This window comes from Acipenser ruthenus, chromosome 4, assembly GCF_902713425.1.
Source record: "Acipenser ruthenus chromosome 4, fAciRut3.2 maternal haplotype, whole genome shotgun sequence".
Lineage (NCBI taxonomy): Eukaryota > Metazoa > Chordata > Actinopteri > Acipenseriformes > Acipenseridae > Acipenser > Acipenser ruthenus.
Window position 1 is genome coordinate 24587630 of NC_081192.1, and position 144179 is coordinate 24731808.

The following is a 144179-nucleotide window of genomic DNA, read 5'->3' on the forward strand; positions in this document are numbered from 1 at the left end:
TGTCAGTGATGACCAGAGGAAACAATGGGCTTCATAAAATACTGAAAAAGGAATGGAGATTACCTCATCTAGTTCTTGTTTGCTGCATTTGTCATTCTCTACAGCTCGCGGTGTCCCATGCATCTGAAGAAGCTCTTCCAAGAAACATCCAATTCCTTATAAGATAAGCATACAACTGGTTTTCTTTATCACTCAGCTGAAAAGAAGCATACCGCCAGGTATATGAAACTATCAACTGCGGAAGAGAACTGCTGAAGATTACCAAAATGTGTTTTCCACGTTGGCTCCCATTGAAGCAGCTGTGAGTAGGATTCTGAACCAATGGGAGGAACTGAAGCTACACTATCTCTTTATGAAGGACCGCTACTACATGGCATCGAGCTGCTTCTTCCATGTACAGTGATGATGCTCCCTGCTCCAGCGCCATAAACCCACCACGTGTGCTCTGGACCCCCTCCCCCCTCCCCACCAGAACTGCTCTTCTCTCCGTCAGTAACTCTCTATTCTCTGCCTGTGCTGCTTCCATCTCCTCTGTCCTAATTCTCCTTGACCTCTCTGCTGCCTTTGACACAGTCAACCACTCTATTCTCCTGTCCTCCTTTGCTGACCTGGGATTCTCCTGCACTGCTCTTGCCTGGTTCTCCTGCTACCTCTCTGATTGCACTTACCGGGTGTCCTGGCGTGGCTCAACCTCTGCCTCTTGCTCTCTTTCGACAGGTGTCCCCCAAGGCTCAGTCCTGGAATCCCTCCTGTTTTCCCTCTACACCCGCTCCCTGGGTTTCTCCCATGGCTTCTCCTATCACTTGAATGACATTTTTTATGGGACTTACATTGTTTTTTCAGTTTGTTCGGTCTACCTACTATGTTGCTAGGGTTACATTGTACCTTCTCAGTTTTTCTAAAATGTTCTGCTGTCAGTACTCCACTAAAAGTGATAAGATATACTGTATTCCTCTTAGACTCCTTGCCTTTTCTTTGTTCTCAGGGGGTGTTTATTGTGTTATCTGAGGCAGTCCAGTGGTTGGATTAGTTCAGCACAAAAATAGAAGATTGTCATTTGGGACAATTTGCTTTAACTTGCAGCCTGCAAATGCATCCTGCGAGAACTTACCTCTTGTTTCCTGTTTGCATGACCCACCCACCAGGAAAATCTGTGTGGGCTAGAAAAATGAACCAAGCCAGGAGAGTTGATCCAAGGACCAGGGGTCAGACAAGGACCAGAGGTCACAAATGGAGATTAGATAAAGGGACATTCAGAACAGAAAATAGGAGGCACTTTTTTACACAGAGAATTGTGAGGGTCTGGAACCAACTCCCCAGTAATGTTGTTGAAGCTGACACCCTGGGATCATTCAAGAAACTGCTTGATGAGATTCTGGGATCAATAAGCTACTAACAACCAAACCAGCAAGATGGGCCCAATGGCCTCCTCTCGTTTTGTAAACTTTATTATGTTCTTAAGTTAAAATAAAAAGATTGTGTATAATTGTTATCATGATCTGATGGGAGACTCTAAAGTAGTAAGGAACTGCAATTCTCTTTCCCTACCCCGTTACTGATTGGCTCTGACAAGGATCTTCCTGTTTATATCTGATGAACTAGTAACTATGCTGATTCACTAGACTTCCAATGAAATCAGATTGTTCATGCAGGAAAATAATGTTTCTCATTGAATTTTTTAGAATGATATCAGAAGAATGGCCTTATTTTGCTTCTGTATTTTAAGGATTTTATGTGCTTTTGTACAGTCCCATCTTCAAGAGTTAACCACAAAGCCTTAATGATTTGGGAAAATGGCTACTCCTTTATGGGACTGTGTGCAGAAATAAAGATTACAAAGATTCAAACTAGCTTAATGAGTTAAGCCATGGCTTCTCCTGGGCCCGCATAATGACATTATTAAATTGGCTTGCTCAGGAAAATTCCCAACAGGGCCTATATTGCTTTTGATTTCGCAACTTGGGGCTTAATTGCAACATTAGTGGGGGGTCAATGTTAATAATTTAAATCAAACAACTAGCAGTGAGTTACACTCTTTTGTCACAGACGGGGTGGTCCACTGAATAACCTAAAACTGTGTGTATGACAACCAAGAAGAAAACCAACTCATTCATTCCTAAGTATAGAATAGGTCTATACATCTGTGTATGAGGGAATATCAGCAGTGAACTGTCTGCTTACACACATCTCTATAAAACCCATAAATAGACGTTCACCATAGCAAATCTTTCAAATAGTTTCAAATAGTTCATCCTGTTTAGGTTTTTGTTGTTTAAGGTTTGGAGGGATTTCTGGTAAGCGACTAAAATACTTGAACCAGTGTACAGTTATGATTTCACCATCTTGAGTTGTCTTTGCTGTTTTTCAAGCAAGTGACATCAAACGTACCAATATTCAGAATACATTGTGTCAGAAATGCAATATGACAAGTTGATGTTATGAATGTGGTTTGTTTGTAATGTGTCATGGCATTCAGCATATAACAACTTGCACATTCTTTAACTGACACCTCCTCAGCAGTCTTCTTTACAGGATAATAGGTTGCTTCTTTGTTATAGTACCCACACTTAAAAACTTTCTCAGGATTTTTAGGAGAATAGGTTATTTATAATATGCTCTGGGAGGGTAACAATATAAATTATTGTAACAATAATAATTGATTACTGGAGAAATGATGGGGTAACTTATAAGCGAGCGAGGTAATACATCCCTAAACATGCTATATTGCATGCATCATTGCCTGCATGGCTTTATTTTACTCAAGACATAAGGCTACTTTGGCATGATTATTTCCCTCCATGTGTACTGAAAAAGTTAAACATTCATTATTAATTGCTTGTTATTTATTTATTAATATAATGCAAAGCAGTCAATATCAGTCAATATGCTGATAAGTCAATGCATTAGATAGCAATGTATTAATGGAAATAACACTGTAAAAGTGCCTAAATTTGCAATTTGTGGTGAAGCATTGTAAGAAAGCTACAGTACCTAGCTAGATTGAAGGTCACCTAAACCGTGGGCTGGAAAGAGGTCTTGGGGTGGCCGCTAATGTAAGCACTGTAATGAAAATGGTTATTACAAATATTGTGTAGTAGCTGTACTGGTAATACAATGTTGGCCACTTAACCTGGATACTTCCTGTCCTGCCTCAGGAATGACCCCCTGCATTCTGCAGTATGTAATGTGACAGGTAGTTGAATCTTTGTGATAATGGCCCATGGATCTTTGAAGATGTGATAGCCTTTATCATATTTCACCTTTAGTCTGAATGGCTTAATAAAGTGCATAGCAAGCCTGGGATCATCAAATTATATTGTACTGTATAAACTGGCCCAATAATAGTAAACGCTGCCTAGACCACTGACAATATTAATAACGTCTGTAATTAATTCACACTTTATACTGCAAATACAAGAAGTGAAACAATCGTTTTTTTTGAGATCACAGGCTCTCCATCAAGTATTGCAGATATTGTCCGCGTCCTATACCATTCCCTTGCACCCTACACCCTTTGACAAGTGTACACTTCATGTGACGTTTTACTGACGTCACAGAGTGTGCACTTGGGTGAGCGAGGGAGTAGAGTATAGGGTGGAGCTAAAAGCGTTAAATGGGACGCACTTCAGCATCATCATTCAGCGCCTTTACCTTTGACTGAGCAAGAAGCTACACAATCTTTTGTTGTCAGATTGTAGTTTGGAAGAATGGTTGTAGCATGTGCACTATTCCTGTTCCAAAGAACTGTGGCAAGGATTTCGGCAAGTAGGAGACGTCTTCGCCACGCTATTACACTACTGAGCAAACAAGACATAGTTAGAACATTTTACATGTATATGGTTATTTTTAAACTTTGAGATAATTTGAAAAACTTTGATATTGGTTAATAAAATGCAAAACTTTGCCACATCTCACGAACATGTATAATGTAAATATTTAACATTAATGGTGGTGTTGCGCTGTATTGGGTCACACGGTGGTGGGGTTGCACTGTTTTGGATCACGCGGTGGTGGGGTTGCACTGTATTGGGTCACACGGTGGTGGGGTTGCGCTGTACTCGGTCACGTGGTGATGGACGTGCGTGGTGGGTCCGCTGTAATAGACGCGCGGTCATGTCCTGTAACTGCAGATCGTAGGAGAATGTAAAAGAGAGCACAGGATGGGTTTTTTAAATAGCTGGGATTAAATTTCCCTTTAAAGGTTTAATTGTAAATATAGCTCCAGATGTGCCACAGATCCATTTCATTGTAAATATAGTGAAACCTAAATTAATCAAGGGAATAGGCATATGTATATTTTTGGGTGGATGTTTTTTTCAACTGGACTCATTTTCAAGTATTGAAAAAAAAGAATACAGCTATTTATATATATATATATATAGTCACCTCCAAAATTATTGGCACCCTTGATAAAGATGAGCAAAAAAGATTTATAAAATAAATAATACCAGTACTGAGCTATATTGTAATTTTCCAACATGTGGAATATATTTGACTTTATTAATGATTCAATGGAATCAACCAAAATTACACATTTCTCAAATTATAAATTTATTTCCAAAAAAAATGAAGTGTCACAATTATTGGCACCCTTGTTTTCAGTACTTTGTGCACCCTCCCCTTGCAGGGATAATGGCAGTCTTTTTCTATAATGTTTAATGAGATTGGAGAACACATTGGGAGGGATCTTAGACCATTCCTCCATACAGAATCTTTCCAGATCCTTGATATCCTTCGGTCTGCGCTTATGGACTGCCCTCTTCAATTGAAACCACAGGTTTTCAATGGGGTTCAAGTCTGGTGACTGAGATAGCCATTGCAAAATGTTGAATTTGATGTGTGCTTGGGGTCATTATCTTGCTGGAAGATCCACTTGCGGCCAAGTTTCAGCCTGCTGGCAGAGGCAACCAGGTTTTTGGCTAAAATGTCCTGGTACTGGGTAGAGTTCATGATGCCGTTGACCTTAACATAACATGACAAATGGATTTCATATGCGTGTTACCTCATTTTTATACCCCAGTGAAACAGGAAGCCATGGAATGCCACAATACAGTTCCTTAAGACTGAGATGAACTTAAAGAAGTAGAATGTCAATGCAGATTTCATTTTGTTTGATTTTATTTATAAGAATCTTTAGGGGTGCCAATAATCCTGACACCTATCTTTTTGAGAACATTTATTATTACTTGTTAATAAAAAACTTTCTCTGAACAATTGTATTAGAATAAAAGAATAGGTTTTTCCCATATATTTGAGCATAAAATATAGCTCATTACCTGTGTTGTTTATTTTATACAGCCTTTTTTGCTCATCTTTATCAAGGGTGCCAATAATTTTGGAGGTGACTGTATATATATATATATATATACAATTACTGTGGCTCAGGAGTTGTTTATAGACTGTAGTATTCATAGCCTTTTGTAAGTTTAGAGAGTTATTTGAAACAGATTAATGAAAAGTAAGTTCTAATTTAATTAATTGAAACATCAGATACAGTTTTGCTTTAATGTGTCCCATTGTCTGTTGAGTTTGGGACCATTTTAATCTTATGAGAATGTGAATGAGAGGTTTGCAATATATATTTTTTAGCTCTCTTTAATCTCTGTCAATCTCTCATAAATTGGACTGTCCACATTCCCTGAGGTTTTTGCCAAACACAGTATTAGGCTAGATTTGTACACATGTACCCACAGTAGCTCAGTGTAATCATGTGGGTGTATTTTTTAGAATCTGGTACATAAACCTGCAGGCCATCGTTACTAAGGAAGTTGATAATTAGTTTTCAATGTGACCTCTTATTTGTATTATTAAAAGAGCTGATAGCCATACTCTAGCTGAAAAATCTTGAAAATATCCTAATGGTGTCTACTTCGAAGAAAATCCTACATTTTAGCTGAAAATGATGACTTGGGATCTAGGGGTTGAACTGTTTCTAACCGCAGCCTAACAATGTCCAACAAATCCGCTGAACAACTGTTTCTTTGTCCAACTACAGCAATAAACCAAAAACATGTACTTTTTTTTGGAACTTTTTTTTTTAATAATGATATAATGATTCTTGACACTTAAAAATTTGAATTTTATTTTATATAATTTTAATTTATAATAAAGGAAATGAAAGACATTATTCACAAACCTGATGCCATAACTTGGGTCAAGATACAGATTATAGTTTGGGTTGCTAAGTTTGGGCTTTACTGTCCAGCAATGGCCAAAAGTTTTGCATCACCCTATAGAATTATCTCATTTTGCTTCTTAAAGTCAAATGAAACCTGCTGAATAATGTTACGTTGACATATTGAATTACATACCGCTTTGTAGTTTTCCATATACTTAATGAAAAACTGACGAGTGAAATCTAACATGAAATACTGTACTACTATTATGGCTTCTGTAGACTTTTGATATATCATTTTTAAGTTTATTTGACTATACGATTTTAAATAAAAGATATATATTATGTTCATGTAGGTTTTTTTTTGTTTTTTTTTTTTAATTATGCCTCAATCCTAAAATTCTAGGTGTTGCAAATCGTTTCCCATTTGGTGCTAAAAAAGGCTTGTATATTGGGAATAGTTTTGCTTCAAATGAACAACAATCCCTAAAACTGAACTGCTTCCATATGTACTGGACCTGTCCCATATTGTTTCCATTCTTGACCTTCGCTCATACTCAGGATGCCATTGACCCCACCCCCTTTCTACACCACACTTCAAATGGAGGTTTCAATGAGTAACAGATTGGCACATATGAATAGTGTTTCAGGCATGCCAAAAGCAGACTACACTAGAATATGTAATGGGAGATTTTATTGATATGTCAATTAAATTAAATTTGTATGCATTAAACAGTCTCTAGTGCACTGAAACCAATGAGGTACTTGACTGATTAAAAACAATTAGGCATGATGCTGCACTGACTGGCTGGAGCAAAACCATTCTGCATACCTTCCACTTTTTTATGTTACTGATTTACATTGTTTTAGGGAATTAGTCCTCAGAAATGGTGTTCTTACAGTGAAAGTGCTTGTCAGCCAGGGAAAGGCCAATTTGGGAACAAATATTTTGGGAGAAAAGTTACATGAGCAAAACTTGTTCATAAAAATATTAGCCACAAATTTTATTTGAATCTGACCAATTAGGGAGAAGATCAATCTGGACACTGCATGAACTGCAGACTGTCAGTAAAAATGTGATCAATCTGGACACTGCATGAACTGCAGACTGTCAGTAAAAATGTGATCAATCTGGACACTGCATGAACTGCAGACTGTCAGTAAAAATGTGCCACAGAAAATACTAATATAATTGTACTTGACAATAACAAAAGCCAAAACAAATTATATATTTCTTGTGTTTTATTTTTTGGTTTGTGCCTTACAGGATCTAAACTGGCTTTTATTTTATGTTGTGCAGTAATACAAATTAACATGAAAATGGTTTTATTTGCTTCTATGGCAACGAATGTGATACTGTTTAAAGTTATTATCTTGGATACTTCACACACATCTGTTTAGATTGTATGATATTTTTAGGTTAACCTTGCCAAAGGAATATGTGAATATTTTAGGTTTAATGGAAAATGAATAAATGTTGAATACTGACATGAGACATATATGATTTATATACACATTTATTTGTTATCCTGTGTATGCTAATAGACTTAATGGGGAACAATGCTGTTAATCTTTACAGACATTTTGACATAAAATAAACAAGTATTCTCATAATTTTACAGACTATTACATGCATACAAATATGCTGAATAGTACAGAAACAGTCTACAATTCAGCAACATCTACTTATACCAAATTACATGATAGAATTCTTATTAACAAATAATATGCAAAAGATATGGAGACATGAGAACAAACAGCAGTTACACGTTTGAGAATTTATCCTAATGGATGAATGACATGGTGAAAAAACCTTTCAATGCTAAATGAACAAAAGTTTTTCTTCAAAATATTTTAAGTTTACCTGTGAGATTTCTCATGATCCCTTAGAGAATATCCTTTTAGACGGTTTCTCTGCTATTAGACTGTAATCCAAACATTCCCATAGAAAGCTGAACTAGGAAATAACAGGCCAGACAAATATCTATTCAATGCTTCAGTTTTCTGCCTAAATTCTTCCAAAAAATGGTTTCAACGAAAACCACACACACACACACAAACCCTTTAATAATTAATAAATGGAAATGGGGGGCTCCAGAGTGGCGCATCCAGTAAAGGCGCTCCGAGAGGAGTGCAGGATGCGCCCTATAGCCTGGTGATCGCATCATTGCTGACCATGACCGGGGGTTCCCAAGGGGCGGCACACAATTGGCAGAGCGCCGCCCGGGTAGGGAGGATTTAGGTCAGCAGGGCAATCCACAGTTCACTGTGCACCAGCGACCCCTTTTGCTGATAGGGTGCCTGCGGGTCCGCAGTGGAGCCATTCAGATCTGTGTTGTCTTCCAGCACTATAGGCCTGATGGATTCGCTGTGGATCCGCAGTGCGAAAAAAGACGGCTTGGCAGGGATATGTTTCGGAGGACGCATGTTTCAGCGGGGCGGTTACAGTGGTGAACCAGGATTAATAATAACACAATTGGCGATTCCAAATTGGGGAGAAAACTGGGGTAAAAATCATTGGCAATGACTAAATTAAAAATAAATAAAATAAGTAAATACATAATAATAAATGGCAATGGTGTGATTTGGTGTGAAAAAGAGCATTTCAAGAGTGTGGGAAAAAAAAACCCCGATGTACTTGAATGCACTACTTTTTTTTAGACGTAGCAGCTGGCCTGTAAAAAGAAAAGCCTTTTTTCATTTAGAAAAGACATCCCCATTCAGTCTGGCAATCAGAATACTGTTCTCACTGACTATACTTTTATTAGGCTCATTTGAGCCAAATACTGTAAAACAACAAACTATGGAACAGCAAATTGTCCCCAAACAGTCCAAAAAGGAACAAGGTAAACTGAATTCAGTTTTTGTGGGCTATATACAGTACTTTATTATTTGATCCTTGATTGTCTTTATATTATACAATAAGTAGTTATTTTAACAACAACAACAAAAGAATACTAGTCGCAAATTTGCTGTAAATTAAAAACAAAACCAAATCATGCTATTGAACATGTGCATTTGAACTTCTGTGATATATACAAAACCCAAGAACTCATTCATATTTTCTATCTATTTCTTAAAGACATGATGTCAACCTATAAAAAAAATTAGAATTTTCTGTACAACGCTATATGAACAAAGCCAAAAAGGCTTTTAGCCTTCTCATAAATAACTATTTATGAAAAGGCACACATAATTTCAACCACCATTTGGCAGGAAATTGTGGCCATGTTTATATCTTTATTTATTTTTTAGAAAATTATATTCTTTTTTTACCCAAAATAATAATATGTGTATCATTTATTTATAACTTTGCGTGTGGCCATTGTACATGATGAATAGTGAAGTAGCCCCATGTGGCTAGAATGAGTTGTTGTTAGAATACTTTTATGCCTATACTTTGTGACTATTTGCAGCTAGGTCACTTTGATATTGAATAAACATTGTTTCAACTTCCCTGAAACACAGAAAAAAATATTTTCCTGTATATTTCTTTCTGATTTAAACCTTTTGAAAATTGAAATTAAAACTGCTTGTGCAGTTTTCCATAATACAAAAGCATAAATTTTTTCCCTGCATAGATTTCAATGGACTCATACTTTTAGCATGAATGGGAGGAAATACAACATATGATTTAGGGTTCTGAATATCAACTTAATATAAATTAATATTTAGATTAATGTGGCTCTAACAAATTGTATTACACATTTGTATCAACAGGCGGCCAATGCAAATATCTGTACATATGTATATTTTTTTCCAGCAAATTCTAAATTAAAGGCAAAAGCTGATATCATTCAGAGAATTAAACTACAGACTGACACTTTGTAAATACAAAGTTTGACTTAGTTCACAGAACAATGCTATAATCTACTTTCCCAGACCTTATGGAAAACAAGTAATTTATTAAAGGTTTGATTTAAAAACTCATCTAGTTTGGAAAAGAATGGATCATACAACATACACAGAACACAACTCATAAAAGGGTCTGGTAAAAAGATGCAAAGAGTTATGTCAGTGTAAAACATGAAAGGGTCTGTAAGGTAAATCGTTTCTACATTTCCAATTCGCTGAAACTGTAACAAAAAAGTATGTGAAATTGTGGAAAAAGCTGTTTTTTTCCCTGACAGGTTACACATCAGAATATATCATATAACCAACCTGGTAAGAGTTAATGACGAGACAAATGTAACTAATATAAAGAAATGTTGCCACAATTAGAACTTATTTTTCCACTATAAGCCTGTGTGTTGAACTTGCTACCAATATTCATGTAAGTGTGGGTAAAGTCTTCCATACACTGTTATGAGATTTCCATATACTATATTAAAAATTACATTTTCATATAATGTACTGAACAACAGAAAATGGAATGTGCATTGTGCCCCCACATGTAAAATTGTGAAGCATGTCCATTTAATTAGTTACAGTACTGGTTAGAGGTTACATTAGGCTGCTTTATTCCCCTACCAGCCCAATCCTTTATTATTATTATTTATTTCTTAGCAGACGCCCTTATCCAGGGCGTCTTACAATTGTTACAAGATATCACATTATTTTTACATACAATTACCCATTTATACAGTTGGGTTTTTACTGGAGCAATCTAGATAAAGAACCTTGCTCATGGGTACAGCAGCAGTGTCCCCCACCTGGGATTGAACCCACGACCCTCCGGTCAAGAGTCCAGAGCCCTAACCACTACTACACACTGCTGCCCGATCCTTTGTGTATGTTGCTCAAATGTTAGTGAATAGTGACTGGTGATACCTTCAATTTCCCTATCAAAATTAGTATTTGGCAACTATTAGTGCAGAATATTGTATACAGAACCGTAACACATAATATCTGGTCATATTATCTATTCCTGGTCATTAAATCTAGTTATGTTTAAACATCTATGCAGAAACTGCATTGCTGTAATTCAAACCAAACATAATGAGTTACATTCGCTTAAAGTTTTCCTGTGCATAGGTCACTCCTTGTTTCTCTAAAAAAGAAAAACATTTTAATTTAAGACTTTGATCCAACACAAACCAAAGTTGTTTCTTCCTTTTTTGGATGAAAGGGAAAACTTTGCACTTGAGTAAATGATTAGTGAATCTGGCCTGATTTCTTATAATACAGAAGTATATCTTAAATGAAAACTTTTATCTCAAATGATGGGACTCATAAGCTTTTCAAAAGAAAATAATGATATGTAAATTCCTCCATGCCATGTGCTATATGAAAGAAATACCTGCACCAAAAAATGCTGTTCCATTACCTCATTTTGCATTGCCATTGCAATCCCCCACCATTTACAAAGAACTGCATTCTGCAACGTCTAAGCACCTTTTGATTATATTTTTAAATGCATGCATTTTTAGAATTGTCGTTCATTTTGCATTTCCTTCAATTTTCTAACAAAAAAGAATAAAAGGATAACATTTACACCAGGATTAAGAATTCCTCCAAACTGCAATACATGTGCGCTAAATCGAGCCTTTTATTTATACCCTCTGTTCTCAAGCCAGTTGTCTGCAAAAACACAGCAGTCTCTTATATCTTGAGATATACAGTGACTTAATTAAAATGATTCTCCATGCCATGCAAAAATATCTTTCAGCACATTATTGTGCCCTTTGTTATTTTTAACTGGCTTGACCGTTTCTGCGACCCAACTGTTCATATCGTTCTTGTCCATAGTCACATGCTGGTTTCACATGTGGGCGAGAAACCTCCATCCCCAGGCCTAATATGAATTTCTGGTGTAAACATGTGGTTTTCGACTTTGAGTCCACTTTGGTTATTGTCATTTTTTCCTTCACCTACAGCATGAAGACCGTCTGGAGTGCAATTATGCCCAGTATTTTTTGGAGAAGGTGGCCCTACAATGGCCATGTCTTCAACATGATTACCTTCCTTGTGGTTTTCTTTGGAACAATTCTGTCCCACTTCTTGCTCACTGTTGTTGCGCCACTTGACCTCCTTGTCTTCATCCTCTTCCTCGCTGTTTGCATCGATGCAGCTCTTCCTCCCTTTGGAGTTGAAAGAAAAGCGACCTTGCTTTGCAAATTGGGACGATTCCTTGTAAGCAACTTGTTGAAGTGCTGATAAATCAGAGGTGAGTGAAGGTCTATCTCCCTGAGGTGAATTGTCTTCCTGAAGAACGGTGCTGATATGTTGAGGAGAAGATGTGGCTAGATCTGTCATTGTGACTGGCAATGGTCTGGCAGTGCTCGGTGGTGTCTGTGGAGCGCTACCTGGCTTTTCAATAAAATTCACTTTGAGATCTCTGTTTTTTATTGGGCTAATGCTTTTAAAAGAGCTTCTGATGGTGTCCACAACACTGTCAAAGTCACTGCAACCTTGCCCTGGCGAAAGTGTATTGCCGCTTTGATTGTACGGCACAATATCTGTCGTAGCAAATTTGTAGATGCCATCCTTCACATTAATACCTTGATTCTCTTTCACACCAACATGGAGGACAGGTTGAATCCCTTCCAGGGGAGAGGAGATGCCAGGGAACCTCATCTGTAACAAACCGGTTGTGTCTGGAGGAAGAGGAGACCTTTCAGTTTCAGTTAAATCAGTAGCACAACTAGCAAAGCTGTCAATGCTTGATATGCTCCTCATATCAGTCATTGCCACTGCTCTGTGTTCCATTAACAATGGATCAGTCGGGCTTGGGACTTCCTTCATTTCAAGTTCCTCTTCTTTTGCTGCTGGCTCGTTAGGCTGATCAATGCGAGGGATATTCTCATTAGGATTTGACTTTGTTTTAGTCATTTGGTTGTACATTTCCTCCAGTTTCTGTACGTTCAGATGTTGTGGGCTGGCTTTAGGGTTGTTAATGCGTTCTTGTGATCCAAGCTGAACAACCTCCTGGTATTTTGTTTCAAAGGACTTGTTGGAGCTGGTCTCAGACAATGTGCGCTTTCTCAAATTACATCTGCTTGGTGAGAGGTGATTGTCTTGAGACTTTTTATTATCTCCATTTTTTTCCACCACAATATCCATCAGTTCCATGCTACGAGCAAAAGCATCTTTCAGGTTCATGGAGACTATACTTCCATTCCTCTTTGCCCTTTCAAGGGCTTCTCTCCTCTTGACTGCCTTTTCTTGTCTCTTCTGTTCTTTGTAGAACTCTGAGAAGTTGTTCACAATGATTGGTATAGGCAAGGCTATCACTAAAACCCCTGCAATGCAACACAGTCCACCAACTATTTTTCCTAGAAGTGTTTTGGGATAAATATCGCCATAGCCAACAGTTGTCATGGTAATGGTAGCCCACCAGAATGATGCAGGTATGCTGGTAAACTTGGTAGCATCCTCATCCTTTTCAGCAAAGAATACCAAGCTTGAGAATATCATTATTCCCATTGCCAAGAACAAAATCAGCAGGCCTAGTTCATTGTAGCTCCGCCTGAGAGTGAATCCCAGAGACTGGAGTCCTGTGGAGTGCCTGGCTAGTTTGAGAATCCTCAATATCCTCATGATACGAAATATCTGGACAACGCGCCTGACGTTCTGGAACTGGAGCACGCTCTTGTTAGACTCAGTCAGGAAAATTGTGACATAATAGGGCAAAATAGCCAACAAGTCAATTACATTTAAGGGTCCCTTAAAGAACTTCCACTTGTTGGGCGATGACATGAAACGCAAGAGGTACTCCATTGTAAACCATGCAATGCACACAGCTTCCACGTGTGCTAGCTGTGGATTGTCATTGGATTGTCCAAACTCATCTATTACTTGAAGTTCAGGTAGTGTATTGAGGGACAGTGCAATAGTGGACAGGATGATGAACAGGATGGATATTATAGCCAAAATCTGCAAAGAGAGAGAGAAAAAGAGAGAAAGAGAGAGAAAACTCCCATCAGAAAAAAACATTATACAGCACTGGATAATGAACTATGACATGTATATGAATTGTAGTTATATTCCTTTTAACTGTGAACATCAGTTTTTACTATAGCGTCCATGTAACCCATCAGGTAGTGATAGCTCATCTCAAACAATAGACACATACTTAACGTTTAATAAATAGCAACTTAAATTGACTGTACACGAGAAGAAATAGCATAGCTATAAAACAAATAGGCTTTTAGTTTTAAGGTTATTATATTGTATTTAGTCATATGAACCATTTTTGGTGACATGAAATGTCTACTTTCATAATTTCACTTTATTTGACTTTCCCGCTGTTACATTCAAAAGAAAAAGAACACACAATAAAAATGAATTTGAAGCAAACAATCCAGACGCTGTTAAATGGAAGCAAATCTCTTTAAACCATATTTATTTATTAACAGCAAGGTTAAATAGCTGTACTTAAAACATTTCTGTGATGTCAACCTTTGACCTTTTGATTGATTAATTCCACAAATCTAACTAAAAGTGGCTGAGTGGCTTTGAAGAGAAGGGGAGTGCGAGGCAGATGTATTGTTCATTAATGAATCCACAGTTTGTGCTACAAATCCACAGAATACTGTTGATTCGTCAAAAAAAAAAAGTCAGAACAATTCAACAGAAAATACTTTTTATTATGCAACAATCATTTCAACAATGAGTTCACGGGCGGGAGCTAGGGCTGCGTGAAAATATAGGTTAGTATTTAGAGGCTTAGCCTTGAGGGAATGAAGACGACCTGCAGACCAGGAGTGCTTGTTTTGAATGGCCTGCAGGCCAGTGCAAAGGACGAGGTCTGGACTTTATACCGCAAGAACCTCATACTGTGGAGGTCGGCCCCATGGGCCCCCGGGACCCCCTGAAAAACACAGAAATCCTCTGACTCTGCGGAGAATCCTGGAGGCGCTGCCTCGTGGACCGGGCCATGCCCTCAGAGGACGGATAAGTTCATAACCTGGAAAGAAGGAAGAAAAGAGAATCCTTGTCTCCAGGAGCCACCCTCAAAGAGGTGAGGCAAGTCCTCCAAGGCCAGGCACTGGAGTGCGCCCGCAGGGGTATCTGAAAGACAGAGTTTGTTAGTATTTGGTTTTTAGTATTTAAAGATTGTAGATGACTACAGCTCTTACTGGTACAGTGAGAGAAACAATAGAGTCTCTGGGTGAGACAAGAAATAGCACATGAGCTGCGAAAGAACAGTGTGGCCGGTGGTCCCCTCTGACTCGCCGTGGTGAGGACCCCCCTTTGAACGAAGGCATGAGTAGCTGCGGCTGACTCGAGGCCAGGGAAGTGAGACTCACTAACCCCCCTGTAGAAGAGACCAGCGCAGAGGCAATGTGGCAATTGAAATATAGATAGGAGGAAAAAGGCAAAACGCAGGGGAAGGAAGATAGATTGTGATGTGGCTTAAATAGACAGATACAGGTGCAGTCATTATGCTTTCCCCCGACAACGTGATTCTGTGCATTTTACGGTATTTTACGGCATTTTACGGTATGTTGTCACTGCTCTGGGGCTTGTTAAGCGTCTTTCTGACCGCTAGAGGGCAATACCTTGCTTTGACTATAGATTAATAGCAGGGTCGAGGTCATGTGCTAAAACTAACGAATAATAAAAACGCAAAGCTAACTTCTAGTAAACTCTTTTGTGTAAAGAAACAGCCCAAAATAAATAAACTGTACTGTAGCATACATCAATAAGTTAAAGCATGCTTTTTCTTAATAAATGGATACATGCATTATGCACGTGAAGGTGGTTTTACGTTATTATAAAAAGTAATTTGTTGTTTTCTTTATTAAGAAAACAAAAATATACGGTAGGCTACTAAAACCATTCCACAAATATTTGCTTATATCAGTAATAGCTAATAAAACAAAACTCAGGGTAGCCTACAGTTTGACACGTAAAAACAGAATTTGATTTATATTTTCCCAGGACATTTGGCAGCTTAAACTTAAAATAAACATGACAAGAAAGGTTTGTACTTACTGTTTATAAGCCACTTCTCTCGAGCAATTTTTTTAAGAACATATTCTGTGGTAAAAAGGTAATCCTTATGCAGCAGTATTTTCTTTATGATGCCGTAGCAAGATTACGACCTTGGCCAAACTGAACGTCCAACGCAATTGTTTTGTTTTTAGACATTGCAGACAACAAATACAAAATAAAATAATAACCATTTGGATATAATTTTGGGATCTTGCACCATTTACAGTTTGCTTCTATCATGTGTACATTCAAAGTTATTAAACTTTAAAGTTGACAGTTGAGCTTTTATTTGAAATACAAAGCAGCGCTTGGCGAGTGCGTCATTTAGTACGTTAAATACAGTAGCCTAATGTTTTTGTTTTTAAACACATTATCTTACGTGTTTTTCACATTTCCACATTAAACGTTCCATTATGACTTATTAGTTGGATAATCTTCTCTCTAAAACTGTCATTCAGTGCATTTACATGAGCATGAGAATTCCGATATTTTTCAGAAAATTACATTTTCTGAAAACTAATTCCGATATCAAAAGTCATGTAAACGCGGTTTGTATTGGAATATTCCGAAAGTCAGTTTTCAGAAAACAGCACCTAGAAATTTCTGATTATATTCCGAAAACTAACAAAATGTATACAATGTAAACGCACTTTTCGGAAAACTTATTCCGATAGTGTACTGCACATGTGCAAACTTGACCTTGATTCCTGCACGTGGTTTTAGAAAACAGAGAAAATAATCTGTAGTCAGTCTGCACGCATCCATTTGTCTAGTTAGGGATAAAATAATACATTTGTTAAAGTCTGTATGTATTTGTTAATAGCCCATACTGAAGCATCAAATGTTTTCCAGCTTTAAATGACATGAGAATTTAAGAGGGGAATCTGAATAGCGGCATAGGATAGTAATCTTTGAATTTAAGACCTGACACTCCGATAAAGCACTTGAGTTATTGGATTGGCCTCCGTGAATTCTAATTAGATTTTCTATCATTAGTCATGTAAACACAGAAAAGTGACACTTTAAGAAAATCAGTTTTCTGATTCAGTTTTCTGAAAACGCTTTGTCATGTAAACGTACTGATTGAGACTGTAAAGAGATATTCAGTGTAAAAACAAGAACATGATTAAATATCAAAAGAAAATAACACGTTGATGAATTAATCTCTTAGCCTTTCTTCTCACACTGTGGTGATAACTTTGCCCTTGTGTTCTACATTGGATATAAACCAAACAAGACTGACATCACCTTGACTAAAGATATTTTTGGAACATTGAAGCAGGGCAGCAACGTGGTTCTCCGAAAGAAGGGAAAAGAGAAGGAAGTGAAAATTATGAAGCTTGGTGGTAAGTGTTTTTTTTTTTTTTTTGCTCGCAAATTATATTTTATTGTTGAATACTGGGAAGCTCTCATTTTTTGTTATGTACTGATGCAATTCATTAATCTATCTTGTACTTTTTATTTTACCAGATACCGATAAACTTGCTAAATCAAAAGCGGAGTTGGAGAGACGATCAAAAATGACGTTCAGAAAAAAAGAAAAATGAAGCTTTGTAACAATGAAAGCTACTATCCAGATAAAAAGAGGAAGCTTGTCAGTAAGCCAAATGTACGATGTTATAGGCTACAAATGTTGTATTTATTTATTTATTTATTTATTTATTTTACCAGGAAATGTACCTGTTGAGACCGAGGCCTCATATACAAGGGGGTCCTGGAACACAGACAAACAAACAACACATTAATACTTGTGTGGTACAACATTTTTAAAAGATACTAAAAACAATCAATTATGTAGGCTAAATGTAGTGCTCAGGTTGTATTGGGCTACTTCAACTCCAAAATAAGTAAACTCCATTTTAAACATTAAATTCCCTTTCAAGCTTGTGCTATTTGGAAAGTGTGTGCTACTGCTTATACTAAAATACATTTTATTTTTCTTACACAGGCAAATGTCATCGCACAGCGCCCTTCGCCGCAAGCGCCCAACGGCATTTCACCTGTGCAGTAGTGAACCCACATTGTACCTGCTCACCCGGCAAAGACAGCCTATAACCTACCAGAAGATTAGAAAAGAAAAATCTCATGGTGTCACAAGGGAATTCAGTGATAGTTTCTAAAGAAAACGGCAGGCACTGGATAGAATGATTGTCTCTTAAACAAGTACCTTGTAAACAATGTGTGGCTACTTTAGGATTTAACAATAAACAAATGCCTTTTAACCTGTATTTGGGTGATGTTCTTGGCGACCTTATTCCTGCTGTTTTCTGAATAAAAGAACCTATGACTACTGTAGTAATACAGTAATATAATAATATGAACATGATAAAATAGCATGTTACAACTCTTTAATTTACAGAGGTTTTAAAACGCATCAGTTACTTTGGCCATATAGATTAGCCTGCTTGTTGATGTCACACTAAAGAGGCGCATTTTATATTTATTTTGCACTCTTGCGCCATCTGGCGGTTGACTAGCGTAGTGAACTTTTTTATATTCATGTCACAAAAAAAAGTGGTTTTAAACCGCGGTACATTTGCAACGTCGTACCGCGTCTGTATCGTGATGTCGGGCGACCACAATCTGCTTCCACTTTGATAGGCAGGAGAAAATAGGAGAACAGCTCTATCTACCGCCCCCGAACCCCACTTTAAAGTTAACGTTTAATTGTAGTATTACACATTTCAAATGTAGCACTAAGAAAATGGCTTGCAATTTCAGTTAAGCATTTCATATTGTTTGCTAAAATTAATACAATTATACATTAACATAATGCAAAAAAAGGTTTCATAATTCCAAATTGATTTCCACATAAACACCCCCCTCTCATTTTTATTTCACATATCTTCTGGACAGGACCAGGAGCAACAGCAATTTCATCATCACTTAGTAAATCTACATCAACTACACAGACATTAGATTTTAAACTCAGCTTTTGCATTTAATTCCTGTCTTTAACCATTGTTCAAACAAGCTTATAGCCCACTTACATTTTGCCTGAGTACTTCTCGAAAACTGATCACTGGCAATGATATTTAGGTCTGCATCTGTTTAGGTTGGGCAAAACGATCAATACTCTCTGTTCCCGGTTCACATTTGTTTTTTGCATTTATATTTGTCTAATTATACCTTCATGTTCTACATCTAAAACATAGTACTTTCTACTGTCTTCCCTTACAACAATCTGTGCAAGAGGTATTTCAAACTTAAACTCCGAGGAACTTGTGATGACAACATTCCCACAATACATGGAGACAAACAATTTAACTGCTTGAACTAAGCGTAACAAAAGAGCAAAAAACAAACCCAATTACCAAATTAACAACCAATTGAATCTCTTTACTGAACAAGTATCATTTAGGTAGAAATGTTTTAAGTGGTTTAAACAGCTCAGTGTTGAATCGCTAAGAAAATAATCCAGTTTCTCGTGCATAACGGCACTCGTCAGATTGTCAGTTCATGTAACATAACATGTTACTATATAGCCTTGGTATAGTGTTATATCAGAATAATCTTGCATGCTTATTTTGTCAAAATATTGTAGTGGCCACTTTTGTATATTTCTATCCCAATGCACCTTGTAGTTATTTACCGTACATTACGTATTCAGGATTTGCACTGAGATGCAAGTACTTCGTTTGCAGGGCCATCCTGACATAGAATATATTACATGTTTTATTGTTTTGATTTTAATGGCGTTGAAAGAGAAGCATAATTTGTTGCCCTTAATTATGTTTTTAACACTTAACGGTATTATTTTTAAAATCTCACACACAGCTTCATTAAACCCATTATTACAAGTGGGTTAAACAAAAGTAGAATTTGTGTGGGTCTTTATCGACTGTATTCGACTGACATTTTGGGTTTAAAATACATTCTGATTTTGCCACCATGCATTTTCGTGAAGTCATCGAAAATAACTTCTAAATACTCAGAATGCCTGAGGCTACTAAAATCAGAAACTAGCAATCAGAGTCATGTAAATATGAACATATCTAAATCTAGGATACTGTAAAAAAATTTTGCAGCAGCTTAATTTCGCGAATGGTCTTCAAGGTCAATTTTTGCTGCACTAAATGTTTGCTCTTCTTTTTCTTTTAATGTACGGCACATGCATGAATAATATATTTCACGGCACATTAATTTTGTGGATTTTTAATGAATGTGAAATTAGCAAACATTTCTTGCTTGTGAAATTTTCTTGTTTTACAGTACTAACCTTAAGCATCACATTATTTTACGCATACAGCCTATAATCGTAAATTAATTCTATAGTACTTGTGCATCCCCTTTTGGTTAATATGTAAAGAAATAAATCAGTCTTTGTAATTAACTTTTGTTTATCTCATTACTAGTACAAATGTGTGCTGACTGTTTCCCCAGGAAATTAAGTTATTCTTCTCTTCCTGTTAAACTGGAGAAATGTTTCACTTATAATACAGGATTCCCAGTCGCATGGATATGGCACCTGTCCTGCTGTTTTAATTGCTTCTCTGTTACCATGTGTCATATTGCTATTGAAGAAGATATTTGGATCAGCCTGTGTTTATTTAAATTGAATAGACCATATTCAAATATATTTTTACTTTACAAAATATGTATGCTTTGTCCCTCCTGTTCTAAACCCCTTCAAGTATTAGATTAAACAGGATTATTTTCATTTTTTCCGTTTCTGCAGTATGAAGGTGATAACAATACAATCTGTACACTTGCATATGCCATTGAAACTTGGCTGACCCAACAGCCAACCTCCTTGTAATAGTATCATTAAAAAGATTTGAGTCTATTTTTACACCCGTGAACAAATCTCATTCTGACAGTACAAGCACACTCCAAATGAGATGTCAATTGATATTTATGAGATGTAAGAAGTGTTTCAATCACCTAGCACAGGTCCTTCACGTCTATTAGCCTTACACTGACCTTGAACAGTATGAAGGAGCATGTCTGAATAGTGTTTTTCAGGATATTCCACTAGAGTCCACAAATAAAACACATTTAAAACCATGCCAGGAATAGACCCTAGATCTGCAGTTCTTTATGGCTTTACCAAATGCTGTTTTTAGTAGCAGAGGGCTGTTGCAAATTTAATATTGTAATATTTTCAAGAGGTGCCTGCACCGGAATTTTAATTTACTTCCACTCTGTCACAATATGTAAGTACTTCACAATGGTGTCTGAAATGCTGCAGTTCAGTAACTGAGGAGTATATTTACATTATGTTTTTGTAAAACAGAAGCCGTATCTTAGAAATGTTTAGAAGTGCCAGGTTGCATTCTTGTGTTCAAGATAAAAATGTGACATACATATGTACAGAATGACAGACACCCCCTATATCTCCACAATCTAATAACTGATGATAAGTAATCCATCACAACTGCGTAATTCGTTTTCTAGATATATGGACAGCTCCCACTATATCTCGGTGTCATCCCTAATGGTGGCAAATAAGCACTCCCTACTGCAGGGACACCTAGTGCCTACTGCAGACCTATTTACTGCTGTGTTAATTTGCCAAGTGCAAAAACACTGGAGGTTCAGGGAGCAGCTGAGGCTTCAAGCTTAAGAAAACCTTGGAGCACCATGTCTCATTTCTGTAGTGAAAAAGGCAACAACGGTGACACAGGGACAGTTTACCTAAAACATTCTAACTCACCAAGAGGTCGCCTCTAAAGGAGCTGTCAGATTAAAAAGCATGGCATGGCTCTGCTGAATGGGGTTTTACTCTGTGAGATAACATACAGTAGTACAGGCACAAACATTGTTACAGCGCAGGTTAATTAAAAAAGCTTAACATAATCTGATTGAAGTTGATTATGTCTTGGTCATTTTTTAAAACTAATTTAGTTTCTTTTAGATATAAATGTAAATGTAATACTATAACATATAATACTGTGTTCTATGTATGAATAGAAATATGAGATGACAAATAAGGAACAACTATTAAATAAAAAGCAAACTGTTGCTAAGGTACCGTATGTTAGCTGTGCTATTTTGTTTGTTTTTGAATTTGAGGGGACGTGTGCGCTAGTGATCAGAACAAGAGTAAAAATCTAAGGAGACAGGGTCTGAATCTCAGCTCAGATACTGGGTTTTCGACTTGTACTACACTGTAAGCTGTCAGTTAGTGATTGCTATTATTGATTGTATACATGGTGCTTATGGACACCACTAGGAGTCAGCACTGCCAATATTATATCGACCACCACTTTGTACACTTATGGGTTAAATGCATCTTGAAGCAGTCAGTCCCCAACTAGGGCTTAACTTTGTATGCTGGTATCATAATGTTGAAGTGATATCAATTTACAGTAGCTGGTTAAGAAGAACACTTTTAGATTTGAAAATGTTTCTACTGTAAACGCACAACAACTTCTGAGATATTTCTATTTTCAGAGTTATTCAAAACTCAGATATAATATCTTTCACTATGAAATAACCCTGTACATACCTGTAGCATCACACAGGTCAAATGTGGGTACTACAAAGATATATATAATTAATATTTCATTCATATAAAACAGAAACAAAAAACAAAACACCTTTAAATCTACTGTACTGTTTATTGACAAATGCTATTATTCCAATTTTATTTACAGTATTATTCCCCAACTGCCATTCCAAGCTAAACCTTATTGGCTGTAAAAAAGTAAAGGTTGCACTATTTTTTAACTCTGCTATTGAAAAATAGAAAATGTAAAAGCTCTGTATTTTTATTTTTATTTTAAGCAACTACTGTAAGAGTAAGCCGGTTTCACAGATTCCAATCCAGTGGATGATTCTTAGAAGTATAAAATAAAGATTTGAGTTCCATGTATTTCTTCAGATTTATTGGTTAGATTCACAGATTTAACATGTCAGCTAAATGTTGACTCGCCAAGTGTAAAAAAAAAATGATTTAAAAGAATGAAGCATTTCTTTTCCCGATTTAACCTGCATATTGACTTTAAATGTTGAATTTGTGATAAGTGTTTTCAGTATTTATAAATTATATCTGAAAGAACACATTTCAAAACTTTAAAGTATGTTTTTGTTAACATTTATGTATTGAGCTAAACCAGATCCACAGCACCTACAATTTAAACAAATAATTTTAACATTTCAGCGCTTTTTCGAAAGACAGAGCTCGGCCGTTGCTTTTTTCAAAATTGCCTGGAATATTTATTTTACATATCAACCACACATGCGATTAACCAATAAAACCTTCTTAAATAATCATACTAGAAATATAAAAGTGTTGTCAAATCGAAAGCAAGCTCTTGTTGCTTGAAATAAAAGACAGCATAATTTGATGTGAGGCTTCAGCAACCGTAATCAGTGTGTAAGATGGTCTAGGATATTTTGATCCGTGCTTACAAGCAGATTCTTCAGTGGCGCATGTAGTATAGCTCTAGCTATAAATTAGAGAGGTGGAAAATAGTTTGAATCCCTACCGTTTCCATTTTTAAAGAAATGGTGTACTCCGTAGCCTTTATACACTTTATACACTTATAATAGATTTGAAGATTTGTTTTACCAATAATGTTCATAAAGAGCTTTGTTTATACATACTTAATGCTTTTTTTGTTTGTTATTAATTTGAAAACATACGTAAATGTTTATGAAATATAAAACAAAAAGCAGCGTCTTGATTTAAAAAGAAAAAATCATAAGGAGCTCTACTTGTACGTAGTTTACACAATGTTTTGTTTGCTGCTAATTTTAATTATAAAGATTTGATTAATAAAAATGTTACGTCTTGAAAAAAAATGTAGACCTCTGTTTGTCCGTAGATACTTTTTACTGAAAAAAATGGGACAAAAACTCTCCATTATGAAACAAAAGACAGAATACTCTTGATATACAGTGTTTATACACAACTGTAAGTCGCCCTGGGTAAGACTGTGATTTATGACAATGTCGACCCAGGGGACTTTTTTGACCTGAAAAAAGAAACAAGGACCAGGGGTCACAAATGGAGATTAGATAAAGGGGCATTTAGAACAGAAAATAGGAGGCATTTTTTTACACAGAGAATTGTGAGGATATGGAACCAACTCCCCAGTAATGTTGTTGAAGCTGACACCCTGGGATCCTTCAAGAAGCTGCTTGATGAGATTCTGGGATCAATAAGCTACTAACAACCAAACGAGCAAGATGGGCTGAATGGCCTCCTCTCGTTTGTAAACTTTCTTATGTTCTTATGTTCTTATGACATAATTAAATAATACTGCCGGAAATAAGCATTAATACACAGATTTGTTTATCATATGTTATTACAAAAAACTATGACACTTTTAATGCAGAAGGTCTATATTATTTAAAATAATTAAACAGAACAAACAATAAAAAATGAAGAAGAATTAAACATTTGGCAAGAACAAGATAATATATTGAGACAACAGAGGGGATCGAACCCGGGTTGCCTTTATTGCAACTTAGGTTCTTGACGCATTGCTGTAAGCCTGTAAGTGTCAAGTGCACACTGCAAAATCATGACATAAGATATCGTTGAGCTGTTCTTTGGTCATCTCTCAAACGAGCAGTGCATTGAGTAAAAATGATGCTGTAGGTTTCCCTCAATTTGTCTCAGTTTCTGTATATGTCGGTTCAGACTTAAAGATGTATGCATTTTTTTTCTTTACACAAGATGAACTATGTTTTATTTAATGTGATACACGCTGTTCATTTGGCCACATGGATTAAAAACTTAAAAACTGGATTTGTGTTTCTTTCCAAATGCAAACAAAATATCGACTTGTTATGGCCATTTTTAAACAAAAAATGGAATAGTGGAATAATTCTATTTAAAGTAAATGATTATAACCATGTTGTTTTTGTAGGATGTGTATGCGCTAACAATTTATTTGTCTCTGTATTTGTATCAGGAATATTGAACATAATGTGCTTCCTTCAGCGCTGTCTCTGAAGCTGTAATAAGCTAGACAGACAGCAACATACCATCACAAGAGTGAGTATGTTAATATGGGGAGGACAAAATTGCAAGCGTAATGTATATATTTAAAACATTGTGAAAAAATAAATAAACACTGTTCCTGTCAGCTTGACTGAAACATCACAGCGTGAGCACTGTTGAAAAGTAAGGATTGGGTTCCTTCCTAGATCAGCTACTGCTAAACACCGTTCACCGGTCACATGATCTAATGGTTCAATGAACCACATGAACCTTTGCTTCGTAACACAGTTTGCTTCAGTTGATTCATGTAGGGTCGAATCAGCTGAGGCTTCAGTCCCATCACTAGTCGTACCTTGCTCCAGAACGAAAGTTTATCTGAATTGCTTCATTTATATTAAATAGGTACATTTTCATATGTACAGAACGGTATCTAATTATTTTGTTGGCCAATTATTAAGTTTAACAAATTAAGTTATAGGTGTGCTTGATTTTTTTCTGACTTTCCCTTGCTTTAACAAAATTGTTTAGAAAATATTTTATGCAAAGTATGTTAAACATACACTGGCAGTGTGTAACAGTTAAGTTTATTAGAATAAATTACGATGCACTACTGTTTTCTTTTTTCTGCTGGCTGGTGGAGGAAATGCATTTAACAGCTTTGAATTGGGGCAAAACATTAAGAAGATATGAAGTGTTGTTAGTCAGAATAGAATAATAAGATTCTCATGCTGCTGGTGGTTTAAGGGGACCCCAAGACCTCTGCTTTTTTCTGCCTCACCACTTTTTTTGACCACCAGCCGCCACTGTTCCAATCAGCACTACAACTACATGAAAAAAACAACACCTTGTTAAAAACAAGTCTCGGATCTAGTACTTGATTAACAATGTTATTTTTTTTTTATTTATTTTTTTTTAAATTTAGTCGTCGCCAATTATTTTACCCCGGTTTTCACCCCAGTTTAGCATGCCCAATTAGTATCTGTATCCCCGGCTCACCGCTCGCAACCCCCCCGCCTACTCGGGAAACGGAGGCTGGAACACGCGTCCTCCGAAACGTGCTCCTTCCAAGCCGTCATTTTTCGCACTGCAGATCCACAGCAATGCCACCAGACCTATAGTGCCGGAGGACAACACAGATCTGGCGGCTCCGCTGCAGAGCCACAGGCGCCCTATCGGCCACAGGGGTCGCTGATGCGCGGTGAGCCGTGGATTCCCCTGCCGACCTAAGCCCTCCCTACCCGGGCAGCGCTCAGCCAATTGTGCGCCGCCCCCTAGGAACTCTCGGTCACGGTCAGCTGTGACATAGCCTGGACTCGAACCTGCGATCTCCAGGCTATAGGGCACATCCTGCGAGGAGCGCCTTTACTGGATGCGCCACTCGGGAGCCCGATTAACAATGTTATTAACATATCAAAGCACCATCCAGCTATTTTTTTAAAGCTTTTTACTCCAAAGAGCATTTTGTTCCCCTGTAATAGAAAAAGGCCCAACTAAAACTAAACAGCTCTGAAATGTAACCCTATATTGCACTGTGTAAGCACTTATGAGCCTGCCATAATGAATCTCTCGCGGTACCAAAATATGTTGTTATCCCAAATTCATTCATGCAATAGAAGCATTGTGCTTTTTTTTTTATAACACTGACAACATGAAAGTTAAGTTATTCAATAAAAATACCTTATCACCTTACTTAAATACCTATCAACTTACTCAAATGACAAAGGGCCAATTGCTCATGAAATGGTAACAGTGCAAAACTAAAAGTCATATGTAAGTTAAAGCATCCAGACAAGAATACAAAGTTTTATTTTACACATTATAAATCACATTGAAAAAAATCAACTATTATTATTATTATTATTATTATTATTATTATTTTTTATCCCAGTGCAACTTACTCTGTGTAGATATGTCACCTCAAACATACAGCAGAACACTACACTAGAAAAGAAAAGTAAAAAAAATAAAACCTTTATTATTATTATTATTATTATTATTATTATTATTATTATTATTATTATTATTATTATTATGAAATATAGAATGTTCAACTTAGTTTTGTTTTTTGTGCATTGAAGGTAATGTACTTAAACTAATGCGCCAAATGTAGTTACAACAATTAAACAACATTTGTCAACACTTCAATTTACTGTCTGTCTGTTAGATGAGTAAGCAAGCAATCCTATGTAAAGTAACAATACCTAATTGAATTGAATATTACCCAGTAATGATTCTGAATGCTTTTAATCAGTCATGTCTTTTTTGCTAATAAATTATAAATGGCAGCTATTCTGAATCCACTTTTAGATTGTGGTCACCTGACAGCTCTATTAACTATGCTTAATGTAAAACAATAAATTATAAAGATGGACACTGTGTAAATAGCCATCAGAATTGTAATCTGTACAATAATTCAATTAAATTAAATGTCTTGTATACTACACATCATTCACACATTTTATTCTGCACTTGTTTCAAATTAATACATCTGGCTGACTCTAATAAGAGCCTGTAGCTGCTGTTGACAACTTAAATGTATCTTCCTGTCTGCCTGTATTCATTTAAAAATAAGAGGTAGGAACATTTCTAATCATTAAAAAAAGAAAAAAGCTACCATATTATTACAAGTGAATTTAAACTAACAACCTGTATGTTGCAGTTTGGACCTAATACATGCTATTATCAAGTAAAGGGATTTGAATCCACTATGGAGCACACCTTTACAAAATCTATGCAAAAACTACATATGGATTTTGAGAAAAGTATTAGTAGATATAGTTATTTTGTTATGGTTGCGAGAGAACCGCTGAAGGAGAATAAAGTAACCGTGAGTGTTTAGTGTTTGTTTTGTCGTTTCTCATTGTACTCGTTTGTTTTTATTAGATGTCTAATACGTACCGGGAGCTGTCGCTTAAGGCCAGCACCAACCTGGACAGCACTTCACAACTGTACACGAATAAATTGTATTAGACAACTTGCACGTTACCACTCACTCTGGACTTGTGATTGTGTTTGTGTCTTTGTGTGTGTTTATACTGTGTTTATTATTTCAGGACTGTAACCCGTGGTTTAAAACAGTGCAATACACATTGCTGTGTATTGCCTGGGTTTATTATTTACCGTCGCAAATAACCTGGATTACAAATGGGAACTAATAAAGAATTGTTTGGACTGTGAACTTTGTTGTCTGTCATCTGTTACTTCTACACCTGCGCACTTCAAACCACTTTGCCACTAATTAGGACTGTGCTTCAACAACTTCCGTTCTCTGTTACTGGTGCATTTGTACAAATTTACCACTGTAGTGCACACTGTGCAATTTCATGCCTGTCAACTGCTCCTTCGTGAATTGCAGATAGTGGTGGTACCACTGCAATGTTAGAAAAAGTGATAGCGACAGAAGGCAGTGTTCTTTCTGCATGTCAGATTAAGAGAAATGCTGCTAGTTAAGAAACAGTAGACTGCACAAAACAAACCCAATTCACTCATGTCTGTGTGTGTGAGTGCTTCCCAAACAATATGTGCAAAAGTACAGCAGGATGTTATTTATAGAGTATACCAGTATTAGTATATGTGAGCGTCAAACCCTTTTAAATGTTGTTACAACTGCAGAACTGAAACACATTTGGCAGATTTATCCAAAGGTCGGACATTTCCTGGTCGATACTTTGTTTCAAAGCATTTTATAGCAAATGCTGCTCCATTTATACAAGTGCTGGAAAATGATTTTTTTTAGCTATAATCACTTTAACTTAAAGAGTATGTAGTGGGGTTCCGAAAAATATAACGTTACACGTCTCCACGTGTTGTTACAACTGTTTTTCTTTTCATTGTTAATGTCCTGACAACTTTTTAAACGTATATCTTTAAAGTCTGTTTCATAGCTCTTTTCAAAATGTCTTCTCAAGTGCACTGATAGTGTAAGGATTATGGCTCACACTGTCAAACAGGTAACACAGCAACAAGGATCCAGTGTGTGGCAGGACATAAGCCCTGCTTGTTTGAATAGTGTGTGGGAATGTAAGGTTGGCAGGGATGGGATTAATTCACAGGTGTGGCCATTCCCGAATTAGGTAATTGAGTGCTAACTGGGGAGTTACCACCTGTATAAAAATAAATGTGTGTGCGTGCATGTTTGTACACGTGTGTACATGTGTACAATTATGTTTTTGTACAATTCTGCTGGTTATATAATACACTGCCTCCTGTGTTTCATAAGAACTCTAAAGTTCTTGTGTGCTAAAGAAATGTCAAAATAGATTTCTCCACTATTTCCTGCAGCTCTTTCAAAGCAAGGCTCCTTGTACACAGAGGTCAAGACAACAAGCCCAATATGACCTCTGGTCTGAAAATAATCACTGTAAGCCAGACAAGTGATTATGAATATTTATGCACTGAGAAATGCTACAGAATGATTTAGACTTGTGTTGGCACAAAGAGTATTTGACTGGAGTCATTTTTGTTATTTCGGTAAGGGTGATGTTTCATAGTCTCAAAGGGAAAACTTGACTTTGTAAGGATGAAAAAAAAAAACCCTCTGCATTTCCTATTTTCTGTCAGCTGGGACTGTGCAGCTGAGATTACTTAAAACCAGGGATATCTATAGAAACAGTCTGTGACACAAATATCTGGTTCCGTAGTTCACTGAGCATTATCCATGTGTTTTTTCTATATTCTCTTTTGTGTGTCTGTGTGTAGCATCTGTGTGTAGCATCTGTGTAAAGCATTATGCAGAAGACATAAAAGCATTAAAATCGGCATTAGTGGCCATTGGAGCCCATTTACCGAAGCCTGCTAAACAAGGTCAAGAACAGTGTCTAACGTTGTATAACAGGAGGCTGTGTGGTCCAGTGGTTAAAGAACAGGGCTTGTATCCAGGAGGTCCTCGGTTCAAATCCCACCTCAGCCACTGACTCACTGTGTGACCCTGAGCAAATCACTTAACCTCCTTGTGCTCCGTCTTTCGGGTGAGACGTAATTGTAAGTGACTCAGCAGCTGATGCATAGTTCATACACCCTAGTCTCTGTAAGTCGCCTTGGATAAAGGCGTCTGCTAAATAAACAAATAATAATTATAACAACAAAGGGGATTGACTAAAATAGTCCCATCACAGAGCAGATCCTAATAGAGCTGGTTATTAAAAGGAGCTGGTCACTAGGAGGAAGTGTATCAGCAAGGCTCTTTTGAAAAGATGATGAAGTTGTTTGTCACAAATATATGAAATATAGACACCAGTATTTGCCATAGCCGTGAATCAAATTGTAGCATACCCCACAAATTGCTGAGAATATTTGTATGTATGTAATCTATTACTAAATGAAGCATGACAGTTGGATACAATTGCCTTAAAAACATGCATTTTGGCAAATATGAGAACAGACAGAAGTGTTGAATTCTGAAAATTGTACATTTCTTTTAGAACATATGCACTGACTTGCTTTTACATTATGACATTTCAGTTGAAGCCCAAAGAGTTAAATCTTTTAGTGTTCTAAACTAAAACTTACGATGGCCTTCTCTGAAGTCTTACATTTCTTCTGTGATAAAACATTGGAATACATTTTTGATCGCTTCACAATATTTCCGATAGACCTACTGATTACTAGACTTGTGCTGCGACGACATTTGTGATGTTACTAGGACAAAAAATGTTTATCATTGCTAAGGATTGTAGTTATCACTGCAATGGCTATAACTCTGACATCAAATCCTTATATGTTAATTATCCGGGAGTAATTAGTAAACCTGTTTTTGTCCATCTTTTCTATTAAGCTTCCTGGTTTCTCTGAACCCATGGTCATAACAATCTAAACAGATCTCCCACTTATCAGCTCAGAATTACTAATGAATATTGATAATGAATTGAGTACAACCCCACCTTGACCTTTTCCCTTGGAGCTATCATGCCCAAAACGGATAGGTGCCATCCACTCTCATGTTATACCAAAACAGGACAACTGTTCTTTATTCTTTGCATGGGGGTCTGCAAAAATATATCGAAGAGCTTCAGACAACCTTGAAAACAGACGCCTTTCAAGGTATTTTTACACTTAGTAAGAGAAAGCTTCCAAACGCCTAGGCAAGTCACAGAAAAAGGAACATAACTGTATGCAGTCTTCAATGTCATGTGTGAACCTTAGCCATTAACCTTGATGGAAATAAACCACCCCAAGTCCTTTTCCCAATCAAGAATATTGATGCATCTTATTTTTAGAAATAATAATAAAACATCCCCACAATACAAAGACCAATTTAGCAAGCTATTTATGGAACTGAAGAGAAACACAAGGTTTCTGTTATTGGATCTGAGTGCGGGGTAAATAAAACCACCCAAATGACAAATAGTAGGTATAAAATTAGAAAATGATCAGACCAGTTTGGATTAAACCAATCAATTAGCTTTCCCCTATTAAATATTAACAGATATTTGAGAGGGTTTTCTGCTCTGCTTGTTGCCTGTTTTAGGAGGCTCAGCATTTTCCCAGCCAAAACAACCTGTATTTGATTCCACTGTTTCAACACAGATTCGAGAAGGGCTGAAGAAGGACACAAAAGTTACCTGTTTGAATCTCAAGAGTCAATGTGCCTTTCAGCTATCAAAACTTCTGGAAATGTTTACAAGAAACAATTGAGTAGATCTCAGTTCAGCCCTAAAGTGTTTCATCATTGGTCCACAGGCAGCCTGACAGCTGTAATCAACTAGGCTTTAAAATCTTGAAATGACAAGATCAGAATAACAAGTACTGTATGTTAGTAAAATACCAAGGATGTTTATTGCACATAGCAGAGACATCAGTATTATTAAACAGAGATAATAAACTACATTAGGGGTGAGATGATTCATCGTGATACTTTACAACTCGATACGATACACCTTTGTGTACCGCGATACAAGCTTGAAATGATTAGCTAATATGCCACATTTATTAAACTGTAAATCATGAAAGAAAGGGTCTTGGTTGTTTGAACGTAAACTCCACTTGATCCAGACATATCCCAGAGACAGTCTGCCTTTTAGTCGAATGGGTCAAAGTTCAAGTATATTTTCCTCTAGAAGAATGATGAGATTTTGACGTCACTACTGTGCTACTATGCCTTTTTTTCGAATGGCTCAGGATGCAAATATAGCCTTCATCCATGTATAACTCCTCGAGACCATCACTTTCAATTCAATCACAAAACGCCTCATTTTCAATCACTCAACAACACCCACAGTATAGAAATGTTCATTAATGATCGACAAAATGAGAATGTTGTAAAACTGGTACATTTGTATCTCAGAGAAACTTGAGAGGAACAGGAAATTAAAACCATGTAAAGGCAATCATCCAAATAAAGCTGAAGCACTAATGGATAACGACATAGAACGTCTGTACAGCACTGAAACACTACGTTTAAAAAAACTCAGCTGCACTGCTGAACCTCGTCTTCTTTAATATTAGCATCACAAGGGTATCCATGTATTATAAAAAAGAATAGATGGACCTATTCAGTGAGCTACAGGAAAACAATTCCATCTCGGGTTTCTGTAACAGTTTATAAATTACTCAACCTTCGGTCTCGTAATTTATGACGTCACAGAAACCCTAGATGGAATTATTTTCCTGTCACTCACTGAAGCCCATCTATTATTCTATATATATCCCATGATGTGTGAGGACTGTTCTTCATCAGAATGACTTACTACATGACTGTTCTCAGGCAACCTTAAGACAGAACAATTATTACTGTGCTGCTTTCAGCATTGCTTTCACAGTATCTTGAGCAGCACTTCCATAACAACACAGACAACAACAAAGAAAGCCATTGAAATATGTGAATATTCTTACTAAATCCTGAAGCTGTTTGCACAACACTGTATATCTTTTTACATAATGAAAAGGAAATATCTTTAAAAAAATGCTTTGGCTTTGAAGCTCATTATCAGGAGAAAAACAAATTACTTTGGTATGGTTTATGTATTCTCATTAATATGTGTGGTATTCTCTTCATCTACTACACCAACATCCTGAAACAATGAGCTTCAGTAAAAACTAAGCAAGATTTTTTTGTACATATTTTTTAGAGTTTTTTAGAGTGCCATTTTGTTTTGAAAACATAGTCCTTGTTATTGTAAGATAAGACTGAACAACTACAGTTTGTTTGTTTTTAGTGCATCCAACTGGCACTGTGAATCCTTTTATTTTTTTATTATTATTATTTTTTTTTATAAAACATTCAAGCAAGCAGATGTTGGGTTGCTTCTTCCTTTATGCTAATCCTGCAGTTCAAACATGCTTTATGTACCCATCATGATTAATCTGGTGGTATGAAGCCCTCTTTTATCCTAAATCCGAATACACTGATTACTCGATATTGCATACTGAATCTTTTTCCAGTGCTAAAAAAAGTAGTGTGTGTACAGCTGTTTAACATCACCATTCTAAAAGTGATTTTGATGGCGAGGGAATTATGCTTTTAGGATTAAATTTTTTTTTTTTAAAAGGTACTTTTACTGTATGACTAGCTGCATTGGATCAAATACCTAGTTTCATCTACACACTGGATTTACATTGCTAGGTTATGCAAGCTAGATCCATGTTGTGGGTACCATAGCGATATTCTAATTGATTATCCTTTCTGGGTATGCAGAAGGCCTACTTTAAAAAACAATCAGAACAGAACAGAACAAAACAAAATATATTTTCTGACTGTCCTTTACTTCTTTGTTTGTTCTGGTTAGCTATAAAGGGAGAGAAACAAACGCTATGGACTTAAACCCTTCTTGCCGGCTGCAGACATCCACATTTGAATTTCCTTCAGCCTCCCGTATTGTACATGTTTACCTTTACCTGCCTTTTTGTTTCTAAAATTCCAAACCCCTAATTAGGAAAGTTTCTAAAATGTAAAAGAGGCATACAGTGCACATTTGAGACAGGACAAGTCTCTAAAACTGAAATAAAGGAATGCGTAAATTGAGCATGATTCATACATTTTATCCTGCAGACTGATAGCTCTGACGTAAGACTAGGGACGGATCTCTCCCAGGAGGTAGAGGGCGTGGGGCATTTGGTATTGTACATTAGCAGGAAGCTGCTTGTGTGAGAGACTCAGAGACCAGGTATGCTGTAATCGAAAAGGAATGCCTAGCCATCATTAAAGAAAAAAAGAACACACATTTGAAACCTACACAGTAAATAAAAATCCATGACAAGTAAGATTTATGAAATTATTTGGCTAGCTACAACTTCCTTTACATTAGTTAGTGGTCTTGCCCCCAAATCAAATAAATGAATAATGATAACTTGTTTAGCCAGGTTTATTAAGAATGTACCGTTTCAGGTGCATTTCTGCCACTTAACTTCTTTACTTTAGTTATTGAAATAACATTGACAACAGTGTAATGTGTATGCATGTGATGTTGGTTTTCAAAGTGATTTTCAAAGATAATACATGTAGTGTTTTTAGTTTTATTTAGCTTTTCTAAAGGTGTTGTGAAGGCTTCAACTTCTTTAGGCCTAAATCAACACACAGCAAAGACCTACTCTGTGACTGATGATCTTTGTTGGTGTCTAATTCTTTAGACAATTCTCATATTATACTAAATTATAAACCTGGTGGAATGATGGACACTGCCTGAGCCAATCAGGATGCAGGATTGCCGGTCTGTAATTCACTGGTAAAGACCATTAGTGTATATAAAAAACCTCACCACTTTTATTAAATCCTAATGAATTAGTCCGCCACTAGAGTAATATGAAACTCAAAACAAGGATGTTGAAATAAACAGTTAACAGAGATCGCTAACAAAATACCTCTCTAATGTAAATGGGTATCTGCGCTGCTTTTAAGAAATGAAAAAAAATGCCATCCTGCACTGATGGATTTTACAAACAGACCTTTAATTTTTTTTTAAGTAACTTGATAAGTTGGAGCTGAGAGAGAGAGAGAGAGAGAGAGAGAGAGAGAGAGAGAGAGAGAGAGAGAGAGAGAGAGAGAGAGAGAGAAAGAGAACAAACAACTAGCAACAGTAAATAGCATTCTATTAATATGTTTGTTAATAGAATGCTATATAGGTCAGGCCACTGGTTTCATAATGTACTATGTTATATATCACAAGAGTACAGTATTTATTGACTAAGCCCCTATGTTTTCAAGGGGGTGTTTATTACTAAAATGGTCTGTGAAGAAGTATTAGATTATTTGCTGATTCTTCCTGTTAGGAAAGTATGAGTAACTGCTTATAGCTTCTTTATATCCTTTCTATAGATAGAAACCAAATCCTATTATAATTATCTTAAAATGTCCTCAGACAGAACAACCTCTCTCTCTCTCTCTCTTTCTCTCTCTCTCTCTACATATTCTTAATATGTACATGCCAGTTTCTATGGCTATTATTGAAAGGGGCATGCGATACCTATTCAATCGTAGTCATTGATCTATTGTAAGTATACAGCCTCACACCCTTATTACCAACACTATCCACATCACAGCCTATAGTCTTCTGAGGACCATCAAATGCCATGTGAGCTACCAAGTAACCAACTGTGATCACAGCCAGCTCACTGAATCAACAATGTGGCTTTTATCTTAACAGCAGGCTTACCAGAAATTATTTATTTATTTATTTATTTTTAAATTTTGGCACGAATTATCCTCCATAGATTTTTACCCACCCACCAGATAATCGTAAATCAGCATTTTATATGTGAAATGTTCTAAATAAATGTACATTCTGGATGACAAAATGCACAGTTTTAAGTGAAGTTCACAAATTATACACAAAATAGATTTATCATTATTTATTTCCTTTTGGTTGCTGCTCGCTGGTGGGAGAGCCGTCTCCCTGTACGCTAGTAGTTCCATAATGGCAAATTATGCTTCCATTCATTTTTCTTGCCTGAACAACAAATAAAAATTTAGTACTTTCTTATTTTGCGATATACAGTACCGGTATATTGTTATTCATCTGCCTGACTTTTCTTCTTAACAATTTATTGTTCTTTGCAAAAAGTATGATAGATTTCACTGTAAAGCTGTAAATGCAATTCAAATCTGCTTTACAAAAAGAAAATACTGTGATAATTTAATCTCTAAACTATGAGCTGCTTTTTAATGATTACGTCTTGCTGTTGTATTTTTCTGTGAAATACATTCCATATACAGTACAAGCAATAAATGAATGTCCAAGTCTAATTTTAAATTGGTTTCCACGACCTAGGCTGAGACCAAATCAAAACTTTGACAACCCGCTAATCGCACTTAACAAAACTGTATTTAATAGACTTTTTCTTTTTATGATTAGAAGAAATAAGATACTTACAAAGAAAAAGAAAACACTATTAAATACAGTTTTGTTAAGTGTGATTAACGTGTTGTCAAAGTTTTGATTTTGTCCCAGCTCTAGTCTAATAATCCAGTTGCGATTTCCAAAACAATCTACTAGTAATTAACCAGTTAATGTACCAGCAGACCAGACAACTTAAACATTTTCCAAAAGCAGTGAAGATTGATGTTCAGCAGGTATTTTAGTCTAGGTGGCATAACAACTGATTTTTTTTTTACCTGAGGCCCACCTGTTCAGCTGCATTAGGCACTGCGGCCCACTAGCACTCCTTGGGGAAAATGTGAAATTAAAAACATTGTATAGGTTTAAACCTGTAACATTATATATAAACCTAATTTAAACTGTCATTTATTCATTGTATTAAATATTGTGAAAGATGGAAATCACATTGACTATACACTGAGTGAAAATATTTTTTTAAACACTTTAATTTTAGTAAATAAAATAGACTGCTAATAAATAAATAATAATAAAGAGGTGCATGTCTCTTATTATTCCCATTTATAAATACCTGAACAGGAATCACTTTTGATTAAAACCAGTACAACGTGCACAAAAACATAACTCTTAAATCCTAATTTCTGAACACTGTGTAACTAAAACGTCGAGCCGTTATCTCTCACGCTGAACTGTCATGCACAAAAAAGACGAATGCGCACAATACAGAGGGAAATGAGAGCCTTGAAAAAGTTACTTTTTTGCCACTACTCTGTACAACCAAATACAGCAAAAACATTCATCCCCCCCGAAAAAAAAAAATTGCAAGCACAGCTGCGCCACTTAACCAAAAGACAATTTATGAAAATAAATCCATCTGCAGCGAAATCTGAATCAGTCAAAAAATGTTATTATTATTATTATTATTATTATTATTATTATTATTATTATTATTATTATTATTATTATCCAACTAAACATATTCTAGCGTTATTTTAATACAACTGTGAACGAGCCAGTAATCATAAATTTCATCATTTTTTACGCAGTTATATAGGACTGACATACAACTGCATATATCCCCAGAATATAATATGTAGGCTGTGTGGTCCAGTGGTTAAAGAAAAGGACTTGTAACCAGGAAGTCCCCGGTTCAAATCCCACCTCAGCCACTGACTCATTGTGTGACCCTGAGCAAGTCACTTAACCTCCTTGTGCTCCGTCTTTCAGGTGAGACGTAATTCTAAGTGACTCTGCAGCTGATGCATAGTTCACACACCCTAGTCTCTGTAAGTCGCTTTGGATAAAGGCGCCTGCTAAATAAACAAATAATAATCAATAAAACAGCAGTATATCCAAACATTTTAATAAATCAGTTACCTTTATGTAACAAGATTTACCCGTTTGATTATTATTATTATTATTATTATTATTATTATTATTATTTATTTCTTAGCAGACGCCCTTATCCAGGGCGATTTACAATCGTAAGCAAATACATTTCAAGTATCACAGTACAAGTAATAATACAATTAAGAGCAAGATAAATACAATGACTTTGGTTCAAGCAAGTACAAGTGTGACAAAATACGATTCAATAATACAGCAGATAACAGTGTCAGTGATAGTTACATCAGGATATGATTAAATACAAAATACTACAGATTAAACACTTGGCAGATTACAGTACTCTGAAGTACAGGATTAAATGCAGTAAAATAGGGGGCAGATAAGAGCAAGTAAAGCGCATTTAAGGAAGGGTGATAAGTGTCCCAGGGGAAAAACAGAGGAGTTCCACAGGTGCTTTCGGAAGAGGTGAGTCTTGAGGAGGCGCTGGAAAGTGGTCAGGGACTGGGCAGTCCTGACATCTGTAGGAAGGTCATTCCACCACTGCAGGGCGAGGGTGGAGAAGGAGTGGGCTCTGGAGGCAGGGGAGTGTAGAGGAGGTAGAGCCAGTCTTCTAGTGCAGGCGGAGCGGAGAGGTTGAGTGGGGGTGTAGGGAGAGATGAGGGTCTGGAGGTAGCTGTGTGCAGTCTGGTCAAGGCATCTGTAGGCTAGTACAAGTCTTGAACTGGATGCGAGCGGTGATCGGGAGCTAGTGGAGTGAGCGGAGTAGTGGAGTTGCGTGGGAGAAGCGAGGCAGAGAGAACACCAGGCGGGCAGCGGAGTTCTGGATGAGCTGGAGCGGACGGGTGGTGGACGCAGGGAGGCCAGCCAGGAGGGAGTTGCAGTAGTCTAGGCGGGAGAGTACCAAGACCTGGACCAGGAGCTGGGTGGCGTAGTTGGTGAGGAAGGGTCGGATATATCAAAGTACTCAATATTTTAAATGTTAATAGCTAATTAGTCACAAAAATGTATTTCATGGGCATCAATTGAATTTTTAAATGAAAGTTATCAAGTACAAAAGTTAGTATGAAAACGTTTCTACAAAAGACAAAACCCATTCCAGCACCTCAAAACTGAGCCCACGGTACAAATGCATTCAAACTCCTGTAGCTGCCTTTTTTTGTTCTTTATACTTTGCAAAACACATTCTTTGGTAGCAGATTCGACATATTGTAATTTTATTAATACTGAACACACTTTTTACATCTGCCAGCATAGCGATCACATGACTAACACTGCCCTATTGTCAGAGCTCTCGCTTTACATCCCACCTACAGGTAGGCAATCTGTTGAGAGGGGTATTGCTGCAGAACGAAGGCTCCCACCGCGTAGCTCTCACAAGGTAGTTCACACAGGGTAGTGCTGCGTGCGCAACTCGTAATAGAACATGCTACAGCCTGATCACATGATAAGGGTGATACATTTAGGTACTAAAACGAAGTTTATTTCATAACAATAACCTAACCCTAAACCTAAGGTTCATGGGGTTCGCCAGTGTTACGCAGATTTCTGTATCCCCTCATGATTCCATGCCTGTGCAGATGCAGTTTTTCAAAGCTGGACGTGGACGCGTGATATTCCTGTGCCTGAGTCCCGCTGTGTTCTCAAGCACAGCCATTGAGTTTTAATGCAGTTTGCAACAAATACTGAAAACAAAATAAAACAGCACATTTAACACCACTGATATGCTACAGTACGATCAGCCTCCTGCATTGCTCAATACAGAAAACCCTTGATTAAAAGTAACCTTTTAAAACTGTATTTTTCTTTTAAAACACATTTTTTGCTATTTTATCCCTGGTAATTACCTTTTCCAGAAGTGAATGTATTTCCAACTTTTTTTCAATTGTAAGCACAACCTGCTTTCACTTTCCTGTAGTCATTTTGCATTAGCGCTGTACAGCGGGTGGTGTCTCTTTTTTATTTATTTATTTATTTATTTTTGAAACCACCAATTTTGGGCAAAGTTACTTATAAAAAAAAAACTACAACAAAAAAACGGAATAGGTTCCTGTTTTTTTGTTGTTAAATGAATCTTTAAGAAATACACGATTCTAAAAACATTATACTATCCGAAAATGTGTTCAATATGTATATAGTATATAGTTCTGTCTACACTAGCAACTTTAATTACAACCAATGTAAACATTTTGATATATACTTTTATGTGTATGTTTTTTTTTTTACTTTGTAGTTAAGTCTTTGCGATGTTAAAACGTTATTTGCTTATTTAGGGTTTATTTGCTTAGAAAATAAAATATTAACCAGGGCTGTCAGTATACATCAGAATGTAATATAAATAGTGTGTGTGTGTGTATGCAGATATGGTTTAAACGTTTAAACACTGACACTGCGTTAAACGTTCATAAAAATGTATATATACTGTATATATATATATATATATATATATATATATATATATATATATATATATGAACTGGAGAGGAGGGCTATATACTGTAAGTTTTTTTCTTTTGTAGTATGTTTTGTAATTCATTTTCTGTTAAGTCAAAGAATCGCCGTTCAGCAGTTTTTTCATTCAGCCATTTTATCTTGTTGTTGGAGTGGAGGTGGAGGGCTTTCCTTTGAAAAGGGCGGGACTGACAGTGATGTGAACCAATCACGTGACAGGTGGTGTAAGGATGTTAGGGCAATAGTTCAATCTATTTTTCCTCCAATGATTTTAACCAATCACATGTCAGAATTTCCAACCACTGACTATAGGCTCTATGTATCATTAATTTTTCTCTTGTATCTTGACTTTCCTAGGTTTTTGTGACTTCCTAGACCTACCTGCGATGCATTAAAGTCATTCTCATTCCCGTAACTTAGTTTGAATTTGTCTGTCGCTTACAGTGTCCCAGTGAATTTATTTTGTTAGTTATTTTCTCCATATTTCTTTTCATAATGTTTTTTGGCCCTGCGAAGTGTTAAATAATATTATATATTTCCATTTCACTAATTAACAGGTAAATGTCGTCTTTGTGGAAATTTGTTTCCTTCTCTTTTTGGCCGGTGCCATAGTTGCATCAAGGTTGGAGTCTGCAGAAGCCACAGCTCGATCTTATTATATTTGCCTCATACTTCTTTCTGTTCACTATAACACACACTTATCTTTGCCAGATGGATCTTGACTTTCACCATTGCAAATCTATTTATAATGAGATGCAAATCCCAATCTTTCATGTATAATGGAGTAGTAATTTATGCTGTTCGTAGACATGTGGTGATATTCTGGTAGTTGTTCACGAAAAAGAGCTGTTTAGTACATCGTTCACAAAAATTCTATTAAGGACGGAGACTATGAATTTGCAGTATTTACGAACAGGTAAGTAATATTAGTACATAGAGCCCCATATATACATATGAGACCAGTCTACTGGCATTTTATGCATGAAAGCAATTTTTTACCTGGTTAATTAAGCAGGTATCTATCCAAATTCACCAAAATTAATCTATTCACAGCCGCATTTTCCACCTTTTTTATAGTATATTGACCCTCAAAAGAAATGTATCCCTTGGTGGGGGGTGCCTGTTCTATAGATTTTCACAACTTTGGAGATGTGTTGCCTGAATCCACAATCTTCAGGCATAGTTGAGGTCACAGTACCCTAATATTTCCTCGCCTGCTGTAATTAGTGGATAAAACACCCCCTCCCCTCTACCTTCCCACAGAGCTCAAGGGGCATTCTCTGGTTTTGCCCATAGTTCAAATTCTCAATAAGTGGATGGCAGCCTCTCATTTGTCTTGCTGTGCTGTTTCCTGGGAGGCAATAATTAGTGTCAAGAACACATTTGCTATTCCTAATGAGGCTACAAACTCCAGCGGCACAGATATAATGGTGAAAATACTATTATGGGGCTGTAATGTTAGAAATGTTTCTATTTATAAGCCAGATATGTACATATTTGTAATTTGTATTGTAGCAACAGATTGGGTCATAACAGAATTGTAATATACAGAGGGGGATCCTAAGCCATTCTCTGTGTCTACTTGGTTTCTTGTCACAAACTCCCCCACTGATAAAGAATGCTTTATAAAAGAGTCATAAACTAAATACTGGACAAGTGGTTTATCTTCACCAGCGCTGAATACATCCGGCGGTGTCTTTCAAAAGGTAAAACCAGACGGTTTTGAATGCCTTGACACTACTGAGAGAGGACAGGACACCTCATAAATCCAGCCAACGGGGCGAAACAGTGGACCAATTGAGAACACTGGGACGTCTCGGAACGAGAAGAGCCAATGGGAAACACCCTACGTTCCCACAGGGGTGAAGAGAGAATTACAAAAGCACAGGCGCAACTTTACAACAAGGCTCCCGACACGAAACCCAAGGCTCTTGACACACAAACAAGTCTTTGACAAGCTGAAGACCCAGCCTGCGACCGGCTTGAGCAGAGGTACCGTTTTCGGAAACTCTGATACAAGATAACTACCTTAGTGTTTGCCTTAGTGTGGGAGTCCGCAGTGTAACACGTATAAAATCCTAAAAGTACTTGTAATCAAATCTCTAACTTAGCCCCGATTAATCACTGAAGAAAGAGCTCGATGAACATCTGAAGTCGACAGAGATTTAAATATATTCAGTCTGGTATTAGCTAGCAGTGCTGGAGTTTGCAGTGGAATATCCCAGACATAACTGGATTAAGAGTTCACATATTGGTGGAGGAATTGCTGTTTCAGTGGAATACCTAAATAGTTAATGACGCTTGTTTTTGCAAAGACATTTCTTTAGTCCCCTGGTAAGGAGACATAAAAGCAAAAAAGACAGACCCCGGAACCTGGACTTTCTCTGCCAACAGGAAAGCTTTTGAGTGCCTGTTTTGTTGAAGACACGGTGAAGGAGGAGTCAAAGTCCATTAAGTATTCAATATGTAGTGTGTTATCCTCTTATGAACTCGAGAATAAGCCAACCCTAAAATAAAATTAACGTTTTATTTGAGGTAGAATGTAAGAAAAGTATTATTGCTTTCAATTCGTGCTTTGAGTTAATGAACACTATAGTAATTGTTTGTTGTATATGAGTTATACAAATTGATGTGGGTTTTACAAGGCAGTTCTCACTCTGCATTTAAAGCTAGATCCAAATTTAGCTGTATATATTCAATTGTTGTGCTTGGACGATTTGACCTCTACCTATTTTACTTTGTTTACATAAAAGCACATTCAGTCTAACCTTCCCTTTTAGTCATTAAATACATAGTTTCCTAATTCAGGCAATGATTTGTTTAACTCGGTATAGGACTTATGGTAGTTAATCTATGTTTAATATTCAATTTAACAATTTAACACTTATATGATACATTACCCCAAAGTAGCGTTCAATAGCAGTTATAGAATGGTGTGTTAAGAGCTGTCAGTTTCAAAATACAAGGCAAGATATCGTCAGGTATCAAAAAAGTTGCTTTAAGTGAGGTTTGCATTTTCTCGGGCAGCTTACAGGCAAGCCCGCAGGCGCCTGGCCAGACTACAGGGGTCTCTGGTGTGCGGTGAGCCGAGGACACCCTGGCCGACTTAACCCTCCCTCCCCCCGGGCGGTGCTCGGCCAATTGAGCGCCGCACCCAGGAAGCTCCTGTCCTCAGTTGGCAAAGGAATAGCCTGGACTCGAACTCGCGACGTCCAGACTATAGGGCACATCCTGCACTCCACACTGAGCGCCTTTACTGGATGCGCCACTTGGGAGCCCGATAGTCTTTTCTATCTGACAAATGTTTTTTTTTTTTTCTAATAGTCACTTTAAAAAAGCCAAAATGACATTATTTACCAGACATGTGTTGGTCAGACAAGTCCATATTTGGAAAAATCAATTTGCAGATGTATTTGCACTGATACTGTTACAGTTGTGAACAACAGATAAATGAGAGTGATGGATTAATGAGAGGTGGATAAACAAGCGCTGACTGTATATATTATGAAATAATAACCAAAACTCACCACATGTTCCTAAATGATACATTCCATTGTTTAACTTTACAGTAACATATCCGACACCTACCGATCCATTTTTTAAAAAGAGAATTCAAGGTTGAAGATCGCTGGCAGGGAGAGCGTCAACAGGAAATATTTGCCAAATTTGTATTTTATTGATTGACTGTTGATTTATTTCACAGCAAGGATGTGTTTTATCCAGTCTCTTAGAAAAAAAAAAACTATTTACATACAGTCCATGTTGACAATAAGCAGCTCAATGTTGTAATTAAACTGATACTATAACAGGCCACATTAAAACAGTATTAAAATGGATTTTAAACATTTAAATATTTAGCCCACAAAATAACTTGGCTGTCAATTCCAGAAACTGGTAGCAAAAGCTGACAAGTGCATGACACAAATATACTGGTCTTTGATTGCTCTCCTAATTCTACAACCTGGCACAGGCTGACTGCCTTTTAAAGATGAATGTACAGTAAACGTACATTTACCCACAGGGCTTAGTCTTGAAACACCAAAACAGATCTAGCAGAGCTAACTGAACCCCCCGCACAACCTGTGTGAATAAAAAAGACACATTTCCTTCCATAAACCGCAAAGAGACCCTTTTCAAACAGGTATGGAGCACTATGCAGTTCTACATGCCATTCTCAAAGTCCTTTTTATGAGATATGCTGTGGGGAAAATCACTAAACTGAACAAATCAAATACAACTACCAGATGAAAACAAATGAATAGCTTAAAGCTGTAAAGTGACGGTCAAGTAATAAGACCGGCCGAGCTAAGCATTGCTCACTAATCTAAATAGCAGTGGAACAAAATGGGATTAAGCGATGTATACTTTTTAAAAAAAAAGATAGAAGTTCAGGAATAACTTCTTTGTTACTTGAATGCAATGGCATGATGTGCATTGCCCTTGAAAGCTTTCAGTACAGTAGGTCATTGTACATTCCTTTTTGATGCAATTTATATATATATATATATATATATATATATATATATATATATATATATATATACACACACACAGTATATATGACGTTATTACTCTTTTTTTAGTAAATGCCTTGCATTCCAATCTTTCATTGGGCCACGATGGGTGAATGGCTGGATTGAGAGTCTGATAGCATAGCAGTCAGTGCACAAGCCTGTGACCTGTACTAAGACAGTCCTCGGAACATCTGGCTGCAGAGCGGTAAGCAGATTAATTGAAAGATTTGGATTTCTTTTAATTTAGCTTTGCGGCTGCTGTGCCAGGTTTACTAGTCGACCATACAACTTCAGAAATGATGAAGAAGGGGAAGATAAATACAAAATCAACAGCGGGTTTTATCCAGGTGGTACCAAACACTAATTAGGAATATGCTCCACAGTGGGTCATTCTGCTCGAAAGCGCTATACAAATAATATAGAATTTTACATGACACATATGATTTGAAAAAAGCCCTTCTCCCAGTTTGTATATTTTCAGACCAGACATAATTTGTTGTCTACCTCATAAGCCAAGGTTAACATATCAGCTTTTTGTTAAATTGATATCACTATAATAAAACCACCATTTGGAAAAATGTGAGCCCATTTAAAAAAAAAATATATCTTTTAGGCTATGCAGTGAAAGCAGTTGGGAGGAAGTCTGTGTCTCTACATCTGAAACCACCTTTGTAAAACATAAATATAATTGCCTCTTTTAATTGAATTTACAAAACATAAATATCATTTGAATGATACAGTACACAGTAGCAGGCCTTGGATATTCAACTGTCTATCTTTTAGAAGGCAATTTCAAACATTTTAGAATCATTTTTCAACAGTCAGATTTGCATCTTGAACAAGGAACAAATGCACTAGATTTCTGCTTCCGCATTTAAACCCAGCCAAGAAACACACGACACCATAGGAAAACCTGTGCTCCACCACACACTGGATTATCAATAGTCTTTTGTAATTACTACAGCATGGATTTATTGAGGCTTTTCCAGTGAATCAATGACCCAGCTCAACAGTGATAATGTTTTTTACTTTACTCATGAGTTTGCATATATAACAGGCAAACACACTGAAAACAGCAATATAATACCACCATGAGACCCTTTTCAAACAGGCAGGGAGCACTATGCAATTATATGTGCCTTTCTCAAGGTCACATGAAATTAATATATCCAGTCCAGTTTCTTTTTTACAAGCCGAGACATGGAGAAATCACTAACACTGTGAGCAAATCAAGTGCAGCTTCCAGATGAAAACAAATGAATAGCTTGAGACATTGGTATTAAGCAATTCAAACTTTAAAAAAGGCTATATTTAAATACTTAATACTGATGTCATCTGAATTACGACACCTTCACTCACTTTCCCAATATTAAAAAAAAAAACTAAAACATTATGACTTTGTTTAAAAATCAATATTCTAAGATGTTAATTTCTCCCCTTTTTTAAAAAATGAGTTACATGAATCTATCAGCTTGTATAAAGGTAATTTTGAGCCTATATGCTCACAGGGAAACTGTATCAGAGACATTCAATTCCATGGCCTTGGTTCACAAGGTGACCTTAGACTGTGTTTTTCACCAGGATTGTTAACATGCAACACACAGGCACACTGGTTATGTGACTGGCCCGCAGCTGGAAGACTCAGTCTAAACAGAAGCTTCAACATTATATTCAAAGCACCTTTCCCTATCTGTTTTATTATTGTTTTAGAATATTAAACTTACATTACTGATATTCATTTAATGGCAAGCTGAAAGAGTCATTTGCTGCAATTGTGATAGCAGTGCAGGACCATGGACAGCAGTGAGAAGGCCAGGGGCATAAAGTAAAATGTCACGTTTATTATCATACGGTTGCTATTATTATTATTATTATTATTATTATTATTATTATTATTATTATTATTATTATTATTTAGCTTTGTACACAAAAATATGACTAATATTGACTTCATTTACTTTACATTTGCTCCTAGTAATCTCTTACACATGTGGGCACAATATTTAACTCCAAAAGTAATGGCTCATATTCTGCATTGTAGTTGTTTTTAATTTAGGGTGTGTGTTAGTTGTATTTGTCAATTAATAATTTATAACTACAGTGTTTTTTACTTACAATTTTTATGCTGATAACTCTTCATAAAAAGCACTGTGCAACTGAGCAACATTGTTTATTTTATTATATATATATATATATATATATATATATATATATATATATATATATATATATATATAGCCCATTTTAAAATGAAAATCTATTGCTATTAAAATCTTTAGTAGGACTTTTGGCATCTACCAGTTACTGTACTTGTCCACATATATAAAACAAAACTGATACCTATAAAACATAAACTCATAAGCAGCAACCTAAAACAACCCCTCTGGTTCGCAAATGCTTCAGATGAATGAAAATATGTCATGGAACAAAATATAATGCATCTGTCATGTAAAAGCAAGATGATATCCTTTATCAGGCCTAATTCAAGTCCTTCAGTCTGGGCAAGTTTATAATTAGATTGACATACAGGGAAGATGAAGGTTAAATTATTTAAGTAAAACATCGTTTTCATGTTGCCCTTAGCTGAAGAACAGACTTTGAGCAGAAACCCAAGACCGCCCTTATCAATAAATACGAATATTTTTAGAACAATGACATCAGAGTTATTGGACTTTCCAAGTGTAGTAAGGGAATTACTTACTTTGAACATTCTTCAAGAACTCTTACTGCTCTATTGTATAACATTTACCACAATGTTAGAACCCAATTATTGGAAAGGTTATACAGAAGCACACAAACTGCTAATAAGCTAATTTAGTGTGGGTGCTAACTTTGCGCCCACCTTTTCTTCTAGATTTAGTATGGTGCAATAATTATTAGACAACCAATGCTAGTTATTAACATATAAGAAATTAATAATACTTTTAAGAGCCTCACTCATGAATAATTAACATGCAAGGAGATGCACAGAACAGACATGTTAATGCTTTATGAATACCGCCCCATGCTTGCAAACTTCAGTTGAAGCATCAAAGTGTTTGACAATCTAATGTTACTGCAAAGTTCAATTTCCTTTCACAGTACTCACTTCCCACTTGATAAACTGTTAAACAAACAGAACATGGTAAATACCATACCTGCTAAATATATAATCATATACCACTTACAAACAAACATCATTAACCTTTGCAAAGGGGATATAGTGTAGGCTGTACGTAATGTCTGGAACCGCCTATATAATAGTCATGAAACTTGACTAACATTATTTAGTATCTGAGGATATTATTATTATTATGTCATTTAGCAGATGCTTTTATCCAAAGCGACTTACAGAGACTAGGGGGTTAACTATGCACCACAACTGCTGCTGCACAGTCACTTACAAAAGGACCTCATTTTTACGTCTCATCCGAAGGACAGAGCACAAGGAGATTAAGTGACTTGCTCAGGGTCACACACAGTGAGTCAGTGGCTGAGCTGGGATTTGAGCCGGGAACCTCCTGGTACTAAGCCCTTTTCTTTAACCACTAGACCACCAAGCCTACATATTATATTCTGGGGATATATGCAGTTGTATGTCAGTCCTATATAACTGCGTAAAAAATGATTATGAAATTTAGTATTAACATTACTTATCATAAGCTTTATGTCTATACATTTAACCATCAAATAAATGTTTCCGCTGTCTTGTGAAACAAGAACATTGGACCTGCCAAGCACAGCTTTCACTCAGACTGACACAGTATATTGTAATGTTGACATCTGAAGGCTGGAGTTGTGATTAATACATTTTCCTTTCCATTTTAAAACCCTCAACTCAGGTCCCTGAGGGTTTAAGTAATCACCATAATGAGGGGCTGCAAAGCAGACTTCTGTTGTGTGTATGACTGTGGACAGAACAGAGATGCCACAGTGAGAACGTATTCAAAATCTAACACAGCAATATGTGAGTGCTAGGAGGAATGGTCTGTATGTTCTTCTGTACTAGCACCGGTCTTTAATGTAAAGCAACATCTTAGGGGGAAAAAAATCAAAACCTAGTAATGGTATTATCAGCTCCAGTGCTTCTCAATTGACTTATTGACATAGTAGCAGGATTTGAGTGAAAGCTGCCACAGTATCTTGCAATTACTTCATTGACTATTTCCATAGTAAAATTATAAGCATCAGAAATCAAACTTCTCAGATGTCTTTGGTGATGAAAGACTTAACCCCAGTAGAACCTACCAGACCTATTCTGGTTATTTTTAATTCCTTCTCTCCAGTGACCTCAATAGGTTTAAATGATAGTCATGCATATTAAACCTGCTAGCTGTACTCTTGATCCTATTCCAATTGAATTGTTGAAAGAAATATATTGTTCTCTTAATACCTATATTCTTAATTTTATTAATGGTTCACTTTCTTCTGGGCTAGTTCCATCGGCTCTTAAGGTAGCTGTTATATAGCCAATGATCAAGAAACATAACTTGGATCCAACAATTCTACATAATTATAGGCTTATTTCAAATCTTCTGCAAATTTTTACAAAGGGTAGTTGCAAATCAACTGCATCAATTTCTGACACAAAATAACATCTATGAAAAATTTCAATCTGTTTTTCGCAATGCACATAGTACCGAGACAGCTCTTGTTAGAGTATTAAATAATCTATTAATTGGCTTGGTATTGCAAAAAACACTGATCGAGCCTCACTGCGAGGCTCAATCAGTGTTCGAATGTTCGAGTGTTTCGCGCACCTCAAAACGATCCATTTTGTGTACAGTGTGCAATACGGCGTGAAACTTTCACTGATTCATAAACATAAACCCTGATTGATTCCCTGCTTTAAGCTGGGTTTATTATTATTATTATGATTATTATGATTATTATCTTATGTGTGCGTATGGAAATGTGTTTACCAGCATTGCCAATCAAAACGAAAATACAAAGTATTTAAAAAATACTTTTTTTTCTAAATTATGACATGTCCTGAATTTTTGGCAGATGTGATAGGGGCATTGGAATCAGGTTTTGCAAACTGCCTGTGACTGGCAGCTGCAGACTCTGGTTTTGGTAGTAGGCTACTGACGGTGGATTCCGTTTTTCGTTTTGCAACAGCTACCGACGCCACCCAGGGAACATTAATAATGCCGATGATGTCACCAAAAAGAGGCAGATTTTCGTTCTTGAACGACTGTACACCCATTAATAAAGTGCTTTGTTATAGTTGCCCGTTTGCTCAGATCATTTTATGAACAGAAATATGGACGACTTTTGTTATTTTTAGACAAAATTTGTTTTATTACGGCAGTCGGCAAGTACTTTCATGAATAGGGCCCATAGTCTCTACATCTGATGCTGAAAGACTAGTACATGCCTTTGTATCCTCCAGAATTGATTATTGCAATGCGTTATTTTATGGCATCCCAAAATGTTTATGGTCTTGTTTGCAACTGGTTCAAAATGCTGCTGCTAGAATCTTGACTAAAACTAGAAAAAGGTAACATATCACCCCAGTGTTGGCTTCTTTGCATTGGCTTCCTGTAAATTGTAGAGTTGATTTTAAAATACTGTTATTAACTTACAAGGCCCTAAATAATTTGGCACCAACCTATTTAGGATAACTGCTTACCCCATATATCCCCAAAATAAAGTATGTTTAATGGGGAGGAAGGGCCTTTTGTAGAGCTTGCAAACTTTGGAATGAGCTATCTGTTATCTGTTTTTAAAACCAGACTGAAAACATATTTGTTTGAGCTGGCACTTTTATTATATGTATATATATATATATATATATATATATATATATATATATATATATATATATATATACAGTACTGTGCAAAAGTTTTAGGCAGGTGTGAAAAAATGCTGTAAAGTAAGAATGCTTTCAAAAATAGACATGTTAATAGATTATATTTATAAATTAACTAAATGCAAAGTGAGTGAACAGAAGAAAAATCTAAATCAAATCCATATTTGGTGTGACCACCCTTTGCCTTCAAAACAGCATCAATTCTTCTAGGTACACTTGCACAAAGTCAGGGATTTTGTAGGCATATAGTCAGGTGTATGATTAAACAATTATACCAAACAGGTGCTAATGATCATCAATTCAATATGTAGGTTGAAACACAATCATTAACTGAAACAGCAACAGCTGTGTAGGAGGAATAAAACTGGGTGAGGATCAGCCAAACTCAGCGAACAAGGTGAGGTTGCTGAAGACAGTTTACTGTCAAAAGTCATACACCATGGCTAGACTGAGCACAGCAACAAGACACAAGGTATTTATACTGCATCAGCAAGGTCTCTCCCAGGCAGAAATTTCAAGGCAGACAGGGGTTTCCAGATGTGCTGCCCAAGCTCTTTTGATGATGCACAAAGAGATGGGCAACGTTGAGGACCGTAGACGCAGTGGTCGGCCAAGGAAACTTACTGCAGCAGATGAAAGACACATCATGCTTACTTCCCTTCGCAATCGGAAGATGTCCAGCAGTGCCATCAGCTCAGAATTGGCAGAAATCAGTGGGACCCTGGTACACCCATCTACTGTCCGGAGAAGTCTGGTCAGAAGTGGCCTTTATGGAAGACTTGCGGCCAAAAAGCCATACCTCCGACATGGAAACAAGGCCAAGCGACTCAACTATGCACGAAAACACAGGAACTGGGGTGCAGAAAAATGGCAGCAGGTACTCTGGACTGATGAGTCAAAATTTGAAATATTTGGCTGTAGCAGAAGACAGTTTGTTCGCCGAAGGGCTGGAGAGCGGTACACGAATGAGTGTCTGCAGGCAACAGTGAAGCATGGTGGAGGTTCCTTGCAAGTTTGGGGCTGCATTTCTGCAAATGGAGTTGGGGATTTGGTCAGAATTAATGGTCTCCTCAATGCTGAGAAGTACAGGCAGATACTTATCCATCATGCAATACCATCAGGGAGGCATCTGATTGGCCCCAAATTTATTCTGCAGCATGACAACGACCCCAAACATACAGCGAAAGTCATTAAGAACTATCTTCAGCGTAAAGAAGAACAAGGAGTCCTGGAAGTGATGGTATGGCCCCCACAGAGCCCTGATCTCAACATCATCGAGTCTGTCTGGGATTACATGAAGAGAGAGAAGCAACTGAGGCTGCCTAAATCCACAGAAGAACTGTGGTTAGTTCTCCAAGATGTTTGGGCCAACCTACCTGCCGAGTTCCTTCAAAAACTGTGTGCAAGTGTATCTAGAAGAATTGATGCTGTTTTGAAGGCAAAGGGTGGTCACACCAAATATTGATTTGATGTAGATTTTTCTTCTGTTCACTCACTTTGCATTTTGTTAATTGATAAATATAAACTATTAACATGTGTATTTTTGAAAGCATTCTTACTTTATAGCATTTTTTCACACCTGCCTAAAACTTTTGCACAGTACTGTATATATATTGTTGCCGTATGCACAGTGTCTCCCAGCTTAGCCGTGGAAGACTGTAACTCTATTAGCGTTGCCATAGGCCTCTTGGTGGCCTCCCTGACTAGTGCCCTTCTCGCCCGGATACTCAGTTTTTGAGGACGGTCTGTTCTTATATCCTACCCCTGATTGGTGCTTTTGAAGAACCTTATTTCGGATTTGCTTTGAATGTTCCTTCGTCTTCATGATGTAGTTTTTGTTAGGAAATGTACTAACCAACTGTGGGACCTCCCAGAGACAGGTGTATTTAACCTGAAATCATGTGAAACACCTTAATTGCACATAGGTGGACTCCATTCAACTAATTATGTGACTTCTAAAGACAATTGGTTGCACCAGAGCTTATTTAGGTGTGTCATAGCAAAGGGGGTGAATACTTACGCAATCAATTATTTTCTGTTTTATATTTGTAATTAATTTAGAACAATTTGTGGATTTTATTTTTCACTTTAACACAATAAATTGTGGAAAAGTCCAAGGGGGATGAATACTTTTGAGAGCCACTGTATGTACTACTTTGTGTTTTGTTTTTATAAATCTGACAATATTTTGGTCCTGCTTTGAGATACGCCTGTATTAAGGGTGCTATATAAATAAACTTTGATATTCATTATGGTCTTCTTCCAAATAACTGCTTCACAAATACTGCAGTAAGTTTAGATGCATCCTAGTTCATATCAACAAATGAAACAGCTATGGTGAGAGGTAAATAAATAAATAAATAAATAAATAAATAAATAAATAAATAAATAAAAATTAATTCATTGGGGCAAAAACTTTAACAGGGAATAGTACATACATAAACAGGTAAGAAATAAATATAAAATATAAATATGCGCTATAAAAATGTTAATGTAAGCAATGGACCATTAGAGTATGTAATTCGAGCCTTTCGTAAACACACAAAAATATATATTTCATATTCCAGGTAAACGTTCCTAAATTTGGTTATAATAAAGAGGGCTAAATAATTGAATTTTCTTTGTCTTTCATTTGGCACAGAGATGCCACTTCTGTGCTGTTAATGTATTCTTTACCTTTATCGGGGGAAGCTGTTTGTAGAACATCTACTTGTATGGCAGGTGCATCAATACACTAATTAGTAGACACCCACAGGCAGAGCTTTCCAAGGATCAGCTTAAGCAGCAACTGTGTTCAATGGTAAACAAAAGCCTTACTGTTTCAGCAGACAGCTGCATTGAAAATCTGATAGTCACAAACTACTTTCCTTGTAAAAGAAAGAAAAAAAAGAAGGATGATCATTTAGAAACTGTAGAGTTAGCAATTCAGCTGACATTCTTGAGCCTGGTTTTCAGAAGTAAATTCTCAGACAAACCGGCGCTGCTACCTTGGCATATTTAGGTCAGTTTATTTATTTTTATTTAGCAATCGCCAATTGATTTTACCCCGTTTTTCTCCCAATTTGAAATATTAAATTGTATTTTAGGCTCAGCTCACTGCCACCACCCCTGCGCTGACTCGGGAGCGGCGAAGACGAACATACACAGTCCTTTTCACTCTGCAGACCCCCCATGCAGCCAACCCAGAGCTACAGCATCAGAGGACAACGCAACTCTGGGCAGCTTACAGGCAAGTCTGCAGGCGCCCGGCCAGTCTACAGGGGTCGCTGGTGCACGGTGAGCCGAGGACACCCTGGCCAACCTAAGCCCTCCCCCAGGGAGCCCCTGTCCACGGTCGGCAGTGGAATAGCCTGGAGTCGAACCGGCGACCTCCAGGCTATAGGGTGCATCCTGCACTCCACGCAGAGCGCCTTTTTCTGGATGCGACACTCAAGAGCCCCTGGTCAGAGTTTATTTAACTGCAAACTCATGCTGTGGTGCTTGGAAAGAACACTGCCTTTTTTCTATTTAAAAAAAGTATCCTTTGGGATTTTCTTTTCCTGTGATTCTAAATATAGACGTGCTGCCTCTTGTTTCTGAATTTGCCCCAATACCTCTCTCACTCACAATAAACACCAGCCTAATACATATGAACATCACAGTTGTGATTTTTGTTCATTGTAGCTTGAAGTACCTTAAATTGTTTATTAGGACTTAGATTGTAGTGTATGTGTTTTCAACGCAGAATCTCTTATTAGAAATTCAGTGTGATTTAAAAGGACACCACTCTAAAAAAGAAACTGAAACACTAAACGAATACCCTTGAAAATAATTGTACATGCTGTTTGGCAGAGCGGAGGACTGGAGAGAAGAGTACCATAGGTGACCCTGAGCTGATAGGTTTGCCTTGGGTAACTGTCTAGGGTAACACAAAAAACTGTAAGTCAGTTCATTATGTCATTTGCTATATTTGGTGAATGTAATTTAAACATTTGAAGCTGAATGTTATTTTTAAGTTTGTATGTATTGAATAAAAATATATTGTCAGGTCATTTACCTTAACTTTAGTTGTCTAGCTAGTAAAAAATGACTTTGTGGCCATGTATTGTTAATCAAAGGTATTAAATTAGTTTGGAAGAGGGCTTTTACTTTTGTTCCAGTCCAGCACACTTATTATTATTATTCCAGGGTGACTTTCAATCGTAAGCAAATACATTTCATGTATCAAAGTACAAGTAATAATACAATTAAGAGCAAGATAAATACAATGACTTTGGTTCAAACAAGTACAAATGTGACAAAATACAATTCAATATAACAGTGTCAGTGATAGTTACATCAGGGTATGATTAAATACAAAATACTACAGATTAAACACTTGGCAGATTACAGTATTCTGAAGTGCAGGATTAAATGCAGTAAATACCACTACTTACCAATAACACTACAATACCACTTTTACCACACACACATTAGACCAGACTTCCAATGCTAGGATTAAGTTTAACAAACGGTTTGACTAAATTGTATATCTGAGTTCATGTTTTAGGAATTTGTGTGCCAAAATAAATAACAAACACAGTGCTAGAAATGTATAAATCTCTAGCACAACTGTTACACCCCTGTCACAAAGACGGCCAGAGTGGGTTGCGTCAGACCAGAAAGGAATCCAAACAAAGACAGGGGTTGTGATGAGCTGAGTGCAATGGCTGCACTCAGCGTTTATTAACAAATAAAAGGGTTGTAAACAGCACAAAACAGGACACGGCACTTGCGCCAAAATAAACAGACATACAAAACGACTAAACACTAAACAGACGGTGCAGGACAGACAGACGAACAAACACGGTGAGTGAAAACACGTTAACTATTACTCTTCTTATTATTCTTTTTCCTAACATTTACCTCCGTCTCCAATCCCGTTCTCCACTCACCGAACACCTAACCACGAGTGACTAAACGTGCATCTATTTATACTGTTTGTGCTGGGATTCAATTACTAATTAATTATTCACTTGAATCCCAGCACGTGAATTCATTACGTGAAACCCCGTGTTCACATATTATATTTTAAATGCACGTGCGTGATGTGCAATCCCATGCCTAAATACAAATATACACTTTTTAAATACATGTGAAACACAGACCCGTTTATATCCCGTGTACCAACGACTATACACCAACATTAACACACGCACGCAACACACAAATGCACACAGGGACGGGGCACATTGCCACATATACCCCCCCTTGTGCGCAGCACACATGGCCTCAACGGCCACCTCCCCCCTTAAAAATCCAGCAGTCCAGGACAAAGTCTCGGGCTGGGAAGGGAGGCTTCCAGGGGCCCACAGGTGGCAATGTTGCCAGTAGCCAGGCTGCTACTGGCCATGCTGTCAGCAGACGTGCTGACAGCTCCCAGACTGACTCCTTCAGCAGGGGCAGTCCTGGCAGCGGAAAGGCTGCTTGGGGGATGGTCTCCTGACCTCCACTCTTCTTCGTAGCCGGCAGCTCCCTCTTCCGGGGCTCCGGCCACAGTCTCTTCTGCAGCACAAGTGCTGCAGTGGGAGCAGGTCTCCGGACCTCCCCCACGATCTCCGGCAGCGAAACTGCTGCAGTGGGAGCAGGTCTCCGGACCTCCCCCACGATCTCCGGCAGCGAAACTGCTGCAGTGGGAGCAGGTCTCCGGACCTCCCCCACGATCTCCGGCAGCGAAACTGCTGCTGGGGTTGGTGGTCTCCAGACCTCCTCACCCTTCTTCGTGGCCGACAGCTCCCCTTTCTGGGGCTCCGGCCACCGTACTCCCCGTGGTGGAAGTACGGGAAGCAGAGACAGCTCCTGCTGTTCTGCTTCTGGCGGTGGTGGAGGCAGAGGCAGCTCCTGCTCCTCTGCTCCTGGAAGTGGCAGAGGCAGCTCCTGCTCCTCTGCTCCTTCCGGTGGTGGTGGCGGAGGCAGAGGCAGCTCCTGCTCCTCTGCTCCTTCCGGTGGTGGTGGCGGAGGCAGAGGCAGCTCCTGCTCCTCTGCTCCTTGCGGTGGTGGTGGCGGAGGCAGAGGCAGCTCCTGCTCCTCTGCTCCTGGAGGTGGTGGAGGCAGAGGCAGCTCCTCTGCTCCTGGCGGTGGTGGAGGCAGAGGCAGCTCCAGCTCCTCTGCTCCTGGTGGAGGTGGAACCAGCAGGTATTCACCCTCTGCTGGTGGAGGTGGGAGGGGCAAGCAGTCCTCCCACTGTGGTGAAGGTGGAACCAGCAGGTATTCACCCTCTGCTGGTGGAGGTGGGAGGGGCAAGCAGTCCTCCCACTGCGGTGGAGGTGGAACCAGCAGGCATTCACCCTCTGCTGGTGGAGGTGGGACCAGCAGGTATTCACCCTCTGCTGGCAGCTTGGGTCCTAGGGCTGTGGAAGCCCCGTCTTCCCTCTCTTCGGGCTGTGGACGCACCGACTCCTCCCTTTTGGGCTGTGGACGCCCCGACTCCTCCCTGTTGGGCTGTGGACGCACCGACTCCTCCCTGTTGGGCTGTGGACGCACCGACTCCTCCCAGTTGGGCTGTGGACGCACCGACTCCTCCCTTTTGGGCTGTGGACGTTCGGGCTCCTCCCACTCAGGCGTAGGACGTTCGGGCTCCTCCCACTCAGGCGTAGGACGTTCGGGCTCCTCCCACTCAGGCGTAGGACGTTCGGGCTCCTCCCACTCAGGCGTAGGACGTTCGGGCTCCTCCCGCTTGGGCTGTGGACACTCAGGCTCCTCCCGCTCGGGCTGTGGACGTAAAACCAGCAGGCATTCTTCCTCTGCTGGTGGAGACGGGGACAGCAGGCATTCTTCCTCTGCTGGTGGGACTGCTACCTGGGCTGCTGTTCCACTTATAATTGCCTCCAGGTAGCTGAGGACCAAACCCACACCTTCCTCCCAGGTGCTTACGGTCTGTTCCCTCGCATATGCCTCCCATCGCTCCCTATCCACCAACTGCAGGAACTGGACGACTACTGGTATAGACTGGGCCTCCAGCCCAGCATTTTCCAGCATCCAGTCCCGCACTTTGATGGCGTCTTCTGCCATTTTTTTTTTATTATTTTATTTTTTTTAAAATCCAAAACTGCGGTTCCTGCTCTGGCCTGAGTCCTGGAGGCGCTGTCGATCCCACGCAGGACACCACGTGTCACAAAGACGGCCGGAGTGGGTTGCGTCAGACCAGAAAGGAATCCAAACAAAGACAGGGGTTGTGATGAGCTGAGTGCAATGGCTGCACTCAGCGTTTATTAACAAATAAAAGGGTTGTAAACAGCACAAAACAGGACACGGCACTTGCGCCAAAATAAACAGACATACAAAACGACTAAACACTAAACAGACGGTGCAGGACAGACAGACGAACAAACACGGTGAGTGAAAACACGTTAACTATTACTCTTCTTATTATTCTTTTTCCTAACATTTACCTCCGTCTCCAATCCCGTTCTCCACTCACCGAACACCTAACCACGAGTGACTAAACGTGCATCTATTTATACTGTTTGTGCTGGGATTCAATTACTAATTAATTATTCACTTGAATCCCAGCACGTGAATTCATTACGTGAAACCCTGTGTTCACATATTATATTTTAAATGCACGTGCGTGATGTGCAATCCCGTGCCTAAATACAAATATACACTTTTTAAATACATGTGAAACACAGACCCGTTTATATCCCGTGTACCAACGACTATACACCAACATTAACACACGCACGCAACACACAAATGCACACAGGGACGGGGCACATTGCCACAACCCCTTACAAATCAAATATAACATTAGCATGCACAAACTGACAAATGTAAACACAGTTGTTTTTTTTAACACACAATCCAATCCCATGACTTTAGTTGTGGCTAGAGAGATTTCAACATCAACAAATCTCACATTTCAAGAGTGCCCCATTTCATGAGGTAATACAACAATTTCTTGGAATTCGAGTTTAGTTTCTGGTTTCATCAGTTGCATTTGAATGCTTTATGCATCTGTGTGGCAGCCATGTGAACAATCATTCTACAGTGCATACCAAGCCAACAAAGGATTAGTTCCTGTGGCATTAATCTGGTCTAGCAGATGCAGTTAGGGTCCTATTGCTTTTCTAGTATAAATAATACAACTTACGGTAGTAATTAGCTGTAAAATGCATTAAATTGTCTTCAATAGCACTTTGGGGATAGAGGTAACTGCAGTGGATCAAATACAGTAAAAATCAAACAAAAATAATAAGCAAACCGCATTGCCTAAAAAGATAAAATGGTACAAAATCAATAAAGTAGCTGTAAATAATTCACTTTTTATATGCCTGTTCCTTCAAAATATAAATTTTTTATTTGTAGTTTTGTTGTAGTTTGTTTTTTACAATGATTTTCCAATTATGTTTATAAATGTTACAATTTTTTTTAATTACATTTTGTTTGCATTTATTTATTTATTTATTTGACCAAATATAGTGTTTCCATATAAAAAGATGAAGAAATATCATAGTAGCATAATAGTTTGAAGTATTTTTGATGCTGCCTCATACACCTGCTAGCATCATAAACCTATGCTTCACATACCAAATGTACAAAAACTGACCTTGTCCTTTGTTTGTAGAAAACATTACACTACTTTTCATTCACATGTATTTATTCAGCAGTAAGTCAACCCCCAACACACCATTAGGAAAACCAGAGAAGATCCTGCTGTAATACGCAAATGGTGTTTTGAAATGTAAATGGAGATGGAAGACAAACAAGCAAGAAATTGGTGAGATTGTTCAGGCCCAGAATCAATCTCCCATAAGTTAATATTTGATAACTGCTTTTAGTGCTGCCCGATAAGCACTTTCTCACTATAGGCTGAATTATAGCATGGAGCGTATCTATGGATATGTATGCAAAGCAACAGTTGCCCAGAGCTACCACAGCTAAGAATAACTAATTGTTTAGCAGAGGGCACGAAACATCATTTATATGACGAATCTCAGGTAAGTATGCTTAATAGTTTTGTGGAGGAGCAAATTTCAGTATAAAATACTACACATATGGGCAATATTTTGGTTCATATACAAGTGTTTACCCCAGTCTTTAATTAATGTGTTCATTACACGTGAATGCTACAAAATTAGAAACAACGTTAGTCTTCTTATTTGCTTTGTATTGACTCCGATTACCAGTATTCAGTTTGAGGGATATGATTTGAGGTTCTGATACTGTACACGTTCATTTTCATTGTCAGAATGACACAGTATATGTGTGTAACAGTGGCGGGTGATGGGCAAAAAAAAAAGGGAGGCAGAAAAAAGGCAGAGATTCCCTTAATCCCCCAACAGCAGTTCAATCTCATTGTATTCTGACTGATAACACTTTTCATATTATTATTATTTATTTATTTGGCAGGTGACTTACAGATGTTATAGGGCAGTACTGTACAGGGTTAAAATGCAAGATTGCTATTTAAATACAGTATAGTTTACAGTAAGTGCACATAATACTACTAAAATACAATATGAACTAGGATGCAACCAGTTAGGATTACAACAAGTTATCTCTACAATGACATATAGTAGTGCAATAATGCAAGGATAGTGCATCAGCTGAGGATCCAGTAACGTGGTGCGTAGGTCAGGCAAGTCCAGTGCATAGTAGGAGGGGTAGATCTAGAGATCTACAAGTGAAGTCTAAACAGGTTTTATACCAATTTGGCTGTTAAACACATTTTCTCCACTAGCCAACAGAGAAAAAAAAGAAAAAAAAGTAGCCCATCATAGTTTAGGTTTCAAAATACAAAAAAAAAAACTGCTAGCTGTAAAGGAAGCAAAGGGTGGGCACACAAACTACTAATGTAATGGTGCCCAAATACTTTTGTCAAAGTATGAAATTCAATTTTACATGTTATTTTTCATTTTATGCCTATTATGTAATAATTAGTTGTTTTATTATAAAGCTGAATCTCTATTTTAATTTATATATTTCAATAGAACAATTAGAAATGATAGAAATCACTTTATTTGCGTTTTTTTCTCATTTCTTTAACTGCCCAAATACTTTTGTCTGTATATACATAAAAGTTGGTCTCTTTTTGTTATTTTCTGGAATGCCACATTTTCTGTAAAAGCCTTAAGGAAACAATGAACTGTATCCTTCTCAAATCTAAAACTTTAAAGGTAGTCATTAGCAGATTGCTCTTAGGAGAAAAATAATTTTACTTTACTAAATGGGAAGTAGAAATAATCACTGTGTTTGCTTTTAAAAATGGTTATTCTGGCAAAGTTTTGGAAAGTGAGCCAAGTGTAAAACAGTTAAAATTCCTATGATTACAATTTTTGCCAGTTTGGTATTTTTATTATTGTGATAGCATGGCAATCCTATAAAATGCAAACCATTTTGTTACAAATAAATCCTGATTTATTATTCTTATAGCGCACAGTGTATTTTTTGAAAGGGAGCCTAAGATCTTTGCCAATCAAAAGGTGTCAATTTAGCAAATATGTGGTCGCTTATAAATATTGCTGAAACTACCAGGGAAGCAGGTAAAGAAAAGAGAGTGAGAGAAAGAGAAATAAAAGAAATATGGAGTGTGCACTGGATTTCTACGTGGTCAGACAAAGAGAGAGGGGGAGGAAGAGGAGACGTCCCCAAATATTTAGAAGTCATCTCTCTTTTCTGAGCCTGTCTGACACACAATGTATCCAGCAATTTTGCCTCAACAGACAAACATCACTGACATCTGCCATCTGCTTCAGGCTGACCTGGAGACATGCGGAGAGCACACTGTTTGCCAGTAACACTAAGGTACGAGCACCAACACAGAATAGGCACCTCTACATAAATAGTAAGGGGACCTATTCTGTCAACGTTGAAGTAGTGTGTGATCTGTGATGCCAACAACTATATCACAAATGTGTATGCAAACTATTGTTGCTCCACTCATGACTTGTTTATCCTCCTAATTTGCAGGTGGCAGCTGTGTTTCAGCAGTAACAGTCTGAGAAGCTGGTTGATAGGGGATAACGGGTATAAAGCCGTGGCTACTGACACCGCTGCTCAACCGAGGTGTAACCGTACCTTTAAATGTGCTCGTACTGTAATTGAGCGAACATTTGGAATCCTCAAAATGTGATTCTGATGTTTGGATGTCTCTGAGGGAACACTCCATTACACTCCTCAGAAGGTTAGCAATCTCATCCTGGCTGGTTGTTTTACACAACATAGCTCTCCGTAATGGATGTTGAACTTACAGAGGAAAGATTACAGGGTTTGAGGGAAGCAGATGCTGAACTTGAAGCCCCAGTGTTGGGGGTTGCAGATGCTGCAAGTGTCAGGCAGGTCAGACAAAGCCTTATATAGACAGGGGTTTACATAACTGGTACGCAGGTACGCATGCGGACCAATACAAAAAAAAAAAAAAGACTTTCAGCATATTTTTTAACAGGAAAGCATTTATAATAAAGGCAGCGACAGCGCTCATGGTTCAAAGGTGAGCTATACATGCCTAACTTAAGGAGAACTCCTGATTCTAAATTCCCCGCCCGTCGTTCGCTCAGCAAGTGAAACAGAAAAAAAAAAATGTATGTAACTTAATTTTGCTTATAGATTACTTTTTTTATTTCTTTAAGTATTCACTCTCCACCTCCAGGCTGCTAAAGAAAATCTGTAGCCTTGCTTGAGGGGCTTGGTCATCCTCCTCACTTGGGCTGCTGGACATTTAACAGACGCACAGGTGCTCTTAATGGGAATGTTGAATCCTTATTGGTTGTAACCTTATCTCTCCACTGTGCTTTGACTGGCTGGGCACATGATTCGATATTTGATGTGTGTTAGCCCACGCATGAGACCCGACTTCCAAATCACTTTTTTTTTTTTTTTTTTTGTAATATAAATAAAAAGTGGATTCACATTTTTATTTTATTTGTAATGGCATTCATAAATTATAATCCCTACCATTACTATCTTGTATTCCCTCTATTTGTTTAGTGAAAAAGCTTCTGAGTGTAATACACAATCAATTCAGGCATAAATCCTTATTATTTAGCTCAGGTTACTGGATATTTATTACTTAAATTGATTGGAATTTTTTAAAAGCCATAAACCTGCAAAAAAATGAAAGGAAATTATAATGATTACCCTGAGAGGTTCATTTAAAATGACTCTATTCACATGGTTACAACTATTAGAGCAGCAGTATGAGTTGTAATTGTGTGTTTAAAGGACAACTGTAAGTGAAAATTACCAGTTACCAGATGTTAATAAGCGACTATTCTTTATTAAAGCTATCATGAAAAACAAAGTATTTATACTGGACACACTTTATTACAATCGCTATGCATAACTGTATTTACATTAATAAAGAGGAGTTGCTCCTGCTATTAAATGAAAATGTAAGACTTATGTTTTAAAAACCCATTTAGTTGTTTCACAGAAAAAACATGTAAATTAAATCAATTTTACTATTAACACGTTTCTCAATTGTGATTGAGATACACGAATGGCTTAACAGGTATCAATTGAATTCTTAAAGGAGAGTATAAAAGTCAGGGTTAAACACCAGAAATAAGAAGCCCTAATTATAATACAAATCAAATTCAAACATTTGCCGATTTTAATGTGCTTGTTGGCTTTGTTATCAAGGTTTGCATATCATATGAAAATATATCTGATTAAATGGCAATTTGTTGACACTTTTCCACATTGACTCTGGCGGAAATACTTCAATCAAAGTCGGAGCACAGATTGATGGGCAGCAATTTTTGTTTGTCTCCCAAAAAAGTATTTACAGCACAGACATCACAAAAGAACAGTCAACAGGGGAAAAAATAATCTTTAAATTGTATTTGAAAGTGGAACAATAATCATCTGGCTTTGCACAAATAGTACTTACCAGATAACATCATCAAAAATACTGAAGCCAAGACATTCTCATCTGTAGTTGATATTTAGTTCTGGCACATTAGACTGTTTCCAGGTTGCAAAGCATTTATGCGACAGCTAATGGAGATGGAGGTCTTATGTCTGCTGCTCTTCCTGTTTCACATTGCCGTTCCCCAATTACCCATTGCTCTTTTGTTCATCACATTTTGTAATGGTTTGCAACATCTACATGCATCTCAGTTACTGTTTTGTATGATGATTTTAGTACTGGAAGCACCAGCTTACAAATAGATAACACTATAATGCACTGGCTTACAATTCATAAATGCAAGGCAGACAGGGGCGATATAATATATCCACTGCAATTGTTCAGTGAGCTACTTTTCACTCCACTCTGATTCGACACCTCCACACAGTCCTCTATATCCCACATATCCAAGCCACCTTATGCATATTGATATGATATAAAATGTAAAATGTTCCTAGCATAAAGTACCGAGATAATACATTCCTATTTAGATAATGTATAAAAGATTAATGCTCCACCTTTAAATGGGGCAGACCACCCCGCAAAAATGTTATTTCACCATCAGGAAGTTTGGAAAAAATGCACCCCACAAAACCGTTGATGTGTTGCTCCTCATTAATAGCAAAATCTTAGCGATGACACTATACCTGAAACCAAGTGTCACCCAATTGACTAATAGACAAAAATATAGATATTTGAACGGTGTAAAGTCATTGTAAGACCAAACAAAGTATAGTAAATATTACCATTTCCCCTATTTTACTGTTCTGTCTACACACATCTCCTTGCTGAGTAGACTACATTCACTCCACCAAAGGGTATGCTCTGAGCTTTTATTCATTGGTATGTTTTTATTTTTATTTTTAAATCTCTCTATCTGTACCTGTTTATTATTATAAGACTAATAAGTATCACCTACTGGTTTTGACTTGCTGATAAATCATCAAAGCTGTTGCTGTATCTACAACAGTTGCAGGTTATTCCTTTTGCTGGAAGCCAGCATGACGCTAATTCTAACCTTTGCTATTTCAACATTACTGATTCATTCCTATTCAATAACTGATTAACCCCTGGTGAAAGTTAATTCTGGTTCTTCTAAATATGATACATTCTGATTTTAGCAACATAGTAATCTGACCCTCAGCAGCTATTTTTACTCTGAGGGTTATCTGTAACCACTGTGGGGATTTAGTATTTAGTCTGATAAACAACCTGTCTGGAAAATCTTTTTTTTTTTTTTTTTAGCAGTTACCCATCTATCACACTGCAGCAAAGATGCCATTATATGCTCACTTTATTCTATAACCTCTCATTGTTATACATTAGTTGCAGTTGCTTCTGAAGAGGACTCATTAGTTAAGGTCAGGTCTTTCTGAGGTGTAGGCTGCTTTAGGCTGAAATCAGACTGACTTAACAAAAGCTAATCATTAGGTAATCTGTTATAGATCCCCATTAGCAAACTCACTCTTAGCTCTCCACTTTGGTTTAGAATGTCTCCCGCTTATCAGTCCATTTTTATCAGAGACTAAAGTAAAACTAACTAAGAAATTAATCCTCTTTTTGAATAATTGTATTATAGTTTAGGCTTATTGGCTTGTTTCAAAGACCCCAATGGGCACTATTCTTGAACAATTGAACAACCTAATGAGATTAAGGTAGTTCAAAATTAGTGCTTTTTGGGTTCTGTGAAACCAGCCACAGAAGTTAAATAATCAATCATAAGAGACTAGAATATCTCTAGGGTGATACTGTAGGTGCTAAGCCCTTGACTGGTCTTCATTTAAGGTCAATAGGAACAGGATAAAAGAAAAAACATGGATGAACGAGTTATATATTTCACTACTTATAGGTTACCGTATTTGCTCGAAATAGCACTGGGTGCTTATTTTCTCAACCTTCTCTTGTGAATATTTAATTTTAAACAGGTTATAAATAGAAATATAATTATAATATTATAATACAAATGTAATAGATTTAATAAAATATGATAACTGACTTACCAGAACAGGGATGCACTGACAGAATGAGCACAGGGAGTCACCTATCTGCTGTTCTGTTTACTAAAATAATGACTAAAAACCAGGTGTCCTCAGAGTTGGTCAAAAGCAGAGGATGTCTAGTAACCTCCCAGACGTGGATTAGTTTTCATCAAGGAAAGTCGCTAAATTCAAAATGAAATGTGGCCAGAGAAGGCGCTTTTGTGCATGGTTTGTAAACAATGAACTAGATGTAAATAACTCATGCAAGATGGAGGAAGAACAAAGTGTATCAATTATGTTTTGTATTTTCACCCGTCCCATATTTGGTTATGCCCAATCATAGCATTTTACTGAACTGTAGAATCTCAGGACAGATCGTTCAAATTGTAATATTATATTATGGTTTATTGTAAAGGCTGGTATTGCTTTGAGGTGAATACCCTGGAAATGTTTATATCAATTCTAACATTACACTGACATGGTTGATTTGCACAGGAGTAAAAAGACATAGAACCTTGAGTTTGAAATTTTACAGAAGGTCCCAATGTCCTCTAAAAAAATCGGAGGACCTCTGAGAAAACTATCTGGGATAAAAAGAAATGGATGGTTCACACTGGACTAAATTTCACCGGTCAGTAAAAATGAATAATTCACTTGTTTATGTGGTGATTTTTAGTCTTGTGCCAATCAGGCTTATGACGTTAGTGCCAATACAGCGAAATAAACGAATAAATAAATAAACCTATTGATTTAATGGAACTAATGCACACCTGTGAGCTGCAAACAAAGTGGAAGTAGAAGTGGGGGGATAACAGAGAACTGAATAGAAAACTATGTTTGAAACACCATGTGATGAAATAACTAACTTTTTTTTTTTTTTTTTTACTTTTGTACATATCATCACAAAATCTATGAAGAGGGGGTCACTTCGTTCCCCAAACGCTCTTTTCTGTGAGCGTAAACTTTCAATCACCTGTTGTTTTCACTGAAAGATTTACTTTTTATTTAATTTTTTTACATAAAGAAGACAAGGTTGCTTGCAGGCATGATTTCGCATGGCAAAATGGTTATTAGCCACATAAACACTAAACAAAATATACAGTACATCAATAATAGTTCATTAGTTTAATTTTGTATAAGAAAATTGTAATTTTTGACTTGTATGTAAATATTTTAAGATATTGAAAAAAAAATGGCAGTGGGGGTTGGCGCTTTGGAGAGAGTAGATGCTTATTAACAGTGATTCCAACTGGAATCATCGTTTTAAGGGCTAGGGTTTCACTGTTTCTACTCAAGAAAAACATTTGTGATCATTGGTAGTAATGAAGGCACTAATTGGTTATTATTTGGACCAATGGTGATGGATATTGGTAAGAGGGGGTTTGCTTGGTCATGTGACTTAGAGCAGGGTTTCCCAATCCTGGTCCTGGGGGACCCCTGTGTCTGCTGGTTTTCATTCCAGCTGAGTTCTCAATTACTTAATTGAACCCTTAATTTAACTATTAGCTTAATTAGACCTTTTTAATTGTTCAGCTTTTGAACAGTTGGAGATTAAGTTAACTATACATTTTTATATGTTACTTGAAATTGGCAACTTTTTAGGAGCTTAGAACCATTAAAATGGTCTAATTAAACACATTATTGGTTCAATTAAGGGTTTGATTAAGTAATTGAGAACTCAGTTGGAATGAAAACCAGCAGACACAGGCATCCCCCAGGACCAAGATTGGGAAACCCTGATTTAGAGTGTATGATTTGAAGGTATGTGTTCCTTATATTATGCCAAACTTAATTTAACTTATTTGAACATTTATTATAATTATTATTATTATTATTATTATTATTATTATTATTATTATTATTATTATTGTTATTATTATTTATTTCTTAGCAGACACCCTTATCCAGGGTGACTTACAATTGTTACAACATATCACATTATTTTTACATACAATTACCCATTTATACAGTTGGGTTTTTACTGGAGCAATCTAGGAAAAGTACCTTGCTCAAGGGTAAGGCAGAGCCTTCTGTGTCATCCAACAGCACAAATAAAAATATCCAGACAGTGTCTGCATATTATGAGACTAAAAAAAATGCTTGTGCGGACGTACATTTTAATTTAGTCGCACGTGTGCGACTAGAAATTCCAAAAGGTTGACTATAAAAAATAAACGTACATTTTTTTTCAGCTGAAAGTATACAAAAAATAAGAAAGAAAAAAAAGAAATCTCAGTCAGATTTAAACCCTCATAGTTCAATCGTAATGTACTCCGGGAATGTAGTTTATTGGTGTCCACTGCCCACTGTTAATCACACATTAAAAACTACAAATCCCATACCCCGCCAATTTCACTGATTTATCGTGCTATGGCTACTCGTTTCCAGACAGTTTGAAAAGATGAGGAAAAAAACTAATTATTTTCATGTGATTGGAGAGGTTTCAAAAGAAAACTGCGATGAACAAAATTCAGATATGTCGGCGTCTTTACAAGAAATGAGCAATGAAAGTATGTCAGAAGATGAAAGTAAATAGGGAACTTCAAGAAGGCATATGTTAGTTACACCGTGTTCACCGTGTAGCAAAAGAACATACAAGTTCAACCAATAGTTGTTAAAAGATTTTCCCTGGCTTTAGTTTGACAATGTTGAAAAAAAAAAAAAATCCATGTTTTGCACGCTTTGACAGGATGCAGCGGAACTGATGGCAGGCAAGACTGCATTTTTAACAGGGAGCCAGAAGTTGAAACATGAAAATATATTAAACACAGTGCTTCAAAACGGCACGCAATGTGCGGAGAGGCATACATCCAGAAACGTCACCCAGACCATCCTGCTACCAAGTTGGAAAAAAAAGTTGTCCATTATAATTTTGTTGATGCAAAAGTATTGAACTGCACAAGTGTTATGTACGAGTAAGAAAGGAAGGGAAAAAAAGATTTGTAAATATTCAACAATTCATTTGAGCAATTTCTTTTTGTGTGTGTGTGTGTGTGTGTGTGTGCCCCTAAATTTTTCAGTGCATGCCTACATTTTTTAACTTAGGCGCGCACATGTGCCTAAAAAAAGTTAACATAGAGCCCTGCCTACACCAGGTTTCAAGAGATGAAAAATGCTGGTAAGTTTCTGTTTTATAACTACCTACGCTTAATATTAAAAATGCTTTGATTGAGCGTTTGTTGTTGTTGTTGTTGTTTTGTTTTAGTATTGCTATATTATGTATTGGACACTATTATATTAAATCCCGCAAATAATTGTTGGTCATAGGGTGGATCGTGGAGCCCGTTGAGATCCACCGAAATGGCTCGCAGTGTTTGGTGTATTGGCCACCACTATTATACACAATACCTGCTGCATGTAGTACTGGGCACCACATGACATCATTACATTATCTTTTATTTTATGCATACATGTGATATTTAAATTGATACATAATGGTATTTATGTCTATATATGTTATTTTTTGTCATTAAATACTATATTTATATTGTATAGCTTATAGATTTTGCCAACAGAAATTGTCTAAAAATATACCAGGTACATCATTTAAATGTTTTATTGTTCAGATAACAGCAATATCTACAAGTGTGTTCTACAAGAAAGCAGACAAAAGATACAGCCCTACCTGCAGGAGATCAGTCAGATGCAAGCATTGAGACAGGTGAGGAAAGGGAAAGGCTTACTCTAGCTTATGATGGAGGGACTGAAAGTGCATTTGAATTTCCAGATATTGGCCTTCGGGTAAAAATAGACGATAGGGAAAGTAGTGATAGTGAGGATGCTGACTGTGTTCCCCAAAACAGAAGTGAACAATGACACCAGTTCTGATGAAGAACATTTTATCAGTATTGCAGTTGGTAGGGAAGACAAAAGCAAAATCCAACTAAAAAATAAAAACAACCATGTAAAGAGGGCCAGAGCTCTAGCATGGAGAATGGTTGATTTACAGCCTGTTAACACTGAATGGATGGGTAGCTGCCACCACCACCAGATAATGAAGTTACACCTTACCAATACTTCACAAAAATGTTTTAGACAACATTTTTGATCACTTAGTTGAGCAAACAAACCTTTATTCTATGCAACAGACTGGATCATCTGTTAATACAACTATACGTGAAATGGAGCAATTCCTCGGAATACACATCTTGAGTGGGATAATAAAGATGCCCTCTTATCGCGTGTATTGGAATAATGATGTCGTTTCAGTTTGATTGCAGATGCAATGCCCCGGAACTGATTTGAAAAGCTTCGAAATGCCATACATCTCAATGACAACAGAAACATGCTCCCAAAACACCACCCGCAATATGACCCACTTTTCAAAGTGCACCCATTTCTAACATTAGTGAAAGAAAATCTAAAAGCAATTCCTATTGAGGTGCACCACTCAATTGAGGAAATGATCATCCGATTCAAAGGAAGGAATACTTGTAAGCAGTATATTCAAAATAAGCCTCACAAGTGAGGGATAAACGTAGTTGTCCGTGCAGGAACAAATGGAATCGTCTATGATTTTGCAGTTTATGTTGGCAAGGGCACCACATAGACCACTGAGAAGTCCTCCCTTGGCATAACTGGAGACTTGTAGAAGGTCTTCCATCTGACCAAAACGTAAAAATGGACTTCTGAATCTGAAGTAGCCCATGCATTACTTCAGGCTGGCAAGTCACTGAAGCGCAAAAGAGGCCAACTGTCCCTGGATTCCTTGGAAGATGATGCACCTCTAGACACAAGGTATCCCAGAGACCAGTGGATGATGTGAGACTTGATGGAATGGCTCATTGGCCTCAGAATGTGGAGGAAAAGCAGAGGTTTAAGCTCTGTATAAAATCCTACTCCCGCACCCGATGTGCAAAATGTAGATTGGCTGTGTGTCATACAAAAGACAGGAATTGCTTAAAAAACTTCCACACTAAGTAAAAACACAATGTGGATGTTTCAGTCAACTTACCAACATAAAATAGAATACAATTTAGGGTTTGGTCTTGATTCTAGGTCCCTTGTTGTTTTCATTATATATGCTACCATTGGGTGACATTATCTGCAGACACAGAGTGAACCTCCATTACTATGCTGATGATACCCAGTTACATTTGTTCCTAAAGTCAGGAATTTCTTCTGCCTGGGTGTTATTAGATACTTGCCTTACATACATACATCAGGCATTGGATGTCACAGAATTTTCAAATTCAGATAAAACATAGGTTATGCTAGTGGGATCACAGAACCAACTAAAAGGAAATGTGGGATTATATGAGCTTGACCCTTGCAGTTTCTCATCAAAACTTAAACTAGACATTAAGAGTTTGGAGGTCATCTTTGATCCTGATCTATCATTTGAGACTCATATTAGGGAAGTTACTAAAGTATATTTTACCATTTGAGAAATATAGCCAAGCTTAAACCAATTATTTCCGTATCTGATGCCGAGAGACTAATGCATGCCTTTGTTTCATCTAGAATTGATTATTGTAATGCACTTTTTTCTGGTGCCTGACTAAAACCAGGAAAAGTGAACATATTACCCCTCTTTACACTGGCTCCCTATGCAGTATAGAATTGATTTTGCTTGTAACTTACAAGGCCCTGAATGGATTAGCACCTAGTTATTTGCAGGGGTGACTGACCCTTTATCTTCCATACCGCACTCTGAGATAACAAGGTGCGGGGCTGCTGGTTTTTCCTAGGGTCAACAAAAGCAACACGGGAGGTAGGGCTTTTTCTTGTAAAGCGGAATTCTGGAATGCTCTGCCTTCGTTTGTCAGGGAAGCTGGGACCGTTAGTTTTCAAGTCAAGACTAAAAACACACTTTAATAAAATGGCTCTCTTATCTTAGTGGGTTTTAATGTAACTTTTGTATTATTATGTTGCTGCTTTTGTATTATTATGTGTATACTGTTATTTAGATCTGTTATTTAAATGGTCTGATTGTGGCAATTGTATGTGTGACATGCTATACAAATGTATTGTGGTTTGTTATTTTTTTTCTATGTACAGTGCTTTGCGATACTTTTGATAAAAGGTGTTATATAAATAAAAATAAATAAATATTATAGCTTTTTAAAAATAATGATTAGTTCCTGTTGTGATAACATCAAATACATTTTAGCAGAGATATTAATGTTTTTATGAGGAAAACATCTTAATTGTTAGTTTGTGCTTGAGAAATTACACATGTTAAAAATGTTTTTAGAGTTTTCAGATACTTCACATGTACTTTAAATTGTTTACAAAATCTTATAAAATTACAAAAACAATTACACATGTTTTTACTTCAGTGTTGCCCAATGATTCCAAATTGACTCATGTTGTAATTTTAAAATAAAATATGCAGTTGCAATTTTTTTTCAAAGTTCTACTATTTATTGTATTTATATGCAATTTTATGAATAACTTAATTTTCTGAGATTTAGAAAGAAATGTGGGCTGAAAAGGGTTAACCTTTTGTCAGTAAAACTCGGTACCACTGGTCATGAGTGTCCCATTACACAGCAGATGAGCACAAGTAAGGCAACTGTTTTGGAGTGGTTCATTTTTTGTGCTAATTCAATTAGTTGATCCCTAATATTTCCTTTTAATCTACTGGGATACAGTTACAGTGTACCAGCTGTAAATTAAGTGTGGTATGTTTACTTATGAGTTATGTAAAAAAAAAAAAATAACAATCTGATTTGATAAATTAAATGCGGTATCTATGAAATTATTAGAGACTGCTGTTGGTTTATTTAACATAAGTCTAGAAATGTTTAAAGTAAATCATATTTAATTTATATAAAAAAAATGGCACCAATATCAACATTTTGATATGATATCGATAATAATTTCCATATTGCGATATTGTGGGATTTTAAAAATGTTGCTTCATCAATAACGTTTTCTATAAAACGAGAGCATTTGGTGAAATAAACATGGTGCATCTAACTACTAAGTTAAACATCAGTTTTCTTGAAGTTTTAACAATAATATCAATTTGCTATGCTGTAATGGATTTATTTTTAAATAGAGGAACGGATTCATTTTTCAGCGTGGCAAAACTGGAAATATCATCCACCATATACACTCGCCATAAAGAGAAGTATGGAAACTGGAAATATCATCCACCATATACACTCGCCATAAAGAGAAGTATGGAAACTGGAAATATCATCCACCATATACACTCGCCATAAAGAGAAGTATGGAAAGCTTACAGAGATATGCTTTTTATGGCTAAAACTACTCAAATACTAACACAGTATAATCAGGTTTATTTTATATTGAGATACATTAAACAAAAGATTTTTTTTTAATTGTTCTTTGTGATCAGGGAGTAGTGACAGGAGGTATCCGTGCCAGATTTGTGGTACCGTTTCCAGTGGCATTTGCATTTTGAAATACTGGGACAGTGGCATAAAAAGGACACCCGATGCCCAGGCAGAGGACTTCTGTGTATTTTTTTTTATCCTTTTCTTTTTCTATGTCCAGAAGCTGTGCTTCGGTAACTTTGATGCTTAGCAGTATTACTTTTTTTCACCACTTGAATAAGTGTTGGTATCTGATTCAGACTCATCCAAAATCTCATCGAGTTTGGTTTCCCAAAAGATCAAAATTGATATACCTAGTCAGTCATCTTTATTGCGAATTTAAATATGGCGGCCGTTTTTTTCAAAATGACATAGTAAATGTGGTTAGTCATGTTTATTAATATAAATTTAAATATGGCTACTGTTTTTTTGTTTTCAAAATTCTAGTGGCATATGGATATCTGCAAGTGATTCGCCCCTTTTTGAAAAAAAGTTTCAACCCATGGGAATATGCTGTAATATTCAGACCCCCATGTAACCTGTTCTGACCAATCAGGATAGAGTATTTAAAAGACCCATTTTATATGGTGTTTCTGTGTTTTGGAAGAATTCGATATTATCAATATCAATATGAAAACATGCATGATATCGATGTTAAATGTTCATATCGTTGTCCAACACTACAGAAGAATGTGTAAAATTATATGGAGTTGGACTCCCCAATTAGCACGAAATTATCGAACTGGGGAATGGACACACCTGCTGGCAGGTACAGATTTAACCCCATCCCTGCCAACCTTGCATTCCCACACACACTATTTACATTCAGGGCTTTCGCTCTGTCACAAACCCAAACGTATGAAATCAACCCCTCAAATGATTTCTGAAATATGACACTGACAGTGCGTTGGGGGCAGCTTCACAGAATAAATATGTTTACTAGGAAGCCAATATCTTGCTAGCATTAGGTGTTTATCATTGGGAGACCAAATTGCCACATGAACCCAAAATGGCAGCCATATTAGGTCACACAATTTGAAGTTGTCAGCTTAAATGGTTTACGATATAGTAGCAGTTTGTAGGTGCAGTGGCAGTTTGGAGCTAGTGGCTGTGGATTTACTAACTCATACAACTTCCCCTTACTGGGATGCTTAATAAGCAACAATAAAGAGATGATTACCTATTTAGGCATACAAATATATTTAGTAAGTAAAGGGTCTGAGTGGGATAAAATGGAAAATAAATGTCCTATTCCCAGCCAGTGTGTACTTGTTTGTAAATTGTAAATGTCTCCAATATAAAAACGCAATATCCATAGAACTAATACAAAAATAAAAGGTAGCTGAAAACACCTCACCTAGATCCTCAAAATGCATTTGCTAGTTAGCAATAGCTATGTTATAAAAAATACCGGTTCACTTATTTGGCTGGGAGTAAGGGCTTTACATTTAGGATGAAAACCACTATCGACTTACATTTTGTGTTATTGCATTATACAAGCATACAGCTATTTAGGAAAGAAATAGAAGCGGCTTAAAGAGATTTTACAAAATGCTTCTCATTTCCTCTTGATATTTTCATTGTTAGGAAGAAACTGGTTTATATTAACCACAAATGTAAGCATAAAATGCTTCAAACTAAGCATGTAAAACCATGTTCAGTAGTGGGATGAAACATTAATACAGCTAACAACTAATTATGTGGTAATTACATGCTTTTCAGGCTCAGGCACTTTCGAAGGCCTTTCCATATTATGGATTCTGTATCTATGTTTTTCAAGACATGAAAGTTATATTGTGAAAACACAAGACTAGGTAGCTATTTGATAGTCAATATTGGCCAATTATTGGTGAATACTCTACTCATTATGAACGATGCACATTGAACGGCAGAAGCCAAAACATGTTTTCAATATATATTTTTAGTTTTGATGTTTATCAATAATCTGAAATGATTATTCCGTGTGATTGGCTTGAATTCTTTGGAATCCAGATTTTGGTATATGGTGCTGCGGACAGTTTTTAAATCCTACAACATATTCCATAAAAATAAATTGAATTAAGGCAGTTTGACAAATAATCTTTTTCAGAATACAGGACAAAACAAAGTATGACCTAGTTTGAAACCCTCCATAATTAGTGTCGGCTCACTCTCTAGGTTAATGCATAACACTTGATTTAGATGTATTGGGTTTTCTTACAAAAGTGACAATATTGGCAGATTTACATAGCAGTTGTACTGAAATCCTGCATTAAAACTGCAGTGAGCATGGCACAGCTTCCTATATTTGATAATTCAAAATCTTTTCATGCTTTTAGAAAAGAAAAAAAAATCACAATGAAGATAGTCGGACAGTAAAGATGAAAGAAAGGTAAAATGGATTTCTAAACTAAGCTTTAAGCTTTACACAGTAAATCTGATTGGTATCACAGCAGAGCTTCTCACAATTCAGCCTCACCACCCCCTCACTGGGGTGTTAATACCTGTCAGGGGTGTCTTCACAAAGTTGTGACGAGAAAAGGACAATGACATTGGTCTAGAGCCTAATAATTAGCCCAGAAACCCACATTCACACAAGCAATATCACAGGTTTTCTTTTAATTCTGTTGAAAATTCCTTGCTTATATCTGTACTTCAGTTAGGAGTATGCAGGTAAAAACTATCTTTCGTATCTTCTACTTTGACTCTGTTTGGTGTTATAATATTGGCCTGTGTTTTTTAAGAATGTAACAACTATTTCCGTGTATATATGCTCTTGACTACAAGTTACTGCTTCCTTTATATCCCGAGTTACTGTTAAAATTACTGTTGACACCAAGAGTATCCGAAAGGCTAATGTATGGAAGGAATAACTGACCCGAGCGACGTCGCTTTGAGAAAATTTTGCATCGCTTAAATACAACCTGTTTCTGGTTTTTTTTCCGGCGCGTGACTGGAAAGAAACTGAACAATCAGAAGCAAGGTTAACACCCTTGACACACGTCAAACACAAGCCTCAAAACAAATTAACGATGGACGACAAAAAGTTAATTTATGAGGTGCAGCAGTATCCATTATTATATGATTGCAAAATGAACGACTACAAAGACATCCAGAAGAAAGACAATGCCTGGGTGGCTTGCAGGTGGTGCATTTAGCAGCACTGAGACATTTTCTTTCTGATTATACAAGTTGCATAAAAATAGGTTCATTATTAAGCAAAAATAAACTGGAGCATACATGCAGCCTACATATCCAGCATTTACATGAAAAATGTGCACTTTTGCTGGCTTTTAAAAATTACACAAAAAATGTCCCGCATTCACACAACATGAACATGTTACCTAATTTTAAGCTATGGCTTTTCTTTTGGTTTGTTTGTTTGTGTTTATGATAAATAACGTTTTGTTCACTAAATTGTTCTTGGCATAAATCCGTGACAAGAAGAACGTCTTTACATACACATAAAGCAAAGTTTTGTGGAGATTCACCAAACAAACAAAAATATTATCGAGGTTCTATTATTCTACTTGTTGTAAAACAAAGCCAGCAATACGATTGTATTCTATGTGACACATCCCAACATTTCCAATCTCATACATAGTTTTGAAGATTATGAGCCATATTTATGAAGCATTTTCTGTCAAGTTCACCGGATTGATTTAAAAGGAAAAAGGAAATAAAAGGAAATAATAATACAAGGTAAGTTTTTTATAATAATAATAATAATATTAATAATGAAGATGGTGATTATGCAGTGCTTAACAACAACAATGTAATAATAATAATAATAATAATAATAATAATAATAATAATAATAATAATAATAATAATAATAAAATGTTGCCATTTAAAATACTTAAAGAAGTTAGTAAACAAAAAGGATCAAATAAGGAATTTGTAAAGAAACACAACTGAAATTGCAGTAAGTTGTATATATAAATGTATAACAATAATATAATTTAGTTGAAAATATCAGTTCAACTATACTACTATTGTCTGAGATGTATCGGGCTTCAAATCAGACTACGACTACTACAGGTAACACGGAAAAAATAAATAAAAATACTACGACCACAACTGTACAAATACTACTAATAATAACGATAACAATAAAACTGTTGGATATATAGGGATGTTCAATAATTCTGATCTATAGATTTTACAAGTCCAACCTTTATTTTACAACGGCGTTGCCAGAGGTCAGGGTGGTAACCAAACAATGGGACAGCCCATCTCTAATATGTCCATTAGGAATGCATAGACGGGGTCATGTATTTATTTCCAGTCTTTTGGATCGTTTCCAAGTCGTGTCTGGTGTGGATTTACATCCGGCGACTTTGCTTGCGTCGCTCTGTCCACTGTGGATGCAGCTTAAGATCGAAGTTGCTAGGTTACACAACATCTCTATGCAGCACACTAATGCACATGCACAATATGATTAGCTTCATAGGATTACAGGCTTGTACTGAGCACATAAACCTTGGCTGCAACTGCAAGTATACATAGCACTGTGGAGCCGATACTAAGCACGTCTTTAGTTTTGGAAGTAAGAATAAGAGATGATGGCCCATGTTCATGCAAACACATATTATAAGTTTAAATCATGCTCAGATCTGCTGTTGACAAGGTTGTTTCCATTTTTTAGTCTTGATTATACCCACAAGTGGGGTTAAACAAAAAAAGAACATTGTAAAGGAAAACATGTACTGTACATAACTATACACTCAAACACCATTGCTATATATACAGTGTTATGTATTTGGACTTAATAGCGTGAGTGTGAAAGAATTTAGTGTTGCTCATCCCTAAACATACAAGACAAGATACTATACAGAATGTGCAACCCATTAATTAGCTGCTAAGTTTAAAACTTCCTGCGTTTCGAATCTGTCAACATTGCACTATGTTTAATGATACTATAATAAGCAGAAACAACAGCTGCAAATGTGAGCTCTTTTCACAGATAGTTTATAAACAAGCTGTAAAAAATATATGTGTGCTCATTCAAAAGTCCCCACTTGAGGGTTATAAAATAAATCCAGATTACAGTTAAATGCCGTAATACTGTTTATATTTTCTTGCTTGAAACGTGTTTAAGTTTTAATCTGTTTCAAGCCACTTTTGCCTTTCAAATAATGTTACTGGTTCTGTGACAGGTTTACAATGATGTCCTTTATATAGTAGGTCTACTAAAAACTTGATTACATTCATTGCTGACCATTTTTGAAGTATGCATTTAGGACTCAATTTAAATAAGCAGAGCTTGTTTCTAATGTCTTTTCTAGTATTAAACCCGTCTACACTACTAATCAGAATTGACAAGAGCAGTGCATGGGATTCGAGCACAGTGTATCCAGTAGCTGAAGTTATAGGTAAGATTACAACACATGAAGAGGTCATCAGCCAATCAACATTCACATAGGGCGTTCCTTTACTTCAGTGCAAAAGAACTGGTCACACCGTTGAAAATAAGATTCCGCTCAATAAAGGTCAGTTTGGGTGGGACTTACATAAATAAAGGACAGGCTGTGATGTTTTTACTCAATAAAAGACAGGCAGTATTAAGGCTGTCAAAATATAGCAATATACGTCCCCACGTGTTATTTATTTTATTTATTTTTATTTATTTATTTATTAGCTCTTTTCAAAATATCCACTCTAGTGCACTGGTGTTTGAGATCTGTCCTCTTTTCTGTTCTGTACCACATCATGGATCGCTATTGCTGTGTTACCTGTTTAACAATGTGGGCAATAATCATTACACTATTAGTGCACTAGAGTGGCCATTTTGAAAACAGCTTTGAAACACACTTTAAAGCTATAAGTGTAAAAAGTTGTTAGGATGTTAACAATGAAAAGAAAATTACAGGTACATTATTTAAACAGTTATAGCAAGGCCTTGGGACGTGTAACTTTATATTTTTTGGAACCCCCGCTACATACACTGTAAGTCAGGCACTTACAGCATTTAAATGAAATTTTTGACAATAAGAAACTTATAAAGCAGGTAAAAATGCAATATTGTGCAATGAGTTTATGCCGTATTGAATTCAGCACTGGCCTCCTTGGCTTTCAATCATTTTCAAATTGTATAAAGACGTCGGGTGGAGGAAGAGAGAGGATGGTCGTAGGAAGTGACGTAATAGTTGACGCAAGCTTACTGTTAATTAATATATGAAATATAGCTTTGACACCACGGATGTTTTGTGTATGGGGAAACTCGTTGGAACAGGAATGATGTCAAGTCAACGATTGAGGAATAAAGTGCCGAGTGATTTGAAACGTGCAGGACCAGTGAAGACGCCGACACGGTTTGCAATTTCGAATACACAAATGGTTATTTAATGTGTGGAGAGCAATCCCTATTGAGTTTTTTTTTTGTTCAAACAATTGAAGCTGCGGGTAGTGGTTTGTTGCACGAGTCTGGGAAAGCAACGTGGATTCTGCTTGTTGTTTTAAACTAGCGAGACTGAAACCTGGAGTTTTCATTCTGCTGTATTTACTAGCAGGACAAACCTGGAGTTTTCTGCATATTGCTGTATTACTAGCGAGACTGAACCTGGAGTTTTCATACTGCTGTATTTACTAGCAGGACAAACCTGGAGTTTTCTGCATATTGCTCTATTACTGGCGAGACTGAAACTTGGAGTTTTTTTGTTTTGGTTTTTTTTGCCTACTGGATTGTTATAAGGTTTTTATTTTTCTTAAAAATATTTCCCAACATAAAATCAATTTCACCTTACAATAATTGATTTTGAGTTTCAGTGTTTTAAAATAAAATATCAAACAGAACGAAATTTCAATGTACCATTTGTAATTCAGTAATATGAGAGAATTGGTCAGGGGTCTGAATACTTTTGCAAGGCACTGTATATATATATATATATATATATATATATATATATATATATATATATATATAGGAGGCACTTTTTTACACAGAAAATTGTGAGGGTCTGGAACCAACTCCCCAGTAATGTTGTTGAAGTCGACACCCTGGGATCCTTCAAGAAGCTGCTCGATGAGATTCTGGGATCAATAAGCTACTAAAAACCAAATGCGCAAGATGGGCCTCCTTTCGTTTGTAAACTTTCTTATGTTCTTATGTTATTCTTATGTTTATCAGAGGGAAAAAAGACATAGATGAGTCCAAACAATTGTCTTTTCTCCATCAAAAGAATAAGGACCCTTGACCTTCAAATTTTTTAGCATAAGACATTGAAACTATTTCAAAGAAAGGAAAAATAGATATTTTTAAAGGGAACTTGCATCTTTCTCCTCACTGCACAGGATGTGACATCAGACATCACTAGTTTTCCCGCCAGAACTGTTTCCTGACGACTCTAGTACAAGGAACACTTCCTCAAGAGGGAATGAAGCTGGAGGATGAACACTAGAACAGTAATTGATATTGAATAATAAAGCTTAAAAAAAGGAATTATACAGTAGGAAAAAAAAACAACATACCCCCCAGAATGATTTAAAGTGTACACATGGTAAAGAGATTAAAATCTGGTCAAATGCAATTTTATTCAACCAGCTCTGGAATTTAGTAAGGACAGTATAAAATATGATGCAGGGATGAAAAAGAGATAGTTATGCAAACATATTTCAAGTAATTTTGTAAAAGACAGATCGGCATCATTGCATCAAGTCTGATTAAGCGCCACATCGTCTCTAAAATCCTATGATGACCTGTCTGCTATTTTTGCTCTTAAGCCATTTGCAAATAGCCTTGAGAATTCAAAGCAGGTGACGTTCCAGCTGACGCACGCAATTCAACATGGAAAAGGCTTGGTACAATCCAATCCTTACATAATGCACAAGGTTTGTTTGTGGACATCTATTATTAGTGATATACAGTACATGTCTTCAACTGTAATACTAACAGAAAGACGTCTTACAATGATTGAGGCCCAGGGCAATTTGAAGGGATTAATGACTGGTTGGGAGAGATGTGGCCGAAGGCAAAGCCTGAGGATTATTAAGACCAGCCTGTTAATAATTCTCCTAGAAACGTGCTAGTATAAGCTATACATATACATTGTTTGCTTTTGACATTCAGTTTGTTCTGAACTACCTGTGCAGGTGGCATTTCTTGGTTTTGTCAGGCTATAATGTTCTTTACTGTCTTACTTCTGCAGTATAACAATATTGAAATGATGAAAATTATTTTGGCAGTACAAATACTATTGTCAAATACTGTAATTGTGAGGATCACTAGCTAATACTTACTAGACGAATCTGTCTTGAAGGTTCATAATACAGCAATAACCTCCTATGCATTTAGGAATGTATATGTTTCTTTTGTTTAGAATATATCATTAATAACTGTGCTGTACAAATACATTAGAAGCTACCACTTTGTGGATGTGTTCAGATATTTCCTGTGGGGAGGCTTACATCAGTTATGATAGTACCTCCCATCTCGGCAGCCTGCTTATGAAGTGAAGTCAACAGAAAGGCAAATTACGTGCCGTATAGATCCTTGTTTCATCTCTGTACTTCCATTAATATAATTGTATTAATTAAAGGAATATGTTATACCCTGTGCATAATTTGCATAATATTACATTTAATATCTGCTTATGTATTACTCATTTATGCACTCATGGATAATTGTATAATAAAGTCACCAGCAAATTTCTACACCTGATCAAACCAAGCTGGATTGAGCTAACTGGGAGATAAAATGATACCTGCTCAATGTAGGCCTCTATCTTTGACGCACCGCAATGGAAAAAAGGCTCAGAAAAGAGTTCTATATTTACTGCAGATTAAGGGAAGCTGAGGAACAAAACTTGCTCACTAATTTACCTAAGACGTCTTACACGTGGCGTCAGATGGAGCTCTGAGACTTCCGCTCCCACAGAATGTGCCAGCTACTCAGTGTTCAAAAGAATAAGGGAGACTGGGGAAGTTCCTCAAAGCAGGAAAGGGAAGTGCAGTGGACTGAGGAGGGAAAGAAGTGGTAGCAGCATAGATGGTGTTATACACAATGAAATATATTTATTAATACAGTACCAAAAGGTGCTTATACATGACCTTGCATCATTTTGTTGGCAGCTTTGCATAGCCATGAGCCATCATGAAATTAAGCAAATATCAACTAGCTTTGCTTTTTCTTTTGATATAAGGAAGAGTCGAAGGGCTCACAGAAACTTCTGAAAATGTGTTCTCCTGGCTCCACAGTACAGAAACCACTGTTCAGTACTCACAGCCCATTTATTCAGGCTCTATGATCAGTTAGTACTAGCCTCTGCTGAGCAATGATCAGTTAGTACTAGCCTCTGCTGAGCAAAGAAAGTCCATTGTGCTGGATTATGTGATGATAATCTCTTCAATGTCACACTGTAATTCTATTTAATAAAGCCACCCTTGACCTTTACTACTATATGTTTATTCAAGGAATTCAAAAAGAACAAATCAGATGGATAGGGTAGGATCAGGGTTAAGCTGATGTTGTACAGTAGGTAAACCTACTAATTGACTCCAAGCCTACACTAACACGTGAGAAGGTTTCTCGTAAAATCATGAAATGAGATTAAGTCCCACTGTGTGGATGTTTGTATCTTGTGCTTGTCATAAGAGTTCTTAGAGACTTTCAGAGAGATGCGACCTTTCCAACTGAAGCTACTGAACCTTCATAAAAACTGTAGCTGAAAGTATTACTCCACTTAAAATTATATATATATATATATATATATATATATATATATATATATATATATATATATATATATATATATATATATACACATACATACAGTGCCTTGCATAAGTATTCACCCCCCTTGTACTTTTCCACATTTTGTAGTGTTACAACCTGGAATTAAAATTGATTTAATTAGGATTTTTTGTCACTGATCTACACAAAATAGTCCATAATGTCGAAGTGGGGAACAAAATCTACATATTTTTCAAAATTATTTACAAATAAAAAACTGAAAAGTCTTGATTGCATAAGTATTCACTCTCTTTGCTGTGACACCTCTAAATAAGCTCTGCTGCAACCAATTGCCTTCAGAAGTCACATAATTAGTTGAATGGAGTACACCTGTGTGCAATTAAAGTGTCACATGATCTCAGATTAAATACACCTGTTTCTGGAAGGCACCAGAGTTTGTTAGAGAGCATATCTAAACAAACAGCATCATGAAGACCAAGGAGCTATCAAAACAAGTCCGGGATAAAGTTCTGGAGAAGCACCAATCAGGGTTGGGTTATAAAAAAAATATCCCAAACTTTGAACATCCCCCGGAGCACCGTTAAATCCATTATTAAAAAATGGAAAGAATATGGCACAACCGCGACTCTGCCTAGAGAAGGCCGTCCACCGAAACTCAGTGACCAGGTAAGGAGGGTATTAGTCAGAGAAGCAACCAAGAGGCCAATGGCAACTCTGAAGGAGCTGGAGAGATCCACAGCTGAGATGGGAGAAACCGTCCATGGGACAACTATAACCCGGATGCTCCACAAAGCTGGGCTTGATGGAAGAGTGGCGAGAAGAAAGCCATTGCTGAAAAAAACCATATCAAATCCCGTTTGGATTTTGCCAAAAGGCATGTGGGAGACACAGCAAACATGTGGAAAAAGGTTCTCTGGTCTGATGAGACCAAAATTGAACTTTTTGGCCTTAGCGCAAAACGCTATGTGTGGCACAAAGCCAACACTGCTCATCACCCTGAGAACACCATCCCCACGGTGAAGCATGGTGGTGGCAGCATCATGTTATGGGGATGCTTTTCATCGGCAGGGACTGGGAAACTGGTCAGGATTGAGGGCAAGATGGATGGAGCCAAATACAGGGAAATTCTAGAGGAAAACATGTTTCAGTCTGCAAGAGTCCTGGGACTGGGGCGGAGGTTCACCTTCCAGCAGGACAATGACCCTAAACACACAGCCAAAGCTACACTGGAGTGTTTTAAAAACAAGAACCTGAATGTCTTAAATGGCCCAGACCTCAATCCGACTGAGAATCTGTGGCAAGACTTGAAAAATGCTGTTCACCAACGGTCCCCATCCAACTTGACAGAGCTTGAGCAATTTTGCCAAGAAGAATGGGCAAAAATTGCAGGATCCAGATGTGCAAAGCTGGTAGAGACTTACCCAAAAAGACTCACAGCTGTAATTGCTGCCAAAGGGGCTTCTACCAAGCATTGACTCAGGGGGCGTGAATACTTATGCAATCAACAAATGTCTTTTTGTTGTTTAATTAACTTTTGTGTCACAATAAAAAATATTTTGCACCTTCAAAGTGTTAAGTATGTTGTGTAAATCAAATGGTAAAAATCCCAGTTAAATCCATTTTAATTCCAGGTTGTAACACTACAAAATGTGGAAAAGTCCAAGGGGGTTAAATACGTATGCAAAGCACTGTGTATATATATATATATATATATATATATATATATATATATATATATATATACAGTGCCTTGCAAAAGTATTCAGACCCCTGACCAATTCTGTCATATTACTGAATTACAAATGGTACATTGAAATTTCGTTCTGTTTTTCGTTCTGTTTTATTTTAAAACACTGAAACTCAAAATCAATTATTGTAAGATGACATTGGTTATGTTGGGAAATATTTTTAAGAAAAATAAAAAACTGAACTATCTTGCTTGCATAAGTATTCAACCCCTGTGCTGTGGAAGCTCCCAGTTTACACCGATGAAAGAAATTGCCCTAACGAGGACACAATTACCTTATCATTGGCCTCCACCTGTGAACCATTAAAGTTGCTGTCACATTTTCTGGATAAAAACCCCACTGTTGAAGGATCATTGGTCAGGCTGTGAATCTGAAGGAAAATGAAGACCAAAGAGCATTTTACAGAAGTTGGAGATAAAGTAATACAAATGCATAGATTAGGGAAAGGGTAGAAAATAATATCCAAGTGTTTGGATATCCCAGTGAGCACAGTTGGATCAATAATCAGGAAGTGGAAGCTGCATCACACCACCCAGGCACTGCCAAGAAAAGGCCGTCCCTCAAAACTCAGCGCTCAAACAAGAAGGAGACTTGTGAGAGAAGCCACAGAGAGGCCAACAATCACTTTGAAGGAGCTACAGTGTTCAGTGGCTGGGAGTGGAGTAATGGTGCACCAGTCAACCATATCAAGAGCTCTGCATAACACTGGCCTGTATGGGAAGGTGGCAAGAAAGAAGCCGTTACTCAAAATGTACCATCTGAAAGCACATCTGGAGTTTGCCAGAAAGCATGAGAGTGACCCAGCTGCGATGTGGGAAAAGGTTTTGTGGTCAGATGAGACCAAGTTAGAGCTTTTTGGCCAAAACTCAAAGCGCTATGTGTGGCGCAAACCTAACACTGCCCATGCCTCAAGACACACCATCCCTACAGTGAAGTATGGTGGTGGCAGCATCATGCTGTGGGGGTGCTTCTCATTAGCAGGGACTGGGCATCTTGTTAAAATTGAAGGAAGAATGGATGGAGCAAAATACAGGGAAATACTGCAAGAGAACCTGCTTCAGTCCACTAAAAAACTGAAGCTTGGGAGGAAATTCACCTTTCAGCAGGACAATGATCCCAAGCACAAGGCCAAAGCAACATTGGAGTGGCTCAAGAACAAAAAGGTGAATGTCCTAGAGTGGCCCAGTCAAAGTCCTGATCTCCATTGAGAATCTGTGGCACTATTTGAAAATTGCGGTCCACAAGCATTGTCCAACCAACCTGAACAACCTGGAGCAAATCTGCCAAGAAGAATGGGCCAAAATCAGCCCGACACTGTGTGCAAAGCTGGTACATACTTACCCCAAAAGACTTAAAGCTGTTATTGCAGTGAAAGGTGGCGCTACCAAATATTAATGTGTGGGGGTTGAATACTTATGCAAGCAAGATATTTCAGTTTTTTTATTTTTCTTAAAAATATTTCCCAACATAAAACCAATGTCACCTTAATTGATTTTGAGTTTCAGTGTTTTAAAATAAAATATCAAACAGAACGAAATTTCAATGTACCATTTGTAATTCAGTAATATGAGAGAATTGGTCAGGGTTCTGAATACTTTTGCAAGGCACTGTATATATATACAGTATATATATATACTATAACTTATAGAATAATAGCACAATGTTGGGACTTTAATGGTTGCTTTTAATTCACAGAGCTTGAAATTTTAACCCAAAATCTATTAATATGTCTGTGCTGAAATCTTATCTCTGAGAAAACAATCTAAGAGCAACATTCATAGCAGGTTACATAGATCCGCTGTGGTTGGTTTGTGCTTACTTTTTAAAATTAATTTAAAGGGTACATAAGGACCTTTTTATTTTATTGTGTTACATGTTCCCATGTGTTGCTCCAACAGTTTATGTAAGGTGTGTGTGTGTATTTTTTTTTACATTTTGACCACTTTTTTAAACTTTCAAATTGCATTCCCTGCCTCAAGATGGCTTCCCATGTAGCTGCATGAACCTCTCAGAACTACATTTCCCATCATCCTCCTGCTCACATATGTAACTGAGATGGATTTACCAGTGATCAGGAGGATGATGGGAAATGTAGTTTGTCTATTTTCTTACATTTGTATCCGAAAGTCAACTTAATAGCCATAACATCCGACGTAAAAAAAAAAAATAAAGAAATAAATAAATCATACTTTTAGGCAGTACTTGTTAAGGTTAAGAAAAGTTAATCTGTCAAACACGGCACATTTGAATATCATAAAAGCTCAAATCAGAGCTGCTGTTACAAAAACAAAATGCATGTTCCCCATGGCTGGTGGTGGTATTGTATACATAAAGTATGTCAAGAATAACTTTCATTAGACTTACCTTGTAATATCACACATGGCAAATTAACTGAAATTAGCTATGCATGAACTGCTCCAGCACCTTCAGGGAGAAGCACCCGAAAGCCTGAAAAGAGAACCCCCACCCCTCGAGTTCTCAGGCTTTCAACTAAACAGTTTAGCACCAATTTTAAAAACAATTTGCACCCCTACTCTTGCAGTGTGTGCCAGGTGAAATATCAGTAATTTGTGCAGTCTTGAACACGGCAGTCTGCCAACCAAGGGGCTACTATTAGCTATCTATCAAACTCTATCAGATCGTCCCATTGTGACTAAAACTGACTTGTAACAAGACAATCTGAGACGTAATGTAACATAACAAATAAATCACACAAGGGGCACAAATGTGTGTGCAACATATCACAGGTGTTTCTATGTGTTTGCGCCATTGGATGTCACCCGAAACATTTCTTTGTTATGATTTTGCAGATGACTGGCAGAAGGGATTTCTTTGAAAGGATCCCATGATGTGTTTACGTCAAAGATAATCTTTTGATTTCCTTGTATTCATCTCTTCTGTGAGCTCGCTTAAAGGTTTTGAAAATGATTGCATTGGCTTCCCAGCCACAATATGCTACTCTTATCTAAAATACATTTGGAATTACTGCACTTTAATCCTATTTCTCATTAATAAACCAACTTTTATTAACGATGCATGGTATTACATCTAAATGTGAATTCTGACTCACAATTGTGATAATGATATCTTAAAAACCTCTTTACATTTTTCTCTGGGGACTTTTCTGATACTGCAATACAGGCATTAATGTTATTTATATATATACCATGCACTGCTTATTAGCATTAAAGTTATGCTTTATAACAGATCTTATCAAAGACCCAAGTTTGACCCATTATTATTTTAACATCAGCTACTCTATTTAATTCTGTTTAGATGCATTTTATTTTCTTGTTCCTACCAAGTTTTGACCAAAAATACAATTTGTGACTTGGAGTTGACAAGAGTGGATCCATAATTTAATTGCGCCTTTACTGGAAAAAAAATATATATGTTACACTTCTCCAGGGAGCAACTGTATGTTTTCCATTTGTTGTGCAAAAAGAGCACTTTTGTTGGAACAGCACTCAATTCCTTATTGCCTTTTATTGCGTTTCACGAACCTGGGGTTGCTTTTCACATCTAGCATCCAGGACTAATGGGTGATATAATGTACCTTTGCCTCAAGCAAAACATATCAAAACAATATTCATTATGCATGCAACTTATGACCAATCGAGATATGTATCATCTTGATAGGCTCTCTAAGCAAATTAACAAAAACAGAACAAATGGAATTTTATAATGCACCTTTACTGCCATCTAATTGTACCTAGCAAAGCAAATCAGAACAATATTAATTCTGCATGCAATGGCTGTGCATGCAACTTTTAACTAATTAAGATATGTATCATTTTGATATGTATATTTAAAAAAAAGAGAAAAATACTTGATAACATGATGTTTACAAAAACACCATAGAAGATCCAGTAATGTACTACTAACAGAGATCATAATAGCATGTGTCATTTCCTGTAGTGCACCTTAGGCAAGAAACAGCCGGTGACAGAGTTGGCAGCTCTGTCAGTACCATCTTTAGAAACTTGTGAGAAAGCTGTTAATAGGCAAACAAGTGCAGTCATTCTGCAGGGCTGGTGTTCACCGGTTTGAAATTTCCCTGGAGTACTTCACTTCTATTAATTGATTTCCCTTGACTCCTAATGCCACCCTGGACTCTAACACTTATTCATAGATGTTTAACCATGAAAAAATCCCTAACTGTTCACATTGCTTTACAAACCATGGGCCTAATTTACACGTTGGACGCAGGGAAATCCCCCCCTCCCCCATAGCGGCCTGACTGTCATACATTTATGGACGGTTGGCAACCTTGGGCTCCACTGATCCATAATGTTGACCTGATCCTGGAGCTGATGCCGTAACTAGGGAAACTAACCAGTGAGAAGCAAACATACATGGTGCATACTTTAAAGACCCTGGCTGGCAAATTTGTATACAGCCTGAGATCACAGTAATGTTGAGAAGAAATGGCAAACGGATGTACAAAGATAGAGGAGGATGCGACATGGCTGTATCCAAAACACATTATTTTATGTAAACAGGAAAATATAGTTTAAGTTTGTAATTCCCCAATAGATCTGTGTTATTTACTAGTGCCATCACACTGAGGTTTCTGTCTACTTACAGTTGAACTTTTTATTTTAAATTGAAACAATAAACTTAAAATGCTACAGCAAAATTAACTTTGAGCCTTATGTGAATAAATATAGACATCAATAAAAATGAAATACTTTACCAAGCACTTTTTACAGTTATTATACCAAATTAATTACAATATATTACTGATTCTAAATTATTTTGGGTGTTTAAATACATTGCTGAGACTCTCGCATCTCTATTTGTATTTCATTAAGAAAGTTTATCAATGTTCCAAAAACTCATTCTAGGTCATGTTTTACTAAACATTTAAAGAAATAAACAATTACCACAACAACCATTATCGTATTCATAGTAAAGTGGAGTTGTTACCATGTTTAAAGTACCTGTAAACAGGTACATGTCTGTAGCTTGGTGTTGTTTACATTATTGTCTATGCACTGCAGTTTGAGGTTCTGCATCTTTTAAGTGGATGGAAGCGGAAAATATTTTTTCAAAACACCATTTTCTTTTACCAATACAGTTCTAGTATCATTTTAATAGCAAAACTATTTATCTTAAGTATTTAAATTGTGGGGAAACCTCTTCATTTCTAGAATTTTAAGGGAAACTCTCATACATCCCATTAAATCTACATTATACCACACTCGATCCAGGCTCCGATCTGAGAGGAGCGTCAGTGCTCGTCAAAGACTAAAATCATGGCTTCGTAATTCCATGACTCAGAAGCAACTGAATAATATAGCTATTTACCACATGCATCACTCGTCCCGCCATTCAATGTTATAGTTTGTTTTTGGCTTTAAAAAAAAAAAAATTATTTTTGTTATCCAAAGATATTTCTTTAGCATCTCATCTTATACCAGCAATCTGAATGTGGAAGTGATTCACGAATGTTATTTGTGCTGATAAAGGACATCTGAAACAGTTTGAGTGGGAGTCTGAACTCTCAGAAAATATTAGGTACAGCGTAAATGTTAATCAAGAATTTTAGTATTCTAAACATTGACCCGTTCATAAAAGGAAGCCTAACAGAAGTGTAATGTTTAGGGAAATGGTGTAAAATTGACAAAAACCACCAAGTCCAGACACAGCTATTTTAAAAAATGATTAAAAGGGATACAAAAACAGTCAGAACCCATGCAGTTTTTATGAATAGTATGAACTGTAAAACAAATACTAAAATACAGTGATGTATGCTATTTCCCAGTTCTATGGTGCTATCCCATGCTATCAACACAAGCCTTGCCTTTGTAAATTTGATTGAACATTCCACCCAAAACAGGGATGCAAATACAGAGGTCCACCATCTACTTCATTATAAACAAAAGAAACATGTATTCTGGTAATATTTTCCAGTTCCCATGTTGGCTGATGGAATCATTAAAGCATTACCTAATGTATTTTTTTTTCAATCACTCTAATGATTTCTAGTAGCTGTGGTGTCCCAGCTATTAGTACCTCAAGAGCAGTGGAAGTCATAAAGTTGTCCAAAGGAATGCTTGAGCCTTTACCATCTCTAGGAATATACATTGTTGTGTACATTGTTGGAAAGTGCATTTCACGAGCTGATAATGTCTCAGTTTCTAATTGAGTATTCTTTTAAGAACAATCACTTCCTTTATTTACTGCTAATTAATTAACATAAACTTTTGTTCCATTGGAGTGGAGAGTACTAGAATCAATTAAAAACACACACAAAAGCAAGCCTTTATGGTGACATCATGTTACATATTACAAATGGCTACTTTCCCAACAAGGCAAATTTCCACTGTAACGATGAATTAATAAAATAATGCAATTGTAAGCTTTTTAAACTAAATTATATAACACCACTTAATTAATCAAATGTAGCATTTTATGAAGCTTTTTCGATGAATAAAACATAGCACTTATTTTTTTCCTAGGAAGACATTTTGAAAATTGTCTGTGGTCTGTCAAGTGCTGCTGCTTCTTCCTTTCATTTTGTCCCCTTCTATGCTCTCCACAAACTGGTCATTATCATTAATCATTTGGCCAGGTTCCTGTTTTATTTGTTCTTGTAAAACAAGAAACAGCTGTGACTTTGCCTTACATTCTTTCAATGTGATGCTTTTAAAAAGAAGATGACCACCAGAACACAGTGGTTAGACAAATATGAATAACCTAATAGGCAATCTAGTTTCAATGAGGAAATGATAAATGATAAGAAGATCCCCAAAACATCAATACTAGTCAACTGTGATTTTATTGTATAAACATGCTGTACCACAATGAGTCAAACCATAGAGCACGAAGGAGATAACAAAAACAAAAAAAAATTATTTTAAAATATTATTATTGTAATTATTTTTCTCCAAAGCTGTCAACCATTTTCTTCACAGAGTATAGTTGAAAGGTCAAAATCAGAAGAAGACTTACTCTCGGTTATCCTTGGACCCATTTATTATAATCATCCATATTTAAATTTTAAGTGCCACTTTTCCCATGTTATTGTGAAACACCTTTATTTTAATGCTATCCATCACAATCATGTTAAAACTATTAAACAATAACCCAGTTACTTTATATTGATGTCACTGGCAGTGTGAGTGTTGAAAACATTAATGCTATGATTATATTTTCACTGTTTATTTTTCCAATGTATACAAGTATACGCATAGCAATTTTGCCGGACACCTTGGGTCAATTGCAGCAAACTTGTACATTTAGTATGGAGCTGCATACCAAGTTGTGGACTGGCTAATATGGTACTATCTCGGGATCATGCCCAGCTGTGTACTAACACAGTACCAATTGCAACAAAAAAAGATGGAGAACAAAGTTGGGGACAAACTTTAGTATGGAGCTCAGGGTTAAACTCTTTATTCTAGTGTGCAGGGGCCTCAAAATCGGAGTGATTTGTTCCAGCTATTATATTTTAAGAGTGTTATACCCCTTCTCCACTGGCACATCTGACCCGTGTGGGCTCATTTGGGGAAGGGTGGTTCTCTACTGGCTATTTGTCGAGCCAAGCGAGGACCAAACTGTGAAATTCCGGCCGCACAAGACATCTGAAACTGGGTCACAGCCAAGCCGGACCAGCAGCAGGGTTAAGGATTTTCGTCATTACATTGCATTAGTCAGTACACTCCAGAAAGACAAACAACAAACAACATGGCGGGCAGCGAGTGTGATGAGAGAAAGGGACGCTGAGGAAATGCAGGCTGTAGTTTCTTTGTGGGCAGATAAAAGTGTTCAGGAAGATCTGGAGTCGTGTGTCAGAAATGAAAACGTTTATGCTCGAATTTCTGACGATTTGAAGCAAATGGACATAAACCACGGTTACGCGACACACTTAACTCACACACTCAAACACAAAATTCTACAAAATTTCTCATTCTTGACCTTTATTATATTAATATAAAGGAAAAAAAATGTAGAACATAAAAACAATTCTAAACTTATTTACAAAAATATAGTAATACAAAATACAGCAGTACAGTACGTACAACTACGGCTTTCATTACGCTCTCGGAGCTTCTTTTTTTAATCACCCAAAAAACAACTATCCTTAAATGGCTTATCTTTTTCAAATCATATTTTTAAAACCTTCTTTTTTCCCCTTCAACAGAAATAATTGAACTTTATTAAGTTGATATAATCAGTAAAAATTTGTGGATTATAAAGAAATTTACAAACTATAGCGATACAAGATACAGCTGTATCGTTGGTCTATTAATTTCTGAACACCATTTGTTTGTGCATATTTTGGTAAACTGAGTTAATTAATAACAATAATTAATAACAACTGTCTTTGTTGCGTGTGACATCAGTAGCACGGCTCGGCTCTGCAGTGGAAAAACAACCCAGGCTCTCCTTAACCGCATCGTGAGGGCTCGGTACGGTCCCAGCGCGGCTCGGTTGTATAATTAACAAACCTTAATTATAATTTAATGAACATTTTTTGAACTTAAGAAAATTATGTACGGAAATGTATTTACTGAATTGCATAAGAATATTTTCCCATAGGGGCTCCTGAGTGGCGCATCCAGTAAAAGGCGCTCCACGTGAAGTGCAGGATGCACTCTATAGTCTGGACGTCGCGAGTTCGAGTCCAGGCTATTCCACAGCTGACCGTGGACGGAAGCTCCCAGGGTGCGGCGCACATTTGGCCGAGCGTCGCCCGGGGGGAACGAGGATTAGGTCGGCCAGGGTGTCCTCGGCTCACCACGCACCAGCGACCCCTGTAGTCTGGCCGGGCGCCTGCGGGCTTGCCTGTAAGCTGCCCGAGAGCTGCGTTTTCCTCCGATGCTGTAGCTCTTGGGTAGCTGCATGGTGTGTCCACAGTGTGAAAAAAAGTGGTCGGCTGACGGCACACGCTTCGGAGGACAGTCTTCGCCCTCCCGAGTCAGTGCAGGGGTGGTAGCGGTGAGCTGAGCTTAAAAAAAAACAAAATTGGCCATTCTAAATTGGGAGAAAATAATAAAAATAATTGGCAACGACTAAATTTATAAAAAAGAATATTTCCCATTTTCTTAAACCAAATTCACATGTACTGTTTAATCTAATTTTCCTAAAACACCACCAAGATTAATGAAGCTACATTAGATGATAAAAATGGTATTGTCCTCATTTAATTCACACAGAAAACAAATGCATTAGTTTATAGTACCAAAGGTGTATTGTAGACTGTAAAAGGTGTAAATCGAATCAGAAATGCTAATTATATATTTCAGATATGGCCTATAAAAGCTTCATTTCTCAGTACATCCATATAAAGGCAATCATGGCCAGTAATCCTGTGCAAAATTATACAATGGAGCAAAAACTTTATTTCATAGAGTGCATAAAAGATTTTATTGAAACTGTGGAGGATGGCCTAAAGGATTCCACAGCAGTTCTGCAGCGCACAACTGCACAGAATACACTTGTAAGCAGATTTAAAGCTGCCTTCCCTGTGGAAGAGGCTAAAAGTAGAGACACTGGAAAGTCGTACTGGAATAAGTTTAGTACCGTCCTCCGTACTAACCACGGGATAATTTCCAGTTAGTATGCTCCTTTCAGTTTTTTGCAATTAACCCCTTGAGTTTGCATGTTATCAAGCTTCTTGTACTTCGCTGTTTCCTGGCCTCTCAATGGTCAATTGTGAATATACTGTATGTGGCAGCTAGAGAATGGATCATAGAAATTGTAGCCTGCTGGGGAATTGCCAAAAACACATGACCAATAAACGACTGGATTGTTAATCCTTAGGATTTCTCTGTGCTGCTTTAAACCTAGGACAGACAGACAGGCACAGGCACGGCGCAGCATTTTGCCGCCCTTATCACTGCCATTACTTTAATATGGTGTAGGACAGATCAGTGTGGAACGATACCGCTAGTCCCGCGGTGATGCTCAAATTGAATTTTTTCTGGCTGTCGTGCGGTACCGTCGGTGGATTAACCAATCACAGCCACGTGGTGACAACACATGCTTAGCAGGAAAAATCTTGACTGAAACTGTTATCTACAGAGGTGTCCAAGCACCCTGAAGTGTTTGATCCCTCCCATATTTCATATAAGGACAGGCAGGTTAGTATTTTATACATCACCCCTGATAAGCATCCTTCCTGTAGCCAATTTGATACTGTTATCACTTTTTGCCTTTTTTATTATTTCTATAGTTCACTACTATTTTTACAAAATAACTGGCTGTAGAAGGATATATTTTCTAACACTTTAGTAGTAGGCTACTTGCTGTCAGCAATGTATTGTATGTTTCTTTGCTAAGTTGATCAGTCATTTCATACACCTGCATATAGATGACCGAAAAACAACTTTAATAAACAAACCAGTGTTTTTATTTAGTAGATTATATGGGGGGCATTACAGCTATGGCCAATAGTTTTGCATTACACCCGATAGAATTAAGAATGTTACGAAAACATATTGAATTACATATCGCTTTGTAGTTTTCTAAAAATTAAATTTAAAATTTTCTAAAAAAAGTATGACATTATGAAATCTAACATGAAATACTGTACTACTATTGTAGTTTCCGGTAGACGTTTGCGATATCATTTCTTTGATTGCATGATGTTAAATAAAATACCCAAATTATGTTTATGTAGTTTGTTTTTTTTATGTCTACATCTTAATATTCTACTAGGTGATGCAAAACATTTTTCCATATATGTAAATTATATTCAAGTACATAGCCTACAGTGTGGTACTGACAACTACCTTACTGTACCATTACATTTTCTACAATATTGTAAGAAAAGTCAGTCACGTAGTGCAAACCGCTCATGTGTGCCCGGGTGTGGACTAGCAGTGCTGCAACATGAAAATGCCAAGCTGTGCAGCGCTGCGCCTGTCTGTCCTGGGCTTTAGTCCCCCTCACCTACCAATTTACCTGTCACCTACCAATTTACCAGTCAACCTATATAATAAATACAGTATTGTAAATTTGGATAGAACTGGGATGCTTTGTATTGCTGTAGCAAGGCGATCAACAAGGAATACAATATTATCGTTTCTGTATTTGCATTATTACAGTATATCGGTACAGTTTTTTTTTTTATTTACTTTTTTGTTTGTTTTTAAAATTTAGGGTGCGTGTCTGTCGACTTGGAAAAGGAGAGAAAAGACTGAGAAAGGAAAATTTACAGAAAACAACTATAAAAACTGTAACAGCCTCGTACCAGTTGGAGGAGACTTGGTGAATGCAGCAGCTAACAAGCGAGCAGCAACTTCACAGACTATAATATTATTAAGGCAGCACTAAATGGCTGTGGAAAAGACATTGTCAGATTTTTTTTTCCAGTGCAAAATAAGGAGAGCCATATGTACAGTATTTATTGAAAGTACTCATGACTTCAAGGTAATGCTGCATTTTATTCACCAAAAAAACATTTTACTCGTCTAAATTGGAAAGTACATTGTTCAATGACCCAAAACCTTATCTGGAGCGCTGTATACATGCACATAAAAATGCAAAAACACATTAGTTTTTGTTTTCTTTTTATGCAAGGACACAAAAAGGCTTCATCACATTAGCTGAACATTGTGTTTCTGTCTCTGTTTTGGCACTATTATTGTCTTAGTAAACCTGCTTTTAAACAGGGCCATTAGGAAGTTTGACCTAGGTTACAGCCTGATATTTAGGAGCCACAGATGAAGGTAAATATACACAAGAACTGGCTCTGCAGCTAAACAGGCTTGTTTATCTGGACCGCTAAGCTTACCAAAGTTTCTTGTTTTTATGAACATACTTGCAAAGATGGTAAAATGTATGTTTTTATTGGGTGGTTGACTCATTTATTTGTAAATTTCATGCTCACGTGGAAGGTGATGGACAACAGCATTGTCTACAGACTTAGCAATTACTACACACTAATAGCTTCCTTTCTCAACTGAAGTAGAACCCAACCCTGACCAGAATTAAAAGAGTAAGTGAATAAGCCCGATGCGCCACATTGTCCCACATATTATTGTTTAAATACCCAAAAATATTTGCATGCAGCGCAAACAAAATATATATTTGTGATGATTTCTTTTTTTTTTTAAGAAAAAAGGCAATTCTTGGAGATATGCCATAACTAACCTTGTAACCAATGAAAATCTCGGCAGTTTTGAAAGAAATTGAATAGGGCAAAAATATATGACATTTTGCTCACATTTTAAATGTCATAGTCATTACCAGTTGTTCCAGTCAGTATGTACACTGTGTTATAAATGTCAGTAGGTTAATAAATACATGTAATAGGCTTTTTCTTTGATCTGTGGACATACTTAAAAAGACTGTAAAGAACACTCTGAAGCTTTTAAAAAAAACATACTTTCTACTTATTTTAAATAGTAATAGATACCTACCAAATAAACATTAATATTTTAGTGTGTTTTTTTAAAATAATCATCAGTATAATGCCTATAATTCCTTTTTGCTGCAACGCTAAAACGTCTAATTAGTTTCACCTGTTTTCACTTTTGAATTGAATGACGCCCTTTTTTCTTGCTACAACACAGTGTAACAGGTATTAATATCCCACCTGTGCTAAAGTTCTATGTGCAGCTGTCGAGGGTGGTGGCAGGGTAAACAGACTACATCCAATTCAAGTGAAAACAACTCTGCAAAATTAAACCATCTATAGAAAGGTAAGGGGCAACAATAAACAAAAAGGTTTGCATCACCCTATAGAGTTAACTCATTTTGTTTTATAAAGTCGAAAGAAACCTGCTGAATAATGTTATGTTAACATACTGAGCTTTGCATCCTCCTTGCACAGCAAGCAAGCGTCTTAACCACAATGCAAAAAAGTCAGGCTCATCTGCATTCATGGTTTTAGAGCTTTGAACCTCAACTCATCGCATTGACAGGACAGGACAGAATCTGTAATGGCAGCATATCACACAACACTGCCTGTTACAATTGCAATATATATATTTTTTCTTTTACTTTAACAAAGGGTCCGAGTATTTGGATATGTACCTCCATAATTGCTAATGGTACTGTACATATTTACATTATAAATACATCTTCAAGATATGTGTTAAAACTGTTATGTACAACTGAATTACTAGTTGGGGTCCTGGTCCCGGCAGGATTCTAGTTTTTACACTGTAAAATCACTTATAATTTTGGATTTTATTTTTCCTTTCAGAAGAAGAGTTGACACAATCAGAATCAGAAGCCAAATACCATATGGAATTGCTAAATTATCTTTTCTCTCATTAAGAATATTGCTGAAAAAGATTGTTCAGGGACGTGTTGAATATAATTTAATTACATCTTTTTCTAATGCATATTCCTTCTGTTATAAGGGACTAAAAAACTAAAAAAGAATACAATCTATTGTGTAGAAAGTACTGTCACCTAGAAGTTTAGATTTTTCACCTTACCTTGGCAGCTACTGAAGAGCTAGGCTTCTCCAGAAGATCCCATAGCTTCTTTGTCTTATCTGGACAACAGGCGTTTTCAAACTCATCCCCTTCTCTCTCTCTCATTGAGTCTGCCTCCCTTTTCAGCTCTTCGTTCATCTGCTCTTTCTTCTGGTGATACCTGGCCTGACAGCACGATTCCAGGTAGATCTCATCGATTCCCCAGTATTCAAGTTCTTGCCCGAAAGACAGGGCACACATCTCCTCCATCATGTGTAACTTCCCCGTCCGGTAAAAGTTCAAAATGGATGTAAAAGCCCCAGGGTGCCGGTCAAAGAAATACTCGTTTTCGCCCAAGTTGTAATCATCGCAGGTCTCCATTAAGGATTCGTTGGTGTTGCAGTCTCTCAGCTTCCCTAATCTGGTTCGAGGCAGTCTGTCCAAGGTCCTCCACAGGACTTCATGGTTGAGTCCTCCAACGTTGATTCTGACCCTCCGGGAGCAGGCCTTGGTCCTGATGATTTCCATGGGCTCGGGTGGAAGGGAGGTTGTGGACCGGGATTTGCTTTTTCCCATCACGGAAGTAACATTCTCGGCCATGACGTGAAATTCTCCAGGAAGACAAAAAATAGCAATTCAATGGAAACTTATTACGTGGGATCCTCTTTACACAAGTCCCTCCATGACTGAAACTGTAAAAAAAAATACCAGACTTGGTTAGTGAAGGACTTATAACATAATGTAGAAAGTGCATGCATGATGGTTCTAAAAAAATGTTTAATTAAAAATTAGTTGTAATTCATGATTAGGGTAAAGTTTGTATTTGTATACACTCTCAAATAGTAGGCTACATCTTTACCTTTCCACAGATGACTACATTTTACTTTTGTTATGGGTAGCACTTGTTCCACATCAGTTATGCACATGTGTTCACAAGAGTCATTCCACTTGCAAAAAAAAAAAAGAAACTGAGGAGCTTAAAATATGGTTTCATATATTTAGCTTTGTGTTTATCACAATAAATCCCACCACCTAGTATTTAGCCAGTTATTTATCACACATATACAATGTTATAATAGCCGCGCTAAGTGTACTTAGTGCCCCGTGTAAAATATATAAATACAAGGTGTGGATACTTTAAATTCCTCATTTCCTTCAAGCATATGTCCTTCATAAACGAGATAACGCCCTACCACATGATTCAGCATAAATCATTCCCAACACGTTTGCAAGGTTATCTTCCGTGCATTTTATAAGAGGGCGTCTTAGCGCATAGAAACCAAATCAATGACACTTTGAAAAGTTTTCCTGACACAGTTTTAACAGGGTTAAATATTAATATAATATGTATAGTTCCGATTCTAGCAAGATGGATAGCGTTCTGTTTTTAGATTTACAAGTTATTGAACTGTACTGTTAAAGTTAAGGGAAAAAAACACAAACATAAACCAGTATCATACAACTTGAAGCGTGCAACGTGGTATTAACTATTAAGAATATATCCGACAGAACCTCAAGCTACTTAAACTCGTCTGCAGATGTACAGCTATGGCCAAAAGTTTTGCATCACCTAAAATATTAGGATTGAGACGTAATTTATATATATATATATATATATATATATATATATATATATATATATATATATATATATATATATCGTTTAGATATTTTATTTAACATCTGTAATCAAATAAACTACAAAATGATATAGCAAATGGCTACCGGCAGCTATAATAGTACTAACAGTATTTCATGTTAGATTTCAAACTGTCACATTTTTCAATTGGAAAACTACAAAGCGGTATGTAATTCAATATATTAACGTAATATTATTCAGCAGGTTTCATTTGACTTTATATAGTGATGCGAAACTTTTGGCCACAGCTGAACAGAGAAGTGCTCTTTGCACTTTGCAACAGATACATTGCTGTGAATTGACGCACTTTAAAAAATGTGCATCTAAACTATATTAGTATGTGTTGCATTTGTTCAAGTTGGTATTTGAGATTGGTGCTATGGTTCACCTAACATAATTTATATATATATATATATATATATATATATATATATATATATATATATATATATATATATATATATATATATAGAAAAAGCTGTAGAAATGATTAAATCAAACCATAAAAAATATTGATTGTTGGCGAGTAAGACAACGATTTGGATTATATATTCATGATGGACAGGTTTTCACACTTTATGTGTTCATATATAACATTAAACAAAAAAAAAAAACACAAAAAAACAACAACACATGAACATGAACATTTTGGTTTCCACAATTAATTCAGTATAGAAATTGTAATTCAAAACAGTGTCATACTTCCCGTATAAAAATCAGACATTACTTATATATGTGGTACTGGAAGACGTGCTTCCTTTAAACATTGCTTTCCCTTTTATCAACATCTATATCTCCAGATTAATAATACATAAACAGTAAGCAACACAGTAGTACGTAGGTGGAAAAGAGCATCGCAGCTTTACATTAGTCTATATTGCCTTGATGTGTGTCAAATTTGCTATTTTTTCAACATCTTTTAAAAACAGAACGCATCTTGCATTTACAAACTACTTACTGGTGGCTTTACGTACAGTAGAAGCGAAATACAGCTCTTACCTTGTACAAAGGAACCACCTTTTGCATAAAAACAATCGCTTTGATGACGAGGGGAAAGCTTCGGGATTCCCTTCTTGACTGCTAGTAAGATCGCAAGCTTTTAGAGGAAGCCTCGCTCAATGAATGATATACGTCCCACATTTTCTTTAAAAAAAAAACAAAAAGAAGAAACAAAACACGTCACCCACTAAAACATATGCACGAAAAGGAAAATAAAATGATTGCTCTGATTTGCCGCTTCTGCTGGTGGATCAAACCAAGAGTAGTCTCCATCTGCTGCTGTGATGTGGTAAGATTGGCTGTCTGCGGATACAGTAACAGCAAGCTGAGGGGGGGGGGGGGGTTGATAACCAGCGATAGACAATGCTAGGGCTGAATCTCTCACAAACTGCATCAGCCTAGAAACCTAATTGGATTGGGCTGTACATCACCAAGGACAGCAGCAGATCAACTAAGCTTCGTTCTCAATAGTGATCTTTCATAAATGCTTATGGGCGTCCTCTCCATATGCTGAAGGTTTCGCTTAAACAGATTTATTTTCCAAATATTCATTATAAAGTCTCCGGAACAGAAAACAACGTGATTAAAAAAATGCTAGCTGTAATTTTTCATTGATTGCATTAATCTTAAGGGAGCATACAATCTGTGACATTCAACAGTCTACAGTAGGCTTAACAGTTACATTTTGAAAGAAAGTGTAGGCCTACTTTTATACAGCATCTTGCCATTGTCTACATTTTCTATGTCTATGCATATGTCTTAACAGATTGTTTTTTTCATAATACAGTTTGCTTAGTCAGGCATGCTGTGGTTTAATTTAATGATCTAAAGAGTGAAAGAGCTAATTACAGGTGCTAGATCCACCACGGTTAAGATCATTAAAATAAGTAATACAGATTTGCGTTTAAATAAATATTTCCATTTTATGGTGTGGCAAATTTATTTCACATTTTGAAATATTCATATTTCATATTTAAATATTTGAAACTCTTGTATTATGCAATGCTTACAATGTACCCAAATCCCATGCCAGACACCCCATTTATAAAAACAAATGTAGCATAAAATCCAATAATACTTGCTAAATACTGAATGATACGTGATGACATGTTTAACTCATCCCTTTTGTCAGTCTTTCTGGTACAGGTATTAAGGGATTTTTAAATTACCAGAGAAGTTACCCTTTTGCAAGGTAATTGAACTTTGAACTTTTATGACTTTGACCCAGGATATTTAGTGCTTTTACTGACACTTAATATTCAATAAGTGGTAATTTGTTAAATTAAACCACATGATATACAATTTGAAGAGTTTTGCAGTAAAACCTGTCCAATCCGACATCGCTTGGTAAAAGAAAATTGTGCCGGATAACTAGATTAGACAGTGTGCTAGATTACAGAGTTACTTAGGTAAAAAAAAAATACTGTACCATACATAAAAAAGGTAAAATGACAAAACTATTTTAAAGCTTAAAAAACAACAACTGTATTACAACAGAGTATAATAAACACAATAATGCTTCATCAAACTTCAAACACAACAATGCCTCAACAAAACCTTTACCTCTTATTAGTACAAGTGTGTTTAAACCATTTCCATTGAAAGACATTCACTTGTTACTATGCCTGTGTAATGTTGGATTAAGTATTGTCTATTGTTTTGGCCAGGTTACAGTATTTGCGCGGTTTAGATTATTTTATTAATGTTATTAGTTGTTAGAATTAATACAGCAAAAATGATTAGTTGATACTCTGTTTTGTACTGTGCAGCTAATGCTACTGTAGCTTTAATTGGAAGACCTTATGCACGGTGACGTGGCTGCAAAATAGTTTTGGAGTTAGGTTGTGTCTGGGGACGAGGGAGAGAGATCGTTACCACAAGGTACTTTGAGCTCTGTATTCTAATGCTGTAATACAAAGCAACAAACCTGTGCCAAGGAAATAAAGACTATTGAACGGAGAAATCTCATTTGGACATTGTTTATACACTTCACGTACCTGGCCGGCTCCACGGAAGAGAACACATAAAGTTTACCGGCCTGCAGACCTGGTGGCAGAGCCGGATTTTCTCTTGTTTTCCGAAGCATGTTGCAGCAGCAACCTTGCATGCGAGTGACTGAAAGTAAACAATGCTGGTGGTGAGTAAACTGCTTCAGTTATACAGTTTACTGCATTTATCTAAGTTAATAAAATACAGAAAGCTAAATGATGGATGGAGAAAGAGAACAGGATGCAATTCCAAACTTGGAAAGCAGAAGTGAATACATTGATTCAATTAATAGGGATAAAATGAATGAAACCTACACTACTCGAGTTATACATTATCACGTTGAACTGTCTTCTTACTTTCACAGGGATGGAAAGGATAAAGAAAGTTTTACGTTGTGGAAAACATGTTTACAGTTAGCTGTGAATGACTGTTCTAATATGAAATTCAATGATCTTGCTACTATTTTGCCCACATGTTTAAGTGGTGATGCACTTGCCTACTGCATCTCTTTATCTTTTGAAATTCAAAAGGATTATGATAAAACTATGGAAAAAATCAAAGAAGAAGTTTGGAAAGAAAAAATATTTGGCTTATTTCCAGACTTTTGTAAATGTAAGACCCCGGCAGCACAAAGAAACATTAGAAGTGTATGGTGCAGAAATAACAAGGCTTGTGTATGATGCATTTCCAAACTATGGAGAACCAGCTATAAAAATTGAACATTTTAGACGTGTTGTGGCAGGATTAGAGCCAATGTTACAGTCCAAATGCCATGAACATGGGGCAAGTACTTTAGATGAAACCCTGGCTATTGCATGCAAATAGGAGAGAACTCAGGAAACATTAGAAAATTGCCAGCCCTCAGCCTGTAAACACTCAATTGGAGCAAGTAATGAGGAACTCCTGCAGCAGCAGGATCTGGGAGCAGTGCATCTGCTATTGTGTCGTCCAAGTTAATTCCTTCTGCCACTGATGAGTCCCCTAGGTTTATACAAGCGATGCAGATCTGACCGCTGATGTGAAGGCTCTAAGAAATGAAGTGGGTCAATTGAAACAACAGCAAGAAAGTGTGGAAGGTGCCAATAGCTATTATAATGAAAGAAAAAAAGAGCATAATCGATCTCCAGAATGGTTTGTTTGTGACCGTGGCCGTTAAATGCACCGCTCTACACGTTATGCATCTCCTGACAGGCATGCATCTGATTCCAGATCAGGAAGATATTCTTCTCCACATCAGTATGCGGAGTCCAATGCTTGATATTACAGGACGCAGTCCCCAGGAGATAATTACAGCCACATTTCACCCTCACCACACCGACGTAGTGACGCAATGAGGTTCCATTAACCAAGAGGCAATTACTACACAGGGCATAGCAGTCCTGGGTATGAATATTACCCCACATACAAAGACAAAACACCAATGCTAGATATTTTGAAAAACAACCAGCCTTGTCCGATCCTTAGAGGATACAGAAATTCAAGCATTCATTGACACTGGCTCGGAAATTTCATTGATCAGCGACACTAAGGATGTCAATACCATATTTGAAGACAGTCCATTCAAAAGATCTGTTGTCAAGAATCTGTAAAAGTGCCTGGACACCCTGGGAACCTTAACCATTTCCATCAGACTTGGTGCAGAAGCACTTCAACATTAAGTTCAAGTCATTTCTTAAGAAAACATCATGCAGTAGTGAATACTCAAGAGGGACATGTTCAGCTATGGAATTGGAAAATACCATTGTTGAACTCCAGCCAAATGACACCTCTTTGCTGTAATGCTGTAACCCTTGCACCAGTAAGCATACCAGCAATGGCAGAAATGAACATCATAGCACAACTACAGCCTTCTGTGGGATTTCTTTGACATGTCATCTCTAAGGACAGCCTAGAACCTAGTTGCCAGAACCTGCAAAAAAGTAAAGGAGTGGCCAACACCTCAAACACTTACTGAGATAAGAGCATTCATGGGTCTCTGTTCACATTACAGAAGATTTGTAAAGAGCTTTGCCCAGAAAGCTGCACCCTTACATCTCCTCACTCAGAAATGGGTTCCATTCAAGTGGACCCCAGAATATGATGAAGCTTTCCATCTTTTAAAACAAGCTCTTACAGAGTATCCAGTAGTAGCCTTTCCTGATTTTACTCAGCCCTTTCTATCTACACTGATGCTTCTCAGAACGACATTGGCTCCGTCCTTGCCCAAGTGCAGAACAGGAAGTAATGAATAACAGCACATGCTAGCCATGTACTCACTCCTGCAAAGAGAAAGTGGTCCACTTATGATCGAGAACTGTGGGCTGTAGTATGCGCTGTAAGGCACTTTAAGCACTATTTGTCTGGAAGCCCCTTTAAGATTGTTAGACCACAAACCTCTTGGGTCTCAGAAGAATTACAGCTGATAGTGACCCCACCAGAAGGAGAGGACGCTTGGCTTTAGAACTGGATGTGTATGACTGGGTGATTGTACACCGAGAAGGCGCAATGCAGATGCTTTGTCAAGAAGACCTGACAGCACTTCATGCAAAAAAGGAGTGCAGTGTGTGCTGATCACCCAGCAAACGGAAGAAGTGTCACCATGTGCATCTACTTTCACCAGCTCTTCCAATAGAACCCAGTATAGTGAGTCTGCATCTCTGTCCAGCTCCTGTGAAGCCTTAGCTCTGGACGAAAATGAGCTCTGACAGCTCCAGCAATCTGACCCCGTCTTAGACACTGTCATGAGATGGAAAGAGGTTGAATGTCATCAACTGGCAGCAAGACAAATCAAGCAGTCACCCTCCACACTGAGAAAGTATGAGTACCTGTCTCACTACACAGAATGGAATCCTCTGCAAGGAAGTCAGAAACTTACCTGCGACAACACATATTTATCAACTGGTCCTTCCGGAGTCTCTTATTCAGACAGATACCTGCATGGAAATCCTTTAAATGGACACCAAGCAGTACCTTACAGCGTGCTCGCAAGATCTGTTATTGGCCTTTCATGTCATGTGACATTCAGAGATTTTGCCCTGTCAGACAAGAAGCTCTCCAACACCAAAAGCTCAAGCACCTATGCAGTCCATCTCAGTGAACCATCCATTTCAGAAAATTGCAGACCTCACAGAGGTACCTGAGACATCGCAAGGTAATAGATATGTCCTTGTGGTAATGGATTATTTTACCCGCTATGTGAATCTTTAGGCATTGAAAGACCAGCGTGCCACAGCTGTTGCAAAATGTTAAAAGACTACATTTGCCAGCATGGCATACCTGAGTCGGTTCATACTGATCAGGGTAGACGGTTTAAGTCTGACCTGGTTAAACAGCTGTGCACCATGCTTGGCAAAGAAAAGATCGCCATATCATGCACAATCCGACAGAATGGTGGAAAGATTGAACAGAACCTTGAAGGACCACCTTGCTAAATATATATATATATATATATATATATATATATATACCAAAATGCTGGAGAATGGGACAGTTACCTTCCACAAGTGGAGACAGTTTACAATTCTAGTGTCCATTCAAGCACTGACTACTCCATTTTTCCTTGCCCATGGAAGTGAAACCCGTCTACCTGTAGTGTTGTTGAATTGCAGTCCATATGCTACCCATGCAACAACTGGCACGCCAGCTGCTTATGCCCATTCTGTAAGCAAATGTCTGAACAATGCTTTCAACATCGCTGACCAGCAGTCCAAGGAAGCCAAACTTCAACAGAAAAGTCATTACAGCCAAAAACCAATGCATTGTCAGGTGCTTTGCCTACAGGCCCTCCATATCTATGGACTCTAGTTATCCCTTGGTGTCTTCTTTCTCTTCTTCTTTTTCATTTCCAGTCCAGAGTGCTTTGGAACCTGTTCCTGATCCTGTACCACCACCATGTGACAACCCTCATGAGTTCCAGGTCAACACACATTTGAATGCAGTGCCAGTTCCCTTGTCTGGGCAACTACAGTCCCCTGCAGTTGTGCCTCACCATGATGCATCTGAGGAAACTATGACACACACCCACAGTGGACGTCAAATTAAGAAACCCCAGTGGTTACAGGACTTTGTTCTATCTTCATAAAGCACGGGAAATATATAGGGTTCTGCATTTTGCCTATATGACTAAAGTTACTAGTTGCAATGTTACAATGTTTGCATTAGTGAACAAATGCAGGATTCAGGCACTTTCTGATGGCATTCGTTTTTCTCTGTGTTGCTTTTAAGTAGGCTTCTTTTTAGAATGTCTGAAGCGGTTTGCCTTGCGATTTCAAATTTTTCACTTGGCTCTTTTTGTGGTGGTTTTGTTAAACATTCAGTTTTACTGCTGTGCTAATTTTCCTTCAAGAGACAATGTGATGTGGGTGTTTAGACACTGCTGTTCAACAACGGCATAATTCAGAATGCCGCCGGCCAGACTTGAGAGTATGCACAATATCACCCAGCTGAAGTTAGACAATTATTCATTATTCAATTTTTATAATTGGTTTAACTGTGAAGCTGGACATTTTGAATAGTGAATAATGAATAACTTCAGGTGGGTGATAGGTTGATACCATTCTTTGTTTATTTGCTGCTGAAGTGATTTGTTATGAAGTGAGTGTTACTAAAGCCCCTTTCACACTGGCATGCTCTACCCGGGTCAGGACCTGGTGTCATGCGGATCAGCTACGCGATTTCACACTGCTTTTGATAAAGCAGGGTTGACCTGGGTGACAGACGCAAGTAAACAATACGTGTATCAATGCCCCGGAAGCAGCTTGTTACGGACACTTCCATCCAAGCTTCTCTGGATTGAACCGTCGGCCCAAATGTTGATTAGAGCAAATGTTTCTTCATCCCTGCTGCAATCTGGGTCATGGCGTGTCTCAAGCAACAAAAATATGGCTAAACAGAATAAATGGAAATGTTCCTTGTGGAAGTGAAACCTTCATGCACGCATGGCTGTTTGTTATTTTGTTGGATGTCATGCATTTTTGTCTCACTCAACCCGGGTCAAAGCATGTCAACCCACATCCTGAGGTGGGTCGCTGGGACCCAGGTTAACCCGGGTACGACCCAGGTATGTGGTTTCACACTACGTGGGATTGTGACCCGGGTAGCCAGAACCTGGGTCCGGACCCAGGTAGAAGTGCCAGTGTGAAAGGGGCTATAGTGAAAACAAATATGGCTTGTCTGGGAAGTGTGAGGGAGAAATGCATTCAGACATTAGCAGGTGTTCTTTTGAGTTGCTATTATCTTATTCCACCATTTTGCTGTCAGTCATAGCAAGGAATCATGCCTACGTCCATTACATGTTACTGTGCAAAATTATATTATCCAGGTATATATATATATATTGTAGAGATGATTTATTTTACTGACTGACCACGCATAGTAAAGGAACCTTAAGTCAATTGTATATTACAATATGTGCTGCAACTTACACAATTTTAGTTTGGGAAGATGGAAGATGGAAACCCTACATTTAATAAATAGATTTAGTGGCTTCTCAGCGGTGCAGGTGAAACATACCAGAATATTAAATTATTAATATATGTCTATATATCTACAAATTAGTGTTTGATTTCCACTGACTGATTTTGAAAGTTTTTTTCATGACAATACCATTAGGAAAAAGGAATGTACGAGTTCAAGAAAAAAGAATGTTGCTGCTTTTTGGGGAGGATGGTTCCAAAATGATGTAAATACATTACCTGTGTTGTATGCATGTTAGTCTTTGCTCCCTAAAAAGAAAAATGACTATTTATTTTATGAGACAAAATATATTTTCTTATTAACAACTTATACTGGGATGGACCTTCTATTAACAAACACGAACAGGAAATTGAACTGTAACATAATATACCCTCTTTGAGGTGTTCCTGGTTATTATTAGATATAGTAATATGATGCATTGTTATTGATTTTGTGATGATGTATAATGAAAGACCATAGAATTAGGATTAAAGTATTTGTCTGAGTCATAAATAAACCAAAAGCTGAGTAACACGTAAGTAAAACCTACCAAAATGTAAGCCAGGCCCTGACTTCTAAATTTAAGAACTGAAAAAATGTATTGATATATACATGTAACTTCTTAATACAGCCACTGATCCCAGGCATGTTACCCACTAAGGAATATTTAGTTGCAACATAGAAACAACATACAATAGAAAGTTAAACTAATATCAGTTTATTATAGTAGTGGCTATATTATAGTACATGTTTTCTTATAAATACGAGACAAAGTAATTGTATTTGTGTGTATGCTGTTATCAACAGATACTGTTTCTATTTTCTCTTTTACCTTAATAGTCTTTCAACTTAGATGGGAGTTTCCTCACTTTCTCTGATCAGTGCAACAGTTGGCTGGGTGGTCCAGTGGTTAAAGAAACAGGCTTGCAACCAGGAGGTCTCCGGTTAAAATCCCACCTCACCCACTGACTCATTGTGTGACCCTGAACAAGTCACTTAACCTCCTTGTGCTCCGTCTTTCGGGTGAGACGTAGTTGTAAGTGACTCTGCAGCTGATGCATAGTTCACACACCCTAGTCTCTAAGTCGCCTTGGATAAAGGCATCTGCTAAATAAACAAATAAACAGTTGGGGATCCATGGCTTCTCTAGGCTGCGCTTCGGAACTGTGTTGAAGTTCACCCAATGCAGATTCAGAGACTACATTCTGAATCTCCCTTTCAATAATAACATCAGTTACTGGTCCAGTTACATCCTCTACAGGCAGTGATTAACCTTCAATGCCAATCATTGGCTGGTAGGTATAAAACTCAGGAGCTTCTGGGTTCAATCCAGATCTACTGTCATCAATGTTCTGTTCAACTGGATCTCTGGAAGGAATTACAGATTGAGCTGCATCCTCTTCATCAGAATGTTCTGGTTCATAAGTTCAGATGCAAAATTGTCACCTTGATCGCTATGAACTCTCTTGGGAAATCCATAGTAGCAAATTACATTCTGCCACAATAGATTGGCTACAGTTTTGGCAGTCTGGTCTTTAGTTGGATATGCTTGTGCATATTTTGTGAAGTGGTCAATTATTACTGAAATGTTCAGGATATCTTTGGAATCAGGCTCTAGGGATAAAAAAAATCAATGCAGACCAGTTCCAACTGAGCATAAGCTTTTATGTTAACCCATTTTGCTGCCTTCTCTGCTCTTGTTTTTCTATTTAAGCACCTCTCACAAGCCTTGCACTTTTGTTCCACATCCCAGGTCATCCTTGGCCAATAGAAGTGTGCTCTAGCTAAATCCAAACTTCTCTCATAGCTGAGATGCCATGTCTCATCATGCAGTCCTTCTAATGCTCTAGCACGGTGACTTTGTGGGATTACCAACTGATCATATAGTTCTTCATTCCTCAACACCCGCAGGACACCCTCCTTAAGGGGAAGTTTTGGCCACTCTTCTAATAGTAGTCTTACTTGAACTGAATTTTTCTTCTAGCCTCCTGCCTTCCTCCAACAGCTGGACAACTCTAGACAAATGAATGTCAATGCTTTGAAAAGCTTTCCAGTCCTCTAAAGTTAGTCCAGGCAGTGCTGGTTGGCCTGGCCATGGATCTGGAAATTCAAAATTGTCTGGAATGGCACCCTCCCCACTAGGTAGAGCTTCTACATAGAAACCTGTTGGTCATGCTGCGCTTGTCTTCCAATGCTAAGGCCAAACATCGCTGCACCTGGTCATGACACCAAATAAACCATCCTTGGCTAAGACCCACCTTACATCCTGTAACGTAGCTGCCGATGAACACAAAGTGGTCCAGTTGTTAAAGAAAAGGGCTTCTGACCAGAAGGTCCCGGGTTCAAATCCCACTTCAGCCACTGACTCATTGTGTGACCCTGAGCAAGTCACTTAACCTCCTTGTGCTCCGTCTTTCGGGCTCTCTGAAGCTGATGCATAGTTCACACACCCTAGTCTCTGTAAGTCACCTTGGATAAAGGCGTCTGCTAAATAAACAAATAATAATAATAATAACAAAGGACACCATGGATCCTCTCCTACCCATAGATTATGGTTCTGTGGTGATATGAACATAATGTAGACATTTTATTTATCATTAATCCAAGAAACTACAAAATTATATCACAAAAGTCTACCGGAAGCCATAATAGTAGTACAGTAGGGGCGAAGATGCCCCCCTTAAGGGAAATCTCATTTTATGCACACAAAATGATGGACATTTGAAATTAAAGCATAAAAGTAAAGTTCATAAATAAATGTACAAACGCCATGAAAAATGTTCACAGAAAATAAATTGCTATTCTTATAATTTAATAAAATATTTTTTTGTTTCCAAGCATTTTGCCCCATCCTCTGGGGAAGATGCCCCTGGGGTCAGGGTAAAATGCCCCCAATGTGTATCTTGCCCAGATTCCAATGTTTGTAAAACATAAAAATCAGAGCAGGTATGGGACCAACTAAAAATTTAAAAGAACAAAATAAATACACTAGGATGAAAAACAGAGAACTTTATTTAAATTACAAATGTTCTTAAAACATTTACATTTTTTAAACATTTAAGAATTAGAATGGTAGACTAAGTCTCAAGATGAAGTCTATTTAAATCACAAATGATTTTGAAACATTTTAAACATTTTAACATTTTAAGCATTTAGGAATTAGAGTGGTATCCTAAGTAGCAACATGAACTTTATTTAAATTGCAATCTAAAACATTTTAAACATTTGAAAATTAGTGTTAAGTTTTACCATGAACCTTGTTATTTAAAAGTAGGCCTTGAAATGCTTTTCACTTTGTGCATAATTTACATATGAAACCATCACCCTCTGAGGTTTCTTTTGTTGTTTCGTCTTCTGGGTTGTATCATTTTGAGTGGCGATTTGGTTTTCTTTTTCTGCTTTTTTGGCTTCGTTTTTTTTCACGTTCTTGATTTGGGATGACTGCAGTAATTTAAATGGTGATGATGTAAGAACTACAGCGGACTCTTCCTTTCACTTTCTTGCTCTTTCTTGTTGTATTTTGGGCCATGGAGATAATATTAACATTACCTGTTTAAAAGTAATTATCCCCTGGACACCGATTTGGGGAAACTTAATGCAGCTTCTATTCTTTACCGAAAAAGCTTTGACATCAATCTGCATAAATTAAGCAGGGGTTCAAAATTGAGATAAAAAAAGGTAAAACTATAGATAGTGTTGGTAAACTATTTAATAGCAAACCACATAAATCAACAGACAGAGTAGATTTTCTTACAGTCAACCTACTACTTCTGAGCAATCTGCTGCTGCAGATGCAAATAACGAAGAAGTGGTAGCAAAGGGAATTTAAACATTGTTTGCCTGTGCCATCTACAATTGTTAAGCAGATTCTTTGCAATAAAACAATGTTGCAGCTTATCATGCCACAACCGAACTGGAACACTACTGACACTAGTACCTCGAGTTTATTGATTGTGCAACATCTGAATTGGTAAAAAGCGATTTGACAGAAACGACTTTCAGTACTACCAAGCATTAGAAAACAAACTACTACATGCTGAGAGTAATGGTATCTAAAGTAAACATCCTGAACTCAACCAGGATTCACTAATGATCCAACTTAGAATGTTTAAACATCAAAATCAGTACAGAACTGTTGCTGAATTCCAGGGCCTGCATCAGCACCTGGGCAACCCACACACATACAAAAATATGAGTACATTTATTATTTATGTGCCCACTATCTTACTCAAGCAGATTTTAGGGCTAGAAGCTAAACTGTATGCATGCAGTGCAACTTTTCAGATCTCCCCTTTTTTCTTTTCTCCTTTCCTGTTTGCGTCCTGTTCCCTTAGTCTCGCCTCTTCTCACTCCCCATTGGCTCTGTCCTCCCTAGGTAAAGCCAAACACTATTGGCTGATCTCGACATAAAGTTATACAAATGTGCCAATTAAAGACATTCTATAATTGGCACATTTACTTTCCAACAATCAAGACTTTCATCTGACAAGCATTTTGTAGAGCCTCATTATCATCACAGCTCCTAAACGGCTATTATAATTATATGATTTTAAACCATCAAAAATGAAACTGGCCGAACCTCTGGAACACAAATCTGGATGTCAAAAATGGAAGGAAAAGACTACAAAAAAATAAATTAATAAAACAGCAATAAGCACACTGTCAAATGTTCTATGTAAGTTTTTATAAAATGTATTTATGTAAAGCGTGTGTCCTGGTTTCTGTTAATTGTGTACTAAGTATGCTACAGTAAAAAATAAAATGTGCTAAGATAATTTAGTTTTAATTAAAAATATTTTTTTTAATATTTTCATAGTGTGCAGTAATCTGTAAAATGCAGCAGCATGATTTATTTTGTGTTACCGGGGAGTTACTTTGTGGTACACGTTAAAATGTGATATGCAGTGTTCTGCGCTTGCCTGGGCATGCGCAAATGATTTTAGCTCAGAAAACAAGGAAAGACCCAGGGGGAAGAAAACAAACTAAAGATCTGCCCAAAATATTACAATTTTTTTTGTAACATCTCACTGGTACGGGAGCATACAAAACCGCACACATGCCTTCAATTCTAAAATATCGCAGAATGTAGAACGACTACACCAGTTCAGTGCGATAAGGCACTGTGCATATTAACACTGCTTACATGTACATGGTAACATTCCTTTCTAGAGTGAATAGGTATACTACAAACACCATTTTATCTCCAAAGTTTATTATCTAGTGTGACACGAATGGCCTTATTTCGGGTTCGAAATAAATAAAAACAAAACCAAAATAAACACCTAGCTCCTTTCCAGAGTGTTGACTAAACACTCGAACAGCCCTAACTAGCCCGGGACAGCTAAGCTGTTTGCCCGATACATAACTCAACACACAGTTTTGCAAATTCACAATATAATCAGTACACACAGTACTCACATTGACTGCTTGGCAGGAAGGTACCCTCCTTCCTCCTTCCTCCTTCCTCCTTCCTCAGCTGTCCTGAATTATTTGGCTGTGGGGTTTATATTCCCCACAGAAACATATATAGGCAGCTGGGACCAGTTTACAATTGGCAGAGCCAACTATCAAAACAATAAAACAATTAACAATAACACACATTTGCACATGTGTTTTACAGGGAGGATTTTAACCCCCTGCCCTGTTACACTAGCTATAGCCAACATAACATATCCAATGTTGAGTCCTTGGTATACAATACACACAGGCAGCATGCATATCCACCTCTGTGACGTCAGGCCAGGAAGTAATGGACACAGAATGGTGCAGTGAATGCGCTGTTGCGCCGGTTTATTATAAATAAAAGATTTAAACAAAATAGAACACTCAAAACAAACGGCACGGTGGCCAAAACAAACAGACAGACAAACAAACTGTGGACGAACCCAAACAAGTATCATGCAGGTCTTCCCGCATGAGTAGCGATTGTTATTCTTTTTAGCTTTTAATTATTTCTTCTCTCTCTCCCGTTCTCCACTGCAAACACCCAACCCCGTGTGCATGAAACACTGACTCTTTTATGCAGCTGTACTGAGACTCAATTGCTAATCAATCATTCAATTGAATCTCAGCACAGTCTGCACGTGAACTACTTTGTGCATTCCCCCCGTGCCTAAATACAAATATACATTTTAAATCACTCTTGTTACATAGCCCACATTATACCCCGTGCACCTACATACACACCAACAATAACTCACCACATAAAACATAACACAAAAATACACACAGGGGCAGGACATCCCTCCACATATCCCATCCCCCCACCCCCACCACCACCACTACTACCACCTTGTGCAGCACACATGGCCTCAAAGGCCCCCTCCCCCATTAAAAATCCAACAGTCTTGGTCATATTCCAGAGCCAAGGCTGGCTCCTCCAGCAAAGGCAGTTCTTTCAGTGCTGTAGTGCCCTCCGGAAGTGACATTGGCGCTGGCACCGGCCATGCTGCTGTCAGCCCAGGACACTCTGGCAGTGGCAGCGGCGACGCTGCATACTCCGGCAGTGCTGTTATGGGTGGAGGTGGTCTCACCTCTCCTCCTTCTCTGTAGCCTCTGGTTCCCTTCTCTTGGGCTCCGGTGAACTGGCTTCCCTAGGCGATGGCGAGCTGGCCTCCCCGGGCGATGGCGAGCAGGCCTCCTCGGGCTGTGCGAAACTGGCACAGGCATTAAAAGGCTTGAAATACAAACATACCACTTTTTGAGAGTGTACCATTTTCTGACTTTACACAGGTCACGTTTTGGTATGTGTAGCACATTCTGACAATGTACCACTTTCTGGCCCTATACCAGTAGGCTAAATTAAAAAGAAAATGTGCTACAGGTATTCATTTGATTTTACTACTGTATTTCTTACAAAATTATGTTTTTGTTTTTTTAAAATCGGACAACTCATGTCTCCCTCCAGACATTATTCAGCAGGTTTCATTCGACTTAATGAAGCAAAAGTAGTTAATTCTATAGGGTGATAATGCTTCATTCCTCCTGAAAAGTGATGAAATTAAAAGCTATTTTATCATGTATACTTGCATGCCTTTGGTATGTCATAGAATAAAGCAAAGAAGCTGTGAAAAGAGATGAATTATTGCTTATTCTACAAAGATATTCTAAAATGGCCTGGACACATTTGTTGGTACCCCTTAGAAAAGATAATAAATAATTGGATTATAGTGATATTTCAAACTAATTAGTTTCTTTAATTAGTATCACACATGTCTCCAATCTTGTAATTAGTCATTCAGCCTATTTAAATGGAGAAAAGTAGTCACTGTGCTGTTTGGTATCATTGTGTGCACCACACTGAACATGGACCAGAGAAAGCAAAGGAGAGAGTTGTCTGAGGAGATCAGAAAGAAAATAATAGACAAGCATGGTAAAGGTAAAGGCTACAAGACCATCTCCAAGCAGCTTGATGTTCCTGTGACAACAGTTGCAAATATTATTAAGAAGTTTAAGGTCCATGGAACTGTAGCCAACCTCCCTGGGCGTGGCCGCAAGAGGAAAATCGACCCCAGATTGAACAGAAGGATAGTGCGAATGGTAGAAAAATAACCAAGGATAACTGCCAAAGAGATACAAGCTGAACTCCAAGGTGAAGGTACGTCAGTTTCTGATCGCACCATCCGTCGCTTTTTGAGCGAAAGTGGGCTCCTTGGAAGAAGACCCAGGAGGACTCCACTTTTGAAAGAAAAACATAAAAAAGCCAGACTGGAATTTGCAAAAATGCATATTGACAAGCCACAATCCTTCTGGGAGAATGTCCTTTGGACAGATGAGTCAAAACTGGAGCTTTTTGGCAAGTCACATCAGCTCTATGTTCACAGACGAAAAAATGAAGCTTTCAAAGAAAATAACACCATACCTACAGTGAAACATGGAGGAGGCTCGGTTATGTTTTGGGGCTGCTTTGCTGCGCCTGGCACAGGGTGCCTTGAATCTGTGCAGGGCACAATGAAATCTCAAGACTATCAAGGCATTCTGGAGCGAAACGTACTGCCCAGTGTCAGAAAGCTCTGTCTCAGTCGCAGGTCATGGGTCCTCCAACAGGATAATGACCCAAAACACACAGCTAAAAGCACCCAAGAATGGATAAGAACAAAACATTGGACTATTCTGAAGTGGCCTTCTATGAGTCCTGATCTGAATCCTATCGAACATCTATGGAAAGAGCTGAAACTTGCAGTCTGGAGAAGGCACCCATCAAACCTGAGACAGCTGGAGCAGTTTGCTCAGGAAGAGTGGGCCAAACTACCTGTTAACAGGTGCAGAAGTCTCATTGAGAGCTACAGAAAACGTTTGATTGCAGTGATTGCCTCTAAAGGTTGTGCAACAAAATATTAGGTTAGCGGTCCCATCATTTTTGTCCATGCCATTTTCATTTGTTTTCTTATTTACAATATTATGTTGAATAAAAAATCAAAAGCAAAGTCTGATTTCTATTAAATACGGAATAAACAATGGTGGATGCCAATTACTTTTGTCAGTTTCAAGTTATTTCAGAGAAAATTGTGCATTCTTCGTTTTTTGTAAAGGGGTACCAACAAATTTGAGCACGTCTATATATATATATATATATATATATATATATATATATATATATATATATATATATATATATATATATATATATATACTGTATATATATAAACTACGACAGGTAGTGCATATAGTTCAAGGGAATTACATGAATTGAAGTGGTTTATACTGCTTATAAGTCTATTTCAATGTGAATTATCATTTGGGGGAAGAAAAATAATTAAAATAAGAAAATAAAAAAATAAAAAACACTTGTATTGTGTGTATATATATCCGTTTTAAGTTTCACTTGTTAAAAATAAACTGCACATGTCCACTTGTGAAGTTCTGCATTGAAAAAGTGGCATCTCAAAATCAGTGGCGTTCCGTGACAAAATGGACTGGGGTAGCAGATTCGTCGCAACACCCCCTAACCCGCCGACTCCCTGACTTTTTTTAAGTGGCAGCTACCTGTAAGCCACAGATACCTTTCATAATTTGCATTCTAAAAGTGCCGAGTATAGCCTTTCCCTTCCCGTGACAACTCGGGGATCTGTGGTGTATATCTCCCTTTTTAACAATCTCCAGTTTTTCATAGAAAGTTCTCCTTGAAAAAGGATTCATAACCAAATCGACTATGATGTCTCCGTTTTCTCACATTTTTTTTATTTTAGTGTAAAATAAAATTCGAAATAATTAGATGTTGTAAAGGTATTTGTATTTATCAATGTATATTTATAAGCAATATCGTGCGAAATCCAGCTATCCTCCTAACTGCAGTGCTAACCAAGGAATATTCATGTTTTGGGGTTGCTCACTAATGATTGGTCAGCTGTCAGAGCTTTGACTTTCCCATTGGTTGCTAAAGCAGGGCCTTCAAGTGAGGCAGAAAATACCCTGGGAGATTTATGGCCCGCCTCTGCTCACTCCTGTTTGGTCGCCTGTCTAAATAAAAGGACATTCTTCAACTCGCCTACTGGTTAAACTCACTCAAGACCTTCAACTGAAACGGAGAATACCCTCAACTGTTTTTTTTCTAGCGTCTGGTCATTGTTTTAGACTTATGCGGGGGAAATGCAGATCTCTTATTGTCTGATCACATCCCCTTCAGGAAACCCCTAGACTCTTAAAAAACCTCTAGTAAACCCTGTAAGTCATCTTGGATAAAGGTATCAGACAAATTAACAAATAATAATTAGAGTAGTATGTTTCATAGTATAATGCAAGCACACTGTACACAAGTGAGTGAGGCAACGTAATGTCATTTGACTGACGGTTTACTTGGCACTGTCTGGTCAGCAGAGAATACCTTGAAGGTACTGACGGCATGCCACTGCTCAAAATATAGAAGACAGAGCACATGATGGTGTGGATGAAACCGAGGAAGGAAGTGGAGCAGCTCCGGACAACGGAGGTCGCCAGGACATGAAACCTCATAGGTTTTTGCTGTCAGGATCAGCCATTTTTTGTCATAGTTTCAGATCTCAAAATATGTTTTTGTCAGTTGGCAGACACCCTCGCGCCCACGTTGTGCCAGGTTAAGCCGACCTTGGTGTCAGATGAAAGTGCTTCAGATTCCCACAGGCACTTCAAATCCAGGGACCGTATTACAGAACACTTTTCAAACTTGCTTTCCTAGCTTGTTTTCGTGGCTAGGGTAGGATGTTTCCTAACTTGGTGTTAAAAAAACATTTCCTAAGTCAATATCATAATTGTATGATGCTGAATCAACTATAATATAATATATGTAGCAGATTGTTACTAAGTATATGGAATGTGAATTGAATGCATTGATTGCTATATCATTATTTCTAGTAATCGGACAATAGTGATAATTATAATGGTGACTGGGTGTATTTGTTTGTTTATTGTATTTATTTATCAGGGACACATATACTTATAACATAAGTGTCACTTACATGACACAAGATGCATTGCATTTTCAATTTAGCCTGTAGGCTAATTTCCATTGACAGTCCCCAGGCAGACATTGATGACAACTGTAATAAATCTCCATATTTCTTCTACTCTAAACTATAGCAATAACCTCCTAATGAATATTTGATTTAAAAATATGTAAAGTCATAAGTGACCTATTAAAAGTGCCTAACAATCAGCAGCCTACATATTCAAGTTACAGTAGAATTTATATAATATAAATATCCAATATACACAATTCAAATACATCCTGAATAAATTAATGATTGCATAACTGATTATGTTGCAACCAAACCTTAAGTTTATTACAAGCTATTTTAAATCCCTTAAAACCTTAATTTCTGAAGGAAGTGAGTTCTAGAATAAAGTACCTCTTATAGAGAGGGCAAATGCTGTTTGGGCAAATGCTGTTCTATGCCTTTCCCATTTCCAATTCCCACATACAACTTCCCTTATGAGCCTATTAGTATCTTCGGAGAGCTTTTTCATGAATTCCTTTTAGGGTGGAGTACATAATCCATGCAAAGTTTTAAATACCATTTTAAGAAAAGTTGACATAATTATCAAAGCTCTGCAACTGGTAGTTACTCAGAATGTTACAGTGATGGTATCTCTGAGGTTTTTTTATCAAAGATTTTTAGAGCTTGCTTTAAAGAGAATGTATTGGGTTAATTACTAATTCACTTGCTTGAGACCAAGAGGTAATACAACATGATATATGTGTAAAGATCATAGTGTGCATGAATAGTTTAGCAGCTTTGGTGGTTAAATTACCTCTAATATGTCTAACATTTGCTAAGTTCCTTTTAACTGTCCTATTAAACTTTTTGCATTATGGAAAAACACACACTACTATTTTTTTGTTTTTTTTACATTTAGTAAACATGAAAAATTAAGCCAGTTGGGTATATTCTTCATGTGCTCTGTCAATTTAGAAGCTGCTTCAGTGCTGCCTCACTATGCTCTGATGAAGACAATATGTCAAAATGCGTAAGTATATCTGTTTTTACTTTAATTTTTTGAATGAATAAAATATGAATGATTGAGACACACGTTTGGGATATTGACTTATTTAGCTGGAGTTGCTGTAATTTCCCTTCAGTGGTGGCAACATCTAGAAGTGTTTTCTATTTAACTTTTGTATTCATGTTGTACTTTGTGCATCTTTACTATATATATATATATATATATATATATATATATATATATATATATAGTGGTAGAGTGGCTTGCGGCCAAGGGAGGAAAATAGCACCAACACAGGAACTGTAGTTCAGTGCTTTCTGCACACTTTCTAAACACAAAAAAAACAACACAGGAACAAAATAATAGTTTGAACAAAATACTACACACAGAACTCTTCAAACTGATCAGAACAAAACAGCACCCAAGCACAGCTATCACAGTACCTTTCTCACAGTCCTTCCTCTTCCTCTTCCTCTTCCTCTTCCGCTTCCTCTTCCTCTTCCTCTTCCTCTTCTCTGCTCCACACTCTCCTACACAACCACACCAAACATTAATTCATTTGTTCCTTTTATAGGGTGTGGCCAGGGGTAGATTGACAAATAATCATTAATTTCCCACCTGGCCACATTCCACACTTTTCCAACCATACCTCAATGACCCAATTAAACACAATTTCCATCACCAGACAACCACACACACGTGTGCCCATGTGCACTGCCTCTGCTCTGCACACACCCTCCCCCCGCTTTACCACATAATATAAAACAATACAATGGAAAACAACTCTGTAGTGGTCATTAAAAATACTTTTTTATTAGGTTCATGAAATAACCAGCAAACTGTTAATGCACGTCCAAAGAACAAGCTATAAAATAGTCTTTCCAGCATTGTAACATCAATATTTCAGAGTTAGTCCCTTCTTTTAAACACCACTATCAGTTACATAACGATCTAGACCTGCTCTGATCACAAACAAAACAGACTGCCCCCTCACTCCATGTTTCAGAGTTAGTCCCTTCTTTTAAACACCACTATCAGTTACATAATGATCTAGACCTGCTCTGATCACAAACAAAACAGACTGCCCCCTCACTCCATGTTTCAGAGTTAGTCCCTTCTTTTAAACACCACTATCAGTTACATAATGATCTAGACCTGCTCTGATCACAAACAAAACAGACTGCCCCCTCACTCCATGTTTCAGAGTTAGTCCCTTCTTTTAAACACCACTATCAGTTACATAACAATCTTGACCTGCTCTGATCACAAACAAAACAGACTGCCCCCTCACTCCATGTTTCAGAGTTAGTCCCTTCTTTTAAACACCACTATCAGTTACATAATGATCTAGACCTGCTCTGATCACAAACAAAACAGACTGCCCCCTCACTCCATGTTTCTTCCAACTTTAAGCTGCTAGCCCTGGCCTTTTTCCCAGTGTAATTACTTTCTTAAAGGTACATTTAAATTATAATAAACATGACCAAATACACAAATAATAAACATACAAATAACATCAGTCATTAATAACATATGTCAGTCAATATACAGTCGGGTACCCTTTTTATCTCAATATACTGATAATTATAGAATGTTAAATGGCCATTGTAATACATGGGAGACCAGCTCCTCATGTAATCCTACGAACAGCCATGGTGTCGCTGTTCAATATAATGTATTCTATAGTAGATTGTGTTGATTGTCTTGTTTATATAGCCCTGTAACTGGACCAGGAGCCCTGTACATGAAGAGGGAGCAGGGCAAAGCCCGGCCAAAAAATATGTTTGTATGTGGAGGACGAGCGAGGTGCCGTCTGCCATGTTATTGTTTTGTTTTTATTTTGTTTGTTTATTTTAGAAAAGGGTACCCCTCCGCCCCTGTGCAATTTATTATTTTGTATTTGTTTTGTTTTATTATTATTATTATTATTATTATTATTATTATTATTATTATTATTATTATTATTGTTGTTGTTATTATTGTTGTTGTTATTGTTATGATCTATTTATAAATATGACGGCGTAGCCATGCATTTGTTTTGTTATTTGTATTTTAAATGTGTTCTGGCAGAAGCGAGGTCGGCAGCTCAACCTGTTACAAGCCGTATCATAAATATAGTTTAAGTACTGTCGGCAGGTGCAAGTGGTGTAAGGAATAAAAGGAGTGTCCAGACAGTACTTCTCCCAATAATAATCTGTGCTTTATTATCACAACACAAAAAGAGTCCGCCCCTCTACCAGCAATGGTACTGGTGGGTACACGGCGGGTGTGCTCAGGTCCTGGGAATCGGGGTGCCAGTGAATGTGGTGCTGTGCAGGGACGTGCTCTCGTGACTGCTGGTTCTGTGGTAATAGCTCCGCAGTGCTCACTCCTCCTCTGCAACACAAAACACACACAAACCAAAACAATAATAAACAGTACAGGCTCCTGCCGTCTGTTTGTACTCGTCAGCACAAAGCGGCGTACTGACGTAGCTGCTTCCCCTTTGTACCTACAAACTCCTTCCTGCAATCAACCTGTCGCCATGGTGTCTTTCCGGGTACGTGCAACTACACGCTCCCCCTAATATGGTCACCTTCTGGTTCCACCTACCGTCAAGATGGTCCATCTAGGAAGCAGCATACCACCATCCTTACACAGTGTTCTTTCTGGTCGGGACGGAGATTTACAACATTGATCCTTTCTCTCTTTATCACAGGTACCCATACAAAATAATAATAGTAAATAATACAATTAATAATAATACAAACAACAATAACAATAATACAGCTTGTTTCTTTTCTGTGCACACAGGCACTAATCCGTTATTTGTTTCTCATTTATGTTTTTCCAGTGTTCTTGCTATGGCTACTGATCGCAATCATCATATAAAGTCAGTAATGTTCATGTTTTATTTGAATGTCTTATCCTTATAGGCAGATAAGTATGCTAATTAAATTTTCACTTATTTATTATTTTACCAGAACGACAGTTTGTGTGATGTTCACTGTCACAATCACATTTAAAGTTTTTATTGGGTTTGAAAGACTGCAAGGACAATGTGTAGTTTTCGGTAGAAAGTAGAGCCAAAAAGCAACAAAACTGCTAAATGTTTAAAGGGAAGAAAAATATGCTACTCAACTTTTCCCAGCAATCAAGAGTCATGCTGTGCCCTTTATTGGATGGCTGATTGTGTTAATATACAGTTTAACCTGTGGAAAATATGTTAAAAAAAAGAAAGTTCATAAAGACATTTATTAGACTCTGATAACAATGGAAAGTGTCACACCCTCCAGACAAAGTTTTGTAAAAATGAAAAGTAATGACACACATTTAAAAGTCGCTTCCTCTGTGTTTGAACATGATCAGTACCGTGACACAATGACACTTTGACAAGGCCTGTACATCCCTCTAATAAGATGCTGTACATGCTGTTGTGGAAGCTGGGCCCATTTTTGGATAAGGGAATCCTGAAGTTCTTGCAGAGTCCTGGGTTGCACTGTTGCCCTGTGCCATTCTAGATAAAATGGAGGTCCATCCTTCCCTGTATGCTGATTCCAGCCCATAACATGACGGTAGCTCCTCCATAGCTATCTTGTTCTGCAACATGCTCTGGCAAAAATGTTGTTTCCAGATCCTGGCACGCCTGTGAGTGTAATCTAGACAGAATCTGGATCCATCTGTGAAGAGGACTGGTGTCTAATCATTGATGTTTCACCTGACGTGATCCTCAGCACATTTCAGTTGTTCTGGGATGTGTCGAGGTGTCAGAGCCTCATGATCTGCAAACCCGTTACATTTTGAAGGTTGATGATTGAGGACCACATTCACAATTTTGCTGGTTCTAATTTGATGTGTAGACTGTTTTAAACTGCTTTTTTGCTTAGATATAAGCTGTCCTATCTTGCTACTTTATTTCCCAAAGTGATTTTTTTAACAGTAAATTTAGAAGAATGAATAAGTAAATAAAAAATTAAAAGGCTGTAATAGGAACTACTGAAACTGTTCAATCTTGACGTTTCATTTCTTTTACTTGGGAAAGTAATGCAGGAGAAAGATTGCAGTGTACCCAGTTCATACTGCCTCTAGTAACAATGCAAGACCAGGATACACTGCAATCCTTAATGTTTTTTTTGTGGCAGGTAAATGTTGAGAATATATTGCGATTTATGACCCATGACGTGACTAAACATTTCAAAGGGGTCGGCAATATGTTTAAAAATATAACCTTTGTGATACGGACCACACAGGACACAGCAAAGGTAATGTAATGCGTTTTTTGTCAACTTTCCAGGGGGTCCTTTAAAATCAAATGTCTTAGTACTGATTCTACATAAATAATAGTTGAAGAATAAAAAACAAAACATGCTCTCAGTTTTTTCAGTACTGTGAAAAGTGTGTTCTGCCTCCAGAAGCCAACTTACTTTGTATTTTTCCATTTTAGAAATGGATTTGATAAGCGACAGTGAGTATGAAGTGTTGTTACATGAAGACACTTACTTTTCAGAGCAGTTATTTGTAAGCTGCAACAGTTGTCACAGAAGGCCTTTTGGTTTTATGAAGGAATCATCATCAAGTAATATTGTACTATATTCAGAAATGTGTTTTAAAAAAATACACAGATGGGAGATGCTATAAAAAAGGCCAGAGGCCAGAAGTAGATAACGCAACAAAAGAAAATAAAAGCCACATAACACCATACAGAGGTAGAAAATGCAACCCTAGAAAAAGAGAGAGAATCTGTTTAGAATTGTTTTGGAAGGGCTGTCATAGAAACATGATAAATTAAAGAGAGGATAAAGGCTGGCCTCTTTTAGAGTAGATGATTATCAGGGACTTCCATGAAATATACATCATGAGCTCATGAGCAGAATTGAAAAGTTAAGGAATCCTGATACAATTCCCGTCAGTGCCATTATGGATTCTGATCCCTATCAATGAGCTGTGGTTAAAAGTTCTATAACCACATCTGCAGATGAGCCAGGCTCTTTTGCATAGTGGTTCCTGATTGTGCCAAGCTTCCGCCTTGTTACACATGTGAGTCTATTTAGTGCATTTCATTCTGTACACAATTATATAAAACAGTGAGGAGGTCCCTAGTTTAAGGATTTGCAAAGCACATAGCTGTCAACTTTTGAAAATACAAAATCGGGAGGGGGGGTGGTGGTGCAATCCAGGATACTTTTTTTTCACTGTTTCCCCTGCAGAGCAACGGGGAGGGGAGGGGAGGGGAGGGGAGGGGAGGGGAGGGGGGTGCAGGTACGTGGCTAAGCATGTGAACTTGCCTTGTGCATTGAATGCATGCCTGCCACAGGGCTCCTCCGGATCCTAAATCTTCCTATGGATTGCAGTAACCACAGACCGGCCATGACTTTTGCAGACATTAAAGGTTTGCTGACATAAGGGCATTTAATAATACAGTTTTGAGCAAAATATGAGATCAAATATGTCCCAGGAGATGTCCGGGAGAAGGGTTCAAAATACGGGAGACTCCCGGTGAATATGGGAGAGTTGACAGGTCTAACAGCAGCAGTAGACCCTGTTGTGTTAATCAAATAATAAATAAAAACAGCCCTTTTTTTGTCTTATATGGTAAAACCACAATATTTATTTACAATCAGACTGTCCCAATTAACCTCCTAATGTAAATGTCTCAGTATACATTTTTTTTTCTCTAAAAATTGATCATTTTATTTATTGTTGCCTTTTTGTATTATTATTATTATTATTATTATTATTATTATTATTTATTTTAAAACAATATCATCAAAATCAAATAGCTTATGGGTGTCCTGGAGATGTAAGAAAAGAAATGCAATTATTTAACTCAGTTATATATATATATATATATATATATATATATATATATATATATATATATATATATATATATATATATATACTGTATATATAGTCATTATTATAATAAGCATTCATCCACACCTGACATGTTGCTAAAAATAGATGCAGCATCAGAAATAAAACACAAAAGAATGAACATAAGAGAGGTTTTTTTGTTTGTTTTTTCCTGAAGCACATAATACACAGTAGTACTGATGTATGGTGTTTAAACTTTATTTTATTTAACAAATATAGGCAAATTCTTTTTTATTGTTATATAATCTTGCAGAGTCACTTTGAACTAATGTTAAAAAAAAGCGAGCATAACACATTTATGAAGAAATACTGGCTGCTGTAGTTTTCTAGAGCTGTGATTTATTATACTTTATAAGGCAAGGCTGGAGGAATAAATTAGATGGAAAGCAGGGTGGCAATTATTGGCAGTCAGATGGAACACCTATCAGGTCCACAACAAGGCTGGCCTTCTGTTCCTGTTCAGTGTAGGTTCTTCAATAATATCAGAATTCACACCTGCTTTCTTTTCATGGTTGTCATTACCACAAATAGTTTTCCTTGTATAACATCTCAGTGCTTTGCCTCTATGCGTTAAAAAAAAACACAAAAAAAAAAACACACACAGAGTGCAATGATGAAAAAGTGCAAATGCATGCCATAGAATAGAGCTGCAGGTATAAAGATAGATATTTATTTAGATCTTAGAAACTGATAAGAAACATGGTCGTATTTTCCTAGACCTGGCCCTGTGTTAAAAACTCACTTTAGAATCCATACACTGTTATACCATAATCAAGAGTAAATATCTTATGAATTTAACCTTTACATACTGTATGAAACAGAGAGCACCTGTTTATACATATGCACATAAGGGCGTCGTCACTAGATTATTATTATTATTATTATTATTTATTTCTTAGCAGACGCCCTTATCCAGGGCGACTTACAATCGTAAGCAAATACATTTCAAGTGTTACAATACAAGTAATACAATAAGAGCAAGAAATACAATAACTTTTGTTCAAGCAAAGTACAAGTGTGACAAACCACAATTCAATAATACAGCAGATGATAGTGATAGTTACATCAGGATATGATTAAATAGTGATAGTTACATCAGGATATGATTAAATACAAAGTACTACAGGTTAAACACTTGGCAGATTACAGTATTCTGAAGTACAGGATTAAATGCAGTAAAATAGGGGGCAGATAAGAGCAAAATAAAGCACATTTACATGAAGGGTGATAGTGTCCCAGGATACAAACAGAGGAGTTCTACAGGTGCTGTTTGAAGAGGTGAGTCTTAAGGAGGCGCCGGAATGTGGTCAGGGACTGGGCAGTCCTGACTAGGTCCCTTTCACCAGGGATATTAATTCTTGCATAGGATTATAAAAAGTCAGTCATGACTTTTATAATCCCATGCAAGAATTAACAGTACAGTACAGTATGTACGACATCAGAATGTGTGTCGCACGTACACATTTAGCTATATTTTGAGAAGCACTTATCCCCTGGGATAACATTATTCTATCATGCCCAGTTCTGGAAGTATTAAAACTGGCATGTTACCATAATGCTTACTACTTCCAAGAAGATATGTACTAAAGCTGCTGACAATTGCAAACTTACAATTGCATCAAGTTGTTAAGAACTTTTGAAAGCATGTTTTAAACATGTCGCAATTGTTGCTGGCATTTCCCAGTCTGCTTTTTCTCTTGTGTTGCCAGTTGTGCGCAATGCATTTTTTAGGCAAACACCCAAGTACTGTACCTACTTTTCACTAAATTTCAAGGGTGTATTTACAAGCCTTGAAAACAAATTTCTATGACTTTCTGAGCATCTGTATAAGACTATGATCTATATTGTGTCAATTGTCTAGGCTACTAAGTTGGCCAAGTTAAAAACAAAATTTAAAAAAAAAAAAAATTAGTTTCAATTTAAAATAGTCTTTTATAAAATGTAACAGCATGATTTATTTTGTTTTTACCTGTAGGCTAAAGTAAGACAAAAGTGTGCTCGGTATTCATTTAATTTTACTGCTGTAATGTATACTGTATAGGCCTACTGTACAGATTTATATTTTTACATAATGTAATGTGTAGTCTACCCAAATGCACTGAGCACTATAAATGTATGTGTGTGCGATTGTATTGTATTGTTTTTAAACCCGACACCTCCTTATGTTAAACAAAAATGTCCGGTTTAGCGAGGGGCTACTGTATGATTATGAAAAGCTTTTTGGGGGTGAAGGTGGGGTGCCCACTAATATATATATATATATATATATATATATATATATATATATATATATATACATATATATATATATATATATATATATATATATATATATACAGTGCAGTGAAAAAGTATTTGCCCCCCTCTTAACACAGGTGATATCTCACAAGAGGGCCCATAACTTATGAATATTCTACTTGTCTCTGACATGCTTTCCTGTAATTATGTAATTATTATCTTATATACACTGAAGCCAGAAGATGTAATATGAACAAAAGGAAGTACGTAATTCAATAACATTCATTTAGATCAGTGGTTTCCAAACTGTGTAATGGCAGATTATATGTATTTTTTTTATTGCATTTTCTTAAGATGAAGCTTCTAAACTCTGTCAGGATTTGCTAAACGAGGTAGTTAATTTAATTCAAGATGTACCAATGAGAACTCAGAGATGTACATGACTTACACAGAGCCCTCTCACCGCCAATCATCGTACAGCGCGGTTTCAGTTGCCCAGCAACAGTCCAATCTAGTAACTGATTTCAGAATAAAGTCGTTTTTTTTCTTCTTTCGTTAAACTTGTTTACTTCGCACAATAATAGCAATATCTGCCAGTGAAAATTGACAGATGGTTAAAGACAGATACTATTAAAAAGAAGAGTACCAGCGCACTTCCTGAAATCACTGGCGAGACGACTACTGACTCGACATGTGACTTTCAGCCTGTGAAGCGAAACCTTGACACCAGGGACAAAACGGAAACTATATCAAAGAGACGTAAATATGACGAAAGATACACCGAAATTGGATTTACTTGGACTGGTGCCGGTGAATACCCTCAGCCACAATGTGTTTTATGTGGCGAAGTCCTATCGAATAACAGCCTAAAACCATCTCTTTTATGTAGACACTTGGAAACAAAACATAAACAACACAAGGACAAGCCACCCGAATTTTTCAAGCGGACGCTGGTGCAGCTAATGGCTTGCAAGAAAGTTTTACTTTCTGCTGCTGCTGCAGATGACAATATTAAGGCCCTTGAAGCTTCATACTTAGAAAGTTACAGAGTTGTGAAGTCAGGAAAACCTCACACCATAGCAGAGGAACTAAGACTACCTGCGGCTGCAGACATGGTAAGCACTATGCTTGGGGAGAAGGCCCAAAAAGTAATTCAGTTAGTGCCATTATCAAATAACACAGTGTCACGTCGAATTGATGACATGGCCAATGATGTCCTAACTCAATTAGTGAACTATGTGATCAGCAGCCAGTACTTTGCTCTCCAGCTGGACAAATCCACAGACGTGGCAGGCTTAGCTCAACTTCTGGCGTACGTGCGGTACATTTACGAAGGTGCAATACAGGAGGACATTTTGTTTTGCCAGCCGTTGTCTACCAGAACAACAGGAGATTTTTCAGTTGCTTGACAGCTTTATAAATGAACATAATATCGTCTGGACACAATGTATTGGCATCTGTACTGATGGAGCAAAGGCAATGACTACGTGAGTACTTTCCCCCAATGGAAAACGCAAACAGCTGGGTCCGCTACCCTTTCGCAAATTTCTCTGCAATACCCATGCGGCAAGAACAAGAGAAACTTCTGGACATCTCAACTAACGGCGGACTCAAGACTGAGTTCCAACAAAAACAGTTGGCTGAGTTTTGGATCCAAATGAGAGCAGAGTTTCCCGAATTGTCGGACAAGGCTGTAAATGTTTTGATACCGTTTGCTACAAGTTACCTGTCTGAAAGCAGATTTTCGTCACTCGCTGCAATGAAATCAAAGTATCGTCAGCGTCTTTCTGTAGGAAACAACTTACGACTCAAGGCAAGCTATCACCCATCACTCCAAACATTATGCGCCTATGCTCGAACTAACAAGCTCATTCGTCACATTAATGGCGAGTAGTATTATTAAGCCATTGTTTAAGTTTTTAAGTAAACGTATATTAACATTTAAAAAAGTAAATTAAATGTATTATTATTATAGTCGTATATTATGTGTGTTCATGTGTATTATAATGTACATTTTATACAATGCTTTGGTTTTAAAGGGGTTAAAATAAACCCTGTCTGCTGGTAGGGGTACGTGGACAGCTGGTAAATCTGGATTTAAATTATGCATTTACAAAACAAATTATTTTGTGAAAGTAATTAATGCTTGCCTGTCTCAGGTCGCACACAATGTTTTAAATCCTTTGCAAATTTAAATGCCTATGTCTGCCTTTCGGTACGTGTTGATTCATTGCATCCTGAAACCGACGCCAACATAAGCATGAGATCTTTTTCGATTACTGCGCACATTGTTTTCATACTCTTAAGTATGGCCTGAATGTTTCAGTGTTTATTTTCCTTTTAACAGTTTGCCTTTGAGTTTTAAGCTGCTACATCCTAATTATGAGAACATTCTGTTAAATTAGCGGGAAAGAACAATACGAAACGGACACATTGGCAACTACTTAGTTCTCAACTCAAGCAAGTGCGAGAATGAAAGTTAAAGTAGCATCTAGGGGAAGTGATTAATGTCATTGATTGCTCTTGTGTTCAAATAATGAAGAAGGTGAAACAGAATCAGCAAGTCAATCAGGACATCAAGGTAAAAAGAAGCGACTTTGTTTAGTAATTAACAGTTTCATTAAGATATTTAATCGGCGCAAAACACGGTCATGTGAACAAAAATAAAAACCTAAAACTTCAAGCCCTAGTTCTTTCCGTTTCAAAATGCTGTATCTGCGTCTTTCTAGTGCTGAATTTTTCAGCGGTTTTTTCTGGCACTTAGTGTCTTTACATGTTTAATAACTTTAATTCTATCATCTAGGGACAACACTTTGTTTCTCCACGTTTTCTCTATTCACTTACAACAGAGCGCTGTTTTATTAATTACGGATAAAAGACCGCTAAAATGGTTACCGTATGCCTTTGAATTTAGGACGTACCATTTAAAACCATACTCTTCTTATAACAATAGCCCTGTCTAAGGGTGCTTAATACAGGTTTGAGACTGTTGCTGGGTAAGAGACAGTGTGGAGTAGTGGTTAGGGCTCTGGACTCTTGACCGGAGTGTCATGGGTTCAATCCCAGGTGGGGGACACTGCTGCTGTACCCTTGAGAAACGTACTTTACCTAGATTGCTCCAGTAAAAACCCAGCTGTATAGGGTAATTGTATGTAAAAATAATGTGTAAAAAATTATGTAATTGTATGTAAAAATGTGATATCTTGTAACAATTGTAAGTCGCCCTGGATAAGGGCATCTGCTAAGAAATTAATAATAATAATAATAATAATAATAAATAAGAGAATTGTGGTTGCGTTAGACCCGCGGTCGCTTAATACAGTTAAATAAAAGCACAAATGTAATTGGGTGGTCGCATGAGCAGGTTTGACTGTATATATACAGGTTGGCCAAAGTTAACTCATGGACTAGACCGTAGCTGGTCCCTGGAAGTATGTGCTCGGTCTGCTACTTCAGGAGGGGCTTGGGTCCTTGGGTCCCACCCCCCAGCTGTACTGACAGGCTCTCCCGGGATGCGACCACCAAGTTGTGGGCACGGGGTGCTGTCCGCTGGTTCGGGGGGGGGTGGACCCTGCCCCCTGCCCCCCCAGCTGTGCTGTCGTGTCTTCTGTGCTGCGACTGTCTGTCAGGGTGAGAGATGCTGGATGGACGAGCCCTGTCATTCAGTGTTGGCGTGCCGTGCTCCCTCAGACTCCGCTCTGGAGCCCCGTCGTTCTGCCTCGGGCGCCACGCTGCCTCCAACTCTGCTCCCGTTCTTCATCCAGTGAGCCGACCCAATCCCGCTACCACTCTCTGGAGACGCTCTGTTCCTTTGCCTGCATGCACTTGACCCCCGGGCACTTTCCAGTGCCTGCTTGAATCGCTGCTCTCTCCCCTCACAGCTCCAGACCCCCGGACACTTTTCAATGCCTGCTGGAATCACTGCTGTCTCCGCTCACAACTCCAGATCCCCAGACACATTTTAGCACCCGTCTGAGTCCACGACTCTCTCTGGTTGCATGTCGGCTCCGGTAGGTCTCCCCTGGCTCCCTTTGTTCGTCCCCGATGCTTCCATCCATCCCATGTAGCGTTCCAGGGTAAACAAAAGTAAGGCAGACTACCGCAGCAAGATCTCATTCTGGTTTTATTGAGAAGGTCAGCGCACCACAACACAGCCCACAGCAGCGTGCAAGCTGCCCCTTTATACCCCCAAACTCTGTGAAAACATGTAACATTTAGACATAAGAAGACACGTTATTGGACAACATTCACAAGTACGCCGAACAGCGACACAAAACCATATGACACATATAGTCCAGATCGCTGCAATATATGTATTAAAATAGGTAAAATGAAGACGGCACAGAATGCATTGTACAGATAACATTTACATTTAACAAAAACAATGTTATTTTGATTCTTGCACCCTTGCATGTATAGATGTTATCCTTCAGGCATCCTCTGCTGCAGCAAACCACAACTCAAGTCCTGCTATTTATTTGAACAATGTCGGACGACTCTCACAACGTATAATGCTAGAGAGCTCGCTAAGAAGACACAACAAATATTTAAATGAGTATATTGCGTCTCTTTTCATTAACATATTTTCTTTTAGTACATACGACACAATGTATACTTTGCGAATTTGTTTGCGTTGCGACTGACCCATCTTTGTACATCTAACCTTAAGTATTTATATTCTTTCTGACTCAGGAATGCAATGCCAATTCTTTAAAAACAACTTGTATAGATATACTTTCCTTGAAACAGATACATAAGATACAAAATGCATCATATATTCCATCCTCCAACAATACAGTATTTCATAAAGTCTGATGAACTTGCATTTAGTTTATTGTTCTGTGATGCCCCCATTATTATTATTATTATTATTATTATTATTATTATTAGTATTATTAATTTCTTAGCAGACACCCTTATCCAGGGTGACTTATAATTGTTACAAGATATCACATTATTTTTATATACAATTACATTATTTTTGCATACAATTACCCATTTATACAGTTGGGTTTTTACTGGAGCAATCTAGGTAAAGTACCTTGCTCAAGGGTACAGCAGCAGTGTCCCCCACCAGGGATTGAACCCAAGACACTCTGGTCAAGATTCCAGAGCCCTAATCGCTACTCCACACTGCTGCCCCATTATGATAGGTAACGGTCTATGTGTGCTATATGATTTAAGATTGTTTAGGAGAATTGTTATCTGGTACAAGTTTTTTTTTAAAAAAGACAAGATTTGCCTTTTAGAAAACAGTATGTGAATTATTGTATATAAGTCATTAATCTGAGTATTTGCACTCCTGTTATTTAGTGGTCCACATTGACCTCCCCAAAACTGTCCCATTTTCATGGAAGTATAGTGCTACCTTAAGCAAAGTAATCTGTGTTGTTCAGTGTGAGCAGTATTTTGTTAAGTCTTTCATTCACAGCCTAAGTGCACTGCAGACACATCATGTAGAAATAGATGAGGGCTTTAGGGGCAGTGGTTAATGACAAAAATTGAATAACAGATATACACATATACAAGAAGCAGGTCTTTGTATTCACCCCCTGAGTGGTGGGAATGTTTCTTCGGCTTTCCACCAATTGGAAATTTGTTGAGTAACATTATCGACAATCTTGGATTTTTCCAAAACGACTGAACACATTTATTTCCCATTTAACTGAGTGATGACCCTTCATACAGTATTTAAAGTTGTGCTGATTAGATTTTGGAGATCATTTGAGGTGACTGACTGTTGGCCATCTGTAGCTTTTTATTTGGAAAGTAGGTTAATTATTTAGTATCACACTGCAGGTCCTAAAGAAAAATGCAGCAGCTGTACCAAAGGGGCTGTAGAGTGTTTGGCGCCAACTACATCTAGTGCACCACCTCCATCGCCATCTTCAAAGTTATGAAGCCTGAAGCTTAGAAACCCTGAGAATAAAAGATCAATATTTACGATAGTACAATATGTAGGTGAAACAGCAACCAGTTTTGTAGTTTTTTAACATGCTGCTCTGTGATGAGAAGAGAAGGAATCTGAGCTGCAATTCTACCTCCCGACCAGGAAGGGTGCTAAGTAATGTTGGTGGTATACTTTCACAGGAATGGGCCAACTCGGAAGTTGGCCATCTTGATGGAAGGGCGTAGTTGTAAGACTGCTAAACATATCTATTGTGATCAGCTGTGGGGTACACAGCAATTGGATAGAGCGTGGTGCCCGTTTGATCACAGGGAGTTGTTTGGCAGTACAAAGGGGATGCAGCTATGTGAGTACGGCCCCTTGAACTGAAACTAATCCGCCGCAGTGCTGCTGTTTGTTTTGCTTTTGTAGAGTACAAGTAGGACTTGGGAGCTGCCGCCACGGAACCAGCACAATCACCCAAGAGCACCACTATCTCTGCATAGCACACCACCAGCACAACCAACACCCGACCCACTTTCCTGTGCAATTGATGTACAGCTGAACCAGGACTTTATTTTTGTAAATCATTTTTGTGTGGGAATGAAAACCCCCACTGTTTACAGCCCTGTAGCATTGGTGGTAGAGGGGTCAGATTGACAAATAAAAGAAGAACCATTGTAAATATAACCCTCCGGTTTGGACAGTCATTTCTTTCATTCACCAATCACATCCTGACATGCTCCCAGAATAAAGCCATAACCAAAACTGTTTCTTGATAATCAAATAACAAAATATTCCTTCTTTTGGAGCTGAATCACCAAACCCGTGGTAGACTTGTATGTTAGGGAGAAAGTCTACAAGAGAAAGAGAAACACCATGGACCCTGGTACTGTATTCTTTATTACTTGGCTTTAACATATAGCTCTATCACAGGTTTAGCTTTGCAGCAACAAAAAGGTAATATATTAGCATCAAAACTATTTTTGTGTTTGCTTTTTTCTAGAAGCAGCCCCTTTTTAAAAAAAAAAAAAAAAAAAAAAAGAAAAAAAGTGTTTTAATGTGCTCCAGGGTGCAATATGTAATCATGTACAGAATGACAATAAAGATTGATCATGCAGAAGTGATGCACACTGAATGAAAGTGCTTGAAGGATAATAAATGACTTTGGGGAAAACCTGAAATATTCAGTTGTATACAGGTTCAAGATTTATTAATACAATTATGTATAGTACAATAAAAATTAATACTATGGTTTTATATTAAATCTTCCAATATTCAGGAAAGTTTGCCAGTTTCCTGTTTACTAGCTGGTTGGGTTAGAGAACTTACCTACAGTTCTGAACGTTCTCTCTGTGATAGCTTTGGCATCATTTTATATTGTGCACTTACTATAATTTTACAGTTTATGAGATTTGAATAATAAATGTGCTGATATCCAAATGTCCATCATGATCAGTAATATTTAGACAGAAAATGATGATTCAGAGCATTAAAGGGAGCCAGAAAGTCTTAAAAAAACCCGAAATAAAGCCTATAACAAAATGGTAGTGTGAACCAGGTCAAATCTGCCATGTTCTTGTTGTGGAGTTGTCTCTCTCTAATGGATTTTCTGGCAGGAAAAATAGTATATTGATGTTTCCAAGCATCCACTCTGAATTTTTATGTTTCTGCTTTAACATTCTGGAGGGTAAGGAGTAAGTGCAATTTTCCTATTAAAGCTGCTGTAGTGTAAAGAAACTCATTTGGCATTTCCTGTGAACATTCACACCCAAATGCTACTGCTTTGATTTTGCTTCCAGATTAAATTATGTCTGAATGTATCTCAGTGGACCCAGTTTTGATCACAGGGCAAGGCCCTAATGCTAATGGAAATGTCATTTGTGCCTGTTATGGGGCATGCAATCAGACTTTGCCATGTGACATAATTTGTATAATTGAAAGCATGAAAGACCTATATGGAATTGTATGTTAAAATGTGCCATGCTAGATATAATTTTGTTCAGGTAAATGTACTTATTAAATTCGGTGTGATGAGTCTGTTATATGTTTTATTGTTTAATTTTTTTTGGAGTTGAAAGAGAATCATGTTTTGTTTCCCCATTTTTTGACATGCGTAACAATATTATAATAGAACTTGTCATGATATGACCAGATTTTCAATATGCATGGCCATTCACAGATATCTAATATTAAAATAATAGTTTTCAGTTGCTCCTGATTTGCTAACCCTTTCTGCCTCCCACTTTACAACATTGATAAAACCTATGCAGCACAGCGCTGCACAAAAAAAAGGATTTTACTGTATATTCACATTTTTTAAAATCAGTTATTGAAAATATAATATTTGACCCTTTTATTTAAAAAGTTTAGTACTTCATAAGTAAATTAAACTTCATTTTGGTGATTAATTTAACAATAATAAAAATGAAAAAATACACCTGAATGACCGGGAGTAATTTCAAAGGCTAATTTAAGCATTTCAACAGTCGCTTCAACTGGACAAAGTTCTGGTATCAATCAGCGGCCAGGAACCAGAAAAGCATCAATGGGCCAAACTTTTCTTGTGCTCTTTCTTAATAACTTCTTTTCAGGACAGTTCCCTTAACCCTTTCCTGCCTAAATAGAATGATCATATACAGACATGAATATGACCACTTTGTATTTTACCGCTTGTAGTTTGGCAGCCTTAAATCAGAAATAAAATTAACTACATAGTGATCATTAAGCAATAATCGTAAAAAAAACAATGGGGTGATGCAATTAATGTGTCCACCACTGTCAGCAAACAAACAAGTAAATACATAAAATTGATGTAGTGTGGTGTACATACTGTCAAGTACAAGCCTCCTCTCCATCTTGTCCTCTTCCACTTATGACGTTTTTGAAGTGTATCATCAAAATTGGCATATAGAGATACACATTTTTTGTTCTTACCATTATTCAATGACAAAGCTCAGAAAGACTCATTTGATTGCCCCAAGGTTTATTATTACCGTGAGACATCCCGGAAGAGAAATTGCGTCATAAGTGCCTAGGCGCTGAAATTAGAATGGTCCAGCGCGTCTGGGTTAAAGAATTCGGATTTGTCAGTTGATACCCCACTGTAACCGAGCTGCTTCCACTCGGGTTCATTGCTCCTTTTTAAAAATGACCTAGGACACAAGAAATTGAGTTTTTGAAAGCGGTTATGCCTTATTTTTAATAATACAAAATAAATAATCAAAACGAAAATAAACACCTAGCTCTACTCGAGCAATAACTAAAACACACTGGAACCTAACTAACAAACAGGACAGCTAAGCTGTTTACCTGTTGAAACAAAATCAAACAAAAAAAACACAGTTTTTACATAAAAAGGCTTTACACAGTACCTTTGAATTTTTTCGATTGAGCACACCTTCAATTGGGCTCCTTTTCACACAGCAGCCCTGAGCAGACTGGCTGCTTCCTTTAAATACCCTGCACCTTGCTCTAATTTACAATGGTAGCCAGGTGCAGGTAATAATTTAAACAATAAAATAATTAATAATTTAGTTTGGCAGGGAAATTTTAACCCTCTCCCTGCCACACACACATTTCCTGTGCGTAGGGCTCCCTGCCCTGTCACACCACATTAGAGTGACCTAAATTAGTTTCTTGCCCTTCAGAAAGCATGTACATTTGAAAGATACATGAGAAGTAGCACTATGGTTTCTTATGAAATAGTAAGCCAGATATACTGATACCAAACAGTGAAAGTGAAGTTTAAAGTGATTGTGGCTTAACAAATAATTCAATAAATTGTACCTGCTGTGCACATCCATTTGGTTATGTCTCAAATATCCAGTTCTAACAAGAAACACATGTTATTGTAAACATCTCTTTTGCTTTGGAGGGTGAAATTGTCCATACCCTTTCAATGGCTTCTTCTGTCAATATCAGCTGTTTCCTTTCTTGAATGACATGCTTTCAGCCAGTAACATCCTATGACCCAGAAGACAATGCGGAGGTGAAATGTCCCAGGCAGCACAAGTTTACACCATTTCTTGTGAAAAAGGCGGAGCAAATGGAAACTTCCTTCAATCTAAAGTAGTATCCAATATCATATTTTAAAAATAAAATATATACTTTTAAGCCCTTACGACTCACTTGTATCAGTCTTGTCAGAACACTGAAGGTTCAACCATGCATAAAGGGACCAGATGAGAAGCTGTCTGAATTTATTGGAGATGTAATGCAAATTAAATGTATTGATCCATGAAGTGTATACTGGACTGGGCTACCCTGGACTGTCTTCATTTCAAGGAATCTCTAAAAGCACTGCATGACAGTGGTGAAGGAAAATCACATACAATGTGCAGACGTTACTTTAATTCAGTGGTTCCCACACCTAGTCCTCCAAACATTTGTTCTTCAAAATAAAATAAAAAAACAACTCCTGATAAACAATCATTAGTAATAAAGTACGTATAACAAAACATTCTGTTTACCTTTAGGGCCTGGTTAGAATGTACAAGTTCCAGTTCTCTCTGTGCTGAACAGAAATGGCTTTTGAAAATGGAGAGACTGGAGGTTTAAAAAAAGTATCTAACTCATTAACATCATATTTTTAAGACAAAATTATAATAATGCATCCTGCATTTCACTGTTAAAACCTGGAATGAAATTGATATGTACTTTTATGTACGCTATTTTGACCAAAGATATTATGCAGTAATTATAGCGATAGAATCTGATGCACTCCCAGTAATTGCGCCATTCCAATGTTACTTTTGCTTTAATTTGAAAGCACAAATTCAATCCAACTTGACGCATCCTATTTATGCCTTAATTCCTCCAATTCAAAATGAACATTCATACTTACCACTGAAACTAAAATGGCACCTGAAAGAGTAAAACAACGTGAACTTAAAGGACGATTTGAAAGATATGATATGCTAAGATTCATATAGTATGTGTTACTTACTGTTACTTCATTCTGCAGCTGGTTTTACTGTTGCAAGCCCATTTTAAATGAAATTCTCTCTGGTGGATAATTATGTGTAACGGTTTGTAGAAATAGCCAGGGCAGATGTATTTCGTGATCTGAGGTCTGTTAAGCATCTACTGATTGACATATTGCATTTTGGAACTTTCATCCCTATGAGTTGTGTAACATTCACATTACAATCTCACATGTGCATCCACAATGTGCATGCACCTACATTACAGCCAATTATTTTACAGTGTGTGCATAGCTATTAAATGACAAAAGAAAGCAGGATACAAAGATAGCAGCATTGGTTATGAAAACATTTCTCTGTTAACATTCTTTTTTTTAAATCAAGTACTGGAAAGTTTATCAGGGGGACAAGTCTAATTTAGAAGAGTTTTCTTATTTGATAGATACCAGGTTGCACTCTGGCATTATTGCCACCATGTTTGGTGTGCCAGCTGTATTAGGTAAGATAGAAAGTATTTTGTTTGTGCTATAGACTCTGAACCTTATATCAAGTATAAAACATTTATTTTTACTACTATATAGTACCTGTATACAGGCTGGCTACAGAAAAAATGAACATGCAGATGACTAGAAAATGTATGCTTTACTGTCCCTGAGCAGGGCCTCAGCCCTGCCACATACCCTCTCACTCAAAATGGCACCCCCTGGTCCATTCGATAAACTACCCTCCTGCCTCTTGAATGGCAGTGGCAGTGACTCCTCACTCGGAAAGCAGCAGTGGCAGTGACTCCTCACTCGGAAAGCAGCAGTGGCAGTGACTCCTCACTCGGAAAGCAGCAGTGGCAGTGGCTCCTCACTCGGAAAGCAGCAGTGGCAGTGGCTCCTCACTCGGAAAGCAGCAGTGGCAGTGGCTCCTCACTCGGACAGCAGCAGCGGATGCTTCCCTCTCTGGGATGGCAGCGGCAGTTGTCTTCCTCCTTGGATGGCAGTAGCAGTGGCTCTTCCAGCTTTCGGGATGACAGGAGCGCCTCTTCCTGTTCCAGGCAGTCTCCCTTCTCATGTCCGTATAATGTCCCAGCGATCCTCCTGTAGCTGCGCCACTACGTCTGCCATGACATTGGCCCCCATCGGTCCAGCGTACTGGTGATTTATTGCTTTCCGCTGGACTTCTGAGGAGGAGGATCTCCAGGAGGGTCCTGGGGTCTGCTATCCAGAGATTTCCATATATCTCTCCAGCAAGTGGTCTTGCCTTGTCTCTTACTGGTCGCTACTGTTATAAGGGTGTGGGAATCTGCTGGGAGTGATCAAGAGACAGAGAGACTGATGTTGAAACGCAGACTCAGCACCCGGTATATATTTACACAAGCAGAAAAAAGAGATCTTGACATTACCAACAATGTCAGGTCTTGGGTGGATACACAAAAATATACAAAAACTAAAAACACATTTCTCAGTCACTGATTCCCACACCCTTATTAGAGTCCCAAACAGTTTTTTTTTTTTTTTTTTACAATCAAATCAACAAAACAAAGGAACTGTCATTTTTAGCAATATTATAAAAATGACAAGACAGTAATCTGTAGTGCTTTAGTGCAGTACCAATCTGAACATTTATCATTTGTCATTTTAAAAAGGATACTGACAGGAAATCTGAACTTTTGGCTGGATCTGATGGGCCTACAAGTCAAGTGATCATACTGTACATCATTACTGCCTGAGAACAAATTGGTCTTTTGGATTATCAGACAGTTAATCATAATGTTTCCAAAATGGTTTCTGGTCTGTTTTCAATAAATTAATATAACTAATGGCTTCCATTAATGTCTGCTGGAGCAAAAATGGAGTCTACTGTGATTGATGTAACTTTCATACTCAAAGTTTGTACCTCAACTTGGAACATTCTCAAGACCTTAATCATTTCTTAAAAATCAACTTTATTGATTTAATCTTTACTATGTTGTGGCAGGACAGAAGAGCACTGCGGGTAAGTGTTTAAATGTATTGTTTGGTGTTTATTTAAGAACGTGTGATGGTATTATTGTTATAGTTTAAATGTGGTCTGGCAGGGACAGTGTTAGCAGTTCGTCTCTGTCAGATTATTAACAGATTGGTCGACCACACAGATATAAAACTCTTGTGCAGAATGTGGTCATCTCCAGATTAATTAAGTGTTTCCTAATCTGGAGATGACCTCATGTATAACAACCCACAGGGTTTTCTGAACGATGAGGATGTGTGGGAGAAGAACGAGAGAGAGAGAGAGTCGGGAGAACGAAAATAAAGCGAAAGTCAAACAAAAGTAAACAATTGCTACTCGTGGTGGGTTAAGAGCAGCACGATAATTGTTTTGGGTGGAGTAATTATTTTGTTCTTGTGATTTGTTTTGTGAAACCTTTTTATTTTGCTCTGTGAGCATTGTTTTTGTCAATCCTTTCGATTTATTTCTGGATTTATAATAAAAACGCGCTCCAGCGCATCAACCCGCAGCACTTGTGTCTGTCAGCTTCCTGGTCTGAGGACGTCACCACCAAGCTGTCCTATCACATATGTATATACATATTCAGATGTCTGGTTATTTAAGCTTTTTGATTTGATGCAAAATATGATTAACCAGTTTTTACAATAATATATAATTTTTTTAACACAGTAACTTGTGCATTCTAAACACAATTCTACCAATGCAGACTTGCTAAACATCACTTCTGGCTGCAATCTCCATCCATCCTAGTGCTATTTAGTAGTGTGCGTTATTTAGATTTATTATGTTTTTTTTCTTCATAAAAGCTCATTGAAAGCATTGAGAGTGACATCTGATTTTTTATTTTTTTTTTTTTTTTTAAAGCATGACGGTAAATATCAAATGCTGTGCAAATTGTTTTGTAAATAAATAGATCCATAATTTACTTACTTTACTTAAACAATGTTTTTTTTTTCCCACCCAGCCACTAAATTTAACAATAATGCTCTTTATTGCTCATTTTTTTCTTCACTGACCAGTCTGTGTGTTTGTTCTTACTCTGCTTGCTCAGTGGAAGTCTAACTATTATCCCAGCTAGGGTCTCTATATTATGGCTGTACTATGAAGTACACAATAGCTATTACTCCAAACATTGGACAGCTGACTATCAATTGGTTCCTGGGGCATAGACTGCACTCCAACACTTTCACCTAAATAATCTACATAGGGTTATATATATCTGATTTTATATGAAGCCCCTCTCTCTCGAACAACCTGAAAATCCTATTAAATCTAAGATTAACAAAAATATATTTTTTTACTCAATATTACTATGGTTATACAAAATAACGTTTATGGATTTATACCGCCCTATAGACTTTCATTAGTCGTGCACATGCCCTATTTTAATCTAACTACTTGGGCATACGTCCCCTCTAAAATGAAGTGCTCTCATGAACTGCAATCTGCGCACATGTTCCTCTCCTTGCAAACTTTTTTTAACTTGTATCAGTAATTAACTTTAGTTTATCCATATGTTCCTTTCTTGTTAAACTACACCATTATTATATATACTGTATACCTGTATATACATGTCTATTATTATTATTAAAAGCACAAATTATAATTTTATTTCTCTTTTAACAAGATTCCTTCTGGGCTGATGACTTGGTGTACCGTGGCACCACCCCCTTTCTAGATGGCCGACTTCCACCTTTCCCTGGAATGAATTGTCAGACCATCCAGTCCCGGGCACTCTGTTCCCTTTACACAGCGCCGGGAGATAGATTTATAACCAAGATTCATTATCTCTCTGTCACAGCCTGTCAATATAATTAGGACTGATATGATGTTCCACCTGATCATTGATGTATCACTAACATATTACTAGTCAGATTGTCAGATACAGTATACACCCTCTGTGATCTGTCAAAAGTCTTCTTTCAAAACTGAAAGCCTTGATTATACGCTTTCAATCACCTGAATAATTGTCACTCATTATTCAGAATCGTTTTATAATTAGCCAATTGTTAATGGTGTGTTTTCAATAGATCTAGACCGTGCCGGACCTTAATAACGCCACCACTGAAATATGGACATCTAAAGGATTGAACTGCAGGTAGGCCCGTTTGTGTAAAATTCAAGCACACCAGCGAAAAATGCATTAGTTGCAGGTAGACACAGTTAAACTAAGGTGACTGTTTTCATGCCAGTTTTATACTATTGTTTTATTTGTTTAATGAAATGTGCCTTTGCTGCCCTTGCTCTCATTGTGAAACAGGGCAAAATATGTCTCAAATGTTAGCTGTGTGTCTCCATCTTGTGGTGACAGATCATTACTTTACTAAAGGGACTGTATTATTCAGCACTTTTTAATGTGTACAATCCATTACAATTATTATGGACTGGTATTGAAAAAAATATAATAATAATAATGATAATAATGATAATAATGAAAATAATAAGTACTAAATGCACATTGTCTGATCGGAAACTCAATTTATTTTTTATTTTTTTTATTTTTTTTATTGCTTTACAAAACACAAGAACATTTTACACAAACAGGATTTCCATCTCTTCGGAATACACGTTCTGTACATCAACACTGTCAGGGATACCAGGACTGTACTATTTAGCAAACAAATCAGACAAACTAAATATCCAGTGCCTTTTTTGCTTTTTTGTTTTTAAGCACCTTGATGGTGTTGATATATCTCTTCCAGTGATAACCAAAACCAGTGTTTCAAACCAGTGTTTCAAAAGTGGGGGAGGCCAGTTTCTGTAGCTGAGGCATGCATGAAGATTATTCTAGCTGAAATAATAAAATATGTTACAAACAAATATTACAAAACATTGCATCCCTTGTATTTCTAATTAAAAGATCCAAAGACATTCCTGCGGCAATCATTCAAAACAATAAATCGTTGGCACAGTGTTGTCATGAGCGATGAGTGTGGCAAAAAACTATATTATTCAGTCGCTTCTGAATCATGGAATTACGAAGCCATGACCTTAGTCTTCAAAGAGCACTGAAGCTCTGCTCAGATCAGAGCCTGGATCCAAGATCAGATCCCTTTAGTACAACCGGCCCCTGAGACAGTGTTGAGCGCTAGAGTGAATGTGGCATAATGCAGATTTAATGAGAGGGATGAGAATTGCCCTTGAAATATATTTCTAGAAACGTTGGTTTCCCCACAATTGAAGTACTTAAGATAAATTCAGTTTTGCTATTAAAGTGGTGCTAGTACTGTATTGGTATAAGAAATGGGTGCTTTTAAAAAGTATTTCCAGCTTCCATCCACTTTCAATATGCAGATGTAGCTCAAACCTCAAACTGCAGTGTATCGACGACAATGTAAATAACACCAAGCTCCAGACAATGAGTTTCAAACTTTAAACGTGTTCCTGTTTACAGGTAGGAACTCAACTTTACTATGATGAATACAATAATGTTGTTACGGTAATTGTTTATTTATTAGTTTTAAAATGTTTTGTAAAATGTGATCAAGAGTGAGTTTTTGGAAAATTGATAAATGGAGATACAAGAGTCTGTGCAATGTATTTAAACACGCAAAATAATTTAGAATCAGTAATATATTGTGATTAATTAGGTATAATAATTGTGTAAAAGGTTCTTGGTAATGTATTTAGTTGTTATTGATGTCTATGTTTATTTGAGCAAAGGTCATTTTGCTGTTTTAAGTTTACTGTTTCAATTTAAAATGAGAAGTTACACTGTAAGTAGACAGAAACCTCTGTGTGATAACATTAGTAAATAACACAAGCTATGGTGAATTACAAACTTAAACCATTTTCCTGTGTTTTGGATACAGCAACATAGGGCATCCTCCTCTATCTTTGTCCATCCATTTGCCATTTTTCCCCAACATTACTGTGCTTTCAGGCTGTAAACACATTTGTCAGCCGGGGTCTTTAAACTACGCACCATGTATGTTCACTTCTCATTGGTCAGTTTCCCTGGTTAAGGTGTGTACAGCTCCAGGATCAGATCAAAAATTATGGATCAGTGGAGCCTGATCCAGATCCTCGTATTGAAACACCATCTCATGATCCGGCTCCAGTGATCCCGGATCCAATCCCGTTTTTCTTCCCATTGACTTCTATATTGACTAGTGATTATACTAATAAAGTATTGTGAAAATAAAAGTTTTAGTACTCCTGCAATGTGAGGGGGACATTTCCTCATCATTGAAAAAGTGAGGGGGCATGTCACCCGTGTAAATTATGCCTATGATCTCTTTATTTCTTTTTTAAACCATTTCATTTTATGAATATGGTATTTACCTAAATAATTAATAGATTAATTACATATATAATATCCTGTTGGTGCTTTGCAAAGGGTTTCATTATTTATTTATTTATTTATTTATTTATTGCAAAGTACTGCATTTTTTTTTATTATTATAAAACAATTAAACTATAAAGCACTATCATTTTATGAGTCAAATGGCAATAATTTGCAACATTGAATAAATGGTGTCACATAAAATTTTTTTAAAAAAAAACTGAATAGACAGGTCTCTAAACCCCTTGCACTGTATGCTTATTTTTTCCTATTTGGTCAAAAAAGCTTGCCAGGGGTACTTCCATCAGCTCACAGATAATAAAGGTTTGCTTGGTACAGT

The 144179-nt window shown here is 37.3% G+C and overlaps 1 protein-coding gene across 1 annotated transcript; it reads right to left on the reverse strand.

Moving 5' to 3' along the window:
- Positions 1-7616: 7616 nt before the first annotated feature.
- Positions 7617-100153, reverse strand: LOC117399847 (potassium voltage-gated channel subfamily B member 2-like). Its single transcript, XM_033999257.3, has 3 exons — positions 99832-100153; positions 97215-97885; positions 7617-13930 (listed from the first exon to the last, which is right to left on the reverse strand). Exons 2-3 carry the CDS (start codon positions 97791-97793, stop codon positions 11804-11806), a joined length of 2706 nt encoding a protein of 901 aa, XP_033855148.2. The 5' UTR covers positions 97794-97885; positions 99832-100153; the 3' UTR covers positions 7617-11803.
- Positions 100154-144179: the final 44026 nt, after the last annotated feature.

Excerpts from the sequence above, each read along its gene's own strand:
- LOC117399847 (XM_033999257.3), bottom strand. The coding sequence starts at position 97,793 with ATGGCCGAGAATGTTACTTCCGTGATGGGAAAAAGCAAATCCCGGTCC. Across the intron at positions 13,931-97,214 it reads GCTCTTCAGTAGCTGCCAAG|ATTTTGGCTATAATATCCAT; the intron begins GTAAGGTGAAAA and ends CTCTCTTTGCAG.